This window comes from Silurus aristotelis, assembly GCF_946808225.1.
Source record: "Silurus aristotelis genome assembly, chromosome: 28".
Taxonomy (NCBI): domain Eukaryota; kingdom Metazoa; phylum Chordata; class Actinopteri; order Siluriformes; family Siluridae; genus Silurus; species Silurus aristotelis.
The window spans coordinates 2,761,357-2,905,535 of record NC_139601.1 but is presented as its reverse complement, the minus strand read 5'-3'; the positions used below and the strand labels follow the sequence as shown (position 1 = coordinate 2,905,535).

The following is a 144,179-nucleotide window of genomic DNA, read 5'->3' as shown; positions in this document are numbered from 1 at the left end:
CCCCCCCCCCACACACACACACACACACACACACACACCAAATAACACCAAGGATAAGGAAGTTCTTATTACCAGATTATTTAAATCATTAATTTGTATTAGTGTAGCATCAGTAAAAATCAGGTAATTGTTGCTTTTTTTAAATGTATTTATTTAATATACATTTAATAGCAATAAATAAAAATATATTCATAACTCAAAACTCTTAACTTTCAGTCATCGCTACAGATTCCGGCCAATCAACGAGCAGCACTTTTTGCAAAAATGCCAAGTTCATCCATTTGCTGTTTTTATTAATATTCTTGATTACAACTGTGCAGGAAATTCCTGCATAAAGAAGCCCAGCTACTGTAGCAGATTCGAGGAAGTTGCAAGCGAGGCTTCGCAAGTGCTCAGAACATCACTCGAATCCCAGGGGCTCAAACAGTTGAACACCTGAGAAAAAAAAAAAACTTGAAAGCGTGAAAACTGAAGTTAAACAATTAAGTGGAACGATTCTGAAGCTCAAAGCCAAAATAGTACACGTCACATCAAATGCTTTATCTGGGATCATTCCATTGAATTGATTTATGAGCAGAATTCCGAGTTTTTCTATCAGAAGCAAAAGATCTGACGGCCAAAGTATAAAGAAGAAGAAAAGAATAACAACATGCTCCCTAGGTAGGCAGCCTCCCCCAAAATGAAACACGGTGTTTTATGAATACTGTGTTATTGCGTATACTCATTAGGGACGTGTTCGGGTTGCTTGAAATATCTGGATCCACATTGGAGTCATGAGACAAGAGAAGAGAGGAAGGAATTAACACAGGCATGCATACTGTGAGATGATATGGGGTGGGGTTGATGGGGAGGGGCAGGTTGATGGAACATTCCTGCACATGAATGGATAAGAGGAGTGGCAGTGAATCAGTGGGAGAGGATGAGACTGTGATAAGATAGTGGAATGGCATTGAATAGGACAAAGAAAAACGTGTGTGTGTTTTCTTTGCCTCGTTGATCACATGATGACACACAAATTCCACCAAATGTCTAATTCCTACAAATTCCCATTCCAACTTGGAATATTTATCAAAATTCCCCAGATGAAGTTTCCATAGAAAGTATCCAGGAATATTCTGCCCCTATTGCCACTTCCTTTCCAGAGTGAATTACATCTATCTAAATCATACAACTGAGCAGCTAAGGGGTTAAGGGTCTTGCTCAGGGGCCAGGAATGGCAGCTTGGTGTGGCAGCTGGAACTCACAACCTTTGGATCGTCGAATGCCTTTAAGCTACCGCGTCCCCTCGCAAAATGTCTGTGGAACAATGGGGAATTACTGTAAGGCAAAAGTGTGGAACTCAAGAAACATGCTGCTCAGCTTTGGTGCCTCGTGGTGACGTGATCCTCCAGGCCTCGGGGGGGCACTATATAACTTTTGACGTCTTCCACTGAGGTTTGTTTTACGGCGTACGGGAATCGACAGATATGCCCTGGTCTAAAGCAGCACACCAGCCTCTGTGTGTAAATCACAAGTCCACTAAATAAAAACATAGATTTTCTTTTGGTCCACAGCAGCAAACAAACTTGCAAAGAGACAAACAAGTCATGCAATAACTATTGGTGCTCTTTGGGCAGTATATGAACCATAAAAGCCCTTTATAACACACACTTTGATTCTGGAGGTGCCTTGTAATAACTGGAGCGGTTAGTGAGTCAGCAGACGATGCCGCGAGGCTCGACGACGGTGCAGGGCTGCTGCTTTAAAGCACACTGGAGAGTCTAGAGGATCGATTAAAAATAAATAAATACTTCCCACTATTTTGGAAACGGTTATGGCGCGACATTCACGGCATATGACGCGACCCCTACATCGAATAAACGCTTCTCTAAGCTAGAGCTTTGTAAGCAGTTTTTGCCGCCGCTTGTCAATAGGTTTACGCAGATGCAGTGCAGTTATATACACACATGTAAGTTACTGGAACTTGGGGATCTGCCTATTGAAAATCTAACATTTTATTTCTGATCAAAGGAACAAAATGAACTGAATGATTCGATTCCTTCATTTTGATGAACGAAATTCAAGGAACCGAGTCACTAAAATGATCTTCAAATCGCTAGAAAAAAGTGTTGGGTTTGTGATGCAGTTTAAAGCGTTTCATCCATTTGGGGAACCGGACACAGTAGAACCAGATAACAGAGGGTTCAAAGTAGGTTCCCTTTACGTTGGCTAGATGCATGTATTCACATAAGAGGGACACCATCTATCTACAATCGATCTGATAACCAAGTCCAAAAATTAGACCAATTACCTGCATGCTGCGGTTTCTTTATATACAGCCAAATGTGTTTGGGAAAATCAAGGAATATTTGGTCCTTGGCTCTTAAATTTCAATTATTAATCAGCAGTGGCACTGCGGTTCAGGTTCCACACCAAACCAAAAGGTTTCAAGCACAAATTGTGAAACTGGCACAAATCACTGTTGGATCCTGAAGGCCATACTGCACATATCATCTTTAATGACCAAACAACAAATCCAGTAAAACATGATTTGTTTTTTCTCGTCAAAAACCATCAAATCGTCAACAGCTGGTTTCCTTCTGAGAGTTTCCAAGTAAATAAACTACTCAGAAAGAACATTTGGTGAGTCCTTGCTCAAACATCAGGTGAGGAACAGGACTTAATTGTGTATTAAAGTAGTAAACCTTAAAATACCCAATTTTTTGGTTCTCCAGCACTCCTGACCAACCAAGAACATTATTTAGGAAAGGTCTAGGTCCTGGGAAAAGGCGAGCGTCAAGGTTTAACCAGTTTATGAACCATGATTCTAGAAACCAATGGTTATTAATAAATAATGATTTGATGATTGTACTTGAATGCTGGACAGTCGTATACAGCATTTCACTGCATGTCGTACTCTGTATTTATGTGATGAATAACATTTGAATTTGAATTCAATTAATAGTTTAGTGAAGAAGTTTTATGACCTTGACTCTGTGACCAACAGAGGCACTACACCGGAACATACAGCACCACATACATTTCACCTCCTTCAATTTTTTTATTAACCTGAATTATCAAGAGGTGAATCAGCCCCAGTACAACATTTTCAATCACACATTTTCCATGACATTAAGGTGCATGTGTTAATTCTCATCAGCCAAAACAAACTCCCACATAAACACGGTTCTAAAACAGGACCGTTGCCGGAGGAAGGACGTTGCTGACAAACAAATAATTAAAAGTAACCCTCATAAATGACCTGAGCCATGAGGACTTGTTTCCTCTCTTCTGGGAAGGAAAACATACTGCTGAAAAGCTAATTGAAAGGCACCGAAAGACATTTCAGGGCAGGACAAACGACAAGAGCACATATGTCCTTTAAAAATAAGCAGAACAGATAAGGTATGGTTGCTATATTGCACCATAAGCCTTACGAGTCAGGGCTAAAGACTTCCTCCCACTGACTCCGGGGACAACAAGTATTCGTCCAGTAGATGAATGTAAATAAAGAGAATACGTCTCATTGTTAGCCGTCACACACACACAACAAGCATTTTTGCTTCAGTCTGTATGACTTTTGAGAACGGCATTCCTCACCGATTGCTTTTGTGGCTTCTGAATATTTGTTCTCTGTGGTTCTGAATGTAAACATGCCCTCAGGAGAAGTTTGTACTACCATTTGCCCTGCAAGACTAAAGGAGGTGTGGCCTCTGCAGTTGCTGAGAAAGGAGGTGTGGCCTCTGTAGTCTCAAAGAATGCAGGCATGGTCCCTGCAGTTGCTAAGAAAGGAGGTGTGGCCTCTGCAGTCTACAAGAATGGAGGCATGGCCCCTGCAGTTGCTGAGAAAGGAGGTGTGGCCTCTGCAGACTCCAATAATGCAGGCATGGCCCCTGCAGTTGCTGATAAGAGAGGTGTGGCCTCTGCAGTCTCCAAGAATGGAGTCATGGTCCCTGCAGTTGCTGAGAAAGGAGGTGTGGCTTCTGCAATCTCAGAGAAAGGAGGTGTGGCTTCTGTCCTTTTTAGTCTTAAAAAAAACGAGGTGTGGCCTGTGCTTCTGTTACTCACAGTAAAGAAAACATGGTCTCTGTGTGTCAATTTAGGTAATAGAGGTGTGGCCTCTGGTAATGTTAACCCAGCTGTAATGGCAGTGCGGCCATTAGTCTCAGTAAAAGAGGTTTGGCCTCGGTCTCAGGTATTCATCTTGAGGGAGGCACAGCCAGTCTCAGAACAGTAGGTGTGGCCTTTTAGTGCTAAAAGCAAAACAAATTTTTGTGTAATTTAAAATGAACATATTACTTAAATCACACTGTATTTAGAGTACGGCTGTTGTTTCCCTCCTACATTTAAAAGACAGCAAAGAAGCCCCACCTCCTACCACTGACTAGAACAGAAAATACAGAAAAACCGAATGAATTTAGAACTCGTAACAGTATAGCTAATGAAAACTGTACAAACTTAGCGTTCGCACACTGCAACGCTGTGTCTTATAGATTTCTCGATTCACCGTTCATTCTTCCACCCTTCCTGTCCTCCCCTGCTGAGTTTTCTCTGCTCATAAATCAGCAATGTTGTGCAAAACCCTGAGCATTGGAGGCTTTCGTTTCGTTAGCTGGATTCGGGAAGTTTTGTGCGATACTCGCTACATGCTAAGTTTTAAAGCCTAGCTAAAACGTCTCGAATAGAAACTGAGATAAGAGCATGCGTGACCCAGAAACTGACCGGCCACATTTGTGAATGATGATGTCAGAGCGTTCATTCCAATGAAACAGGTTTATCAGCATGGCTGGCATTCTCACACTTTTCTCTAGTTTCTCTCACTCCTGCGTGTTCACGGAAACGCACACCGAGCGCACACACTCTATGCAATTTACAAACCTGTGAGACGTGACTCAGATGATTACATATTCATTAAAAAGATTATGAAATGTAATGAAGACTGCATTAAAAAAAATAAAGTTATTGATATCGAGCTGATTTTGCTTTATTACCCAAAAACTTTATTTCATAGTTGTGTTTTAGACGCTAACTCAGACGCTGTGTTTTAGACGCTAAGTCATTTTGATGGTAAAAATCTCACCGAAATGTTCTCGAGAAAAATTTCGACCCAACGCAAGCTATTTGCTGAAAACGCAGTTAGGGAACCAAAAAAAAAAAAAGCGCACGCATCATCTTATAGCACAGAAAGAAGTCGAGTCCAGTGCTTTATCAGCATCTGGCACCGTCCACGCCTCAACCGTGATACGTCGTTTCACAAGAAATGGCTTTTGGAGGACGTGGTGAGAATGAGAGGAAGAAAAAAAAAAAAACGATGAGTGCGCACTAAAGACCATAAAGCAAAGGCACCAACATCTCTGTAGGCTTTTTAGAGTCCAGCCAATCAGAAGGCGAAGCCAGATTCCACCTGTTTCATCGATTCATACGTATATTAGTTTTGGCTCGCATTTCGATGGAAAAAAAAGGAAAGAAAACCCTGCAGCTCCTGTAGCATGGACCGAAATGATTAGTGAAGGTTGGAACTGCACCAAAGTTCATCTTCGGGTATAAATCCGGCCAGGGGTTCTCTTATAACCGATTTTAAATATGAAAAAAAAAGTGAACGATCCGTACTGGGAAGTGCAATTTCTATTAAACAACGACAACAAACATTTTTTTATAAAATGCTTTCAACTTCCTCCAAGTGTGCCGTTTCATCAAGTCTATGAATGCATCCTGACTGGTTCTGGGGTTTGTTATGAGCTACATTTGAGCCTATCACAAGTCTAAAGACTCCAGATCAGTACAGATCCTCCTCTAAGCAGCCTTTGTTTTTGTTGGAATGGCGAATGTGGGGTTCCCCTTCCCCTCTCTCAGACTGGATAAAACCAGAATATCCATTACTACTGAGTACACCGGGAAACTGCCATCACCTCCCTCTGTAATGAACGACAGGCTCTGTCTCACACACACACACACACACACACACACACACACACACACACACACACACACACACACACACACACACACACTCCAGACTAGTGCTCAGTCAGCAGGATTCGGAGAGACAGGAGCATCAGTCTGTCTCGGGTAATGAACAAGTAATTTGTTAGCTTTTTTTTTTTATTTATTTTTTTAAATTTTTTAAATTTTTTATTGCTGAGATATATTACAATTAAATATATAAATACATATATAAAAATCTAAAATTCTCCTCGCCCCTCGCTGTTTTCTTAGTGTTCCTCCTTTTTTCCATTCGGCAGCATCTATAGTGTGACCAGTCCAGAGCGCTCCAGAGCTTAGCGGGTGGTGCGTCAGTAATAATGGTCCATGTGGAAACACAGTGCTCTGAGTGTAGTTAACTCGAAATTTCTCAGGTTACTTGAAGAATCCTTTTAGCCCTGTTCAGTTAACGCAGGTCAGCTCCAAAGGTTATAATTCAGGACATCTTGAAATGCGCTACCGTTTCATCGTCCCACAAACAAGGAGACATTTTAAATACCAACTTGAATCACTGGCCTCTGATCGTTCAGCGTCCTGTTGCGAGGGCGACGTGTTACTCCCTCATCGCTCTCGCCAGCTGATCGCAGCGTTAATAAGGACATGACCAGCTCAAGACGTCAAACCCAAGGTGTTAATAACAAGGCCCACATCTGCTGACAGCAGTGATTTCCAATTATCATGATGCACGGCCTGAATTTACACTTATTCTCCCCTCCAAATAGCTCGAGAGAGTGACCTGTAATTTCTAATTCACCAGAAATTTAAAAACACAAGTAAGTGTCAAAATTCTTGATACTAGATCTGTTTACAAGAAAGTACTTTATTTATAGATCACACTATTACCTTAAACTAGTCCCCTTGCACAGTAATATAGCGCTGCCAGCGTTCCTGACACTTCTGGAATGTGTCCTGGAAGTCTTTTTTCCAAGCGTATCAAACACCTTCAGTGATTCGTGCTGGATCTCCGGAACGGTGTCAAAACGGTGAGCTTTGAGCTGGATATTCATCTTCGGGAAGAAGACGAAGTCCGCAGAAGCCAAATCCGGCGAGTCGGGTGGGTGCGGAAATGAGATCGTGTGGTTTCCGGCGAGAAACTCACGTGTGACAGGGTGCGCACGTGGTCAGAATAGCAGACGTGGTACCGCACATGGTCAGAACAGCTCCAGTTGCACAGCTCCAGATGAAAATAGAATGATGTCTTTTGGCACAATCACTCATTAAGGTCGGCGCTCCCTGGCACTGTGCGTGCAGCCTTGTGCTGCCATCCATTTGCGCGTTACAAAACTATTCTCGAAACTTTTAATACCGCCTCGCATAATATACGCTAGGATCATTACCAAAACCTACTGAAAGTACCTCTGGAAACAACGAAGCAACAATGAGACAAAAACTTAAGTAGCGCAAATCGGTTAAAAATTTACACAGAGTTATGCAGAAACTCCATTTTAACAGCATCAGACACTGCAAACGTTACAGGAGTCCATGACGAACATCTGGCAGCATCTGTTTAGTCCGGATGAACGATTTAGAAGGATTTTTTGCTTGTTTTGCTCGATGCTGGAGCGGAACATGAGTAGCTGTTATTGCTGGAGGGTACAGTGAAAGCTGTTTTTTTTTTTGTTTTTGTTTTTTTATGTGGATCTGAGTCACTAATGGGGCGTGCACGAGCTGGGCAAAAAACACGTGCTGCCGAAATACATCCTGTCAAATGGGATTTTAATAATGATTACATGATGTTTACACAAATGATGGTGAAGAGAAAGGACAGAGAAACAAAAATGGGAAGGGAAAAAAAGGTGAAATGGAGAAATGAAGGAGGAAAGAAAAGCAGAGGAAGAAGACACTCGCTCTTACATACATGCCTTGAGGTATGAGCTCTAATGTACACACTAGATCTCATTACTTCAGCTTTAATTGATCCAGTCAGAGCATTATACTAAAAAGGAGGCTGCTTCAGTCTCAGTCCATTCTGAGCTCCTATGGGGCTCGGTTGTGGACATGGGACATGGTTAAATCCATGTTTCTCTGTTAGTCACAGGGAAGGGGGTGTGGCCTCTGATTCTGTCGGTCCTGGAAAAGGGCCTTAAGCCTGTCAGTCCCAATGAAGGAGGTGTGGCATTTCCTCCTGACAGACCCTCTAAAGAAGGCGTGTCTATTCTCAGCAGCAAAGATGGAGGTGTGGCTTTTCTTCCTACCAGTACCAGATGACCGATGAGGCCGCTATGCCTGTAGATACCAGTGCAAGAGGTAATGCCTTTCTCTTCAAGTCAAGAAGCTTTTATTGTCATTTCAACCATATATAGCTCACACATTACACAGTGAAATTAAACAACGTTCCTCCTGAACCCTGGTGCTACATCAACAACAACTCTTGCTAAACCTATTGAGAGACGTGCGTCCAATAAGCCGGTCTCAGTAAAAGAGGCGAGGCCTACTTAAAAAGTTTTTAAAACCAACATATCCTGTACGGCAAGCTGCATAAATATTACTCTTTTTTTTTTTTTTAAAGAAGAGGTGAATAAAAGACTTGATGTCTAATTATTATAATGCGTATAATCCTCACACAGGTCAGCTTTGGGGTTCAATTTATTCATGTTAAACAAGTATTTAGCACACAGCATGAACACATTTTGGGCGTAGCCACTTGGATGTTTTACTGATATGTCTGGTCAGTAGTTCATTTTGCTCATGTTCTTGGTGTGCATGTTGAGCTAGTGAGCCTCTGTATAGTGGTGTCTGGATGGTTTATGCTGAAATAATGAGATCTGGTTTGTAAATTGGGGTGTGTGTGTGTGTGTGTGTGTGTGTGTGTGTGTGTGTGTGTGTGTGTGTGTGTGTGTGTGTGTGTGTGTGTGTGTGTGTGTGTGTGTTTTACCAGGCTTCCGAGTCTTTAAGCTAATTTAGATATGAACAGATGTCTCTCTTGAACATTAGCAGCAGTTACATGCTGAGGGAATCCAAAAGCAGGTTATAAACAAACACCATGTGAGTCAGTACTTTATTTTAGCTAAATAATAACTGTATTGTTCATAATGTTCAGAAAAAAAACCTAAAAAAAACAGAGAAACACTGAAATTGAGAGAGATAGAAAAAAAGAGGGAGAAGACGTGATGACACACACACACACACACACACACACACACACAAAACCTCATCAACTGCGGGGAATAAGGATTTAATAAATAAACGAGAGCAGATAAAACTTGTATAGAGGGGTTTTCCCAATTGAGGAACCAAGGCACAGCTCCGAAACGTTAAAATATGGCTGCAATACCGGCTTTCCTGTGCTTTAAGCCCCACCAGCAATTTAATGATCTCACTCGGACTCTCTCTCACACACACACACACACACACACACACACACACACACACACACACACACACACACACACACACACACACACACACACACACACACACACACACACACACACTTCCCCTCCCAGCCATAAAAATCTGCATTTCCAATAAGCTCCATGACACATTACCAGCGGTGGAAGGCAGAACACAGAGTCTGGGCTTCTTCTAAATGAAGGATGAGAGAAAGAAAGCAGGGGAAGAAAAGGTCACAGGAGAGATTTTATAACTCTCAGAGAACATTCATCGACCTGTTGCAGATGGCCAGAAACTAGTAGAAGGTGTAGAAAAGAACAGAGTTATAGGAAAGGGTGAGCGCTATCAAAGAAACATCATACAATTATACCTACATGGCTTTTTCAAATATGCATTAACTGTACTGTCCCTGTAGACCATCAGTTCCTCACCTGAAGTTATTGTTAGCAGTAACAGAACAGATTCTTGCTCCAATATCCAATACTGTATGCAATTTATAGGTTTTAACCCAAATGATCTTGGAACAATTGTATCACAGGTTATCCTGCAATATAAACCTAGGGTCCATTGGACTTCATACCAGCAGCATCACTGTTAATGTAGTTCCTGCACCTCAACCCTAAGTTCCTTTAGTTCCTGCCATAAACAGTGGGCCCATGGATCCTACCCACAATGAACATACCATAGTGTCCTCACTGTCACTGAATTTAAACCAGTCAGTCATTCCTGCCCCTATTTGTAAATATATAATAGTTAGTGGTGGATGAAGTTCACAAACCATGTAGTTGAGTTAAAGTAGAGATTCACTCTGTAAAATATGACTCTAATAAAAGTGTCCCTTTAAACTCTCACTTGAGTAAAAGTACAAAAGGTTTTGACTTCAAATGAACTTAAGTATCCAAAGTACTATGAGTTATTATAACTATAATGTTCCTGTTATCATTTTTATAACAAGACTCTTTACTTAATCACCTCAGTTTATGTGAAAAGACTCTGTGACTCTCAGCACACTGATCTATTCATAGAATGATATTAAAACTCAAACACTGATAGATTTTTATAAAAAATGATCACGAGCCCAAAACCTTATTTTCAACTACTTATTAAAAATCGTGTAAACGAGGTCACGTGTGTTGTGGTGAGTTCGAGTCTGGAGTTTCTTCATCATTTATTCCTCTGTAAATGTTCTGCTGGATGTTGAACTGATGCTGAACTGTATGTTGGTAATCAGTAGATACACCAAACGATCAGAACAAGTTCATAACAGAGCGAGCGCTCGACCCTGATTGGAGACTTTCTGCGTGTTTAAACAGTTAAATATTTGTCCCCTCATAAATAAAAAGGAACGACTGATTTCGTAATATGTATTTGAGTAAAAAGTAAGATAGTTGACTTTGAAATGTAGTGAAGTAAAAGTCTCCCCATATAGAAACACTTCAGTAAAGTACAGATACGCAAAAAAGCTAGTTAAGTGCAGAAACAAATTTCATTTACTTGGTTACAGTCCACCAATGATAACCACTTGCTGAACACCACAGCCCCTGTTTCTACCGCCCCCTTGCACACACACTACCTATTCATGGACCTTTCATAAAAAAAAAAAAAAAAAAAGGATTTCATTACAAACCCAAAGCCAGCTGTTAACCAAGCTAGAACTATGAATTTGTTTCCGAAACGTCCAATGACGCCATGTAAGTGCAAGTTAGTCAGTTTGATGCATTGTTCAGCTTCAAACTCATCGAATTTAATCACCTCGACGCAGCCACATGGACCGGTTCTGATCTGGCACCGAACGGAACGCTTTAAATCGTGCAGTTATTTACTGGAAAGTCCTAAAGAAATGGCCGAAGTGGATAAATGTATTTCATTAAATCTGCTCTCGGAGCAATTTTAGACTCTGCTGGTATATTTACCCCCCAAAAAAAAAACACAAGGAAGAAAAGAGCCGATTTCATTCTTGGCAGGTGACCACAAAGGCAACATTTGCCAATGCCAGACTCCATGCCGTGCTGGGAACAAGAGAGTAGAGGTATATTAGCTTTTTCTCGTCGCGACTCATATTGCAACGACCTCAAACGGTATGACATCATCAGTTAGCCTCCAGGCCTCACCAGAAATTACGTCTGATGAGGAAAATCACCTCCCTGGCCTTTATTGCGCCTCCTCCTCTCCTGTAAACAACAGGACTTGCTCTTTTAAAAACATTTCCGCATGACCGAAGATCTAGCGATGAGGAGGATGAGGAAGTGTTTACGTTACAGCTCTGAGGCAGGGAAAAGCTCAACCTGACATACGGTTCATCAGGGGTATTCGACTAAAGATCGCCACGGTGTAGGTATAGTAAAATCCCTGGTTACTAACATATACAAATAAAAAGCCTCAAGACTGACTGGTGACTGGGGCTGCCTATGAAGTCAACTCAAACAACCTTCAGGCTTTAATCGTGTGCATCCGGTACACGGTTCCATTTTTAACATCGCACGCCACCCCATATATCAGTGCTGGCTCGTCTCCCGTAGACACACGTCTCTTCGTAATTGTAGTAAATCCAAGACAGGCCTGTCTCATGTTCTCTGGATAATCATGACCAGCTGGGCGAGTTGTCCACCAAAATCCAGCATTTTTCTATAATAAATGACAGCGGTTTTAGAGTCAGATCGGGTCAGACGTTCATTCATACTTGTGAGAAATTACAACTACAGGGTGAGCTGTGAAAGCAGAGAGATAGGATCTGAAGCCAGCAATAGGGTTTGTGATGGGATAAGAGTCGTTGTGACGTGTGTGTTGTGTGTGTTGTGTGTGTGTGTGTGTGTGTGTGTGTGTGTATGTGTGTGTGTGTGTGTGTGTGTGTGTGTGTGTGTGTGATAAAGTCAGTTTCTCTCCAACCCGTCTGACCGGTTGAAGCAGAAGTGTCGGCTTTGGAGGCGAACCAAAGCACTGTGTCTGTACACAATGTGTACGGTCGACAGCACCAGCCTGGTTTTTATGCGCACACTTTCACTTTAAGTCAAATGACAACAGGGAAAAGACAGGGAAATAGGACACAGCCGAGCAAACTTGAGTAAATGAGTCAGTGAGTTAGAGCTTTGAAACAGTAATGGGTCAAAATGGAGTTGGAGAGAGACATCGTGTCTCTCATTATTTTCGTTTTTTTTAAACCTACAATATAAATATGGATGCGTATTTTTATAGTGAAAAAAAGAAAGAAAGAAAGAAATCTCCTAGTGACTGTCGTTCCCTATTGTTTACTTGTCCCTTGTTCCTCTGGAGAACATTTTAACCGAGACACATATGATATTTTGTTGCTTTTACATGAAAAGCTGCTTTAAATATTCACAAAAATCTGAATGGAAAAATAAAAGAGAAAGTGTCTATAGTGAGGGAAAAAAAGGAACTAGACATGAGAGAAAGAGAGATAAAGCAGAGAGTGAAGTAAATAAAGGAGTCCTTGTCGAGAGAGCGGAGATAAAATCTGAGTGGAGTTTAACCAGCAGAGCCGGATTCCTGGAGTTCCAGGCCATTGAGATGCGTAAACAAGTTACAGGAATGTGGTCCGGCGTTCTTCAGGGAAAACTTCCCCTATACCTCGTACTGAACGTTTCAAAAGCAACAGGTGACTGGCGGCTTCCTTAAGATTTAAAACGCAGACGAGTAGTTCGGGGTCAGGGGGCTTCCTCGGGGGTACAAATTGGGCCTTTGGGGCTGTGATTTAACCTTCGAGCCTTCAGGGCACAACTGCAGACATTCACACCACAGATTATTGCTAGAGACAAAGTAATAAACAAAAACCCTGAACCTTTTCTTTCTTGTCTGTTTATTAGTTAATATTCTTCTCCTCATAATATGGTTAGCTACAGACCAAACCAAGGGTGTGTGAGATTTGGATATATTACACACACACACACACACACACACACACACACACACACACACACACACACACACACACACACACACACACACACACACACACACACACACACACACACACAGTAATCCCGAACATCGATTCCAGCACATACTGTTACATTCTGTAGCAGAACATGAAGCCCTCCACACAGTCAAGATGACAACTACCCTGCTGAGGAAGCTGAAGGTGATGAAGAGCCCAAGTATGTCTCCAGACCTGAACCCTATTGAGCACCTGTGGGGATCTTCAAGCAAAAGGTGGAGAAGCACAATGTGTTTAACATCCAGCAGCTCAGTGATGTCGTTATGGAGGAGTGGAATTGGATCCCAGCAACAACATGTGCAGCTCTGGTGAATTCCAGGCCCAGGAGGAGAACTTTGAGAAGTGGAAATTCTTAAAAGTGATGGCAGGATTACGGAGCGTAACAGCAGAACTGCTGATGTGAAGTGACTCGGTGCTGCTAGACCACATGAAAGGCTGTAAACTTGACGGCTGTTCTGCACGCGCTCAGTGCGGACTCGGGAAGGGTGTGTGGAGTGGCTAGAGCGTGCACCGGGTATGGTGGTTGGGTTTAAAAGTTTGCTGGGGTTTGTGTGAGATGTAGGTTTTACATCAATTAAAGCATAGTAATGTGTGCGTGTGCGTGTGCGTGTGTGTGTGTGTTTGAGCCTCCAACCCAATCATGTAAGCCTGTCCATCTTTACAGCAGACGGTCCCAAAACAATCGCTCGCCTCCCATCGCCATGACACCCGTCGCAATGGTGACAGAGGGACAAGACTGAACAACGCAACTGGCCCCCTCCTATAACTGATAATTAACGAGACTGGCCAGCGTATTAGCAAAATTACTAGGTGCTAACAAATACAGAAAGCGACGCATGAACGAACGCATGAATGGAAATACAGCGATGGAACGAACCTCTTCGGTGGAGAATACTGACTTGTGATTCGCATTTCATGACAAACAAAGCCAAGTGATGTCCCGTGAGATGTAACCATAGCAACAAACATACAATAGTGACCGACCTAGAATGAGTGTTAGCTAAAAATTATTCTAATATTACTTTATAAAATATATTATATATTCTAATATTATAATAGCAGACAAAATAAATTGACACACTTGACATATATAATAAGCGATACTACGACAATGAATAGAAAAATTTGGCAAAAGGGAGAAAACTGTCATTTTTTTAGCAATTAAATAAACAAAAATTATAAATAGCAGATGAAGAGGTAGTAAATTTACATCAGTCAACATCAGAGTAGTTTGAGAATTATCTTTCGTCGTCTGTAACCTTCCAGATATGACCCTTACTCACTGCACGTATTAAAGAAACCGAACAAAATAAAAAGCACTTAAAATTCTTGTGCCAAATTTTGGCACTGATATTGTCCCTATTTTGATGGACGATCAACACCTAAACAATAACCGTGAAGCTACGAAGACCGACAACAACATTCCCAAACGCAGATTCTAAATAGTTTCATTTAGTATACGAGTGAAACCAATTCTTTGTGATGAACATTTCTCGATATCCAAAATTTCTTCCAATGAACTGCTCGATGGACAAAACCTATTGCATGACCGGATCTTTGTGTCTGTCGTACAAACACTCCATCATCAAACTAATCCTCTTGATCCTAAAGAAATCTTTCCTCTTTCACACACTCATAGTCCCAACCTCCTCCCACTTTTCTCTTGAAGGTCTCTCATGTGGTCAGGATTCCAGCTGACTGGTGATTAAAGGGTTGGAAGTAAAAACGAATGAAAGGAACGTCCAGAAGCACCTACTCTGAACGTGCAAATGCCTTGAATTAAAACAACGTGTGCCAGAAACGACGAGAGCATGCCCAGGAATCGTGGTTGCTTTTAAAATACATTTCTCCAGGGTTTAGAAGGCGATTTTATATATATATATATATATATATATATATATATATATATATATATATATATATATATATATATATATATATATATATATATATATATAATACCAGCTGTAGTACAAATGTTCTAGGGATTGGACGTGATTATCCAGAATTCAGCTCAAATTGAATAGATAAATAAATTATTTATGTAAATAATCACCAAAAAAAACCATATCTTTAGCTGAAACTGGACGAGGTGAATGAAGACAAGATGCAAAAAAATCTAATAAAATTTGCAAATAATGCTGCAGAGGTCATAGGTCATGGTATTTGGTGATGTATTCAATTATTTCCTTAGACATTCAGACAAACGGGAACAATTTTCTTTTTTGCTAAACAGAACAATGTGCGTTTCTAAAACGTTCCCTAAAAGCCGCTCCCTTTCCATGTACGCGACCTCGCATTGTTCAGATTACGGTTGTGTTTCGATAAATAGTACCGCTGCCTACGGTACTTTGCGTGCGTGTGGGACTCGTATCAAGCCGTATTTCGCTCTACAGCAGAATTACAGTTTGTTTTGAATTCAATTACAGTTTCTTTCCTGGGTTTCAGAGTTTGCTTTTGTAGTAAGAAATGTTTGCTAAGAGGTTTTTTTTCTCCAAGCTGGCTATAAAGGTAAGCCATTTTATCTACACTATGTGGACAAAAGTATTGGGACACTTGACCTTTCCAGTCATGGGTCAATTGTACAGGATGCCTTTGGATGCAGAGCATGAAATTTACCATTCACTTGAACTTGGAGACCCAAACCTGTTTCAGCATGACAATACCCCTGTGCACAAATTAACATATGCTTTACAATTTTTGGCGTAGAAGAGCTTCAATCCTATCGAACAACTTTGGGATGAATTGGAACACTGACCCCAGGCCTCCTCACCTCACCTCCATCAGTACCTGACCTTTCAAAACACCCTTGTGGCTGAAAGAATATCCACAAATCTCCGCAACTCTAGTGGAACATCTCGCCAGAAGAATGGAGGTTATTGTAACAGCAAATTAGGACTTATGTGAAATGAGATGTTGAAAAAGTAAATACGAATCCTATGGTCAGGTGTCCAGGTGGTCAAGCTTTTCTATCTTAACACTTTTCAAAAATGACTTCCTATTAAATCCAGACTGTGTGTTAAATCTGGTCTACAGTTCTCTATTTACTCTGTTACCATAGAAACCATACAGCATTAAGAACAAACACACTGATAAACATGAATACCATCATGTAGTGTGTGGGGTATGACTCCTGGCAAAACCCGGATTGTGCTCCACATAAGTCAAGCCATATTGTGCTTGCGTCCTTTCTCCTTCTAATTGAGTCGGGAAAAGCTTTACAGGTCCGCTTTAGTACTCCAAGATCTGCTTTTCATTTCGCTAAGCAATTTAGACACTGGTGCCCTGCGTTTAAAGAAGATCTCTTTAACTGGAGACTACTTGCTATAGCTGAGGATGGTTCCACATGATCAGTCTACACCGACACCAACTTTATGACCACCTGTCTAATATTGTGTTGGTCCCCCTTTTGCTCCCAAAACAGTTCTGACCCATAGAGCATTAACAGAATGAACAACTTCAGCAGTTTGAGCTACAGGAGCTCAAATTCCCGACGTTTGTCTAAAAAAAACAAGAGTTCATACACAGATTCTTTGTTCTTCATAATATTATACGGTCATAATGTTATGCCTGATCGATAGAAAGATCCATGAGGTTGATTTGAAGGTTTAAATATGGGAACCAAGATGGACTGTGATTAGTGTGGAAGGTTTGCTACAATGTCTTGGGGCATGAACAGATTTATATATTTATTGATGGAACTATAATAAATCGATATTTGGGGTCACTCAAGATGACTCTGGTTCCTCTCAGGTTGTCTTCCTCATACAATCTCAGGGAGTTTTTCCTGGCCACTGTCGCCACTGGCTGTTTTATTAGGTATAAATGTACAGGGACTAATTTAGGACACTGAGTTGAATTGATTGGAATTGAATGGAAAAGCAAAGACAGTCATGAAAATCTGAAAGTCGGTCATGTGATGAGTGGTGAAACACGAGACGAAGACATAAACCCACTCGCCCGTGACAATTTTATACCTAGCGGCCTAACGATTGTACGTCTAACAAAATGTGATCTAAAAGAAGGCAAGGCCTCGCTCTCTTTACACCACAACAGGAGGCTAATTAGGGCCAAGAGAAAGGCAGAGAAGCTTCACAATTTAATGTTCTCACTCAGCAAAAGCCGAAACGAAGACAAAGCCGGCGTATTTTAAACTTGTCAGTAGGTGCAAACATGCCGACATTCGGCTCTTAGCTTCGCAACAGCGGGCACGTTATTTCCCTGTTAACAGAAGATCTAATGTTGGACAGGCACAACAAAACCAGAGTCAAGATCGACCTCTCTGCTTTTTTATAAACACAAAGCGAAGAAGTTAAAGACGCGAGGTCGAAACTAGAACTTCCTTCCTTTCTTTCCTTCCCAAAAAAGCAGGTAATATCCCTCATTTCTTAGTTGTAGCCAAATTTTAGTCAAATCGCTATTTATCTAGATGCCGTAACCTGTAATTCCCGACCTACAATGTAGAAAAACCAAGAGTTCCTACACTGATTCTCAAAATGGTCTCATCAAGCCAGAGTTTATCCCAAGTATTCAGAAAACACTGTTGAATCAAAAGTATTTGAGATTAACAGACGTATCTGTTTGCTTGTTGTTACAAATAGAGTGGTTTTCCCAATTTCTGAGGTAAACATCTAGAGAGTTCAGTTAGCACAGTGTTGGCATAGAAAACCAACAAAAACCTTTTTCACATAGAGAAAACAGCTTTTCTAGGCATTAAGAAATACCAGCAAACAAACAAAAACAATGCCCGCATGTATCCACTTGCTTTTTTATCTCCGTTTTAACTCAGAAACAACAAACCGATACCCTGCGAGCAAGCTTAGCCAGGATATTCTTCCTAAATATCACACGGTTTATTATTGGCAAACAAACAAAATATCTCCCTGTAAAGGAAACCCTAACCAGACATGAGCAAATTATGAGCTATTTAGCAAACTAGCCTGACCAATGCCACTGTTCCAATGATTGTTTTTTCCTTATGATTATTGATGGCCTCAGTAATGGACTGAATCTAAAGGACAACATTTGAGATGCTAGCATAGAACTGCTAAGCAGCTGTTGTTTAGAGCGTAAAGTCTGAACAAGTCGTTGTTTAATTAGAGACAACATGACACCCACTGGGTTTATCCCATTGAGATCCTTGGCAGTGACACACACACACACACACACACACACACACTGAGCAGGGTTTTTTTGCTCTCGGCTATTCCGCTGATATAGAAACCAGGGTTGGGTTTGATCCCCTGCTAATTAAACCCAGGTGCTTAAAGGAAGTGCACCATGATTATGATTCCAGCTTTGATACCTGGCTTATGGCTATTCCGAGCAACGACGTACTGATGATATACTGATATATGCGAGAAAACCCTCGAGAACCATCCACAGAAGACCACACATTTACGAGATGAAATCAACTGCGGATTTGCCTGTAGTATAAATCAAGAATAGGCATGGCCGTTCATTATGTTCATTATTTTCAATCATATATCAAGATGCTAAAAATGCTTGATTCCTCTTACACAATTATTTCCCAGTAAAATGATGACTCCATTTAGGTTTTGTCCATTTCTAATTACGTTTGCGATAGAAGTTACTATATATATAAGCAGCTGTAACAGTCATTCCCTCACCAAACTCTTTTTGTCCTCTCTAATAACATTAAAAAAACTTCTGATGTTGTACTATGTCGTAACTATAGAAATGGTCAGGTATTAATACAAAGCCATGGCAGCTGGAACTCCCACAGATCTGCTGTTATAAATCAATAAAACAGCACGGTTTTATGATGCATTGAAACGTAACTCAAGACTCTTCCATTACGTCATTTTTTCACTCGTTCAACAGGATTTAGCGTGATCCCAGAGTAAACAGCCGAATCAGACAGGTTAAACAAACCCCCGTGTCAGTTCCATACTCCGGCGTCTCCGCTGTAATCCGAGCGCGAGGCAAAAATCCAGCATGCAAAAAAAAACGCCCCGTTTCTAATCAGGTGGCTTAGGGTTAGAGCGTTGATATGGGATCTGTGGGAGTGAGCAGGATCAGAGGATCAGGTTATTAGTGCTAATGTGATTTTAAACTCAGACCTGGAGACAGAGATCCTGTGTAGAACTAAATACCCATTTCATAAACTTTTTTTTTATTTATTCAATCAAATTCCTTGTTTACACTTAAATTTAAATTAAGAGCTAGCTTAAAAGGTTTGTTCAATTGTTTAAATTAAAAATATTAATTGTATTACCAATTCTTTAAAAATTTATAAATAATAAAAAAATACATATCAATAAAAAAAAGTTTAATAATGCATGGTGTAGTTTAATAATTTAAAATAAATAGAAAAAATGTTAATTACAATAAAAAAAAAAATTTAATTGTGTGTGTGTGTGTGTGTGTATATAAATAAAACTGCAGAGTATAAACAGTACAATATTTTTGAAAATATGTATATTAAATTATTTAATTCGATGAGTATATAATTTGAATCAGACATTTAAATATATACTAGTTATAAATACAACTTTTATTAGTTATAACAATATATAAAATAAAAAAGTATAAAAATTATATTTAAGAAACGTTTATATACTGTATATATATTTAATTTAATAAATTAGATTTACAACCCTGTACTCTAAATGTGCTAATAAATACCAGGCATCATGAAAATGTTGTGTGGTAAGCGAGACACCGTCTCCGATATAAATCCGATACCTTAAAAAAAATTTTTGTAGATTAGGATGGATTTTGCCTGAAGGGTCACATGACCACTCATGCAAAGTGGCATGCTTGTTCAAAGCTTGCGCGGCCCTGAGATTTGCAAGTCAATAGCGTTGATATTGTCCCCCACATACTGGCAACAAATGACGACGAGTGAAGGGTCAAGCGATGTGAAACCGAGTGTTCTTTCGGTGACGGACACGACTTCATGGCTGCCTGGATGAAAAATGATGACTGTGAAAGTTACTCTGTCACCGGGAGCGAACCGTCTCCTTATAACTTGTTTTTTATGACTTCATTAGGATGAGGATTTCAAAAGTAAACAGTCAGCAGAGAGGGAAATCGATAAACATTAATAGGTGTGTTAGTTCTCCGCACTGCAGCCACTGCTGGCTGAAGCAGCCTGTGTTTATCTCCTTAAGTATAGAAGATTACAGCCGAGGTCAGGTCATGGCATCCCTACTGTAAACTCCACTGTAAACTCCTCTGTCTGTGTTATGACTTTCAAACACTAAAGAAAATTGAATCCAAACAAACTGAATCCATGCCATCAGCTTGTGTTTCCAATATTACCCACGATGCTCAGAGAGTGTTGCATTTGTATTTAGGCGAGCGATGTGCTGGCGCTTTAGTGCTTTATTCTGTCCTGTTCGGTACAAACTCAAAATCTTGTTCGTGGTGCATTGTATCGATGTCAGTAAACACCATCAGACGTTCAATGTGCCTCAACAAAAGTGTGTCTTTTAACTAATGTTTTTTTTACATGAGTGATGACTCTGGCACTGCTTATTAGCTTAGTTGTGTATATTAACCGATACTGCTAGTGAAACTGGGCAAATTTGCCACGGAGACGTTGGAGAGCGAAAGAACATCACTGAAGGGTGATGAGAGATCAGAAAGACCTTTAATGAGCTCGACCTCCGAAAATGTCGAAGCCATTAGGCAACTCGTGCATGATGACTGTCGGCAAACGGTCCGCATGATCTCACTTCCGCACCCACCCTACTCGCCAGATTAGGCTTCTACGGACTTCGTCCACTTCCCGAAGATGAAGATGCCGCTCAAAGGTTGCCATTTTGACACCGTTGCGGAGATCGCAGAAGGTGTTTGACAGGCTTTAAAAAGAAGACTTAAAGGGCGTTCAACGTCGTTCAGCTGCGTTCTTGCTCTTTTTTGTTTTCCGTAGCAAAACTTTCTGAGAGCACAGATTAAAAATACAGCAGCAAATGAACTCGGAAACCAGACATCGCATCGCAAATGACTCGATATAAGTGCCACGAGTCGATAAGAAACGTTTGTGGAAAGATAAGGCAGTAAACCGAACCCTTGCCAAACACGTTCTCTCAATTTCCAGGCATGGTGTAGAAAAGCGGAACTAAACACCGGGTTTCTGCGGCCCACAGACAGAAATGGAAAGAGAGACAGAATGTTCGAACGAGTGCCAGAGGCGCTGCGAGAACGTGTGCTTGAAGTCGACTGGCACCGTTCCTGATATTGTCTGAAGCCCGTGTGGTGAAACGGGGCCGAGGGGGCGGGGCGCTTCAGCCTCGAGCCTGCTTCATAACTTAAACCATGTGATGAGACGGGGGTCTGCAGGGAGCTGTCGCGCACTTCGGCGAGAAAAAACCCGACACAATACGCGCTCTGTGCTTTCTCTGTCCGAGATTTACCGCTCGTTCGCAGACATGCGACCTGCTGAGAAGATTTAGAGCTAAACACAACGGTGGAGAACATGAGCCTCGCAGCGTTGCTGTGGATTTCTTGGGAGAACATTCGCTCTCCAAATCTTGGGACTTTATGAATCAGTGAAACGATACTGAGAGGTAATGTGTAGATTTGGACAAATATCAGATCTGAGGCTGATTTGAAACTCAAACAAACATAACCTCCAAAACACACACATCACATTTTTATCCTCCTCCTCAGGAGCATTTCGCCCAAAAGAAGCCTCATATTATCCTCTATGGAAGGTGTAGGTCACAGGTTGCCCTCCTTAATCCTGGGGAATCCCCATTTCAGGGTTTTCCCTGCACACCCACTTCGACTCCAAAAGATAAGACCACACACGAAGGGTTTTAGGGTAGACAGGGAAGGGACTCTGGTCTAAGTGCTAGTAGTAAGCTCAAACCTAGAACCTTTAGGGGCTTTTTGGTTGTCTTTCTGGTTCTGGACTTTTCCTGAAAAGCTTCCAAGAAGAGCATGTTCCCAGAAGCGAGGAACCTTTGAGTAACCCACATAGATTTTTTTTTCCTCACTAATAGACATGTGTTGGTGATTAAAGGCCCAGACGGGTATCTGAGAAAGATGCTAAATCTCTTAGAGGTTCTCCTTGAGAGACTTGGTCATTTAGTTGATCCCAACATGCTCGAATAGATGCCTTGTAGATGTAGGTGATATAACTGTTAATCTAGAACCTACAGGCGTCGCTCAGTTCTCTCTTTTAGCTAACTAGTATGGGTTTCATAAAAATTGCTGTCATATCTGAAAGGGTTCAGGTAAAAACGTCTGGACGTGGACTTCAAAGGGGCAGTTCAGGAAACCTGAATAGAATAGCCTTTATTTGTCACATATACATTACAGCACAGTGAAATTTGTTCTTCGCATATCCCAGTTTTGCTTGGAAACTAGGGTCAGAGCGCAGGGTCGGCCATGATACGGCGCCCCTGGAGCACAGAGGGTTAAGGGCCTTGCTCAAGGGCCCAAGAGTGGCAGCTTGGCGATACCGGGGCTTGAACCCCCGACCTTCCGATCAGTTATCCAGTGCCTTAACCACTGGAGCCACCACTCCCCCAAAAGGGGATCAGAAAGCATTCTGGGTTTTGTAAAGTTCCTTGTGAAACCCTTTTCTATGTGAAAGGTTTCAAGTAGAAGCTTTTTGGTAACAGATCCACTTATAGAAAAAAAAAAACTATTCTAGAGTTTAGTTTGTACAAAGAAACAAATCCTATCTGAAAAAAGAATCCAATTTACTCTTGAAGGTTCTTCAGTCATGCTTCTTTAGAAGTCCTTGTTGGTTTTATGTAGTCATTTCTGATTGGTGGCTCGCTGCGTGTTTGACTGGTTACGTTTTTATCCTCTAAATGCAAAGTATCGACTGATTTCACAAAATGTATTCAAATATTTGACTTTGAAATGGAATAAAATTCAAGTAAAAGTCTCCCCAAATGAAAATACTTCAGTAAAGTACAAATGTGTGAACATTTTACCTGCAAGTGCATGATCAATCCAAACAGAACCCTTTCAGAGGTAATAAAGGTGGAGATCTGAGACCTATAAGAGGTCCTCGAAGCATTTATATCTTCTGGGCTAAGTGATTAAAAAGCGCAATTTGGAAGCTTTATGGGTTCTTTAGTTGTCACACTTGGGGAACCTTTAGGGCTTCTGTTTTCCAAAAAGAACAGCAGAAGTTCATAAATGTGCCAATCAAGAACGTTAAGAGCCCCTCAATATCTTTATAGCTTCTGAAGTAATCTGGATCCTTGGAATCTGGAGATGTTCCTGTCACCCTGAGAAATCCTGTATGGGTTCTGGGTCGTGCAGAACCCTTTTGCAACCATTTATAATACGTGTGTTTTGCGTGTTAAGAATAGACTTGGAGCTTGTTTACTCCTCTAGATCCTGAGCTAAAGGTAAACAAACCCCAGCGTCTCCTTCGCCTTACCTTGGGGGGCGGTTTTGAGGTTCACGGCACCTCTGGAGTTCTTCACGGCGCTCAGCACGTCGTACAGCGGCAATCCAGACACGGCCAGGGTGTCCACCTCCAGCACCAGGTCCCCCTCGGTCAGGCTGCCGTGGTCGTAGCTGATGAAACCGGGATCCACGCGGCCCACGTACACGAACTCGCCGTTCTCCGCTCCGCCGCGCAGCGGCACATTCACGTCCCCGCGCGCGTCCCGACGCACCGCGCACTCGCGCACCCGCGCGCTCCAGTGGCTCTTTTTCGGCGTCGCTTTCGACATGATGAGGACAGAAGATAAAATAGACAAGAGACACGGGTCTGTCCGGAAACAGGTGGTTATTAAATCCCCCCGGTGTCTTTCTGAGCACGTTTCAGACGCGGTGAAGTTTCAGCTCTATTCCAAACATGAGCTCTGGTTTTCCCTAAAGAAAAAAAAAAAAGAAAGAAAAAAAGAAAAAATAATAGTAAAAAAAAAAAAAACTCAAGCCATTTTATAATCCGGAACTGAACTTGAAGGAAACTCCAAAGCTTCAGCAGCTGCTTCTAATTAAACACTGCTTTATTCCGCATCTTCCTGCTCGTGAACGCCGGGACGCCTCGCGCGCACCCGTTTCTTTTCTTTATAATTGAATCATTAATTAAATTTCTTTAATTAAGTTATTTCCACCAGAGAGTCCCCCTCCAAAAAAACTCTTTAATCCTCCTTCTGTTTGTTTGTTAGTTTGTTTTGGTGAACGCCCCTCACTTCTGCTTTAAACAGGTACGACGTCGCAGCGCTCTGCTTCTCGTTCGGGACGCGCTCCGGGACGCTCTGCTCTCGGCGCGGGCGCGTGAGCGCGGGGGCGCGCCGGCTGTACTTTCGGAGAGGCTGTGGATTCCGCGCATGCGCACTTTCATACCTACGTATTCCAAAAGGATGAGGGTGTTTAGAGTAGGAGTGACCACACGGTCCTAACGCCGTCCTGCTCCTTTTTTTTTTCCCGCTTCTTGTTGTTCTTCTTGATTTTCTTCTTCTATTTTTTCATCATCTTCAGTATTTACAGAAAAGAGTGAGCAGTGCTCTTGCTTTGCCGCAGATTACAGAGTAACATACACTAAAAGGTGTTGTTTGTTTTTATTTTGTATAAAAAAAAAAAAAAAACAAGTACATACTTTTGAGGGAAGCTGCGATACCTGGACAGACGAGCACGTCACGTGACAGACGGGTGAAGCACGCTCAGTTACGCACACGTCACATCAAACCAACTCCTCCCTGCATTTCACCCTTCATTCACTCATTCATTCATTCATTCATTCATTCATTCATTTATTAATTCATTGATTTATTCATATATTCATTCATTCAATATTTTTTTTATTAATTTAGTTATACGTTGATTCATTCATTCTTCAAGAAATACAGAAAGAAAGAAATGCAGAAAGGAAAAAATACAGAAGGACAGAAACAAATAATTAAGAAGTGTGGAAATAAAGAAAAAAATGCAGAAAAACAGAAGAAATAGAAATCCATTAAGAAATATAGAAAGAAAGAAACGCAAAAAAAAGAAAAAGAATGCAAACATGGCAAAAGAATAAATGCAGCAAAAGAACATTCATGAATACATTCATTTATGCTTTCATTCATTCATTCTCCTTTTTCTTCTTATATTCTTTTGCTATTATTGTTTTCCGATCATCATTATTAGTTCTTTCTATATATTTATATATTGTATATTTATACCCCAGTGGTTAAGGCTCAGGGTTACTGAATATAAGGTCGGGGGGTTCATGCACCAGCACCACCAAATTGCCACTTTTGGGTCTTTGAGCAGTGCCACTTAACCCAATCTGCTCCAGGGGCACCGTACCATGGCTGCCCTTTCGCACTGACCCCAGCTTTCTGACCACCAGTTTAGGAGTTAAGATTCTGGGTTACTGATCGGAAGATCGGGGGTTCAAATCCCATTATCAATATAATGAAACCTTCGGTTGCCAAATGTTTCGGCAGCAATTCAGAAGCAGTTTTGTGTTATATCACACGGAGGAAGAAAATGCGCCATGTTTCCGGTCTTAACTGTCCACACAGGAATGTCGACAACAATCGAGCATTCGACGCTGAATAAAACTATGTGCTCTCGTCACTCAGGTTCGACCGGATTGTCCTCTCTGTTCGTCCCGACTTCCCGTGACTCCAGTCCTCCTCAACAAAACAGTTCCCGTCTGACAGGTTTTACACACAGCAGGGCCGGTCCATGAAACAGACGTGTGCTATGTGTCCTGGGCTGTGACCAAATACCAATTCAAATTCCACAGGATGACAAACAAGTAAACAGGAGGAACATGTTTTGGTTCTGATTAGATAATAATATCAATGACCTGAAGACCGACACAGAGCGGTCAGATTTTGTCAGTGATATCCAATCTGTTCAGATCCATCAGAAATCTGTAATCAGTAATACAATAATACCACATATGACAACTAAGACATCCAAATGTGTTCCAGCATGACAATGCCCCTGTGCACAAAGCCAGCTCCATGAATGATAGGCTTTACATGTTTTATGTAGTTGATGTTATATTATGTAACACCAGGGTCCTGGAGAATTGTCGTTGTCTTTCACTGTTGTAATGGTCCCAACAGCAATTCCTCCTCCACACCACAAGGGGGAACCCTCACCAGAATATTGAGCACTTCCAGGTCAATTAACAACAACTCTGCAACTTAACAGCTCTCTAAATGTCTTCAGTAAGCACATGGTCAGGTGTCCACAAACTTTTGTTCGCATATTGTCTCTCTATTTGCTTAATTTATCTGCGTCATTATCGTTTGCACGATAGCACTTCAATTACAAGCGATTTGCAAGTCAAATGTCGGAAAACACCACAATTCGAAACGTGTAAACGTGGTGCTCTGTGTTGTACTGTATGTGCTGTGCTACATTAATATAACAACATAGAACCAAAGCTTCTGCCTCACACACATTTAAAGCTGTAAACCGTGTGCTTTCTTTCGCAAACACGCCTCTCCAGGCCTCTGCAATCTGAGCTCTGCTGCTGCTGCTGATGAGAGAGAGCGATGATGTAACCCATCCAACCCCGATTTCCCTCCTGAAGGATGCTGGGATAAAGCAGCCTGGAGACACAGTGCTCAAGCCTGCTGCTCTTTTTTTGGTTTGCTGACTAAAGGCACACCGACAATTTGCAATTGATTTCATGCTAATCAGATGTGAATCAGGACGAAAGCTCAGCACATCATTTGCCCGCAGGCTCGAGGAACGACGCGGTGAGAAAACGACATACGTTCTGCACTTCGCTTTAATCCCGATCAGGACTCCTTAGACTAGAAAGAACAAAAGAGATACAAACGAGAAATGCAGAAGGAAAGGAATGCAGAAAATAAATTGCAGAAATGGCAAAAGAAAAAAGGAAAGTCTAAAGATAGAGAGATAGAAAAAAAGAAAGATTTGCAGAAAGAAAGAAAGAAAGAAAGAAAGAAAGAAAGAAAGAAAGAAAGAAAGAAAGAAAGAAAGAAAGAAAGAAAGAAAGAAAGAAAGAAAAAAAACACAAGTAGAAACAAAGAAAGAAACGCAGGTAGAAAGAAAAAAGCGCAAGTAGAAAGAAAGAAAGAAAGAAAGAAAGAAAGAAAGAAAGAAAGAAAGAAAGAAAGAAAGAAAGAAAGAAAGAAAGAAAGAAAGAAAGAAAGAAAGAAAAACAGGTAGAAAGAAAGAAAGAAAGAAAGAAAGAAAGAAAGAAAGAAAGAAAGAAAGAAAGAAAGAAAGAAAGAAAGAAAGAAAGAAAGAAACGCAGGTAGAAAGAAAAAATCCCAAGTAGAAAAAGAAAGAAAGAAAGAAAGAAAGAAAGAAAGAAAGAAAGAAAGAAAGAAAGAAAGAAAGAAAGAAAGAAAGAAAGAAAGAAAGAAAGAAAGAAAGAAAGAAAGAAAGAAAAAAAACAAGTAGAAACAAAGAAAGAAACGCAGGTAGAAAGAAAAAAGCGCAAGTAGAAAGAAAGAAAAAAGAAAGAAAGAAAGAAAGAAAGAAAGAAAGAAAGAAAGAAAGAAAGAAAGAAAGAAAGAAAGAAAGAAAGAAAGAAAGAAAGAAACGCAGGTAGAAAGAAAAAATCCCAAGTAGAAAAAGAAAGAAAGAAAGAAAGAAAGAAAGAAAGAAAGAAAGAAAGAAAGAAAGAAAGAAAGAAAGAAAGGCAGGTAGAACGAAAGAAAGAAAGAAAGAAAGAAAGAAAGAAAGAAAGAAAGAAAGAAAGAAAGAAAGAAAGAAAGAAAGAAAGAAAGAAAGAAAGAAAGAGGTAAAATCAGTATAAACAATTGTTTCAGGCTACAACATAATATTGAAAAAAGAACAAATGAGGGGTCTGAATACTTTATGAATGCAGTGTGTGTAATTCCACTGTGGAATATGATGCAGGAATATATTCAGAAACAAAGCGGGTTCAACATGTTGCCATCTGAAATAGAAAATGGCCACGAGGCTCAGAAGAACCGCTCATAATGTGCACAACATGGTTTAAAATGAAATGTATCTGTAGTAGAGCAAAGGTTTGTCTTATGTAAGGGCTATAATATATTTATTTACGGATATGGATATGATCTCACACTGTGAGGAGTGTGCATAGTGTAATTACTGAAGCGTATATGTAAATTCCCTGTATTACAGAAATGGCCTTTTGTGGGTCTTAAGATCTGATTTTTGCAAATACATGTGTTTACAGTACTGTATATTGTGTAATGCGGTAACTAGATCAGTTGTGTATTGGTACCATTTTAGCACAAAAGAACTCTCAAATGCATATATACGTCTCCTGCTATAGAGCTATTAAACCCTATTGAACACCTTCAGGATGATTGGAATGCTGACTGCACCCCCAGACCTCCCCACATCACCTACATCAGTACCTGAGCTTTACTAACTTGTGGCTGAATGAATCTCCACAAACATACTCTAAAATCTAGTGGAATGTCTTTAGAGAATAGTGGAGGTTATTATAATAGCATATGGGAAATAATTGTGGAATGGGATGTTCAAAAAAAGCTCATATCAATTGTATAGTCAGCAGTTTTACAAGTAAAAGAAACAGCATGTAGCATTGGTGATTGACCACTAGTGGCCGCTCTCGTAAATACAGTGGACTGGAAGCTGGAAAAACTATCGGTATGGATTTTGCCGATAGTTCCAGCAATCTATCTATGGGTGCCTTGACCTTTATTACTAAGGAAATTTTATTTTAAAAGCCAACCTATATTATCAAATACAGATATGAGTAAAACATATTTAAAATGACATTTTCAAAATACGCCATAGTTCAGCTGTTCCAAGTGGGGAGGCAGGTCGTATTTGGCCGTCTAGTCTTTGTGGTTTCTAGATTATAGAAACTGTTCATTCTTAGATTCTTCTTTAGGAGAATGTTTGTGTTGAGACATTTTCTGTCATGATGACGGACATTTTTGTACTACATTTTATTACATTACATCAGACCTGCATGTTTAAAAATCGTTGTATAAAAACGCAATATGTCCGCTTCATCTGATTTTGCAGTGTCAGTCGTGATAAGTAAGCTGTGCTCCGGTGTAAAGTTCAGCCCTGTTGCTTTTCCAATCCCTCGTTTCAACTATCATTGCCAAAACCTTGCAGTATACGAGAAAAATAAACATGTAACAAGTGTAGCTCACACGAAGCCTCAGATCTTGCCCTGGGGAGTGAAATCATATCTGTTGCTCACTTTATATACAGAAAAATACAAGCAAGAATGGAAAAAAGGGGGGTTTAATGGGATACAAATGTTGGGAGGATGAAAGCTGGGCTTTTATAAAGTGCAGAAGTTCAGCTCGAGGATCAGATTTGATAGGTGGAAAAAAAAGATGAATGAATAACAGGTTTTGGGATGAGGATTGAGCTCTGGTATGTAAATAAAAAACTGGAATATCAAATGTACATAAGTATTCAGTGCCTTTACTATATATATATAGTATTTTGTTGAAGCAACTTAAAAAAAAAAAATTTTGTATGACACAACCAGATTGGCACACCTGGACTTGGAGATCCTCTCAAGCTGGTCAGGTCTCGTAAGAGATCTTCAAGTTCGGGTTTCAATTTCAATTTATTTTTATAGTGCTCTTTACTATGGATATGATGTGTACTTAACTCTGGGTCCAGGCTTCAGTCTTCTTTGCAGGTATGTAGATCTTCAATAGTTCAGGGCTCTTGCTGGGCCACTCTAGGATATTCACAGAGTTGTCCATAAGCCACCGCTGTGTTGTTTTGGCTGTGTGCTTGTGGTAGCTTGGAGTACAGAGCTATCCTCAATATAAAACCATCACTCAGGACCTCAGTCTGGGCCGACGTTTCAGCATGACAGCTGTCCCAGCAATCAGACTGAGGTCCTGAGTGATGGTTTTATATTGAGGATATCTCTGTACTCCAAGCTGAATCTCCATTCAGCTTTCCTTCAACCCTGACCAGTTGCGCTGCAAAAAAACATCCCCACAGCATGATGCTGCCACCACCATGCTTAATTTTTAGGATGGCGCCTGGTTTACTACAGATATAATGTTTAAAACTGAGGCCGAACAGCCAAATTAGACCTGACTGTGTTTTCCAAAACCACAGAAAAGCTTCTTAAACCAGTGTTAAAGCTAATTCTGGCTCTGATGGAGAAGTTGTTCTAGTCAAGGATACATTCGTCTTTGCAGGTATATTTGTGGGTGGTGTTAATTGTGCAACATTATTTTTTAAAGGATGCTCTAAGCCCTTGTATAGCGCAATATACTACAAGTGCAAAAGTTTGTGGATTAGCAGACTTGAATATTTAATTTTGCTAGCATCAATTGTGCCAATAACTATTTTAACTTGCAAAGTGCAAATCACACAAATATTTAATATAAATAATAAGAAAAGAAATAGAAAGAATATTCTCTAACCATCCAACCAGTGTGTTCGAAATCTCCAAAAAGTCACATTCCCTTAATTTCATTAAAGCCAGAGCGTTATTACTCATGCTAATACACAGGCCATAGGTTTAGCTTTCATACGCTTGCACTTCAATTCATGCTAACGTCTATCGTATGTGTTCGAGTTGCCCTGAGGGGGATTCCGTCCGACCCGAATGTTTGAGTGGAGACGCGCAATGAATCAGAGAGCCATCCTGGACCCGGTCCAGATCCACAGCCATAGATGGAGATAAAGGATTCGAAAGAAAAAAGAACAAAAGCAAAAGAGGAAGAAGAGAGAAGAAGAGAGAGCCCAGGGGTGAAAAGGGTAACTTGATGTATAATTCTGCTCCGGGTATTTCCTCAACATCTAGGGTTTCAATCTCGAGAGTTTGACAGGAAACTGAATAATTTAAATCAGGCCCAGAAACTTTTAACACTACAGCTGTTGTAAGGTACAGAGTTTTCCTATTGTGCCGATTTGTCATTCAGTTGTTTTTTGAACGTTCATGAATGAATGTTTTTGCATTATCTTTCATCTCGATGTTAGAAACAGTATAGAAAATAAAACCAGACGACTGAACCAGACGTTCAGACGACTTTCACGTTTCTGGAATCAGCGGCGCTCTCTGGTCTCCTCAAACATCTCGACGATTCCCACCAAAGATAAATGGGAATCCTGCAGCAAAAGAAACACACAAAAGACTTCGGCCGTAGAGTCGTTTATCAGGACAAACATTCGACCGCTTTGTTTTTTAAGAGCAGCAGGTTGATGTTTCAGTTCATGGTGATCTAAAAAAAAATCTCTAAATTTACTATTCTTTCTCAAACAACCCCCACCACCCCAGTCGCATCCACACACACACACGCACGCACGCACGCACACACACACACACACACACACACACACTGGCTTTCTGTTAGAAGTATGCAAAGTCGACATACACTAGTGGATGTGTGGGTTGAGGAAGTTCAATTCTGTTGCTGTTACAGATCTGTGTGTGTGTGTGTGTGTGCGTGCGTGCGTGCGTGCGTGTGTGTGTGTGTGTGTGTGGCTGGTACCCTTTTGTCTTTTCTTTCACCAGAGGGAACCATCATCAGGTTTGGTTCCTATCGCAGATGTACACTTCCTCAAACCTGGATTGTAAAACAAAAAAATGATGGCTGGTGAATATCTATGATGCGTCTCATGGATTTTGATTTGATCGTCGAGGCTCATGGCTGCAGTTAATGCTGTGGGTTGCTGATTGAAAGGTCAGAGGTTCAAGCTCCAGAATCGCCAAGCTGCCACTGTTGGGCCCTTGAGCATGGCCCTTAACCGTCTGTGCTTCATCTGACTCTGACTTCAGCTTCCTAACATTGTTGTTATACAAGAAAGAATTTTACTGTGCTGTAATGTACAGCTTTATGCTTTAGGGAGCATGAAGAAAACCCTGACTGCATCGCATATATTAAATTGTAGAGCTGCACTGTGTGAGGACCAGAGTTCAAAAAGCTGAACACACACACACACACACACACACACACACACACACACACACACACACACACACACACACACACACACACACACACACAGAGTATTCACCCAGTAATGCAATAAGGATAAAGAGCTTATGCTGCTGCCAAATTATGCCTTCTGCTAATAAGCTAAATGTTCATGTGGCTGATGTGCGCACATACACACACACACACACACACACACACACACACACACACACACACAGACAGACACTCAAAGTCAGACACTCAAAAGCAAACTGCGATCGAACAAAAAGTGTTTTATGTCAATGTTTCCTCTCACTCTCTGGTGTTTTATTATTATTTTTAGACTTTCACAAGCTGAAAGGACCTCCAGCTAAGCATGTGCAAGCTTTACGTGCTTTACTTTGACTTCTCTATCGCTGTAGTTTGTTCCCTTTCCCTCAGGTATTTTCCTTTAGCGTGTGTAATTTAGAATGGATGATTACCTCAGATTTCTGTCTTTCCTTACTCGTTTTGGCGGTGCCCATGTTTAGCTTTGAATTGATTAGTTACCTTTACATTACCTGCACAGCATTTGGCTGACGGCATCTAGAACCAGTTACTATGCTCTAATTTTATACACTTGAGCAAATGATGGTTAAGGGCCTTACTCAAGAACCCAGCAGTGGCCACTTACATGTACAACAGTACATAGGACACCATGCACAGGGGGGTTGCCCGGTGGCAAGAGCACCTGCCCCTCTGCCTTTATCGGCTGAGGTGCTCCTCTCACCAACCCACAATAAATAATGTGTAGGGGCGAATCATAAAAGATGAGGTTATCAAGATATTTCATATTTCATGACATATTACCAAAAAAATCTAAATGTAAAACAGTAAATAGTTTGTGTGATTATCAGCAATGTGTATTTGTGATATTCTATCAAATCATCACATCAAAGTCTGAAACTATTTGTATAAGTAGTTAGTAGTTATTATTAGAGTGATCTGTCTTCTCTTCTAATGTTTTATATATGTAAGAACTGGATGATTTGTATTAACAATCACACAATTCATTCCTTTTTCCCAAAACATACAACACTTTACCTCAGTGAACTTAGAGAGGTACTTCTTGAAAAATGTCTCCATCTACTGGTAGCAGCGTGCCATATCAGGCATTTTCTCGGCCTTGTGTAACGTAATAACCGAATCTCCACAAATCTCCTCAAGCACACACAAACAATCAGCTGACAAATCAAAAGATTTAGAAAGCAACTGTTTTGAGCTGAACCATCCATCAGATCCGTGGAATAAACAGTAAATTTAGGTAAAGCTGCCCAAGAAAGATATCAATAATAAACTACAGGGTATGTATGACTTTTAAAGTTAAAGGAAAAGAGTTTTGGCTTTCTTTTGGATTGTCTGGTTTCCTCCCACCCCACTAAAACACTAGTAATTGAGTACTGGTGTAGTGACTACTGTGAAAGTGCTGGTTTGTTCAGAATGTATGGATTTAAGTGATAAAGTATAAAGAGGCGATTGCTGATGAAGGAGTTCAAGTTTATGGACAGTTTGTTTTCTCACCACCAGAGGGCGGTGGTATTTAAAGCAGTGCTGGTGTAAATATTCTAAGAGGAAAGAAATCATGTGATGCTCAGTTTCAGAAATCATATAACTACCCGACATATAAGTCATAACAATCATCAGGTACGTTCAGCACGTATATCTCCAAGTGCACCAAGTAGAAGGTGCTATAGACCATGACTGATGTGGTGTGGAGAGAGAGACAGAGAGAGAGAGAGAGAGAGAGAGAGAGAGAGAGAGAGAGAGAGAGAGCAGCTGAAATTCATCACAGACATGAATAAGGAAGAGTGCAGATAAAACCAGAATCTCCTGCTGTGAAACAGCTATATTTAGACATCATGAAGTCTGAGGATCAATATGTCACTGGTAGATGAAATATCACCTGCAACACTGGAACACCTGAGTGGAAATTAAGCTTATTTATTTTAGATAATATTTCCAGATTTGTGTAAATATTCTCCAGTTTCTATGGTCTAGATTTCTGTAAATCTTTTCTAGTGTCTATATTTCTGTAAAATTTCTCTAGTGTCCATGTTTTAGATTTCTGTAGAGTCTCTAGGGTCCAGATTTCTGTACATTTTCTTTAGTGTCCAGATTCCTGTAATAAAAATCCAGCATCCCAATTTCCTTTTCATTTTTTTCTGACTGATATGAAAGTTTTTTTTTATTTCTTGACTGCTTTTTAAATAATAAATGTATGTTTTCATCATTATGTAGTTATTTTAGTCCTAAACAAACTCATTTTAAACCAATTCACGTCGTGCTTATATAAAATATGGAATAATATGATAAGTTAAAGTAAACATTATTTTAAAATAAATAATTTTTTTTAAATAATCTAATTGTAAAATTTACTTTAAAAAGTTGAAATATTGCTTGTTAGAAATCAGAAACTCCAGTAAACAATCCTAATTGACTCAGTTAGTTCTTTTAATTGGAAAATAAAGCTCATAAAGGAGTAAATGCATGCTTTTTATCTACTGTATATAATATTACTTATTATTATTATTATTGTAAAAAAAAAAAAAAAAAAAGGGAAGTTAAAGAATCCCTGCTAATCAGACTCGCTAGAATAGACGCCGGACTGTTGGTGCGTGACGTCATCAAACCGCGACCGGCTCCAACATGGCCGCGTCCTTCAGCGGCGTGTTGTGTTTCTAGCACGAATCCATGTCATGTCATGAGAGCGTAAGGTGAAGTTAACGATGAACTTACTTTGTTCATGGTGAAAGGAAACTGGGGATCTACAGATCATGGAGAAAAAGGAGTTTATCGCATCGCTTGTGGTAATAATACAACATTTATGTCTGTCTTTGGATCTTCTTCTAATGTATAATTTGCTGTAGTAATGTTGTTATTCCTCCTGCTTCTGTTTTATATAATCTAAAATTATTTAAATGTATTTGTTTATTTGCTTGTTTTTTTTAAATCTGATTTGGATTTAATATATATAATGTGTTGGGTCTTTCAGCTCTTTTTTTATTATTATTTTGACTATACCATCTTATTGTAAATATAAACAGGACCAGTCAAATGTTTGGTCACACCTATTCCTTCAGTGTTTTTTATTATTGTAACATTAAACTTTGATCCCGAAGACATCCAAACTATGAAAGAACACGTATGGAATGATATGTGGTAGGTTTATTGCCTATAAGTAAGTTCCTTATAATTGTTTATATCAGGGATGAACAAACCAGCGAATACTGTGGAAAAATCCCTAAGATGGTATGAGAAAACCACTTTTTTCAGCTTTGCAGCTTTGCAACCAGCCTCATCAGGTAGTCACCCTGAATGACCTTCCAACAATCTTGAAGCAGATCCCAAATGTGTTGAGTGCTTGTTGGCTGCTCTTCCTTCACTCTTTGGTTTAGTGTGTCCCAAACCATCTTACCTGGTTTTAGATTGGGTGATTGTGGAGGACAAGTCTCCACAATGTGTTTGGGGTCATTTTCCTGTTGGAAAATACATAATGGTTCCAATATGTCCAGATGGGATGGGATGTCATGTTACTGCAAAATGCTGTGGTAGCCATGCTGGTTATGTGTGCCCTCTATTTTGACTAAATCACCAACAGTGTCACCAGCAAAGTATTGTATACTAAAAAAAACCACGATCGTAACAGCTCTACGGTTTATCCAATTATTAAAGCTATTGGGACGGATTGTCAGATCCATTCAACATGTTCTTGATGTGTAAATTGCCCCTGGGAAGTGGGGATTGGGGCAAAACTTATTTCAAGTGCCTGTGATCTTTCCTGAACAGTCCTGAATACGGCTGACAAACTTTATTTTCTTTTTGTAACACATTTTAGATTAACAGTAAAGTATTTCCTGTAGAGTTTCTTTAACTCTGTTTAATATTATGTAAAAAAAAAAACCCAAAAAAACCAAACACAAATAGACCCAGTGAACATATTCAATAAAATTTTTTTTAAAAGTTTCTAAGTAATTATCCTCTCTTTTTTTATATTGTTTGTTTTTGATTGTTTGTTTTGTTTTTCTATTTGCAACATAGAAAATAAGATTTTTAAATCTTTCTTTCTTTCTTTCTTTCTTTCTTTCTTTCTTTCTTTCTTTCTTTCTTTCTTTCTTTCTTTCTCAGTTTGTTCAGAATGGAAGCTATATATAGTTTATATATACTTTACATAGTTTATTCAAGCAAAATCTGTGCATGTGTATATATATGTAAATATATATTTGTGTGTATGTGTATATTATCTATCTATCTATCTATCTATCTATCTATCTATCTATCTATCTATCTATCTATCTATCTATCTATCTATCTATCGTTATTTTGGTTCTTTTAGTTTCACTGGAATTTGATCCATTTACTGATCGACTTTAATGACACATCCCCCATGTGTCATTAAAGTCAATCAGTAAATCGATCAGGGGGTGGGCATCTGGGACAGATCCTTGGTTCCAAGCACGTAAATCTGGTTCATCTCCCCTTGTTTTCCTTCTGCAATTTTGTGAAAACGTCTCACTTCTATATTTTCTGTCTCCCAGGCTGGAGGTTGTGCAGGCATGTGCGTAGACCTCACCCTCTTCCCCCTGGACACCATTAAGACTCGTTTACAGAGTCAGCAGGGCTTCCACAAGGCCGGGGGCTTCAGGGGCATCTACGCCGGTGTGCCTTCTGCTGCCATAGGATCTTTTCCAAACGGTAAATTTCACGAGATTTTTCTGTAACTCGCAAGACCCAAAAAACAAGAAGAGTCTCTCTGTGTGAGCTCATGTAGTAAATTGTGGATGTGTATATGTTGGGTTCTAGCCGCTGCCTTCTTCGTCACGTATGAAAGCACCAAGTCGGTGCTCTCCAGCTGTTTCTCTGCACCCATGGCTCCGGTTACACACATGATCGCGGCGTCGCTCGGAGAAATCGTACGTTTCCTCTTTCTCCACTTTTCTGTTCTTCTTACAGTCATTTAGACACCAGGGGGATTAATGTTCCTGTCTGGGTCATTTAATAAATGTAGAGCTTGTGTTCTAAATTGTAAAAAAAAAAAAATAAATCAAAGTTGCTCTTCCTGTTCTTTGAGGACAATAAACTCTGACAGAATCAGTGAGCTAAAATAATGAAGATAATGTGCTACAGTTATGATCCACACTATTGAATTCACATTACATTTAAATATGTATTTGTTCTACAAAATGTTCTACAAAACTGTTCTACTTATTTCAGCGGACATTAACAAATATCTTCATTCCATCCTTCATTCATTCACGTCTTTGATATGCTGAATTGTCAGTATTCCACCTTTTCAGAGAGAAATTTGAAGCTGAATACAGAACGTTAAAGAATCAATAGCCGCTAACCAGGAAGTGTATAATATATAATATGTATTATATATAATGCCTCCCCACACCTACACATTCCCATGATGCAACACTCCTGATATAGTTTGTGTAAAATAGTTTTAGGTTGTATGTATATAGTGAGCAGTAATGAAGCTGGTGCTGGTTTGAATACGAGTTGAGGACGGGGTCAGCCCTCACTTTAACCCGTTGCCTGTTTCACAGGGACTCAGGCACTTCAAAGCGCGGATTTAGCGGCGCAGAGCCGAGTCTGTATCTCTGTGTGCTGTGAAGGAGCTTCTCCAAATCCTGTAATCTAAGGTGTTAGGGATTAAAGCCCCTGAACTCTTCCCGAGAGCGAGACGAATGCGTTTCATCAGGAGGAAAACGAGGTCGTCTCGCAGTCTTCGCCAAAAAAAAAAGCGTTAGGTTTGTTTGTAGCACTCACTATTGGACTTTCCACATTATACAGAGAATATTATCATGTCTGCTTCTTTCTCACTTGACCTGAATGTTGGCTGAACTGTAGCTCTGGGATTTCTACAAAACTTTAACGGGCTCTGCGCTGCCTACCATGTTGATCAAAAGCAGGCCGAGTTCTGCACTTTAGAGCTTCAGAGACTGAACTCTTCTCCTCTGAACTTACTGCAGAAGTCACAAAAAACTTCGGTAATGGTGGGGGGTTTGATTGTTTTTTCTGTAATTTAAAACAAAGTTTTGCGGCCCGTTTCATTCTAGTAGTTGCGTCTCTGACCTTTTCTTATACTTTTAATAATACTCATAATTATTTAACTAATTATAAGACCAATTATATTTAATAGCCAGTTAGTTAAAATATTTAATAATAATAATAATAATAATAATAATAATATTAATAATAGGTTATTCAATTAAAATTCAGCTCGATTGTATTTCCAGAGAACAAAAATAAAAAAGTGATAATTAATAATCTGGAGGAGGTGATGAGCAAGAATATAAAAGAAAATATGTAATTAATTGTGTAAAATTATAAATAGGAATTTTAATTAAAATACATTGTTTTTGTATGTAGTGTATTTACTTTTTTTAGTAATAATTGTAATATATATTTCAATGTATAGAGGTTAATCAGTGAGGGAAGGGGTTACTCGGCGGTAAAGATTTTGGACTTCTGATCAGAAGGTCGTGAGTTTAAAACCCATTCCCACTAAGATGACACTGCTGGGTCTTTAAACAAGTCCTTAACCCTCAGCTGCTGAGTTGTATGAATGAAAGAAGAGAAGGCATGAGAGAGTAGGAAATAAGTGGAAAGAGAAAGTAAAAGAGTAGTATTTGACAGGTCCTTGGCTTGGCGGGAAAGAAGGATGAAAGGAGAGAAACAAGAAAAGCAAAGGTGAAAAGAAGAGAAAGGAAGAGAGGAGGGAATGGGAGAGGAGAAACTGAATAGTGGATGAAAGGATGGTGTGAGTGTAGGAAAGGGGTGAATAAGAAAGGAAAGACACAGGAAGGCAGGTGCAAAGTGAGAGGAAAATTGAGGAATAGAAAGAAGCAATAAGGGACGGTAAAAAAAAACCCCCAAAGGCCCAATGAGTGAGCAGAAATGAGAGAGGTGGGAAATAGGCAGAACAGCAGTTTAAGTAACGGAGGTGTAAATTGCCTGGGCAGGAAGGAGGGAGGAAAAAATGGGTGGTGAAAGGAAGTAAGAAATTAAAGGAAAGGCAAGAGAATGTAGGAAATGGGAGAATAAGGAAGTAGAGTGAGAAACAGAGGAAGGAAGACAAAGGCCAACCAGATTGCAGTATGCAAATGAAGGGCTGGTCTAATAGGTAACAGTGGGCGGGGCAAATTATATATTCGTGGCTTTCAACATCATATTTGCGCTAAGGCTCTTGGTGTGTGTGTGTGTGTGTGTGTGTCTCCACATTAAAGAATGCCCTGGATGATAGGCTGTGTCAGGTATAGAGCAGGCCGTTATCTAGCCATTACGTGAGATTTATCTTCATTCCCGATCGCACGGCGTTCCCTCCACAAGCTCATTTGTCAAGCCGACGGATTCCCGAGCGTGGAGAGGAAATATACCTTGTGCCCGTCTCACCTCGAAAGACTCGCTGGCATCCGCCCAACGTGCCACAGTGTATACGCCCCACCTCGACCCGGAGTGAGCGGCGGCAGCGCGTGATTTATCACTCGGAAAAGCGCCTCCCGAATTCAGTCACCCAGCACGTAGAGGCGTCCGGACCGCGGGGGTCAAAGTGTAGGCAGATGATCCAAATATGAACTGGCAGATGGAAAATGTTATGTGTCTGCATAAGTAATGGCGCTATTACAGCCCAAGCGGAGGCTGTCGTGGTTAGATATTGCTTTTTCTTTTCTTTTCCATTAGCAGATGGATGCTCGAAGGCAGCGCTGCCCCCTCAGGGAGAGCTGCAGGTGAGGTAGAATAGATTTTTTTTGGTTCTTGTTTTTAAGAGCAGCACCTTGCAGGAGCTGGTGGTGTCTGTTGGAACGTCGAGTGGCACCGAGTCTTTCGTTTGCGTCTCTCGGAATGCAGGATGCGATCTGGGAGACGGGGACCTACGCTTCAGGCTGATCTTATTCCTCGCTTCTTATTGCCTGACGTCTCGTCGTTTTATTTTTGAGACAAGAACCCGTAGATTGGAAAAACATATCCAGTGCACAATCAGTTTTATTTTTTCCAAAAGTGTGAGACAAGAAAAAAAATAAATGAATAAGGCAAACTACTTGAATAGCAAATAAGACATAAAAAGGAAGAGGAGAAGAAGGAAGGAGAAAGATAAAGTAATTCCAAGAAGGATATGTGAAGGAAGGTGGAAGGCAAAAGAGGGAATGAGGGAAGGAGAGATAGAAGAAGGAACTAGGGTGAAAGTAAAGAATGATGGTGGGGGGAAAAAGGTAAACAATTCAGAAAGGAGAGTGTGAGTTCGAGAAGCAATGATGAGATGGAGGAAAGAAGGAAGGAGAAAAACAAAGGAGGTATGGAGAAGCGAAGGAGTGAAGTGGTGGAAAGGGGCGAGAAAGTAGAGTGAAAGAAGAGAGACGGATGAATGAAGCGAAATGGAAAAGTAAGGTGAAGAGAAGGAATTAATGAGTGAGAGGGAGGAAAACAGGAAAGGAGGAAAAAATGATGAAAGGAAGGACAGAAAGAAAGGAATGGAGAGAAAGGAAGAAGAGATGATCGGGAAAAACAAGGAAGGAAAGTAATAAATGGAGGATGGAAGAAGAGATCCAGGGACGATGGGTAGAAGGGGAGAAGAGAATGAAGGGTGGAAAAAAGGCAGAAGAAAAACTGAAACACAACAGAGAAAAGGAGTGAAGGAATGAGAGAGATAGGAGATATGTAGAAAAACGGATAAAGGGGGGAATGAGGGGCAGCCAGGAAGGAGAGAGAAAGAAAATAGGGAAAGAAGGAATATATCGATCACTTGAACTTGGAGACCCAAACCTGCAGCCAGCTCCATGAAGATCTGCTTCACATGGGTTGCAGTGGAAGATCTCCTGAGAGGAGAACACCTTTGGGATTAGTGTGATTGCTGACTCCACAAATCTCCACAAAATCTAGTGGAACATCTTCCCAGAAGAGTGAAGCTTCTTATAACAGCAGATGGAGACATGTGGAATGAGGTGTTCAAAAAAAGCACATACCCACCATATGTTCAAGTGTCCACCAAACTTTTGTCCGTAGAGACAGAAATTGTCTTTATAAAGACAAGAAACTCCTTTCAGCTCTTCGTCACTCAGCATCTTCCTTCCTCGTGGGCCACTTTGTTTGCTCCAGTATGAAGTGCGAAGTCCTGTCAGATATCCGGCGTCTAATTATTGCTGCTGAGAGTAAATAAAGATGAATCGCTGCATAATTCATCATCCAGTAAAGAGTGTTGCAGTTTATTGCCTGCACAACAGCCATTCTTTCTCCTTATGCCTTTTTTAACGGTAAAAAATAATAATTTTTTTTTTTTTTTAGAGTCGCCAAATTATTGATTATTATTGTTTTTATGCCAGGAACAAGGAAATCTCACCAATCTGGCAACCCGGGTCCTCCTTTTGAGCCACTTCACAGCTTTGTGCAAATGATTCAGAAATAAACAATGGCTCTAATTTATTTGATGTATTATAATACCCCTCAGGAGTAGCTTTGAAATTGCCTTTCATCCCAACCCACCCCTAACCAGCCCCTACCCCCCCCCCCCCCCACACCCGGCTTTCAATTAAAGCACGGATTGCTTGTCATATCCACTTCCCTTCCTGTTTAGCGCCGTCATTATTGATCCTTCCGAGGACTAAAAGGAAGAGACGTGATGCACGGCGCCTCGTAAAACAACGACTCGGACGGTAACGAGCTTGAGGACGTCTTCTGACAGCTTGTTCGAACCGACGTGCAGTGGATGCGTCAGGCCACAGAGTGGCGCTCTCGCTACATGGAAGTGTAATTTCATGCCTTTTAAGATCTCAGGTGTTTGGTTTATTCTGGTGTGATGTGAGAGATTGGAGATATGTGGATGGATTGGTGGACTGAATGAAGAATTGGTTAGGTGGTGGATGATTTGGTGTACTGGTCAGTTGGTATGATGATGGACTGGTGGATGTACTGGTGGAGTGGTGTTTGTATTGGTTATTGCATGAGGACTGGTGGGTTGGTGGACTGGTGGGTGGATTAAAGATTTGGTGGATTACTGGACTGGTGTTTGGTTTGGTTGACTGTTATATGGACGGGTGGATGGATTGATGGACATAAATAAAAGCACCCTCTTAAAAGAGCACAAGTTGAGTCATAGTCTAAAAATGTGAGATCCCCGGATTTGACAATTGTAATTGAATCTGTTTACATGTTTATTTTCAATTCATTTAAACCTGTGACACACCTTTATAACCAGTCCTTCATCATCTCGTATTTTCTGAAAGTCTTTGAGGCTCTTCGAATGGTCCGATTGCATACGGTATACAGTGTTAAGTACAGGTGGTCAATGCATCATGAAGATCTCCTGTGAATGAAAAGCACTAGGTGATTGATGGGGAAGTTAAGTACGTGATATTTTCATGTGTGTTGTCTTGTCTCCCACGTGCAGGTTGCATGTCTGATCCGAGTCCCAACCGAAGTGGTGAAGCAGAGAACCCAGGCCTCCCCGTCTCTCCACACACACCACGTCCTGCTAGCCACTTTGCGTGAAGAGGTGTGTGTACACGCATTAACACACACACACACACACACACACACACTGTTTCTTTCTCTCTTATTTAATAGATACTTACAGACACCATACACAATATCCATATATATTCCTTACTTTTATTGTTATATATGCATGTTATTTTGGTGTGCAGGGGGTTTGGGGGCTCTACAGAGGATTTGGCAGCGCAGTACTCCGAGAGGTAAGAATTCCCATTTACTTATTTTTGTCTAATATCCACATATACCAGTCCTGAGACTTTTTACATAATGTAATTGCGTGTCATGGTTTCCTCAAAAGTTCCTAAATGCACACACCAAGTTGCAAAACTGAGAAAAGCAATCAACCAAAAAGTTTTGTATCCTGGAGTATTGATTAATTTGCTCACGTGGGAGCCCCCGCAGGCTCCTTTTCACCGAGGTCTGATCTCTGTTTTCGTTTTTACACTCATCCTGTATTAGAAGTGTGTCTAATTAATTAGAAATGAGAAAAAGACGGGCCGAGAGGTGAAATTAAGCAGCTTCGTGATAAGGTCTCCCTGTGATACAGATCACTCGTCTTTTTAGCTCTGACTTGTGCTCACGCGCCCTTTGACGAATCCTGGTGCGCGGTGTGGTAATGCTTTAATGAAGGCTGACAGAGAGGTACACTTTTCCATTCTCTTTCAAAAGCGAGAGAGAGAGAGAGAGAGAAAAAGAGAGAGAGAGAGAGAGAGAGAGATTGGACTTTATCATGTCACAGTAACAAGTATAAAAAGAGAACTTTTGGTCTACATGAAGGTGACTTTTCGTGTGTGTGTGTGTGTGTGTGTGTGTGTGTGTGTGTGTGTGTGTGTGTGTGTGTGTGTGTGTGTGTGTGGCTTGGTTGGGTGGATATGTGTGCATACACTCCCACACCGCCGGTGATCTTGTACCTATTTTCCGCCTCGCTTAACCCACAATATTCCATCTGGACATGCCGTTTGGGGCAAGGGACGGCACGGCTGTGTGATTTCTCCGGAGCTTTCAGAATAAATGAATACATTTGGATGGTAGCGGAACGATTTCCCAGCATGCCGCAGGCTCGGGGCGAGAAGCCGCTGGGATCGTCCTGACGATGGACAGTGACGTGTGTCACAGAGCTCATTTTTCAGGCCTGTCAAGTTTGTTTAATCTGAATGTCTTTAATTAGAGTAGCTTTCATTTGGTTAATTGATAAAGGAGGTTTCTGTCTGCATCCAGCAAGCAGTGCTAACCTGGGATCAGTCTGAAAGGCCAGACCAAGATTATTCAGGTAGACATGATGTTACATAATTGTGGGCCGTTTGTTTCTTGTCCAGTTGATCGGTACTGATGAAGATCTCAAGATAGGGATGGATGGACGTATGGGTGGATAGACAGACCACAGCTGAACTACATCTGGAATGATTGATTGAATGGGTTGGATAGATGGATGGACTGATGGCTGGTTAGGTAGTCCACAGCTCGGATGGATGGATGGATGGATGGATGGATGGATAGACAGACCACAGCTTCCAAGGATGAATAGTTGAACAACATCTGGAATGCATGGTTTAGTGGATGGCTGGGTCGATGGATGGATGGATGGATGGATGGATGGATGGATAATCTGATTGTGGAATGTGTAATTATTATGATGGAGTAGATGGATAATTATGGATGGATGGATGGATAGAAAGGCAACAGCTTCAAAGGTTTAATAGCTGAACTACATCTGGGATGGATAGATGGATGGATGGGTAGATGTACTAATCGATGGGGTGTATAGGTAAGCTGGGAGAAAAGTAACTTTTTAAGACGTGGTTTGCTCAACACAATATCGTTGGTGCTAGATGAATGGATTGAGTGAATTGATGGTGAATTGATGTTGTAAAGTGGGATTCAGTGGGTCAGTTGCCAGATTATACATAACATAGATGGAAACACATTAATTAATACAGTAGCCCAGACAGCACAGTGGTGTAAGTACTGATAGTTGTTTTATTAAATGACTGGTATGAATTCTATTGGCTGATGATGCTGAAGTTTTCCAGGGTAACTTGTGAAATATTGCAGTTCGATTGAGATTCAGAGATTGTTCAGTTCTTTATCATGCCAATAGAGGGCAGAATAGGCTTAACCCTGAGAGGCGATAAGGATCAGCTGGAAAGCCCTCTGGATCGATACCAACTTTAAAAAATAAAGCTAATTAATCTAATGGGTCACCAGGAGTTGAATGCTAATTATGCCTGCATCGATGAACTTTTGTTTTCTTTGCCGTTTTCAAAGTGAGTTGCTTGGAGCTTTGGTAAAGGAGAGAACTTTCTTGAGTTGTAATGAATCCGAGCATTAGACAAAAGGGAGAGGCGATATCGGAGCCGCGGCATTCAGGAAAGCCGGCCATGATTAATACGAAAGTCTTCTTGTCCCGATCTCTTCATACCTGTGTGAGTTAGCAAGGCTCTGCCCCGCAGCGCTTGAACTGATCAGACGTTAGGATAAGAAAGGAGGGAGAGGAGAGGAGAGGAGCTGGCAGCACTAACTCTTAAAGAATGTTGTTATGAAACACCTCAGCCTGGAGCGCTGGTCCTGCCAGAAATTATCCTGAACCACAGTCCAAAACTCCACAAAATCATACATGATTCGTTTATGATTACACTGCTGGCTTACGCAGCGAGGCTTCTGACATGAACGAGACGTGATTTGCTTTTTTTTTTTTCCTCCACTACTTTATTAGGGTCTTAGTGACTTGCTTTGAGTTTATTTCAGGATCTGAAATATGTCTAAAGAAACAAAATGGTGATTTATATCATGATGGTATGATTTAAGGGGAATAACCCATTTGAAAGGTAAAGTTTGTTTGGTAAACAGGTAGAGTGGAATTGGGTGGGTATAATATAATTTAAAATAATTAATAAAACCTTTTTGATTTGTATTTTTTCCATTGTTTTGATGGTCTTCAGTTTTTCACCACATTTTAGTAGGTACCTTGTTTTTGAAGTCACGGTTCGGTTCACAGTTTGGGGAAGAAATGCAAAACGCAAAACATAAAATTGCTTGTCTTATTTTATTATTGTTGTTTTGTTTTTTTTAACGTGTGAACATTGACAGTTTGCATTTTTAAAAACTTTTAAATTTTGGTAAAAAAAAAAAAAAAGTGGGTTTAAAAATAAATAAATAAATAAATAAATGTATGTACACTTTTTTATAATATTGATTAAATAATCAATAAAATAGGCACAAATTAAATGGATTAAATGAATGAAAATGTTTTATTAAATGTTTAATTAAATCACAATTGTGTAATACAGATGTGTATATATAAAAAAACTTTTTTTTATTTCCTAAATATCTGCTCTACTTAACAGTTCTACTTATTTTAGTATACTTTAACAAACGTCTGCATTTTACGAAACACGCAATAGTTATTTATTATTCATTCAATTTACTCTTAAATGAATTCCTTCCTTTCATCATGAATTAAGATATAAATGCTTAATAAACGTTCCTGAGCTCTTGGTGGAATGAAGACATGCCGAATGGGCCGTGAATAATCGGAGAGAAAATACGTATTAATAAAAGAAACGGCTGGTCACATGAGATCCTCTAAACCCGAGTTGTACTGAGGTGGAATAGTTTTTCCAGGCACATGGCTGTCAAATCAATCGAGTGTCCTACGCTGAATAATGAACCAAATATCAGGTTTGTGTGTTTGGTTTCGGGATTGCAGTCGAGTGTGTTCTTTAAATCAGCAGTGTATGGGGGAGGGATAGTTTAATTTCCTTGTGAAGATGGTGACATTTATCATCTCTCACATGGAAACTATTAGTTGTACAGAGATGAGCTCGCATCCTCCATCCCCCAATGGCTAGCTGACCCTCAGGCCAGGTCACCCAGAGGGGGTTAAAGCCCAGCTGAGGACAATTTTCCTAAATTGCCCCCGTGTTTGTTCACCTGCAGTTTTTTTTTTTTTTTTTTTGGCAACAGGTGGAAGAATGCGTTTTTTGCTCTTGATGAGGGTTTAACCATGTTGTAGCAGCATATATTTTTTTTTATAGGTAATAGTGGTAAAAGGGGACATGAAATCCACGGTTTGGTACCTACCTCGGTTTTTAAGTCGGTTAAATTTCGCTACGGTTAGAGGAAAGAAATGCAAAACCTAAAATTGCAGGTCGTTTTTTTTTGTTTTTTGTTTTTTTTTTATTAATGCAGTTTATTATTATTAACATTTGTAAACAGTTAAAATTTTTTTGAAACAATTTGAAATCAAATGCCTGTTTGGTTTAAATAAAACAATAAAATGTATAAAAATGTAATATATTTTTATAAAAGAATCTAAAAATAATAAATCCAATGAATGCAAAACGCTTTATTTTGATTACGTTGATTGAGTAATCAATGAAATTGATTCAATAAAATGAAACAAATGGAAAAATGCAATTCTAGAATTTGTTTAACAAATGTGTTAATTTCAGAAACATACAAGATTTATTTATTTATTTATTTGTTCATTACATTTATTTACTTTTTTCATTCTTCGTACGTTTCCTAAATCGATATGCGGAATCGGCAGGAATTTTTCAAAAGTTTTAAAGAAATTCTTGAAGCTGTATATAAAACACAAAATAATCCATATTCTTAGACCGTCTTAATAACGTTGGCGATGAAAGGAAGTGGCAGCGAGGGAACGAATCGCGGCATAACAAATCGTGTTTCTGGTAGGAAATGAGTTGCCACAGTGACACTGCGCTCAAAGTGGCACTTGATACATTCGTGAGGGAAAATCAGATTTGAACTATGTTCCACATATAAAACAAGAAAAAATACGTGTACGGTTCTATTAGCTGGTCACGTTTTAATGTTGGGATTGTATTAGCATGCTGCAGTTCAGTAGAATTTCTCAAATCTGTCTGGTCAGCAGGTTTGTTTCAAAGCAATTAGTTTCTTGCGTCTTCACAATAACCTCTGCATAGAGACGTCTTCAAAGTCCTGTTTTTTTTTGGTCTTACGAACTACAAGAGGTACATGGCTGTCTGTGGAGACAGGAACTAACCTCTTCAACGTGCTTCCACTGCCACTATACACATGTAAAAGGTGTCTTTCTTCAAACATGTCGTTCTGAAAACAATGTCGATCTCCCACGTCAATTGTTTTCATTAAGTGTAATAAAATGAAACTCACCTAATATTTTAGGAATTCAAATCAAATATACTATACAAGTTATTGCACATGTACCAATTATTATTATTAATGCATAGAAAGTTTGGCACATAATATAAAGATATTAATATAATACAGATTATAGTACAGATAAGATGTATAATCATTATACAGATTGTTATATAATACAGGTTATATACAGATAATACAAGATATTATACAATAACTATATATTATAGAGCAGCTGTGTAGCACTCAGAGGGAGGAGTTATATGGTTTGATTGCCACAGGCAGGAATGATCTCCTGTGGTGCTCTGTGGTGCGTTGTTGTTGTTGGAGTCTGTTTCTGAACATACTCCTCAGTACAGTATACTGTATGTTTGCTGTACACAAGCACACTTCTCTTCCCAGCACCAACTGGGTGGTGTACACGTGTCTTTACATTTGTGTGTTTGTATCCAGTGACCCGTCCTGCCCTTTGTTTAACTTGCAACATGGCAGATCTCCATGTTTTGTTTTGTCTTTTTTCCATACACGTGTTATATGACTGAAAAGTTTACACTGTGCGCCGAGGCATGACTGAGTTGCCCCTGTCCTCAGGGTCCTCATAAAGAAGCTGTGGGAAAAAAAATTAAGTAATGTGTAGACATACTGTGTATTTTTATATATATATATATATAAAACATAATTTAAATATAAAAATATAATATAAATATAATAATGCTATATTTGTATAGACATGAAGTGACATTTTAGCATCATGACCCCTTCATGGATTCAGCTTTGTATTCGTCTTGAGTTTGTATCGGGCTAGTTAGTGAGAATGGTTGTAGGTCGGACCCTGGCTTCATTCCATCTCTAGTGAAAGACTGTTGACTCGTATTCACTGGTTCTTCCTCAGACATTGATGAACCTGGAGTTTATGGTTTGGATTTTGGAGGGTTAAAGATGAACGGGTTGATGGATTCCCCCAGCGGTCCCCCCTGCTGTCTTCTACACTGACTTATGTGGTTTCTTCGTACGTCGCTCCGATAACTGATGAGTGCGATTCTTTTAACAGATTCTATCCATTCCTGCATCCAGACCTCAGCGCAGTCTCTAAATCTGCACCAGGCCTTCAGAGAGACTCGATAACTTTAGTGTAATTGCCAGTGAAGACGAGAAACGAATGAGGGATTGGGTGGAGGATATCGTGCGCATGCATAGTTGACGGATCGGTTGGAATGCTTTAGTTTGTGTGTTTCTAAAATGCTTGATGTGACAAAATGTGTGTGTAGTGTGTTTTTGTGTGTGTGTAATACCCAGCTTGGTATCTGTGTGTATAGGGTAAGTAAAAAACAGACAAAAACCCCACAATGAATGAGCACCAGCATTTATTTTCTTCAAAGAAATCAAGATGTGTGGATGTGCGACTATGTGAATTCCAGAACTGTGTGTGTGTATGAATTCCGTGAGCACTTTGAGAGGGTCGTTCTTGTTGCACTCTCGACCCTCTCAGAGGGACGAGCTTTGGCAGGTCTGCTGGTGTGTGTTCTGTGAAGGATCAGAGCTCTGAGCTCACAGTTTTCACCGACCCAGACGTTACACACACACCGATGCAAACACATAGCCCGGTTACGGAATGCACGCATGCGCGGTCGGTGTATGAGTAAAAGGTGAACAGCTGCATACTCTGGGCAGGTTTCTTTTCCGCATTGGCGGAAAGTGATAACTTTATTTTCCATAAAAAGAAAACAATGTTTGATTATTGCATTTTTACAACACCATTGTACTGTGTATGCAAAAGTTTCAAAACAAACAACCCTCTTGTCGCTAAATTATCTACATTTACACCCTATCGCCCTCAAAATTCGCCTGCACAGCAATAACGCGCTCCCAGGGTTCCTGCCAATTCTGGAACGTGTCCTGGAAGTCTACTGCGATTCGCGTTGGATTTTCCCAACAGTGTCAAAATGGCGAGCTTTGAGCCGGATCACCATCTTCGGGAAAAGGGCGACGTCCGTAGGCGCCAAAGCTGGCAAGTAGGGCAGGTTGCGGAAGTGAGATCACAGTGCTACCGGCGAGAAACACGTCTGAGAAGAGCTCAGTGGCAGAGTGCGCACGTGGTCAGAATAGCAGACATGGTCAGAATAGCACCAGTTTCACAGGATGATGTCTTTTCACACTCCGACTAATGAAGGTCGGTGCACCCTGTGACTGTGCGTGCAGCCTTGTGCTGCCATCTGTTGGCATATTAGAAAACTAGTCTTAAAACTTTTAAATACCAGCTCGTATATGCTGTCCCAATGATTTGACTTATAATCCACTATTGGTTGACCTCTGGTAAAGCACAGAAAATTATCACATACTTTTACCTCCAGTCCGTACGTCGTTTGATGTAGAAATAGTGCTTACAAGTAGCTTTACAAGTAGATTTCCCTATTTCCTTATCTTTATCTGTAATCTCTTGTAGTAAAGCCACTGACATGGCCCTGAACGTCATACATCCCTGCATGGAAAATTCCAAAAATACCACTCGTGGCAGCATACATCTGCAAATATCTGAGTGACTCATTACCTGTCAGTGTTCCAGTTATGGTATATCATAAATGCTTGATTTTCACCCCCCTGCACATCAAAAGACTTACGAATTTGCTTGCTGATGATACCAGAATCTGAAAAGGGTTTACTTTTAGTGCGTCATTTGGCGCAGAACCCAAGGCAAGGCACTTTTATTCATTTTTAAAGTACCATTAAACCAAGAAAAGTTTGTTGAACCAAATTCTGTACACCACTTCAATTCAAGATAGAAAAAAAAAACCCAGTCTGCTGCTACTATACAAGAAATTATTGACTAGCCTGAAATCAGATGTCCAGACTGTAAACGGCAGAACCGTTCGGGTCATGAGGACAGAGCTATAATTCATTCCCATGGCCCGGTGACGTGCACTACAAAGACGGATCTTTTGCCAAGTCTCAGGCAGCTCAATGACTCTGTTGATTGTTGTTTTGTTTTCCTTTTTTTTCCCTGTTTGTCTTGGCTTGTAGACGAAGCCCTCAGCACGACCCTCAATTTCAGGCTTCGGTGTTTGCCTGGGCAGATTATGTCATGAGCTAAAACCCAAACACAGATCCGGCGCTGTAAACCTCCAGCGATCCCAAATTTCCCATTCTGGCCGCAGTCGAAGGTCACGCATCTCTGTTCAGACGATTGTATTCTAGATGATGCCAAGTCATTTTCCCAATGTTGCCAAGTCATGTTTTTCCTCTTTTTTTTTCTTTTTTTTTTCTTTTTTCTTTTCATTGTCCCGGAATGGTGTGTTCGGGAACCCAAAGCTTGCGGTTCCTAATTAGCATCCCTTGCAAGGTCGCGGTGCTTCCCACAATTTTATGCATGTTTGTCGTAGTTGGAGCACGAAAGCTGCCTGACTCACCCCCCAGCATGTGTTTTTAATATGAGACAGAGGGGCAGAATAACCGAAAGGGAGAGGAAAGCGACTGGTGGGGAGGGGATGGGTTGTCTCGCCTGCCTTGCAGACCCGTGACCTGACCAGGAATTTGCCTCCAAGGAGAAACATCTTGGTGCTAAATAAACAAAAACATCCAGTCTGTATTTTTTTTTTCTCCAAACTTTGACATCGCTCTCAATTTGCATTTTTATCAATGATACCAGCTAACCCCCTGCGCATGTAAAGTCTGTTTATAGAGATCTTTGGCTGGACAGTACAAGACTCCAGTACAGTAACGGATCCATGATTATTTTTTTCTTTCCACCGCTGTAATGTACTGAATTTGTTTGCTCATTTTCCTTGGTAGCAAAAACACCAAACAGGAATATTTAGCTGGAACAAAAAATAGTTGGCCAAATGCCAGGGCCATGGGCTTAGTTAGTTAAAGTGTGAATGCCTTGTAAACAGTAGATCCTGGGTCAAAAGCCCAGCCGTGCCTGATGCAAATTCAAATTCAACTTGAATGCTTTCTTGAGAGGTGGTAAGCACATCGGTAAAGATTTTGGACTTTAGACCGGAAGGCCACAAGTTCAAATCCCACCACCAAGCTGCCATTGCTGGGCCCTCGAACAAGGCCTTGCTTGGTTGCTCTGGATGAGGGAACCAAATGCCGTAACTGTAAATTATATCATGACCCCAAACTACCATTTGAAATGGACACAGGTACGCAATTTGGGTATGCATAGGTCCAGGAACTCTACTGCACCATTCTATACTTTTTCATTGTACAAGGCATGGTAACTTGCAAGGTACCCCCAAGGTGGCATTCTTTATACCTTGCACATGCATCTTTCTGGAAACTGAACGATTATCTTAAAGCCTGTGTAAGAACCCTGGGATAGTCTTAGATATGGAGCAACTTGCGCAGAAGCATTGCAACAGGCAATCCCGATGATTTGTTCCAGCTCATACCAAAGCATTTGCAAAAATCATGCCCTGGAAAGGGATAAGAAGACGGAAAGAGTCGAGAAAATCCACGTTTCCATAGACTGTAGAAGATTTCTAAACATGAACCTCCTCTGCCATAAATTTCACAGAACAAATTGGCAATTTCCGCCAACTGGCAGAAGACAAAGTTAACTATTGTGTTTGAGGAGACGCACAGACAGAAGCTTGAAGATTTGTTGCAACATGTCACAGCCTGAGGAGCTGCGAAGAATCAAAGCACTTTAAGTGAGTCATCTCATATAGATGCTCTGATATTGCAAAGACGGGACTGACAGTGATGTAAGGCGCAATGTTAAGGGCGCGGTGGGGGGGGTTCTAAAGCTGTTTTATGAATTCCAAGTTATTTACATTTGTTGGATTCTCATGTGAAATATATTCAAATGTCCTTCTCCTTCCGGGTTTGTATGGGTTTCAGAAGTTTTTTTTTCAAGTATTGCCATTCATGAAGTCATGAATTTCTTGTATGGGCACTTCTCCAGTAAGAGCAAGAACACACATATCACTGTGCTTCAATCGGTTACAGAAGTCGGCGAAAAACGTCTCCAATGACTTGTTTTTTTGGATGGGAGGGAAGGACCACCTTGTTCACTACTTACAGTATGGAAACGTCGTTCTATGGTTCCTACTGCTGTTCTTGGTGTTCAATTTCAGACTCGGGATCTGATTCTGGATCAAAGCTATAGTTTATAGTCATATAAGACTATGTCATTGCTGTTTTATTAATCGTGATGTTGCAGCTCGCAGACGATCGCTACTCTTTAGCTCCGCCCACACTACACCTCCAGCGGTTTTCGAAAAGAAGCGTAAAGCTGTTGTGCTCTTTTTATAAATCTTAACAAAATAAAGACTCTTCACAGATATGAAGGACGTAATGCTACTCAAGGTCCTAATAAACACAAGATTGGCCAAAACTGTGTCATGTCCCATTAAACAGGTAAATACCTCACACTGTCCTAAATGAACAGTAAATAAGTTGAAGCTTTCAGCAAAATACCGATCAACACCTTCACCTCACCTAACTTCACCTATAGTCCTGAGGTAAAGGTTGTGACCGAAACCATATGACAACTGGGGTTTCTCCTCCAGGCTTCTTGGCTGATTTACCACAGGAAGCCAATTGGTGTAGTTGGAGTCTTTTAAGGGATACCCTTCAGTCATTTTCTATTAGAGCTGTGTCCCAATAGACACGGAGCTTGAGGTTTTTCTTTTCTTTTTTTTCTGGCATCGAAATGTCCGGGAATTCCTCAGGAGGTATTGGAATCTCTGTTTAAGGATGGAGAAGTCTGAGCAGACCTTTTCACTGCAATCCTGATTGGGAACTGTACGTTTTTGGTTTGTTTGTTTGAAATGTCCTCTGGTGGTTGTATTTGGCAAAAATACAAGCCTCAGCCATAAAGAGAACTTGAATTGAATTGTGAATCGAGAACGAGAGCGCGGTTAGAGTGTGTGTGTGTGTGTGTGTGTAAGTACTCGTGCGAGATTGCTTGTCCCATGAAAAAGTGACAGCCTTATAAAAAGTGTGAGGTTAACCTCTAATTACAGGGTGCAGCTCTCTTCCTCACACTTCACTGTGATTTATTTCTTGTACTTTCTCCACTGCTTTCTATCGCCTTATCTCTTTAAATCCATCGCTGTTTATCTTCTGCCCTTGTCTCACTCTCTGTCTCTCTCTTTCTCTCTGTGGTGATTCCCTCGTACCCCTTGCGGCTGTGTACGTAGGCTCGGCACCCCTCGTCAACATCACTCGCGGAGTAATTGCTCCAAATGGTACTTAATGCATTCGCTTCATCTCGACATGCAAGCTCAATTATCTTCCATTATCTCAACCGCCTTGCACTCTCGCCTCGCGGGCTAATTACTAGCGCTCTCACTGGAGCACATCACCCAAGGCACTTTAGTTACCGCAACAAGCAGCGAGCGCTACGGCGGATTAAACCGTGGGTCGCGTTACGCATCGCGTTACGCACCAACACTCCGATTAATTTAACCACTTAAAAAAACGACCGCGCTCGCAGATGTTAACGGAGTTATCGATTGAGGATACGATTCGCTAATAAATATGCTGATGAATTATAATTACGGAATTACAGTCCGGTCTGGCCTCAGGTCAGACGTCCAGACTGTATATGCCTGAGCAGTCTGGCTATATTTCATTCCCAGGGCCCTCTGACGTGCACTACAAAGACAGATGCAGGTCCCTCAATAGCTTTGTTGATTGCTGTTTTGTTTTTCTTTTTCCCCCACTGATTAGCTCGGCACGCTGATGAAACTCGACCTCATACTTTTAAGGTCTCTGTGTCTGGCTGTGAGAAACCCAAACACACTAGAGTTTTTGGTCAATTGCTATATAGCAGTGCTCTGATTATGTCCCGTCTTGTCTCTTCTCTTTTCTTTCTTGTCTCTTATCTTTGTGTCACTTCTGGTCTCATCTAATGTCTTCTCTTCTCCTTCCATTCTAGTGTTGTGTTGTTCTCTTTTCTTCTCTTTTCCCTTCTCCTTCATCATATCAGTCTATGCTCTCTGTTCTCCTACCTTCTCTTTCCTCACATCTGTCACGTTTGTCCTGCTTCCATCTTTTTGCTGCCTTCTTTTTCTTCTTCATCTCACTCTTTTTTTTTCTTTCCTGTTCCTCTATCTTCCCTCCTAAACATACTTTCTCTTGCTCATTATTCTCTTCTTCTCTCGTAAAGCTTTCCATCTTCCCCACAGCTGTCAGCACTAATTGCAAAGGCATCATGGGGTCAAAGGAGCGGCGTATAAATTGTATTCATCGGCTCGCAAAAAACAGATTCTCTCATGAGATCATGCTGGACGGGAGAGATCTCCTCACACTCGCCGGCCTAGAGCGTATTTTGTGTGTGTGTGTGTGTGTGTGTGTTCCACTTATAGATGAGTTGTATAGAAATGCGTATGTCCTAGCGTTTCCTGAGCGAAGCAGAAACATGGCAGTATCTCGTTAAGGAGCAGGGACGTCTTGAGAGCCTCACCCCCGGAAACCCCCATATGGTGCGAATATTATGGGATGTTTCTTGGAAGTGCATCGCTCACATGGATGGAATTGCACTCTTGAATGTTTGCCAAGGTGCTGATTCGTGATTCTGAACAGTTTCACCCTCCTCCTTCTCCTCACTACAACCCCCCGCACGCACACACGCACACACGCACACACGCACACACACACACACACACACACACACACACATTCTCTCTTACTGGTTTTTACGGCATGTATTAATGTCTTTGGAGTGATTTCGCCCCTCTAAGACGAGATGGGAATGAAACACCAGCTATTCCGGATCTCCACGCCAGCTTGTTTAAACATATTGTGTGTGTGTGTGTGTGTGTGTGTGTTTGTTTGCACTGCATGGCAGCTTTGTCAGGTTTATTTAACAATCCAGGAAGGAGTCTCCAGTGTCAAGGTAAAGAGTAAAGTGCTTTTTTCACTGCTATGATCCTATTTGGTAAAAAAAATACCCTCGTGTTTAATTTTACATTTGCACCTTATACTGTATAATTTGTAGTATAATAAATAAATCTAATGATAAATAAATTTCTCTAATAAATCTATTAATCGGATTGTAAAACTGTATGTTTTGGGTTATAATGTAACAGCATATAATTGGACCTAAAGGATGTTCATTTTTGTTTTATTTGTATATTATATATGTTTAATAATGAACATGGTCTCAAAGCAGCTTTTCAGAGATAAAGAGGTTCTAAAGTTGTATACGAGAATGCACAAGTTTGTTCCTTCTTCTTCTACTTCTTCTTTTGGCTTCTCCCGTTAGGGGGCGCCACGGCGGATCATCCGTCTCCATACCCCTCTGTCCTTTACATCTGCCTCTACCTGCATGTCTTCCCTCACCACATCCATAGACGTCTTCCTCCTCTTCTTCAGTAGCCTAATTTCCACCGGTACATTTGTAAATTTGTCCCTAATGAGCAGACCAGTGGCGACGATGGCAAAGAAAAGCTCCCTGAGACGGCATTAGGGAGGAACCAGACTAAAAAAGGAACCCGTCTTCATCTGGGTGGACCCGAATGTCCATTCGTAACAGTTCCATTATTGTTGAGGAGTTCAGTTCAGTGACAGTTCATGCACCCTGTGGTCCTGAACCACTGTAGTAGACGGTTGATATTAAATATTGATATTAAATTCCAAAAATTGAGCCACAATCCAGCATGGTGGATTGAACTTCGCTCAAATAAATCGCAGCTCAAATAAACTTTTTTCATATTAGGACATACGACATTAATAACAGCTACGTCCAACCAGTGTGCAGAACCATGTAGAAGTGCTTGGCTTGCTTCATCTCTTTCTTCTTTCCTTTTCATTCCCTCGTTATCTCTTTTTCCTCCGTCCTTTCGTTTTCCGCTCGCATCCCAGCGTGCACTCTGAGCCAAACCCTTCTCGCGATTGATTATTTTTAGTTTATTTATTTTAGAGTTTACATGGTTTATTTGTAGATCGATGTGCTAATCTGTTTTCCCAGACCTGCGACAGATCCGCTCCGTTTAACGGTTGAGGGTCGAGAAGCCGTGCGTTAGTGGCGTTTATCGATCGTTTCCTGCTAGAAGAGAAGAGAAGAGCGATGTTACAGTTGATTTTGTCAAGACATACTGTACCTCTGCGAGCGTTTCTCCGTCTGAACGCGCACACACACACACACACACACACACACACCTTGCACCTGTGAAGAGGCTCATAAATCACCACAGTGACAAACTGGTTTATCTGCGTGTCTCGCCTCGGCCACGACGGCTCTCTTTGCATATCAATTCTCCGAATCCGTCTCCCTCGCTTTCCCTTTGATTTATTCGCCGGTGCTCTCTTAATTAACTCCATTCTTCATCACATAGCAGCTGTCACCTGGCGACTTGGCAACGCGAACACGCGCATACCAGCGGCTGACTGATCGGGTCTAGTTTTGTGCGGCGGATGCACCCATCCCTGCAGCTGCGCTTTAGACGCATTCATCTCAAGCGAGGAAAGTGGGTGGAAGAGAACGAGAGGTGCGTATATTGGATTCCGTCGCAAGAAACCTCGCCGGGGCGGTGAGGGAAATCTATTCACACCCTTCCAGAAGATAAACGTGAGGCCTGTTTGGAGCATTTCATCCGTTTGTCCATCCTTGGATCCCACTTCATGAAGAGTTTGAACATTGGACTTTTCAGCTACTCAATAAAAGAACATTCTGCTGTTTCTCCTTCATTGAACATTTTAAGGCTCTGGCAGGTGGAACTTGGTGTTTGGTCTATAATGATCTCAGATATTGAGCTATTTTTTAAGTTGCTCTCGAGCTTCTGGTTCCACAACTTCAACTGACTGTAGAAGACTGTAGAAAGGACGTTACTCATAATCGCAAACCTCCGGTGCCCATTGTATTTCTCTCTTTCCGTGTTTTGTATTGTTTTTCTGATTTATAAACACACTCTTGATATCACCCAAATGAGGATGGGTTTCCCTTTCGAGTCTGGTTCCTGGTATCAAATACGACCTTTACGTATGTCAGGAATCCAAAATGTGTCATCGAAGAAAATACTAGAATACCTACGGAACGTGAAATTGAAGGCCTCCATATAACTACTGAACACATACCTTTAGTCAAAATTCATCATACCCACCTTGATCCAATGATTCAACAAACAAACAATGGACACTGTCCTAAAGCAAAGAGGTTCTAATGTTGGAACGTTTAGTACCTTATAAGGTGATCCGTGATGAGTCAGCCAGTGGCGACTGTGGAAAGGAAAAACTTGCTGAGGTGGTATGAAGACGACACCTTGAGAGGAACCAGATTCAAAAAAGGGAAACCCATCCTCATCTGTGTATGAGCCGCTGTGGCTGTTAATATTAATTACAATCCAGATTTATCTTCATCGTTCTTGAGTTGCTCAGTATCTCATTGGTTAGGGTTCTTTTGAAACTTACGGTTTTAAATTCAAATCCCAGGAGCAGATATGAGGTCCTTTTCAATTCTGAACTTCTCAGTTCTGCGGCTTAGCAAGCTCTAAACCAGATGTTTAAATAAACGAAAGCGTGAAGCCTAAAGCGCTCACGGGCATGCGGTTACTGAAAACGAATCAGTACGGGGCGATTTATACACACGTTTTGTTTGTAACTTGGGACCGTGTCTTTTGAAAGTGTTGAAAGCCCATCAATATTAACTTCTTGCGTCGGAACCAGGCAGAATTTGCCCATAAATAGTTTCACACGGACGCCATGTCGGGTCCCAGACAACGCTGCGGAGCAGACGGCTCGGAGGACCATTTAGCAGGCCATAAAATTGGGATTAGACATTAATCTGTGGGTTTCCTGGCCATGGCACTCTTTGAATAAACCCACCCACGCACACGTGTGGCTCAGCCCTCGCGCCCTGCTTGCGGCCTTCCTGTTCGCGTTTGCGGCTTCATCCTCAAACCACCGCGGCCACACGACGTACGCTTTCCTTCAGAGTGCAGTGTGACATCGAATTTCCAAAATAACGTCTTATCCAGATTCGACTTTGTAAAGATGATTTTTCAGCAATGTGGAATTATCTTTTCATTCTTTCATTCCGGTCGTTTTTTTTTTTTTTTTTTTTCCACCGTTAGCTTCATCGCCAATGGCACGGATTCGACTCGTTCTTTCAGACGGAGCAAAATATAATTATGGAAAATAATGAAAAATAATTACACCCCCCCGCCCCCCCTTTCACTTTGTCTAGCTCAGCGTTTCTGCCTTTTTTTTTTTTCCTTTTTCCTTTCACTCCGTCTTGCTTTCTTGTCAGTTATGAGCTCTCGTATTTTGAAAAGAAATTCTTTTGCGTGTGTGTGTCTCGGTTGTTAAAAACCCACAGCTGTTGACCAGGGAGGTCCAGACTCATACGCAGTGCCTTATGCTGTAAAAAAAGAAAGCTGTCTGTTCCATCCAAATCCACTTCATGTGCACTTTATAGTGGTCTTTTATTCAGGGAGTCTTGACGTGGTGGTCGTGGAGGGTATCCTGTGGAAAAAAAAAACAGGTGGCTGTTCAGTTGTCAAGGGAAACACTACATTTGAGAAATGGGACCATGACAAAGGGCCTTGATATTCTCTGGCCGTTCGGACCCTACCCTGTTTCTTCGAAATTGTGTTTTAATCGTGACGTCTGTACTATTAATGACACTGAAATTCCCTTTGCACAGCACTCACACCATCACCAGTGTGAAAGACTTTTACAGCGATCGCAGCCCTCCGCTGCGCCGTTATAACTAATGGCAGGTGGTCTGAAAGAAGGTTGTATCGGTTCCAGAACAATATCCGACGCTTTAGGGTTTCAAAATTTCCCGTTTCCCTGCGCTGCCTTATACTGAACCCTAATATTATCCCTGATGCTTATTAAACTCAGTTCGGGTGTTTGCTGTCTTTTGGAGGGATTTTGGAAAAATGAAAACGATGGCTATTTTATTGATTCGAGGTCTTAGATTTTGGCTGCGATTCTGCCAAAAAGAGCCGGAGTGAATGAATCAGGACTGCGAGCAGCATCAGTATGCAGCCTGCGCGCTCTGACCTATTAAAGTCATTTGTTAAATTGCACGCGGACTGTAGCTGCGGTCCGCTCGACTTAAACGTGTTTTGACATCTGTTTGTCCAGATGCCATGAGAGCAGCTAGGGGCATGTGACAGGACAAGGAGCTCCAGAATACTAATACACTCCTTAGTGGCCCATTTGGGACTCTCTCTCTCTCACACACACACACACACACACACACACACACACAGAGGCAGGCACAGGGCCATCCTTATCTCCCAATGATAAAGTACCTGACAATCACACACAATAACAGTCTCACTGTCAACTTTTTAATTTTTTCTATTTCTCTCCTATACACACACACACACACACACACACACACACACACACACACACACACACACACACACACACACACACAATGTTTTTAATCTCTGTCCATGTCTGTCAGTATGTCTGTCTGCCAGTCTGTTTGTATGTATGTATGTATATGTGTGTGTGTATGTATATATATATATATATATATATATATATATATATATATATATATATATATATATATATCTGACATATGTAATGCAAAACCTGACCGTTAGTTTGTTTATAGCTTGTAATTAATGTGGGTAATTCATTTTTGTGGTGTGTGTGTGTGTGTGTGTGTCTCTGTGTGTGTTTTGATGGAGAGCTGATACTGGCAGTAATCTCTGACCATGTGTGTTAAATATGCTGCCATTCACTAGCCGTGGTGAATCACAAAAACCTCCTCTCTCTCTCTCGGCCTGTCTAACAGCTTCTTTTAAACACACACACACACACCACACATAATTTTTCATTCCGGCCGTGTGTGTATCCGTTCTTCTATCACTGTTCATTTTTGTCACTGTAGACCTGTGTGTGTGTGTTCATGAAAGCGTTGCTTTTTTTTTTTTTTTTTACCGGGAAATGATACACATTGCATGAGCGTGTGTGTGTGTGTGTGTGTGTGTGTGTGTGTGTGTGTGTGTGTGTGTGTGTGTGTGTGTGTGTGTGTGTGTGTGTGTGTGTGTGTGTGTGTGCGCGCGCTACAGAAATGACACATCAGGCAGACGCTCTTTGCTAATACAGTCCACACACTGACCTCAGTTCTGTTTCTCATCTCTTATTCATTCTTCTTTAATAGGTTTATTTGTTGGTGTGTGTGTGTGTGTGTGTGTGTGTGTGTGTGTGTGTGTGTGTGTGTGTGTGTGAGGTTTCTAAACTTCATCCTGATTACTTTCTCAAATCTGAAGCCAGCAGCCTGATGTTTACCGTGAAAGAGAGCAGAATTAGATTATCTGTCCAATAAATTCCACTAAGCTCTTGACTACAGCTGTGTGTGTGTGTGTGTGTGTGTGTGTGTGTGTGTGTGTGTGTGTGTGTGTGTGTGTGTGTGTGTGTGTGTGTGTATAAGAGAGGGAATTTACTTTTACTTGGAGAATAATTAGGCAGAAATTGTTTAGTTTGTTTGTTTATTGCTGAAATTGTAAAATAAATGCTGTGTAACACAAACAAAAAGAAGAAATGAACGTGTTTGTTTATTGCTAAAATGACAAAATGCATGCTGGGAAACGTGACTCCTTAAGCACGAAGAAGGAGATTTTAAAAAGTCTAAAATCAATCAAGTCTGCATTTCACTCACTCCACCTATCTATCTATCTATCTATCTATCTATCTATCTATCTATCTATCTATCTATCTATCTATCTATCTATCTGTCTGTCTGTCTGTCTGTCTGTCTGTCTGTCTGTCTATCTGTCTATCTGTCTATCTATCTATCTATCTATCTATCTATCTATCTATCTATCTATCTATCTATCTATCTATCTATTTATTGGGTGAAAACTTGGAAATATGTACTAAGCCTGTGTGTGTGTGTGTTTGTGTGTGTGTGCTCTGCTCGTTGTAAGTGGGTTTTAGGTGTTGGTTATTTCAGTGTAATTATTATTACAGTCACATGTTCAGGTTTCTTTGGTCCATCACTGCATCTCAATCATGTTCTTTTTAGATCATTACGGGCTGCTTTGTGGAAGTGTGTGTTGTTAAAAACTCTACAGAAATAAAAGGCAATTTAAATCAATTCTGGTTTTTATATGAAGATCTAGATGAAGATTCATGATACAATATATATATATCTATATAAATATATATATAATACGTCTGGTTTTGCTCTGTGATGGAGAGATTTTTCATTCTGTTTCAGATTCCATTCTCTTTAGTGCAGTTTCCTCTCTGGGAGTATTTAAAGGTATGTATCTCTCTCTCTCTCTCTCTCTCTCTTCTTAATCCTTTATCTCTCCCCCTGTTGTCTTAGTCACCTTCTCCTGCTCTAATTGCATCACGTAATTTATCACTTAATAAAAAAGATGGGCGGTTTATAGTAGGTCACGTTTAATGCGCACAGGTGGGGTATTAATTTTCGTCTCGCCGACTCTGTCGCCGTGATCAAGCGCACCCATAATTGGTTACGAGCTCCCGAATCCCTGGCCTCGTTTTCTCCTTCTCGCTCTGTCTCTGCTCTATCGTCTGGCCCGGGCCACGGTGAAGTCGTTCCTCTCTGAAAAGGCCAGCACTCGGGAGGATGACATCAAGTCTCCGGGCCCAGAGCACAGAATTCCATTAGCTCGGTTTTGGCCTGGGGGCCGAGGAACGAGAAAAGAGAAGAAACGAGTAAACGAGAGGAGGAGAGAGAAAGAGAGAGAGACTGTAAAAGCCTAAGAAACCCCAAACCACCTGTTTGAGTGTTAAACACAGGACACACTGAGTCATACAGACACAGGACACCGGACGGAGAGTCAGCGAAGAAACTGTGGAGACGGGGAAAGGGAAAGATAGAGAGCAGGAGAAGGGAGAGACGAGCGAGATAAACAGAGACACATACAGACAAAGATTTTTAGATTGGATTGATGGAAAGATGAATAGATACTAGGATGGATGGATGGATAGACACATAGATGATAGAAAGAAGTATAGATAAATGGATGTATGGATGGACAGATAGAAAGATATATTGATGGATGGGTGGATAGATGAAAAGCTACACATTTTCTATGCATGGATGGATGAAGATCGATAGTTATATTTAAGGATAAATTCATAAATGTAAAGATACATGAATGGATGGATGGAAAAAGGGGTTTTCATTTTTTGTTCTTTTTTTTTTTTTTTTTTTTACAAATAAACCAGTACAGAGTTGCCAATATGAATACATAGAAATCTTTAAAAGCAAAGCCGGATTTTCAGTCCGAATGTTTTACCCTTAAATAGAAATAGCATAAAAATAATACATAAGTAAATTATAGAGGATAAAAATGATGAGCCGAGTGCACGGATAGAGAGAAAGCGAGAGGCATCACGTTTTTAAATACATTTTTGTTTTAAATGCTTTTAAAAGCGAATTTAAAGTCACTGAGCAGGACAAAGTGTTTATTTTAAAGAGTAAGAAATGTCATTTAATGGCAATTTTATATAAATAGGGAAATGTGAGCGATTTTAACCTTTTTTTTTATAAAAGACAAAATTCATTGCAGGATTTGGAAGAAGAAGAAAAAAAGGGAAACACATTATTAACTTTAATTTATGAACAAAAAAAAAAAAGGAATGGTTTCTACTTTAAAAGGAGAGCGAGTTCTTCACTTTCACCTGTACTGATTTTGTCGAAAAGGTTCAAGCATCTCTGAATACCAGTCATCACCAACTCCAGCTGTTTCACTCATGGATCCCAGGCTCTCGCTCTCACATGCACGCAGGATTCATGAGTAAACGTGTGTGTATATATGTGGAAAGAAGAAGAGAGGAGGAGAGGAATGGAGAGAGAGAGAGAGAGAGAGAAAGAGAGGGGGAGAGAAGACACTCGGCAGGACAATAGTGTTCACAGCTGGAGCGAAGCGTGGAGTGTGAAATGTTCGCCCCCTCAAATGGAATCAGACGTGCCATTCACTGGACTCCCTTTGACACGTTTTCAAAGACATTCCCTCGTTCTCTCATTCCTTCCCGGCCATCTGTGGAGAACGGAGCAGCTAAAGCCGAGTGTCATAAGCCATAATGCGTTTTTTTTTTTTTTTTTTTCTCGTCATGGCTTTAGGAAGCGTGGACGAGCGCGTGACACAGTAGTACAGAAACCCAGTGAGAATATCAGAGATGCTTTTGTTTTCCTCGCGCTTTAGAAGAGATGACGATCACATCCTGGCGCTCTCGTTTAAAAACTAATGTGAGATCTGAAAAACCGCTTTTGTGATTGAAAGACTGTGTGTGTGTGTGTGTGTGTGTGTGTGTGTGTGTGTGTGTGTGTGTGTGTGTGTGTGTGTGTGTGTGTGTGTGTGTGTGTGTGTGTGTGTGTGTGTGAGAGCACCCCAGCTGGATGACATGTGTCTATCCGAGCACATCGCTTCCTCTTTGCTGGTTTTACATGGCGTGTGGGAGAATCCTGCTGTGCCACTGCTGGTGTAGTGTCTAATCATTTTATTATGAAAAAGTACGGCTGAGATGAATCTAAATGTTTCCTACTTGGGGTTCAAACCAAAAGTCTCCACTTCCAGAACCATTTCAGAGTAAAATACAGACCTCATCACTGCACGCTCAGGTGATGGTGACGAGCAGAGTTTTTTTGGACACCCACTCATCCCGAAGTGTTTTATTCCCCTGGTACAACTTCGGTGAATTCCAGTGTGTTATTTTGCGGCGTAACTGCGACCTTGTTAGCGTGCACACACACGAGAACACTGAGGAGACCGTGTGGTGAAAGTAAGAATAGCAACATGCTGGACCCTAAGATTGTATATTATTGTAGCAGAAAATTTACAACTTACATAAATAAATAGATGGATGGATGGATGGATGGATGAATTGTTAGATACATAGACATATGAATGGATTGATAAATAGATGGGTGGAAGAATAGGATACATACATATATACATATATATACACACATAAAAACATACATAAATAGCTGAATGGATGGATGGATGGATGGATGGATGGATGGATGGATGGATGGATGGATGGATAGATGAATTAATAGATACCTAAATATATGGCTAGATGGATGGATGGACAGACAGACAGACAGATGTAGTGTAAGGATCCTGTGCAGCAGTAAAACATTCAGTCTTCTCAAAAATGTCTGAAACATTGCTTCGTTTCATAACATAACTTTCCTCCTGATCTGATCAGGTTTTTGGATGGAAAATGAATCTCCATACCTCTAAGGGAAGGAATTGTTTTGTAACGAGATAAAGGTCTTGAAAACGCCTGTGAAGGTTCTGCTTCGTCACGCCATCATCCAAACCGAGAAGGACGCTTATGCAAATGTTAACCGTGATTACTTGCACCCTCCAGTGTTGAGACTGAGAAGGAGATGGATGACGGTGCTGATCGGAATGATAGGGAGCATTTCTTGTCCCTCGTGTCCCCAAATAATTGTACATTTGTCAGTATTAAAAATAAAGTATTTTCACATTGTTGAAAAGTAAAAAAAAAATGCACAGAATCTTTGTTTTGTATACCAGTACACATCCTGTCTTTACTATAGTTTCCCTGTCTTTTGTTGCTCTCTCTCTCTCTCTCGCTCTCTCTCTCTCTCTCTCTCTCTCTCTCTCTCTCTCTCTCTCTCTCTCTCTCTCTCTCTCTCCGTCTTCCTGGGAAAATGAGGAGATGACCTCAGCGTTCTGCATGTAAAGATGGTTTCTCTGTCTGGTTCCCATCGCCCCTGCAAACCCATGGGCTTTAACTTTTTTTTTGAGATTTTTCTGCATGTATTAGCTGCAGTAATCCTTGATTTTCTCTCTCTTGCTCTCGTTCTCTCTCCCTCTTTCTCTCTCTAGACTCTGTGGCGGAGGAGGCAGGGGGAACGGCTGGACTCTTGGCAAGCTGCAGTGTGTGGAGCTGTTGCAGGTGTGTGGGATTAGCCTCATCTCCAATAGTTAGAGAAAGAGAAAGAGAGAAGCAGCTAAGCCAAGGTCAGGAGTGCAGAGGCTTCACCCTGCTTCATTCCTTATGAATTCCACATAGGTCACGATGACAAGAAGCACCTAGACATTGTGAAATGAAGAGAGAACGAGCATAGAGGAATAAAGAGAGAGAGAGAGAGAGAGAGAGAGAGAGAGAGAGAGAGAGAGAAAGGAAAATGGAAGAACATTTTACCCGAAGGAGAAAAAGCGTGGCTGCTTGCCACTCCACCTGGAGTTTGAGTTTGGCCTGAGAACTCTGTGTGCGCGTGTGTGTCCGTGCACGTGTTCGTGTGCACGCACGTGCGCTCGCATGTTACATTCTCCATGTTGTCTTTGACCGCTTTGACGAACAATCCCGTTTCACTACTCCAGATGAAGCGAAAGAGGAAAGAAGCTGAAAAGATGTAAACCATCTGCTTCACTATGGGAATGTACAGTATAGGAAATATAATGAACCCAACATCTGTACGCAGATGTGACATGTACCGATGTTTGGGTCGGTGTTCCTAAATATATTGTAGAGGGTGAAAGTTCAAAAGCCTGGGGATGGATGGATGGATGGATGGATGGATGGATGGATGGATGGATGGGTGGGTGGGTGGGGGTGTGCGTGCGTGCGTGCGTGCGTGCGTGCGTGCGTGCGTGCGTGCGTGCGTGCGTGCGTGCGAGGGAGGGAGGGAGGGAGGGAAAGAGAATCACTTTGGACTTTATAGTGAATTAATTGTTTGGTTTTTTTTGTTTTGTTTTTTTAGGTGGCATAGCAGCCTATGTTACGACCCCTCTGGATGTGGCTAAGACGAGAATAATGCTGGCTAAGGTATGAGTACAGGGAATTGAATGGTGGCATGGTTGTATGACAGCTCATAGTGTTCAAAAGGGGGTGGTGCGAAAAACAAAAAACATCAGTTCTGCAAAGAAAGCAGGGGATCAGAGCAATACGGCTAGACTGGTTCAAGATGACACGAAGTCTACATTAACCGAAACCTTTTTACTGAGCAGAAAAGCTTTTCCGAATGGAAAACAAACTCGTTGGAAAAGCATAAAGAAAAGCTCGAGACCTGTAGCGTCCTATGACAGCTTAATGTCGTTAAAGCAGCGCGAGGTAAGAAATGCTCTGAGCACTAACGAAAAAATACGCCGGTTGTTCAAGTCCGCCGATGCCTGCCAGACGGGGAGGAAAGGTGAACAAACAAAAAATCCCTAATGTAGACAAACCACGAACAGATGCTCAGCGAGTAAAAGAAGCCTTGCGAGACAAAAAAGAACTCGGATTAGCCAAGGACTCGAGTGACGCACACACTTCGTCTCGCTCTCTCCTGCGCCTTCCGAGACTGAAAGCAGACAGAGCTTTGTGTATTCATGGCTGATATTCCTGCAGCATGGAGAGACCAGAGCAGTTTCAGGCCTGAACGTCCACTCTGTTTGAGCAGCTTAGGGGGCTGACGCTTAAACACCTTCAACACCGGGCCAAACTCATTATCTGAACTAGAGGAACTGCGGGGGAAAGTTAAAAAAATGTAGGTTAATATAATTACAGGATAGGGATTACACAGTGGAGAAATCAGTTGGGGTTTTTTCATAAACAACAGCAGCAGATTATCAGTTAATCCCTATGGTGCTCCTATATACTAATATGACTACAGCTGGATTTCCTCATGCTGGCTGATCATAACATCTGTTTAAAAATCAAGTGTTGAAAGTTTTCACAATTTATGACCAAATTCTATAAATAAATGTGTATATGTATGAATATACAGTGTGTGTGTGTGTGTGTGTGTGTGTGTGTGTGTGTGTGTGTGTGTGTATATAGAATGTATATATGTCTTATAGAATGGTGATCAGTATACTGCAGTTTCCTAATAATTAAACAAATTATAGTGCATAATTAAGCAAAAAAACAAAACAATTAACAGTACTTTATAAACTGTATATATGCATGCGAGTGCATAGAAGAGCGGCGGTTCGTGAGTGGAGAGCGGAGCATACGCTGCTACCTTCAAAAAAATTCAAAACTCTTCAAAAACTAATATATATAAGGGACAATACTATAGAAATGAAACTTGGAAATATTTTAGAGTAGTCAATGTGCAGTTTGTATAGTAGTCCTCTATAAACGACTCAACATTCAGCCCCAATTGTCTAAATCACTGGCAACAAAACTGAGTACACCCTAAGTGATAACAGCTGTATGTTGTGTAACCGTGCAAAGCAACATGTCCTTGACAGAACCTTTCAAATTTGTGTATCGTGTATTAGAGCAGTTAAAATTTGGTGCTTTGAGTCCAATTCTCTCATACTGACCACTGGATGTTCATCACGGCACCTCGTGGTAAAGACTCTCTGAAGGTTTGAGCATTAGAATTGTTGCTCTCCATAAAGATGCCGAATCTGTAAGAAGATCCGTAACACCCTGAAACTGATTTACAGTGGTCAGGGTCATACAGAGGTTTTCCGAAACGGGTTCCACTCGGAACAGACCTCGCAAGGGTCCGTTAAAGAAGATGCGTCCTCGTGCTGTGCATCAGGTTCAAAAACAGACGCATGAGTGCTGCAGCATTTATTTCGAAGTTGCAGAAGCGGAAGTTTCCGATTGTCAGCGCCGAGATCATACGCCACACACTGCAGCAAGTCTTTCCAACATAATAACGACCCCAAACACACCGCCAAGATCACAACTGCCTTGCTGAAGCTGAAGATGATTGAATGGACGAGTATGTCTCCCAACCTGAACCCTATTGAGCACCTGTCGGGGATCCTACAAGGGAAAAGGATCCCAGCAACAACCTGTGCAGCTCTGGTGAATTCCATTCCCTGGGGGATTGAAGCAGTGCTGGATAACAATGGTGCTCACACACAATATTGACACACTGGACAAAGTTTTGACAAGTTCACTGAGGGTGTACTCACTTTAGTTGCCAGTTATTTAGACAATAATGACTGTATGTTGAGTTATTTTTAGAGGACAGTAAATCTGTACTGCTATTCAAGCTGCATATCGATTATTCTAAAATATATCCAATTTCATTTCTATAGTATTGTCCCTAGAGAAGATACTAAAATTAATCCTGAAAATTGAGGGGTGTACTCACTTTTGTGAGATACTGTGTGTGTGTGTGTGTGTGTGTGTGTGTGTGTGTGTGTGTATATGTATGTGTGTGTATATATATATATATATATATATATATATATATATATATATATATATATATATATATATATATATATATATACACACACACACATATACACATATATATATATATATATATATATATATATATATATATATATATATATATATATATATATATATATAAAAATCTAATATAAATATAGAGGTATATAAATATTGCATCTTTAAGTGTAATATTTGACCTGAACGCCAGTTAAAACCTAAAATGGTACTACTGTGATTTGAGGGAAAAGGGTGTGATCCCCCTCCTTCCCCCAGTTTGCATACCGTTGCTATAAAAGAGGCGAATTCTGCACATTTTATCTGATCCAAATTATGTAAAGAATAAAAGTATTTTTCGTGTATAAACACTGCAGTGTGTTAAATGTTCTCTAAATTGTCGGTTCATGTCGTGTTGCACCTGCGCCCCATCACAGTACTTAAGGGCAGAACGGAGTGTGAAAAGAAGGAAAGGAAGGTGATTGGTCTGGCTACTTCTGTTTACCCTCTTAACTGGAATTTTTCACTTTTGCTGGAATGAAAGAGGGTTCTTGTGCCGGATCGAGCACTTGGCCCGAGTGTGTTTATGTGTAGGAGCGCAGAGAACATGGATCATACATGCTTTCTCGCTGTCTCTTCTGTCACAGGCTGGTTCTTCTACAGCCAGTGGAAACATCCCTCTAGTTCTGTACGAGGTGTGGAAGTGTCGAGGTGTGTTTGGGTGAGTACGAGCCATGCATACACGCCTGCCAAGACGGGCACTTGCAGAACTTCGCCTTCTAAACTGAGCAGGACTGTCCAACGACAACGATTCATTCATTTGCGGCCTCATATTTATTCAATAATTTGTCTCCCTGCTCTCCCTTTAAGAGCCTGTGGACAGGAAGGCATTAGCAACATTTCCAGTAGATAGGTATGTGAAAATGTCCATGCCTGTTTCCCCTCTAACGGAGGGCTTCGACGTTCCCTGCAAATGAGAACCTTTAGTCTTGGTTTGTTCCGTTCTTTTCGTCCTTGACTTAATCTATATCTGATGGAGCTGATGAGTAAAGATGAAAAAATCTTAAACCTTTCTCTCCCCTTGTAATACCGATACACACACGCTCTGGAAAAAAGAACTTTTGAACAACACCAGAACACTGGTGGAGGCAAAGTGGCTTCGACAGATACTCGGTGGAAGAGCGCAGGCCCTCCTGCAGCTGAGTGCCTTGTACAAATTGACCGGCTTCAAAGCTGTAATTATGGTAATGGCTCCCTTTGCAGTCGACTCAAGCCATAGAGTGCTTCCATATGTTTAGCCCCGCCCCCTAGCGCTCCAGGTTGAGCTCCTGACTGCACCCTTCGGGAACAGTCACACTCTAAGACCTCGTTAACGTTCCCCGTTCTCAGGATTTCGAAAGGTCTTGCCGTAGCTATTACTCAGTGGTCTGATCGACTACTTTTAGCACTTGGAATGTCGGGAAGCCCGCTATATTGATCGCGACGTAGGTTTGTGATGACATCATAAGGCATTTAATTTTCTGTACATGCCTCTGCATCACTTCATATCGAATTTTTAGTCTTTTATCTTCCCTGTAATGTGGATGAGATGTGCATCATGCACGACCCTGGGGCACCAGATGTTTCACTGTACCCATAATTGTCAAAAGGTTTGCCAGCAGATACTGTCTTAAACATGTCAAAAAGGATTACAGTTCATTTAGACTCTATATGTTGACTCACTGGTGCTATTTTACAACACCGAGTTCAGTGTAATTACAATGCAATTGTTGAGAGGGTATTTTCTTGCAATATTTTCCTTACATGAGGTAATTGACGCTCGTTTCTGATGGGTTTATTGTTTTGTTTCTACGGTTATCCTTCCATTACATTGTCGCTCTGAAAAACCATGTAGTCCTATTGCACACGATTCAGAATTGAAAGGCAGCCATTTTTTTGTTTTGGGGAAAAATACAGATAATCTGTTGCCAAAGTAGGACCCAAGACTCTAAAGTTCTGAAAATAAAGTCTTGAAACAGTCTGAGGAATGAAAATGAAACAGATGATAACCATGTGCTGAGTTGCTTTGCCACAGGACTAAAAAGTTTACTTCTCCATGTTCATAGTTTGGAATTGTCAAGAGTATGACTTTTCAAAATTGTATCTTTTACCTGAATGCATGTGGTGAAATCATCAAATATACATCAGTAGTATTTAATTAAAAGGTAGTTCTTATGTATGTAATTATACCGTATTATAGTTTAAATGACACATACTAAAGGTACAGATGTAGAACTCTTGATGGTATGACCCCCAGAGACGAGGTAAAAACTGCATAGACCAGATTTGTTGCTTGAGCCGAGTAGAATCTTCAGCTTGGACCTTTACTTAAAACAAAATCGTGTACATTCTCAACAGAAATGTCTGAAACGATTTTTAAGTCATGGCTCGGCTCAGGTCCAGGGCTCTGTGGGAAATGCTGAATAGTTATATAGTCATTAATATAGGTCCTGATTAGATATGCTAACTCATAACTGGATGTGATGACGTCGGTTTGAATCAGTAAGCAGGTGCAGGAAATGTGAAAGTCGAGAACTCTGACTCACTTAACCTCCCGCCAAGCAGCCCCGAAACCAAACGAAAGGGCATGTCTAATAGTAATTAAAAGAAATATTAAACATTATAAGAAGGCCGGCTGCTTGTAAGATCCCTTAAATCCCACGTGACCTCATGGCTTTTTACTTGACACAATGTTTTGAGTCCAGGGGTCTTTCGCTGTCGTCGTGGTCTACTTGGAATCCGTGTCTTTCCAGTTGGCGGGAAGTTTTCACATGCTATCTGACCTGGTGGTATTAGTTGGAGGTTCAGTTTCTGGAGAGCTTTTATAGTCTCCATTTTATCAACACAGACTCAAAAAGGCAAGTCCTTTCCATGGCAGCTTGTAGACCCTACGCATGTACACCCCCCCCTCCCTAATGTATTCCAAGATGGTCTCGTCTGCTAATAAGCCAACGCAAGCACATCGGAGGCTCGCAAACATGCGATCCTGGCGGACGCATGCAGGATTCTGTAAATGGCTGGGATAGCTGAGAGATAGCTGCCATGCTTGGCACCTTGTAGAGCTTTGCAGTTGACAAAACTGATGTATTAGTGGGCACGCCAGGGTCACTCATGACCCCTGTGCTAAATCGAGACTCGTAAACTGCCTCGTGGCCTGCTTTCTGACCTTGCTCATCCCCAACAGGTGGCTCCAAATCTCTGGGCCCAAAGCACACATTTTCAGACAGGCTTGTGGATGAGGTTTGAGTCCAGTAAAAAAGGGTTCAGTATACAAAGATAAAGAAAAAGACGGTGGATGAGAAAGACAATAAGTGTCAGCGAGAGGCGGGGGTGGCTGCATGCTTGAGTGACGTGTAAATGTCATCTGGCTATCTGTCATGCGGAGAGGCCCTGAGGACCAGCGCTAATACCAAAAGCAGCTGCATGGAAAAGACCCCCGAGGGGGGACGGATGCACTTTCATGGCGTGCTGCATCCTCCAAAATCAACGGTGCACATTCCTCCCTGGTCGACTCTTTAGCTTCCAACACAACCGCCATCGGCCATTGCAAATATCATAAAGAAGCTTTACAAAACATCTGATATGTGCAAGGAGCAAGTCTGGTCATGTTAAACTGGTAAATAAAATTGTAAATGACTGGTTCTTGCTACCCAAAAGAAAGTGGTGACTAGTGGTGATGCCTCAAAGCTGCAGGGTCGCCAACTCTCTCTTGTCTCCAGGTTAAAGTCTGCTTTTTATATTGGTTTTCCTCCAGGCTTACTTAAAGCATGCTTGTAGAGACATTGGCAATTCTCTACATTGTCTCTAGGTGTGAATGTGTGTGAAACTGACTTGGTGTATTTCTGACCTCTTGCCCAGTGTTCCTGCAATAGGCTCCGGATCCACCCTGACCTCCCCCCGACCCTGACCTCTGAGTGCAGCAGGTCGCAAAAAGACTAATAAATGAACGACTTGTTAGTTCCACATTACTTGACCTCTTGAGGAAGGTGTAATTGTATCACAGCCTCGACTTTCATCTTTTCCTTTTCAACTCCTCCGCAGGCTCTTCGCCGGTAGCATCCCCAGGACGACTTTCATCAGCGTGGGCGGTTTCATCTTCCTCGGAGCTTACGAGAAAGTGCATCGCATGCTCCTGTGAGACTTTCGGCCTCGACGTCTGCTGTCAGAAAATGACTCGTAAATCTGAGCTTAAACCTGATCCTGACCAAATTTACCAGGATAAAGGGTTTGTACAGCCACACCTGGCACTCGAGGACTTACCAGGGATCTAGGGTACCTTGGAATTCACAGCATATCGATTTTAACTACGAAATTACGACGTGGATATTTGTCAAACATCGCTGCCTCGATGGTCAGATTTGCCCTGAAAGTGTGCTGGTGTTGTACATAATGAGTTGATAAAAGATTTTTATACTAAAAATGTTTTATGTTTTTATGTGCACTATGACTCCAGTGTAATTAAACTGTACTACAACTGCATTCCAACTATAGTGTAAAAGTCCTGATCCCATTTATCAATCGCTATAGTACCTTTCCTGGGGTTTCTCTGTCCAAAATGAAGCCTTATAGGTCACATTGTTGCAAGTATTTTTAAATACTTGTGGGATATATCACCAATCAACTATGTCTTTGGTGAGGTTGTGCATTGTCTTGGATTTGAGTTCTTAAATTAAACCTTTGTGTGAAATTTTGAGAGCTATAATCAGTGTTTCATGTAATTATTGACTTATTGATCACAGCAAAGAGTCTTTATTACTTCATAACTCTACTGTCAAATATTTAGCAGGTAATGAAAAGTCACTGAGATTCCACCCTATGAAAATTCACATCGGTGCTCCATTATACATTTAATTCACTTGTTTATCATGCAGAATTCTCTGAAGTTTTCCAGTTGTAGATGTGACTTTGCCGGACTTTATATTTCCAGCTATGGGGAAATGCCAGTTTAGTGATACCTGGCTTTAAAAAAAATTAATTTAGGAATTGGTTTAAGCCAGTTTCTACCAGTGAATTTTGTATGTGTGTGTTGTATATGTTGTGATATGGGTCTGAAATTTCATTCACAAATCCTGTTGAAGAAAAAGCACTTGTTTGAAGTAGCAGCCAAGATTTGCCTAACAGTTAATACTTGTTGATATCAAACAGTATGAAAATAAAATAAAATGCCACAAGCTACCTGTTCACAATCTATTTAGCTTGAATCCATTTCTCAAATTTGAACCAAAACAGTCACATGGCTTTTTTTTATGCTTTATTTTATGCCACAATTATGTAACTATTACATCTGTGACTTACGCAGACTTGACTGCTGAAAAACAACCCTTCATAAGGACCAGATGAAAACTTGTCTAGGGATATTTTTAAACACTAGGGCCATTTTATAGTATGATTGACGTCCTTCTCGGAAAAGCGCCAACAGGTCATTTTGCATTGGACCAGTGCTAGCAAATTGGAGAACTAAGCTAATTGGAGCCTCCGGTTCTGAAGAATGGTCTGAATACAACTTTGCTGCACCCAGTTTCTCAAAGAAAGAGAGTTGCAAAACAAACTAAGCTGTAAAGGTTGCTGTGAAGGGCATACATATCAGACAACAACCGTATCTCGGGACACATTTGGGAATCAATAGAAAGAACTTGTGCAGGTGCTCACTTTACAGAGCCCAAGTCTTGAGTCTAGACTTGCTTGTTTGCTTATTAGCAGTGAACATAAAGACAAGTGATTTCCAGGACTGATTTATGAGAGTATCAGTGAAATATATATGAGACTAGCATGCTGGAGCTAGTTTTATGAGGCAGAAGAATACAAGTGGGAATCTTGATGTGGAGAGAGAAACTGACAGGTGAGCCCACAGGTGTGAATGTCAGAGTAGAATTAAACCAAAGCTAGCTATTGGAGTCATGTAGTAATATGAAATATGCTATATTACTGTCGAATTCTGAAAAAAATGGATTTAAAAACAAACAAAAAAAACCAACTGTAATTTCTGCTGCATATGTCCCCGCCTTGGGAAAACTGTCAAAACATGGTAAGTGCATTTCTATTTAAAAACAACTCGAGCGCGCAAAATGAATAGGGAAAAAAAACAACGCAAACATTCGCTGAACCGAATTATCAACGACCGCGGCATTACTTAGTGCCATTACTTGTTTGATCATAGCTCGTACTAGCAAACAAAACACGAGCGCACTGTATCTACATGCGCATTGGTTCAGTTTAAACATTGACTAATGTGAAATCCTGATAGAGGGCAAATGTTCTCAGTGCAGCGGAACTGAGATCAGGCTTAATGTTTGCTTACGTGAGCGCTCGACGACTTGAGCAGAAACGAGCTGAGCTGAGCGGCTGAGGCTCGAGAACCTTGCTTTATCCTACGAGTCATACGTTTTCTTGGCCTTTCATGGTCATTTAGGTTATGCCTAACTGTGTTTACACCTGGTGTTTAAATTGGTCCATGTGTCTCTGGTTAAAAGATGGTTAGAAAGTACTGTAATGCTAAAGTGGTTTGTTAGCGCCGCTAACTCGAGTGGTAGAACTAAAGTTGAGTCATATTTGTACTACATACAGACTTGGAAGTCAAAAGACACTGTGAAGATGAACCAGATTCTGCTTGGAGATGACTTTTCCAGGTTTGCTAGGGGACAAGAACAATATAGGAATTCAATTAAACAATATTGTCACAAAGCAGTCATCTATTTGCAAAGTGCTCATTCTGGAGGTAAGCGCCAAGAAATCCGAATGAGCAATTGCTTTATAATTAGGTGGACGTTGGTTTGTGGATACAGAAAAATGCATGACTAACCGCTAATTGTCCAATTACTTCATCTATGCTTTCCCTTCGGGTGTAAAGTGGACAGTTCTATCCTGAGTGATCACATGACTGTCACTAGTCCCCTTAACAGTGAGTTATTTTAAACTCCTACCTAGGTTATCTAGCTACAAATCAAGTGTAGCAGGATCTATCTATTTTCCCTAGCAGAGCAAAAATACACCAAATAAAAGTGATATTGTTTTTTTTTACCATGTCATCTATGTTTATTTATCATTGTTGTTCCGACTGAATATTGTTACAGCTGTAATTAGCACCGTTACTTAGCATGTAGCTTTGCGCCTACTGCCGATTTACAACTGTGAGGATATTCAGTAGATCTGCACTCTTTTTATGCTAATGCTTGATTGAATCTTTCAGGGGCTGAATATTTACTCTGCTAAAGTATGGTAAGTTGATGCTAAATTCTCAATTGGTCACAGGGTGTTGAAACATTTTTCAGTAATTGTCACTCAAATTCATGGATTTATAATAATGCACTGGTGTTTTTTTTTGTTTGGGTTGTTTCTGTGGTAACTGCGGGTGGATTTAATTCAATTAAAATTTTTTGAAAGGAGTCTCCAGTGTTAATATTTGCAACCAACACAAAAGTAAAAACGTGCAACCTCTTTATATATAGATATTTATATTTCCATATGGGAAAGTATTTAGACTTTGGAGTTTTTCTGTAACATGACAAGTTGCATTTTTTTTGTATTTTATACTTCAAGGAAGAAAAAGCGATGTTCCACAATGTACCTGTGATGAGATTTTTAAGAACATTAAAGGGAAAAATCTGCTATAGTTTAAGGAATAAAACACAATAAGATATTGTGTGACTGGTAAATAATTTACCTCAGGGGGTTAACTTCACTTCATCCCACCTTGTTGTTGAAATTCTTCAATCTACCAGCACTCTAGTCAGGTGTTTAATCCCTTAGTGTATGTAAACCAATTAATACAAGTTATCAATAGTAAATCAAACTTATTATGGCATAAACATTAACAAAATTCAGACAATAGTCAAAGATCAAGAATTTTTAATAGACATGTCAACTTGCCACACGTCAACTTTTTCTTTTTTTTCTTTTGTTTGTCAGCGTTGCAAATGTACAGCCACACGAGTTCAATTCAATAAATTAATCTGAAAGGAAGGTGAAGAAGTCGGCTATGTTGCTTAAGCTGTGGACATTAGCAGGTTAAAAACCTTTTCTGAGGAAGAAAAACATGATGTTCCTCTCTTCATTCCGAATTAGCTGGTTAGCTAAAACCTAGCTGAATAAAAACAGTTAGTTGTGTAACAGAGTGACAGAATTGCAGTAACATATTGTAGCTAGCTCTTCTAACAAACAATTGGTTTCTGTGTAGGAGGAAAAAAAAAAACGCCTCACAGATTTAAGTTATTTGCTTAGTATCTATTATTTGGTTTAAAAAGGCTAGAGTTAGCATTAGCTAATGAGGCGTTTAGGAACGTTGACGTAGCATTATCTAATGGTGTTTACTGAAGATACTGGCCATTCCCTATGTGTAGACATTGCAAAAAAAAAAAAGTCTCCTGAAAGCTAGCTAACACAGATAATGATGCCCTTTGCTTGTTGATCATTTATCCCTTTTGTCTTACGCTAAGAAATTTCTAGCAATGCCACACTTTCTTTTCTGCAGAGGTCCTCATACACGAGTTCCCTCAATGGTGTAGATTTAAATATAAACCCGAATAGTACCGTTTCTTTGTACCACTGGCAATTGCTAACATTTGGTACCTTCAGGAAATGGAAGAACTGAATCTTTTCTAAATCTTTTCCTACATTTTAAGGCTGGGCAAATGATGATAATCACAGTTGAATCCATTACGATTTGATTTCTGCATTTAGTGTGAAAATTTCAACCTTCCTACACGTCTTGAGAATTGCATTAAATCTCATTATACTTACTAACCAAAAGTGCTAATTTTGCAGTTTCTTCACCCACCCTTAATCTTATTGTACCGTGCTAGGCCTGAACTGTTTCCTCTGTTCAAGTCCAGCGAGTATGAATCGTATCGCAAAGTCGTAGCTGGAGATTGTAGTGTTTATCTTAATTTCAAGTGCAGAAAAACATTCCCATTTCACAAAAGAAGAAGCGTCTCGCCCTGAGAGACAGATGACCGACTCACAGAATTTTTTGTTCATGCTGTAAGGCACCAGGGCTGGGAGGTTTATAAAAAGATAGGAAAAATAGCATCACTCTGATCGGACCATGCACAGAATAGATTCAAATACTCTTTGTAAAAGTTATATAATATTAATATTAATAATATATATATATATATATATATATATATATATATATATATATATATATATATATATATATATATATATATATATGAAAACTCTTATGTACAATTGAAAGTCCAACATTATAGCACTCTGTTATATCATACAATATCCCCTACATTAACATGCTTCAAATGCAAGTCACTTATCATCATTCTTTTTTTTTGCAGCGGTGAACGAAGCCTCCCTAAGGAGGATTTTAACACTATGTACAGATGTAACGCTCGGACTGGGACACAAAATGCCCCCCCGTTCAAGCCTCGCCTTCAAATCCGGACGCCTAGACTCCGCGATCAGACGCAGGACAAGCTCCAGGTGCGCCCCCTCGGTTTGAGGTAGCAGTTCACAGTGCAAACAGGATACAAAAATAGCAATACCGATACAAAGTCTTTTTTTTTTTTTTTTTGCTCGGTATTCCACGAGGTGCTAGTCACTAGCCCGCCGGAGGGGGGTGGTTTCACTCAAGTGTGTGTGCCCATTGGGTAATAGAGTCTTTTTGAGCTTGGTGTCTGTGCAGGGGGAGGGAACAGAGGTCGGCTTTAGCGGCCGATGGTGGATCTCACTTGAAAATGACTTTCCCGTCTCGCTGGCCACAGATCCTGAGGGGGGGGGAATAATAAAATTTTGCAGATCAATTGAATTTTGTCACAAAGCAGTAATCAAGTTGCAAAAAGTTCATTCCGGATTCAAAGCTCCAGGGAATCCAAATCCATGATTGCTTTATAATTAAGTTCATGATGTTTTTGTGGCTACAGTAAAACACAAGACTACCTAGTAATTGTCTTCATTTATGATTTCCCTTTGGGTACCCTGAGGGGGTCACATGACTGTTGCTAGTCCCCCCAAAAGTTTGTCAAATTTGTCTGTATGCATAAAAACAGTCTAAGCAACCTAGTCAGCTGAAGCTACACTAGAAAGCATACACATTACAATTATGAGAATTGTACAGTATTGGCAGATAAAGAATCCCGATTCTCCCTGCTAGCAATGTTCGGTTCTGCTCCAGTGCTGAGGGATTCAAGTATAACACCACACCCACTAGGATAGTTCTCAAACTGTTCTGAACATATTTAATGTCAAAGCATATTTCTATATATGAAAAATTGACATCTGTTTAATACACCACTCAAATTTGTCCATTTATATAAGAGCCAAAGCAGAACTGAGTCGAACTCTCCTTTCGACTCCCACCTTTTCCCTCGCTCGCCCCTGGGGCCATGGAATGTGCTGTGCGCACTCTCTGTGTTAATTAAACCAAGCCAAACCAAATCATTCCACCCGTCTGATGACAGGACAGAGGGTTCCTTTATCGGGCGATGATGGACGACAAGGATTTTGCTTGATTTACGAGCCGTGAGCGGTACCCAATGAATCAAACTCAGTTAAAAAGTATGACACTTAGATATAGGGGCAACAAAATTCTACCGCTCATTTTCTCGCTCTCACCTTTCCTCTCGTCGTCTTTCTTGTGCGACTCCGCCTCCTTCCGGATTCCGTTCGGCGTGCCGTTGCAGTGCCCCTCGCCCGGTATATGGCTACCAAAGGACGACGGAAACTGAATCTGCTGGAACTCTGTGCCTGAAGGAGTTGTAATGCCCTGGCAGTGGTAGTCTGATGGCCTTGTGTAACTGCTACTGTTTTCCATGCAGTCAGTACAAAGGACTGGAACATCAAAACCCCCTAAAATGGTGAAGAAAGGAAGTGATTATTTCGCAAGCAAGACCCAATGGATAGATTTATTGTAGCCCAAGACAAAGAGGCACCACTAAAACCTCCACTAGTAGCATAAATTCCCTCGTACTCTTACAATCGTCCTAAGGACGTCCACGTTACATTTTAATGTGCATTAAAGAAGGCTTGCCATTGCTGTGTGTGTGGCCACTAGGCTGGGATCCTCCACTGGACTCTATTCTTATGCACACGTCCTGCCTCTCAGACAGTGTCCCCTGTGAGGACAGGTAGCTCGGGACATCAGGAGGAACAATGGTCTCATCTGGGGACAAGTAAAAACATTAGCATCTCCACTTCCTGGACAGTAAAGAAGTCGTAAAGTATTTGTAGCAATGCACACCTGTGTTGACGCTGCACTCTTCACTCTTCTTCCTCGTCTGATAGATGATGCACACCCACACCAAAGAGGTCGCTACAACGCTCGTCACCACGGCGATCACAACGATGCCTATGGTGACTGCGCCAGAGCCTGCGTGCAGATGGCAGTTGGCACCGGGTCGCTGGATTACAGTCAGACTGCACTGGGCGCGCTCGGTGCCCAAAGGGTTGGACATGACGCAAGTGTAGCGGCCAGCATCCTCCAATGTGGAGGTGCTGATCACCAAAAGCTGGTTGGCGTGTGTAAAGTGGTGACGCTCGGTTGGCTGCAGCGGCTCGCCGCCACGCAACCATGTGATACGGGGAGGGGGGCTCCCCATAGCCTTGCACTGCAGTGCCACCGCCTCGCCCAGCACCACACTGCGGTCCTCCATTCCCTGCAGCAGGTGGGGCATCTCTGACAGGAGCAAATGGGACCGGTGAGATTTTAATTCCAATATTTGAGAAATTAAACACAAATACAAAACGTACAAAGAAGGGCGGTGAGGATTATGCAAATATCTTCATTTTGAAGCCATGGAAAAAGCAGCACACACACACACACACACACAAAGTAAAAATTGTTCAAGAGGTACACCACCTAGTACATACAACAAGCTTTAGTTGTTACTTGTTAGCTATGTCAACATTCAATAAGGCAAGCTTCACCTCAGCAGTTCCTGACCAGGAACTAAATTGTTTCCTAGAATACCAAACCATCAGACCTAGTTCTTGGAAACACACCCTAATTCTTGCAAACATACTTGCTTACTGATCCCCCTTCTTAGGTAGAAAGATGAAGGCATTGTTTGTATTTTGTTACAACTTGCAGATGGAAATCCCAATATGAATGATAGATTGTTGAATAAATATAAAGCTTCTGTTTAGACTTGGAGCATTAAAAACTCTAATTGCATATTATTTTCCAAAGAAAAGATTACAACAACATCAACCCAGTGTAGTATCTGATTTGGCTTTGTGTCGAAATGTAGGAATATGCCTCCTGCAGGTAGTTTTGTAAGGCGGTAATTATTTTGTAGCCAACACGTGCATAATCCGAGACTGTTTATGCAGCAGTACCCGAGTTGAACTCGGGCCTGAGAAAAAGCTTCTCATATCCCACTGCTTAAGCCCTCTGTCTTGTCCCCAGCCTCTCTGCGACCTCCTATGGCCTTTCACCTCTGACCCCAAAAAATCAAGGCCACAGCTGCACCAGCCAGACCAAAACTAAAAACATTCTTTCTTGCAAATTAGGTGATCTGGGCTTTGCCAAACCCCCCAGCAGCATTCGAATCCCAAAATGACCTTTTGTTTAAAAACTAAGCGCAAAAGGATTTCTAAACCAAACCCAAGAGGACTTTTCTACAATGTCTAACAATAGCAGCACTTACTTGCAGTGTCCAAACCTAGCAGAACTTTCCCAAAACTCAAACGGACTTTCTCTCAGTCTTTCAACTGAACCCAACAGAAATCTTAGTGTAGTGTTCAGGGTAAACCCCAACTCTTACCCAGCACTGTGAGCGTGACGTTGGCGGAGATCATGCCTGCTGTGTTTTTGGCCGTGCAGCTGTACACACCCATGTCCTCTGGCTTCACGTGCATTATGAAAAACACGTCGTCATCGGGCATCACCTCCATGCGCCGCTCGCGGGCTGCCGGGAAATCTGTGCCCCCGTCTTTCTGCCAGGCAACCTGCGGAGACGGGTAACCTTTCGCCGCGCACTCCAGACGAGCCTTCGCGCCAGCTCGGATAGTGAGGTCACGTGGGGTCTTCACAAATGATGGCAGCACTGTGTGTGTGTGAGAGGGGGAAGCAGTAAATTAGCCACGGTCAAGTTAATTCCTGACTAATTCAGTTGGATTTGGGAAACAGGTTAAACACAAAACCATGGAAAAAATCAATAAATAGAATAAAATCTCCAAATACAATCAATTTGCATCTGGTGGACTGGCGGACAGGCTGAGTAATGGAGTCAGAGTCTGTGCAGCATTGGCGCTGAATCAATTTGTTCCAAATGTGCTTGGACGGAGCGGTCAGGAAAAGAAGGAGGGAGAAAGGAGGGCCACTAATCACATTTCTGTCCTGAAGCTCAGTAAGTCCTGGTCTGCTTCTTAATTTAGCCAATAATTCCCAAATGCTATTGGGATTAAGTGATCTGAAACAGGAACATTTGGCAACACGCACTGCTTGATTTTATTTTTTAAAGAGCGCATTCATGTTTTGTTTCACTCTGGGCCATTTGTCCCCCCATAACAACAGGAACTTGTGTCACTAGAAAAGTGGAATTGTGCTTTTTTTTGGACACCAGTATGGGACAAATTGTATGGTTTGGGGAAACTGGTCATTATTCTGGTGGTTGATTTTTGGGCCAGTTCTTGGGTTAAAGTTCATCATGTTTGATATATAGAGTAAGTTACCTAGTAGCTAATTTTGGTACAAGGGCAAGAGCAGTGCCAATGCCTGGTATCATAAAAAAAAAAAACAAGACCTTTTATACACTGAGCTGTGTAGTAAAGTCAAAACCTACCACTTATGCTGAGGCGTGCTTTGCTGGAGTAGGTGGAGCCAAAGTTATTGGAGATGACGCACTGGTAGCGTCCTTCGTCCTCGAACTTGACGTTGTGCAAATGCAGGACGGTTGTGTACTCCATGATTCCTGCCCCGTCTCTGGAGGAGGAGTGGGCGAAGTTCTCGACGTGGGCATGTGGCAGTGGCTCCTGGTCTTTCCTCCAAGTAAAGGTCATGGCCGAGCTGCTGCTGCTTACCGCTGTGCACGTTAAACGTACGTCCTTCCCTAACACTCCGGCCGTGGGTGCGGGGTGAACCGTGATTTGAGGTTTGGGCAGGTCATCTGTGTAGGAAAAACGGGTGTGGTCATTAACATGTCAGCAAACCTAATTTGTTATGCAAACATGAATTGTAGAAGTTGTTTTTGTCATTTTTTTTCTGACATAATTGTCATATATAATAAGAGTTATGATTTCAATAAATATGAGAGCCTATCACATGCTTGTATGCAAATGTTTATTACATCAGCTTTCCTTGGAAAGATATGAGTTTGCCAGTTTGATCCACAAGCAAATTATTTGTGCAAAATTCAATGATTTTTAGGGGCAACCGTTAATACTTTAATGAGAGATTCCAATGTCCCATTTGTCTTGAGACATTCTGTCCCTCTGACGTAAATATGTAATCTCAGGTAAGAATTTATTAACTAAAATTGTGTCATTGGGGCGTAAGCTGTTCCTCCTAATTGGAAATACGCAGGCTTAGTTCCTAACAATCAGCCCTGTATTTCCATGAATGTCAAATCGTGTCGGATCAAACCCTCTATAGAGACTGGTCCAAACCCAAACCTAACACACCTAATCCAGGCAATTAACTCCATCAGGACAGGAGTATGTAATCGAACAGAACATGTAATGATGCCCACCACAAACGAAGCTCTGTGTTGGAGCCTGGAAGATGCTGGTACCGTTCAGGCTTTCGGGGTGTGCGCACGTGGCGTGGACGCCAGCCTGGAGCTCTCGCGCCACCACCCACTCAGGAAACCAGTGCAGCTGGCAATCGCACAGGAAACTATCGCTCAAGATCTCGCTGTAGACACAAAGCGAGATTTTGAAAAGACTGAGTATGACTGTTTAAACAGTAACTCAAATTCAAGTTTTGAAGAAAAAAAAAAAAAAAACAGGCATAGCTGTCATGAGTCAGAAGCTTGTGTGTGTGTGTGTGTGTGTGCCATTATATTTGCAGGACGTCTGAGACTCACAGTGTGTGGAGGTTCTTCATGTTGTTGAAGGCATCTGGTAGAATTGAAAGGATGGCATTTCCGCCCAGGTTTCTGTTCAGACATGACAAAGATGATTTTGGAGCATCCCCAATGTACACACTGTATACACACATTCTCTTAGTCTCATATACACATGTATGCCAGCTTGTATTTGTAAAAAGGTTTACTTTAGCTTAGGGAAAAAGAAGCCGGTATTTTGCTACGTCTGTACCCTCAAGCTACTTCTCCAAAACTAAATTCCATTTCTTTGACAAAATGTTCGTTTCGCAAAAAGGGAGAAAAAGGCTAAAGCTGGCTGGAGTGATACACCAAGCAGCTGGCCGCACACACACACACACACACACACACACACACACACACACACACACACACACACACACACACACACACACACACACACACACACACACACACTACAGCCTCGTTCTTCCCCTTTTACAAAGAAGCTATTAAATTGCTTGCAGCCCTCTCAAGCATCTGTTTTTGGCAGAGTGCTCCAGTGGCCGCAATGCATTTTGGGATACTCACAGGTGCTCGAGGGCTTCAAGGCCTGAGAAGGCTTTCTTGGCCACTGACTTGATTCTGTTTCCGAACAGTGTCCTGCGATTCCAAGAGATAGGAGATAAATGGGAAAAGAAGAAATTGGGGAAATATTGAATAAATGGTTGGGGGAGGGGTGGGGGGAAGAGAAAAGAAGAAAAATTATTAGTGGGGTTTAAATTGATAAGACATTGCGGTAGTCAAAATTCTAATCGTGTTTATACAGATTGGGGTTCTCACAAAAAGCAAACTTTTAAATGTAGCAGTGATAACAGGGCAGGGTAAATTCATGAAATAGGGCTTCAGTGAGAGTACGAAGCTTATAGGTTTGTAAGCGACCGTGTCGTGGACTGGCTAGCAAATAATAAACTAGCCGTTTGCCTGGACCCCTGTGTATGTGTTGGTACCTGCTCATTTTTGAGTGGGTTCTATTTCGTTTAACCTTCTTTGGCAAGTGATTAAAATTTAAGATTTATGCTGTTGACTGAATTCTGCCTACGCAAGCAGCACAATCTTTAATTGCTCCCTCCTCGACCCTGAGTCTAAGGCACCATGTAATGTCTGTCAGCAAATAGTATGTGGAATCTATTACAATCTATATGACAGAGAGACAGGATCTGTCAGCTCCTGAAAGAGCAAGACATCACCATCTCTCTTAGGCTTATATACTTAGGCTTCTAATCACCAGGGCAGCCACCCAGATTCGTCTGTGGCTTCATTTTGAACCTCTATGCTGTGTTTATGCTTAATTCTGAACACATCTTTTAAACTTAGCTTTCACATTGAGATGTACTTTTTTCCTGACCTTATCCTAAACCACCAGATTGAGCTTCCCCTTCCCCTGGCATCAACCTAAACCCACACAGTATTGTATGCTTACCTAGAGTCAACCTTGATCCTCCCCAGTGAACTTTACTTGTGAGTGAAAAACACTGCCAGGAGCCCCAAACCTCTAGCCTAACTCCAGCTTCTAGTCTGGGACTTAAAGGGTTTTATTTGCTCTGGGTTCATGTAGCATCTTTGATTTGAACTTTACAGGTATATTACAGGCAACTGGTCAAAATGCATGACTGTACTTTCCTGGAAAATATACAGCATTATAACTGTCTGACAAATTGTCAAATATTGTTTGTTTATTAGCATTTTATGAAAGCCGTGCATCTGCATCTAAACCTCGGGCAATCCATGCGTAATAAAAGATATTAAAAACAATCTGTCTGAAGGGAGATGAATACACTTTAAAGAAGTGCAAAAGAAAAGAAAGGGGATGATGGGTATTTTATCAGTCACGTCAATGTGCAAGTAAGAACGACAGGAACAAAGCGACCGCAAAGAATCCATTCGGGTGATAAACCTACACACCCGTCTCTCATCCGCATTGTTCTATGGGAATGTCCAGAGGCACAAAAGCAGGCGGAAAGCCCTTTGATGTTCCGTTCCGTCACCCTCGCCCATTCCCATGCCAGCTCAATGGCCTCTACAGCAGAAACCAGCGACTGCAGTGGGATTTTGCCAGGACTGCGCATCACTGGGATGAAAGGAGCGGGGCAGGGGTTGAACACGATGTTTGATGAGGCCAGATGCCCCTTCACCCTTCCATTTCACACCCTCGGGATTAATTGACACAATTGCAGGGTCTGACTTGGAGACCTTGCGCAATACACCAGAAAGCCTTCTTAGAAGTGTTTCCAATAGTGTCTCTCTGATTCCACTCTTGATATCCAAACATTCTCATTCTTGCTTTGATAGCACATTGGTCCATTGTCTGGTCTGGGCAACAAGCTCAAATTACTGATGAGACACTTGAGTTTTTATCCCATATAACATTAGGTCCCATGTTGCCACTTGACCAATGGAAAATGCATGTCCTGGTGACAAATGGTGTGGCAAGTAGTAGATATAGGTTCAGTTCAGAAGAGAAACGATCTGCACAGGGAAGCCTGGTCCTAAAGCAATCTCCCTCGGATTCCATTCTTATGATCCAGGAATCGAAGAGATCCCAAAAGCTGCACTTTTCCCAACAAGAACCTGTCTAAAGTGAGATCCTTTGGCTTGTTTTACGAAGATCATCACGCATGAGTTGTCGGAATTTTTCGGGGGTTGAGCTCGAAGGTCTTCCTGATCTTTCAGCAGTGATGTGATGTTCTTCTGCTCTTAAACCACGTGTGCCACTCAAAACACCTGTTTGGAAACTGTTTGCACCAATTTGATCCAAATACCATTAGCTCCTATTGTTTGACTGAGACTCAAAGTTTTGATTGCCCTTGATCTAATATGGAAATGGCGTGCGGCTCATCAGCAGTTACTGAAATTACTAGGAAAGATGGGGTTTAGAGGAGTAAAAAAAGAAGAAAAAAGGATGAAAGAAAAAGACTCACAGCTTCCGGAGTTTCTTCAGGCCGGCAAAGGCACCGCTGGTGTCCTCGATTGTTCCAGAAATGGCATTGTGGTCAAGCTCCCTATAGGCACAGAAAAACAAAGTGTGAAGTCAGATAAAGTATTCTCTCTTTCAATACTCTTGGCAGGCATATGGTTGAAAGTCACAGGTTGCGCACATGTTACTCTGAGACACACACCTGGCCTGAGGAGTTCTCTCCATCCCGCTTTCTCTTTTTCCCCTCTACCATCGAGCTTTTCACTCTCTGCCAGCCAAATGCATTCTTTCCTTTGTGAAGCATGAGGCTGCGGAAAAACAGCCGTGCCTAGGCTAACGCATGCATAATGCATGACAGCTGAATGCTACTGCCACACACACACAAGCACCCAGGCCTCAGAATCTTTTACCATCATGAATCAGTCAGCAACTTCGCACCGGACAGTGCAAGAAAACCACGACCAAACCAGCGTCGGCCTGCGAGTTCCTTCCTTCGGTTGCGACACCGGCAATCACATTCGCTATTGGGAACTCGCAGCCCTTGCTTTTCAATCAAACTTCATCTGTAAGTATTTAAATAAAAGTGGAACAAATGCAGGAGGGAAAAAATAGTCCATTCGAGTCCTGCTTTGTGTGTTTGCACCACTCAAAGCCCCTCTTTCAATCCCACTCCTCCAAACTTTCATTGCAGTTTGACAGCTCCCCCTTTACAGCACTTTGGCTCTCATTCCCTTTTTCTCTCTCTTTCTCTTTTTTCACTCTGCATTGGCTGCCAGTTTCCCTTTCTTTCTGGCTGGCTGGTCCTAAATGAGCGGCGAGTCGTTAATGGTGGTGCCCAGGGCCTCCGGTCCCCCCTCCGCTCCTTCCTCTCTCACCCGGTGCGTACCAATTAAAGCTTGCCCTGCTCCCTTTCAGCGCCACACACTAAAGCTGTGATTAGATTAGAACTGTCTTGTCAAACAATACAGAGATTTTCAAAAATGAGAAAAAAAAAGAGAAAAGAACACTACTAGGATGGCTGAGCGAGCACAGTAGCGTAGCGCAGCGCAGCGCACATAACCCCGCAAAAAAACCTCTCAGCGGAGACACAGAGAGGTAGAAAGATTAGCACATCAAACAGGAGGACAAGCCGCGGGATGAGAGAGCGATGAAGCGAGACGGACTGAAAGAATAGACAGAAGAAAAGGAAGGGAAGAAAGGAGGGGTGGGGGGTCAAACAGAGACTCTCTCATTCCCACACGAGGAGCCCCTTCCCCCATGGTTCAGCCATCAGAAGTGAAAGAGGGGGGTTAAGGCCAAGGTCTGGCACCCTACTGAGAGAAAGCCTTCACGCACAGGCTTTATTCTTTAGGTGAGAGGGAGAGGCAAGAAAGGGAGCGGTAACAAGAACAAATGAGTCGGTAAGCAACACAAGAAACGCCGGAGCACAAGTCCGTGTGCGTGCCATCGTCGTTTTCTTTTCTTTTTAACTAAGTATTCTTTTTCTTTTTTTTTCCTTTTTAAATGGCCTGGCTCTCCTGAGATACCTGGCACAGGAAGCCATGCACCCAGGAAGCACGGTGGGAACCAACAAGCCAACAAAGACGAACGAACAGCGAAAAGAAAAGAGCTTTCACAAAAAGACACAACGCGACTGGCAACTTTTCCCAACACGTCCATGCAAAGTAACGACTTTCGCAAGCCATAGCTGTCATTCTAGATTTAGTACCTTAAGAATAAACTAAAAGCATTAGTGAGGCTACAAGGCAGGCCTAGCCTCGAATCTATTATACGCTTCTTTTCACTGTTAGCGTACGTGTGGAAAAATTAAAGGCTAACCCAATATCCAAACAAGTACACTTTGCTTTCTGATGCCACACCCCAAAAAACAATGCAAATGCAAGTCTTATGGTAGAATAAAAGTACGAGAGGCAACATTTTCTGAATTCTTGATAAGAACACGAAAGATGTGTGTTGTCTTGACAGGCTTGTCTGTGGTTTGGGTTTAATTCCCACCATTTTTAGCAACCTACAGGTGGACTTTCATTGCTTTTGCTATGAGAACCTCTCAAAAAACAAGACACTTAGCCAATCGTTAAAAAATTAACGTACAGTGTTCACTTACAGTAAGCGTAAGGAGGTCAGCCCTCTAAAAGCCCCCTCTGCTATATTGCTGATGGAGTTGTGGCTCAGTTGAAGGGTCTGCAAGTTGGCCAACTTAACAAAACTGCCCTCGGCCAGCTTCGTCAAGTTGTTATGGCCCAGATGCCTGCAAGAACACAAATCCTTCATATTAAATCTGACTGCTTATTAATTGGATTTTCCTTTGCATGCTCTTGTATAATCAGTATATACAGGTCACTGAGACTCAGGGGTACATGGCGGAGGGGTGATACAAGGACAAAAAGAAAACAACTCACAGCTCTCGCAGCCTCTCGCAGAAGCGCCATCCCTCAGGGTTGAAGCTTGAGATTGAGTTGTTGGACAGATGGAGGTGAAGCAAAGACTGAAGGCCATACAGAGAGCCACTGTTCACCTCTTTCAGGCTGTTGTAGTCCAAATGGCTGCGGGGACGAAAAAGCCAGAGCCGGGTTATTACAGCTTAAACGACTAACCCGGCTGCAATTTACCTGTCAGAGCGCAGAAATGAAGACGGATGGCTCTAAATATGATTCGGCATTAAGGGAAATTTTCATGAAATTGCACTTGGCTCTGGGACGTCTCGAACATGGCGAGTTCGAACTTCGGTAATGCGTCCCAGATTTATTGATGATTCCAAATTAAACCAAGACGGCTAAGTGTTTTGGCATGCATCCAAACTCGGTCTCATTCTAATTAAATACCAGACATGAAATTACCCTAATGAACAAACAGTACATAAAAACATAGCGACTTGAGTTACTTCGAATGCAAATTTCACCCTGGAAACTAAAAATATTAAGACTTTATTTTTTTTCCCCAGAATCGCTGGATAAACAGTTTTTACAGACTTTACACAGAGTGATGTTTGAGTGTGCGTCCAAATATCAAGAAACAGTAACAGACTCACAGGGATCTCATGCGTGCCAGGCCGAAGAATGCTCCGTCCGTGAGCTTGCTAATGTTGTTCCTTTGTAGCTTTAGCACCTCCAGATTGGAGAGACCCTGAAAGGTCAGTCCTTCTATCAAGCGCAACCGGTTTCTGCTCAGGTCTCTGTGGAAAAGTCACATGGATGATGAGATCACAGGGAAACGGAGGACAGCCTGTAATTATAGCTAAATGACTAGTTAACTGCCTTAATACTAATGCTAGACTTTTCATTGTGTCATTCATTTTATAGGTGTGTAATGATGATAATGGAGCGTTTACTAAGTAAAAAACTGAAACCACACAGGGGAAAATCCTGTCCTGAAGGCTTTGCCCTGTCCAGACACTCGACCTGGAGACTCCTTCCGTAATTGTTCAATGAATCTCCTCACAGCATTACGTCGTAACTTCAGAAACTTATTATGATGCGTTTATTTGATTCGATTCAATTGATTTGTTCTGCGATTTGTCTTGCAGCTGTGCCATCATCCGAGCTGCTGGTCTCGGAAATGAACTCGGAACTCGAACACAGCTCACGCAAATATGAAGCGCTTCGCAAAAGGACAACAGACAGTAATATGGAGCCGATTAACATTCTTTTGGCAGATGTTCATCTTCTGAGTGAGTCTCCTTCACGTGTCACTCTTCCATTAGAACACACACACAAAGGTTTGTGGCTTTGAGGAACCAGATACAGCACCCAGGTGCGATGGCTGAAGTGTGTGTAGTGCCTAAGAGCAAAGCGAGACCCAAAACATCCCGGTGGTGGCTTTGTGTTCACCACCCTGTCGCTACAATCAGACTGGAGTTACAGTAACACCCGAAACCCGAAGAACAAAGCATGCCTACAGCCATAAAGAGACAGGGAGAATAATGGCCGTGAGGGCACCCTCTTTAGATGAACAGCACACTTTCGTTCCAGGTGTGAGGACTGGGGGCGAGAAAATTTTTCAGCACACTTTTTCAACAATTTTTAGGAAGTTACAAACTATGGGTATGTTTTTCTTGAGCTGATAAAGAATATTTTTTCAGAACAGGGTTTTTTTTTTTTTTTTCCTTAAGGAACTATTCTTTCAATAACTCCGGAATATTTGCAGGCAATCAAGAACCGTTTAAGACACTCAGGAACTTCCCAAAGAAAGTGTTTTTTCGGGAATCCTGGAACAATTTACACAACCGGACCATTTTCAGAAACGTGCCATTTTGAAGAAATTTTCTCAGAAACACGTACATTTTGAGATACTTCTTTTCCAGGTTTTTACACTCAAGATGTTCACTGTACAAACCCTGGCACTTTTAGAAAACCCCAGAACCATGTTTCTAACACAGGAGCCTTAACAGAAAGCCTGGAAAATAAATTCCCCCCCCATTCATTTTCAGGAACTCACAATTCAGAGTTCAGGCATGTTTCCATTGTACCTTTAAAAAAAAAAAAAAAAAAAAAAACACTGAAACCCACAAACATTTTATTTTCCAGTATTTTTTGTTCCCTTTTTAAAAAAAAAACATTAGAGCTGCTATAGTTCCTGTGTCGAGGGTTCAAGACGGTTTTTAGATCCTGTAGAGCCAGAATTCAACACCTGTACTGCTAAGGTGGAGCGTTTTGTATCGAGGAGTGCTGATTGGATCAAATATGCGATTATCCTGCGGCCACAGGTTGTCACGCTTACATGTGCACACACACACAAGCGCACACAGCTGCATAAACATAATAGTTATTAACACCTGATTTATTGCTCTGTAATTAACTTGTTTTCAACTAATTCCCTCAGTCTGTCTTTGCCACACATTTTTATTTCTTCTACACAACACATTTTTGGCCCTTGTGTCCCTCCAGCCTGCATAATTAAACATGTAGAATTATTCACAAACAAACCACCAAGTGTAATCATTTTAGGATCCAGGATGTATGAAGCGAAGTGTAAAAAACAGTTGATTGATGTATGCAGGTGAGTTCAGGTCACGTTCCGTCTAGAGAAAGTGTGTGTGTGTGCGCAAGTTTACTCACAGCTGCATTAGTCGGGGAAGCTCGAGGCCCTTGACAGGCAGCTGGGTGAGCCGGTTCCTGCCGAGCCTCAGGACCTGCAGAGTGTCATTCAGGTTCCTGAACGCTCCGAACTCCAGGTGTACGATTTTATTACTGCTCAGCACCCTGAGGAAAAAAAAAACAAAAAAACATTTTCAATTCCACACATTACAGTCTAATAAGACAGTACTACTCTATAGTATATGCTTTATCTGGCGGCTGTCCCTGGAATACCGGGTGGGAATACGCCCTGGATAGAAAATTGCGGCGTTAACCATATATAACTTGTGTATATAATTTAGTTTTAAAGTTTAATTGTCATTAAATATGCACAGTCTGAAAGATTTCCATGGCTTGCTTCCACTTTTTGAAAAGGAAAAAAAAAGGTTCAGGGAAATTTGTGGAAAAGATTCGGAAAATGCTGCAAATCAAATCCACAACTCGAGTATCTTCGACTTAACTGTTCCTAGAATCAGAATTTTATTTATTATAGAATTTTATCAGGTTTATTGGCCAAGTGTGTTTTACACACACTAGTAATTTGGTTGTGGTGACGATCAAAAGCATGAGCCGAGACGGAAGGTTCGATTTGTGGTGTCCAGACAATGAAAAAGTGAGTAAAAAAAAAAAACTTTGGGGTTGGTGTTCAGGGGGTTTGTTCGAGAGAAAGGAAAATATGGAGAGAAGGACAGGACGATTGACTCACAGCTCTTGGACACGAAGGCCACGAGGGAAGCAATGTTCTCTCACATCGATGATGTCATTATTACTCAGATCCAGAGTCTCCAGGTGGGTGAGGTTTTGGAGACGGCTGCCCTGTACGCTGCTAATCTTATTATGGTGCCTGGGAGAGAGAGATAAGAGATGCTATTAATATGTCTGACACGTTTTATTGGTTAGAAATGAATACACCGGGAAACGACGTGTCCCATGGAACTGAAATAAAATGCGCTATGGGACACTCAAGGACTCTATGGAGAGGAAAACTGACATGGACCTCGAGTATTTGTCAGATTTAGCGTATTTCTGATGCTAAGTATTCTTAATTTACATAATATTTGGCAACCTTGTTGTACAATAAAGCATGCCAGGTACTGTGTTAATGCTAGCTAGATATCCAGGAACTAGTTATGTTTTCACCACAAAAATCTTTTCGAGAAATAAAACGATTTCCATAATAAAAGTCTTCCCTGGAACTCAAGAGCGACTGGATGGCGGTGTGCCGTAACGAACACTGCTGATCGGTTGAAGCTTCATGTCACCTGGTCAATCCGTTCTTTTTTTAAATTGTCGTCAACTATAGTATATATACAATAGCAGACAAACCTGTCATTATATATACATCAATTACTAAATCACCAATAGCGATACAAGCTAACTACATAGATTTAGCACACATTCGGCTAAACTTCTACACCAGTGTCAGATCATTTGCATATCGTAGCATGATCAGTCAAAATTAATGATGTCATAAAACCGAGATCGTATATATTCTAGTCGTTTAGAAAATCACTTCGGTGACTCTGATTACTGCAGTAATACGAAGTTGCAGAATAACACTCCCCGATGATTGGTCAGGTGTCTTCGAGGCGGAAAGTGAAAACATCTGCGATTGGTCTGGGCCGAAATTAACTGCGGAACATGTCTTATCAAGTGAAAAACATGAATAACACACATTTCCACATTTGGAAATGTAATCTCAGGATGAACTTTTGATTGTAGGTCTTTCCCAGCTGGTCAAAGCGACGTGCAATAGGGTGGGGTGGGGTATGGCTACTGTAACAGCCTCCTCCTCCAGGGGAATTTTCACATTTGCTATTTGCGTCTTCTTGTTTCTTCCTCAGCCTGAGAATCGATTTTGGGATGGGAATCGGCGCTGTGCTTTCCTTGACGCCTTTGCATTCGAAAAGCATGAAAAGGTCAAAGCCTTTCGGTCCACATCTGGAGTTGTTGGTTTTGGGTTCAGAGCCAGATCTCGAAGCCAAAGAACCCAGTGCAACCAGGAAACTCTTATTAAATGTATCTTACACACGGTGGTCCAGTCTAGCGTACGGCTTTAAAACCTAATAATGAGTTCATTTATGATGAAGATAATCGGCTGTCGGTATTCGATATATCTTCTGAAATGATCTCAAACATGGTGTCTGTGTCTCAGACGCTAATTGGCACGAATATGCCGGGAAAACGTGGCTAACAAGTTAGCTGTTAGCTATTAAGTTCATTAGAATACGTTATTATTGCTATATTTATCCTGGGACTATTTGAGGTCTTTCCCACGAAGGCATGCAAACGCACGCAAACGCTCACACGCCACCCCTGCTGGATGTTTTCGAAGAAAGGACTGAGGAAGAGTGACAGAGAGCTAGCGAGACAGAAAAAGAGAGCATTCCTTCCACCATCGCACCTGAATAAACAAAAAAAACGAGGGGGAGAGAAGGATGGCGCGATGGTGAGGGATGAGCACGGGGGCGTTCCTGTTGCTCCTACAGCTCTGAGGCTGCACTGAACAGCAGGTTAAACAGCTGCTGACCCGCATCCAGATCAAAAAACAAAAACACGACACCGAACCCGGGGCCGGATGTGATCGAGGGAGGGGGCGTGGCCTGATTCAACATATCACTCAGCCAGCATAAAAAAAAAAAAAAAAGTGCACAGTTCGAAAGCTCTGAATTCGAATCCCACGCCTGCCCTCGCGCCCTCGCTGGTCATCTCATCTCTTTCCATCCGCCTCTTTGTGCGCGTCACATGACATCACATCGACCCCTACAGCCCCCCTGCTTTCCTCTGATTCGTTTTACAGTAAGCCGCTTGATTTACTGCTCCAGCTGTCGCCCTTCTCCAGCTTCTCCACTGCTAAGTAAAGATAGATTTTTACCCAGCATGCAACAGCACTCCACGGCAACAGGCCTCGAACCAGGCCGAAAAAAGCAACTCCGGGATTCACATCCCGGACCAGAACGCTGCGAAATCCCAAACTCACGCAACCTGTAACACAACCCAATGTCAAACGCTCAAGCTCGTCCACACCGTCAGCAAATCAGCGGTTTGAGACGTTTTTTTATTTTTTTAAATGAAAGAGAATGATGAATAAATGTAAATCAATAAGGTTACACCATGACTGCACAGCCGAGAGCAATCAGGACAGGGATCACTTGACTGCTCAAATGGATGACACATTGGCAGTGAGGATATATTACAGAGAAAGGGAATGTGATACAGGGACGACTGGCGCGCACACACACGTGCTGTATGGAGATATACGAGGACATGAACTGGGGAGCTGCACACACACACACACACACACACACACACACTCTATACACAAGTCTATGGATTTGTCTAATGACCCTCTGATATACTGTATGCAATAAAACACATCCGAACATGCTGGTATAGGAAAAGAATCAATAACGCCACCCTGAATTGTTTCCGGTTTTAACAGTTTTATTCCCGCAATTTGCAGATTATAAAAACAATATTGGACTTGTTATTAAATGACGTCTAATTATTATTCCTTTTTTATATTCGCATTGTTCCCGTTGTTACGTTCCCTTACCAGAATCTCTATTTCTCCCTCTCGCAGCTTTTCACGTCACCTGATTGCTACAAAGCACTGACACTGGAGGATTCCTTCCCAAACCGGTACCTAACCTGCTGCACACGTCCACGTTTAAGTTGCTATTATAACTTAAACTGAATGAGTGCATTCATATAAAGCGTTAATATTCAATATAAAACTGATTCGACACTTTACGTCCAATCCAAATATCCAGGTGTACTATGTAGACTGTCCTGTAGGGGGCTGTATCTTGAAAAATCTATATTTTTGAACAATTTTGCATAAACACAGAACCTGAAACGAATACCACAGACACATTAAAGTTGATACAGCACACAGCATGCTTTTCCTACATTTATCAAGTTCCACTTCATCAATATTATGTATCATATATATATATATATATATATATAGACAAATCTTTAAGAGTAGCTGGAGCTTCAGTGTGCGAGAATACACAGCTCGAAGGTGTTGGCTTACAGATGGAGAGTGACAATGGCTGGCGCGGCGCTGCCAAACTCGGGGATTGATGTCAGCTCATTGTGGTCCAGTCTCCTGTGGGTCAAACACGAGAAGACGGTTTAATTACACGTCGAAACGGAGGCCGAGGTATTTAATCAGAGGCATACATAGAGCAGAAAAAATCAATGCGATGTATGATTGTTCATAAGCAGGAGGACCACAGAATTATTTGCAGCATACGCGTAAAGATGATGGTGAGAAAAGCGGAGCGAGGGAGCGGAGCGAGGAAGAGTGAAGCGCTCTGGCCCGTGGCCAGCTGCAGCCCCTGTGCGTATAAAATATTTACAGGGCAGGTTAGTGAGTGGTGTCGGGTGATGATGGAAAGGCCTTGTTATAGCAAACCTCCTCTTCACTCCCAATTCCCCCCACTTTGAGAACAATAGCCTCCGACAAAAAGCCTTAAGTGCCCAATAAAGCTGAGTGACAGTTAGGCTATGAAATCATTAACTACTGCACTGGATGTGACACGTGTGATTAAACTCATGACTGCGTTTCTGCAGAGCTTCCCACACATCATCGGCCATGTTTTAGGAACCAAAAAAATTACAAGGGATGGCCGACTCTGTCAGTCAAAGCCAATAGTGACAAGTCTCTATGTAAGTCTCATGTATGTGGAAGGCGACAGATAGCATCCAGTGCCGCATGCTACCCGGTCCATAGTTATAGAAAGAGCAGTGTGCAGGTGGGTATGAATCAACCAAATGTTGAAGTAAATAATAAAAAAAAAATGTATTCATTCAAATATGGTTAATATATTTATTATAATATATTGAATTATCCACCCACCAGTAAACATTATTCCTATAATTAAACATATTGACATTTTGACTGGTCAGTTGATTAATAATGATTGTATATAATATATCTGTATACAAAAAATATACATCTGTATTAAAAGAGCACATTGGATTTTGGAAGAATCGAAAGCCTCTTTTAACTCTTTCTGTCTGTCTGTCTGTCTGTCTGTCTGTCTGTCTGTCTGTCTGTCTGTCCATCCATTTATGACAAAAGTGACAAATTATATCATAATTCCAGATGTTCAATCTAAAGAATGTGTTCTTATTTCTATCTATCTATCTATCTATCTATCTATCTATCTATCTATCTATCTATCTATCTGTCTGTCTGTCTGTCTGTCTGTCTGTCTGTCTGTCTGTCTGTCTGTCTGTCTGTCTGTCTGTCTGTCTGTCTGTCTCTGTCTGTCTGTCAATACAAATGTAAAAAAATTGTTTGCCAACAATAATCAACCCCTTGCTGTTTTGTTCACTATATATGCTCACTGCAAAGGCTACAATGACATTCACATTTTTGCCATTTGGGAGATGCCCTTTTCCAGACCAACTTATAACTGAGCATTTGAGGGTTGAGGACCTTGCTCAAGGGCCCAGAAGTTAGATTTCAGATTTAGCCACAAAGAATTACTTTTAAGCCACAATTTGTGAAAATATTTCATTATTATTCACTGATGCATTGCTATAGATGTAGATTACAGTCTTGGTTTTGCATAAACGCAGCAAGATTGGATAGATTGCGGTTTGGCACTGATCCTAGATCAGTTAGGAGATCTATGATAGATCTTTAGATTGTGTGTTTTATGATCTGATTTCAGTTCGGTGTTGGACAAATTTTTATCTAGACGTTATGTTCCATAGTTCTATAGAGACAGTTTGAAGCGTTCTACTCACACTTCTTTAAGGTTGGGCAGATTGTTGAGGATGTCCGTATCGACTGCAGTCAGCAGGTTGTGGCTCAGGTTTCTGAAACGGAGAGAGAGAGGAAAAAAAACAATACCGATCAATACAAAGGACCTGGGTAGCAGCTTTAGTGTTGATGTTGAACATTCTATTGCCACGATCGAACGTCTCTCTTTGATCACTCCTCCTTCATTAAGGCCAGGGAGACAAAAACAGACGTCTGATGATCACTCGGCTCGCTGCATCAACAAAACCCTTATCGTTTAATATCTCGACGCCTTTTCTCATTTCTGCGTCTTAAGTCTCGAAAAAATCAGCGGATGAGTTTGGCAGTGGAGCAGAGCCTCCAGCTATTCCCGCTTCAGAGATTGATTACGGCGCGACGCCAGGACTCCCCTTAACTACTCCAGAATTAAGCAGAGACTTAGTGCCAGATGCACAAAAGCAGACTTGAAGAGTCGTGTGCAAGATAGCCAGCAGCGATCCGATCAGGATTAAGTACATGAGAAATACAAATAGCAGGTCATTAACGTGAGTGTAGAAGACACAAACCTTTAGAGATGCGCTTATCGGATTATTGAACCCGCAACCTTTCTGCTGAAGCTACTTAGCGAGATTACGCTACAAAATACGCTAATATTCAGCTCAATATTCTGTAAAAAACATTCTGACGTGACGCTGGAGCTTAGCAAACACTTATGTTATATAAGGAAAAAACGATTTAAGTGGTTCTTTCCCAAACTGTTAGCAGAAACTTGGAGGCACACAATTGTTAAGGATGTCTCTGGGTGTGCTAGCATGAAGTTTTCCCTTGTGCCTGACTTTACTAATACCCATGTAGCTGAATGAATCTCCCGAAATCTCCACCAGCACACTCCAAGATCTAGAGAAACATCCCAGAAGAGATTAAAAAGGGATTTCTTCATCAAGCCTTATGTTTCAGATCGGTTTAAATCTGTGCTAACAAGACAGGTTTGAAGTATTTATATTTTTTGTCATTTTGGTTGGAGTCAGAACATCGATAATTTTCTTTAGGAAATAAATAAGTGGACATAGAAACCCATCTTATAAGTTGAAGAGAGGAATGAGTACGTGTGTGTATGTGCGTGGAGATAATATCGGAGCACGATGCGCCCCCGAGGCTGCACTTTGACAAGACGGTGTGTTATAATCACACTTGGCCCTCCCGCTGCCATTGTGTGCTGCGGTGTTAAAACCGCCATCCTTGCTTCAGAAAGCAATTACCTAATCATGCTAAAGCAAAGTGAAAAATTACAGGGTTTCCCTCAAAAAGGCCAGGGGGGTTAGAATACAGAAGACAGAACGGAGGAGCAGAAACGGAAGGGAAAGTCAGACACGGGCAATCTGCGACAGGGATCAGCGCAAATGTAGGACAAGTTCTGCGCTGCTAAAAGCAGCCATAACCAAGGCCGGGCAGAGGGAGCCGAAGTCGAGGTAGCGCTCAATGAGCCTCTGTTCAGGAGCAACGAGCGACTCATGGGTGTCAGATATCCGCCATTTCAGAAAGAAAGCCATGAGGAAGCTGATTTTGTACTGAAAGTACAAAAGTCTGTCTGCTCACCCACCAGTGTCAACCTTTTGTGGACAGTTTATTTGTTTTTAAAACACAGAAATCAGACTGGGTTTAATTCTTAACCTTGGACGCTCTGACTTTCTGATATGGATATTCCAGGGCATGATTTAGTTTGATTGTAGATTTTACACAAAAGTAAAAGACACTGTTGTCATCTATTACATTTTAAAAGATTGCCTTGACATTAATTGAAGGAAGGAGTCCCCAGTGACCATTAGATTGGTATGAACATCCCATTCCACATTTGCTGTTATAGTAACCTTTACTCTTCTGGGTAGATGTTCCACTAGATTTTGTGTAGAATTGTGGTGCTTCCTTCAGCCACAAGTGTGTTAGTAAAGCCAGGTACTGATGCAAAGTGAAGAGGCCTAGGGGGCCTGGTTTACAACTCCATGACACCACACAAGTTCTGCTTCAGTATTTGAGGATAAACTTAAGACTCAGAAGTCTTAACCCTATTCAAGGCCTTTCAGTGTTAGTATCTCTACTTTACAACTTGAAAGGCCACGGGCTCAAGGAGCGAAGGAAACAAGTGTTTATATAACTTTGATTTGATCCGCCCTGGTCACCCGACTTTATTTCACCGCCTTTATCTTATCTGATAACGTTCACTTTCACACCTACTGCTTAACCCCGAGGTCGTAACTCAAACGGCTGTCGCAACCGCTGGTGTGTGAAGCCTGGGCGGTAAACACTCCCCTTTTCCCAGCCACCTCGCTGCAGATCCAGGGCTGTTAGGGCTTTGTGAATACATGTGTTCCTTCAGGAGGTGGTTGTCAAAACCAAGCTTGAGGCTGGATCTCAAGTTTAGCCAAGTAAGATATATATATGTATCTCCTGCAGCCGCAAAGTTTGGCAATAAATGTGGGAATTGATTTCTATCCAGTTTGTGGCGTCAGTCATTAAGAGGATCGAACAATGGGTTGAAGATAGAGATGGAGAAGGTTTCTTAGGCATTTCTTAAACGGTTAAAGGGCTTACCCATCATAAATCCTTGAGGTTCAGCAGAAAAATCTACCCCAAATAGACATTGTTTTTATATCTCTTATATGTAACCATGGTCTTTTAGCTGCTCTTTCAGAGTACCTTAACTTTCAAACTACTGCTTGTGTCAGGTGAAGTTAATAATATAAGTTAATAACTTTATTTTAGGCATTGAAGAAACACTACTGTTAAACTGTAGATGTTTGTACCCTTTATATTTTGTAAAAAATGACTAATGCCAGGTCAAATGAGTTTTGCCAAAAACCCACCCTGCAGCTGTGCATCAGGCATGAAAAAATGTAGCAGTCATTGTCCTATAGATGAGATAAGCCGGGCTGTTTCCAAAAATGATTGGTAAAGGTGCAAAAAATAATTCTGTGGCTATCAAACGTGTTCGAACAGAAATCTTGGAGATGCGACGGCGAAGGTTTCGATTGCCGTAATCAGTCAAACTTGGCATCAGACGCCAGACGTTGCATTTTCGGGTTCCCATAAGCCTCAGGGTGAAGCTTGTGCAGCAGACACCTTTTACTTAAAAATCCTGTAAAAACCTGTGTTTCCCAGGGAGACAATCGCCCTCCCGTAGTCAATTAATCATCCTCACTTTACCCCCCACCATTTCCTTTATCCCTTCCTTGCCTTCTTAAGCAAATGACCGATTTCCTATACCAGGAAACGATCGCCGGAAGAGACATCATTTTTTTAAAGGGGTCAAACCTATTCGGACAATGATTAGCAACAGAAATAATCGATGACTGTTGAGCAGTTATGAAGTAGGTTTTCCCGCCATGTCGGTTCCGATTAATCAATAAAAACGTCTACCATCCATTAAAAAAACCCGCATGAATTCAAGTCCCATGATTCATAACGTAGCAAAGTGATACTGCTGCTTATCTGGCCGATCTTTATGGCGGACACGGCCGGCGTGCACTTCGCTCCTGAGAAGTGTGAAGTGATAGCGGTGACGGGGCTTTATGACGCAGCTGGTAGACAGAGCAGCGATTTAACGCGTCCCCTTTCAGACGGCTATAAACTAGTCAAATAGTCAAAGAAAGACAAAACCAGAGAAGGCCGCTAGCGAGCCACACCGATTTCTCTTCGCATCACTTTCTCTCTCTCTCTCTCTCTCTCTCTCATTTTCTCCTTCGCTTTTCCTGTCATAAAGGGTTTTTACAGCCCGGCAACGGGGCTGATAGGGAATCCAGAGGCTTCTTCTACCAGACTAAACACTGCTGTACATAAATGTGTATAAGCCTTGCAAGAACCTTGATGACCCCCCTCCCCCCCCCCCCCCAAAAAAAAAAACCTCTGCGCTCTAACGAGAAGTTAATGGCGAGCTGATTAGCGTGGAATTCTTTTTTCTTCTTCTTTCTTTCTGACTTTGTTGTTGTATCTGAAGCTGAGGAAAATCACATCTTGGGCCCATGTGCACAGATGCTGAATAAACGAAAGAGCAAAGCGCACATGCTGCAACGGGCAAAGGGTCTGCTCTGGCCCCGGGCACGGAACGATCCGGAGCCATGCAGACGCCGAGGCAAGAGTCTGACACAACACACACACATACAGAGAGAAAGAGAGTGAGGCTGAAAGAGTGCAAGAAATTGATAAAAAATTTTGCTTAAAAAAACAAACAAAAAAAGCACATTGTTTCATGGTGTGTTCGGAAAGACGACATCCAAGATTTATTGCAGAAGATAATAAATACAGCTGTGCGCCCAAATCGAGCACTCGTTAGCCCTTATTCGCTAAGTTTATTATGAAAAAGACGTAACTTTTACATCGCCAATACAACTGAGGGAATCTTAAGTGTGTAAATTGTGTTACGCAACAAGCTGATCTGCTTGGATACATCTGAGAACTGTAAGAAAGACAAACTTCTACAGGAGAAAGGAGGAGGGACTTGGTCAGGGTCAGAGGGCAGCCAGGACTCTGTTACTGTATGTATGTATTTTCAAAGGATCGTGGATCCATCAAATTTCCGTGCAACACTTAAATCCGTTCTCAGATATTCTGGGATATTCTTTCTTCTAACTTTGTTTGAAGAAAGCCAAGAACCTGAGATCATCATAATTGGTTTGGTTAAAATCAGGTTGGATTGGCTGCCAGATGCAATAATGACATGCAGTACAAGATGAACCAATTAGGATCGTGCATTTTTCTTGTCACCCAATTCAGCAATTTCTGCATCTTATTGTAATATTTGATTTTATTCTTTACAAGAAATAACACTCAATAACACTGGTTGATGGGAAACGGTACATTTTTATCTAGGAAGCGACTGAGATGTTTCTTCAGGTTTTATTTTTATCCAATAACATCATTACGTTCAAAGATTTTCAATAACATGGATAAAATATCAAGTGTCTTCAAGAGCCACTACTCCCTCGTCATAAACTAGTCATAAGTGCTGCAAGTCGCTGGGTCTCCTACACAATAAGATGTGCCAGGTTGTGATTTTTCACTAACAGGACTAGGCCTGCTGTGTGTGTGTGTGTGTGTGTGTGTGTGTGTGTGTGTGTGTGTGTGTGTGTGTGTGTGTGTGTGTGTTTGTGTGTGTGTGTGTGTGTGTGTGTGTGTGTGTGTGTGTGCGGGGGGTGTTCCTCAAAGCCCTATGCTCTCGTTTTTTTTCCTCCTTTTCCAACCCCCCCCCTTTCAGCTCTCTCCCCCTAATTTCTTTTCCAGATCTCCAAACTCTTACCAGATGTACAGAATTCAGAGATGATTCATCCATCAAGCTCACTTTGTAGACATTCTCCTAAAACAAAGGCCTTAGATATGAGGTGCTCGGCTACACTCAGTCTGAAGACGGAAATTTTGGTTCAAATCCAAATCGCTTCGAAAGGTCGAGAGCAGTCGGCGACATCAGTTAGCGAAATGAAATGCGACTATAACCGTATGTTTATTTTTATTTGCTTATCGTCATTATTTGTCATTTCTGTTCCGGATAAGGTGCCTGGGTTTGACTCTCCGCCCTTCATCTGCTCTAGCCGTAATTCATGTTTTTCTGATTTAAGCAGTTGATAGAGGAAGAAGGAAAAAATTTTTATAAAACGTGATACATCGTCCGATCGCGACTCGGCGTCCTTGAAAACACGAGGGCTGAACGCAGGAGGCTGTTAATCTCAGTGCCAGGCAAGCCAAGCTAAACACAGCCAGGCCCTCAACTAGCTCTGATAAAGCAAACATGCACACGTTCACATGCTCTCTCTCCCTCACACACTCACACACACACAGAGCTCCAGGCTACAGCGCACACCTGGAGCAAACCGGTTTGGGTTTCAACTTTCTCTACAGCCCCCCACCCCCAAAGCTCTGGATCACAAGACTTTGTGTCAAACCTCTGGGCTTTACCAATAAAGCGTGCAAATTCAATTTGCGGCCGCGTACGGAACCACATCGTCAACTCTTCAGCGAGGATTTATATTGAAAAAATAAACAAACTCCTGCACGACAAGCCACGAGGTGCTAATCAAGCGCTCGGTGACGCCATCTTTCAAATCCTATTTAGGACCTGAGGCCCCCAACATTCTACATGCACCAATAAACACAGATTGCTTACCAACACTTCTGACAAGCAAAGGACACCCTACAAATGCAAATCACGGAAAAACACATCCTCCTTCTCTTGCAAAAGCCACCCAGTATGCTATTCTGGGTCAGGGGTCATGACCCTGTAAGGCAGTATGGGAGGGCTGAGTGGGGGAGCCAAAGACTGAAGCCCTATTCTTTCAACAATTGAGGATGGTGATGAGTCACACCGAGTTCGATTAGCATAGTGTCCTTTTTTCTTCCCCATGCAGTGGTCGACTGGAAAACATGGCTACTTGTTCTTTAACACAAACATAGGCGGAATGATGGCGTTTAGACGAGCAAAAGCATTGGATAGCGTGATTCCAATCCGATGCACATGTGAAATGGTAGGATATCTCGGATTGCTTGAGCTGGGAAAAGTGGTAAGAGATTTGCACCAGAATCCATTGGATATGAATTCAGCTTGATGGTCTTGGAAAGCATCATGTGATATAAGAAAAAAATTTATAGTATCTTATTCCACTATAAAACCAGAAAGAATGAATGACTAGGATACTAGGCTTAAAGCTGACAATCTTAGCAAGCTATGATGATGACCACAGGAACATTATGGTGTGCATTAAACACGACCAGGCAACATCGATATCTCATAACAACCCCCAACCTTATAAGTCATGCTAGCATATGAAATGAGCCTAAATATACCTGACCTCATTGGTGATTAAGACCTAGTCTGACTTCTCAGTTATGCTACAAGTGGTGTGTTCTTTCCCAGAAGACACTGGGGAGCCCTGAAATGCAAGAAAAGTGTTTAGACAACTGGGACATATCAGAGGTCCTTTTTGTGACTTCACCATTACGGACGAATATTCGAAGGACACCTTGGAAAAACTTGACCATGTAGGTACAGGGCAAGAGGAAACAAAGGCTTGTTGTTGTTTTTTTGTTTTTTAAGGGGGAATTCTCAAATCCTGTCCAGCAAAGATGTTTACTTCCTCATGCTCCAGTTTCTCTACTGCTGCCTAGGAAGTGCTGGCCGAATTTTTTCGGCTTAAATTCCTCACCTTTAAAATCTGGTACGTCGAGTATTTGTCTTTCAAGAGGTGACAACTTCCTCGACCTGAAATCTCCCAGTCATGTGACCGCTTCTTTTCGGCCGTGCAAACTTTGTTTGGCCACAAAATCCGACGGGATGAAATCTGTCCAGCCGGATTTGACTACTAGGACGTCCTCAGTTATCTCTCATAAAAGACATGAGGTCATGTACCGTCAGCTAAATGATTTAATGTTACCCCTTCAAATGTAAACACCAACAGTATTAACAATCTGAAAAAGAGATGGACTTGCTACAGATATGATAAAATAATTAAGGAAACTTCCCAGCTAATAATATTTGATCTATTACAACTTTAGCCACTTTATTATAGTTGTCAATGATGTAATATCTGCTAGAAATATGAGATCCAAACCATGAATACGCATGTAAAAGGAAATCTGAACTCGTATCGAGCATACATTGGATTACAGAGTATATCTTAGGTTATCAAATCGCAAGAGACTTATACAAATGTTCGATTATCTGTGTCTGGATTTTATGTGGGCAAGGTGTAAAAAGGAAAAACAAAAGTGTTAATGTCAGTATGGTGTGTGACTTCTGGCTGTGACAGTTTCTCAGCTACATCACCCAAGATTCATGTCTCCATCTGAACTGTTAGATCCCTTGTCATTAGGGAAGAAGGGCCAGTCCATAAGAAGTTCTCCACAGGGTTCTGTAACCCTAGATCCTTGGTTGGAGTACTGTGTGGATTTGCACTCGGTAGTATTTAGGCCTATTCTGAAGTTTAAGAGGTGGAGAGGATGACATTTTACCAGTCGTAGCCTGGTATCCGAAAGCTTGCACGATACCCATGCACTGACATTTCTGCTTTAAAAAACGAAGGTCCTCAACCATGAAAAAAAAAAAGTCTTCAGCAACATAAGCCGAAGTTTTGCAAGTCTGTTCCTGAGAACGTCTTTTTCAACTTCGCTCAAGGATGTGACCTAACAATGAAACAGTTTCCTTCACTCAGCACTCAACTCACCTAAACAGCTCTGTCAGGTTTTCGTGATTCACTTCCAGTCATCCCTGACACGCGTTAGGCACAAAATATTGTCGGACACGCCTGTCCTTCGGTGTTCAAATGGTTTCGTAAGTCAATGTTGTGAACACCAACTACGCCGCTGTCATTTGTCAATTAAATCTTTACAGTATATAAAAGAAAGTAAAGACCGGATTACTGTGCTGATTACTGATATTATAATAATTATACAGTTCATCACTGTTTATCATCAGTGGCATTTTATAAACATTTATACAAATCCTGAAGCTTAATTGTAGCTGTGAAGTTGTAGCGCATATATTTTAACCAAAAATGGGTTTCTAGAACAGCAAATGTCAAATATGTGAGTGAAACAAATTGGCCAAAAGTTTTGCTGAGCGTCGCAATCGGGTGAGATTTGATTCAATTATGAGGATTTGATGTAGTGATATAAATTGTTTAAAGAAATATTATAGATCTAATACATTTGAAATATGTCCGAAATCTACTAAATTGACTTAAAAAAGACTCCATATTTTGAAACGGACCTTTAAAGGTTCTACTAAGCGAGCTGATAACGAGAAGCTTCAAAAGGTTAGCTCCTCATTGAAACTGTTTTTGATAACCATCAAAGATAGATTCCTCTCTGGTATGTCTCCAGTCACTGCTTTCTCTTGGCCTTCAAAGAAAAAAAACAACAAAAAAAAGATGGCCATCTTGGACCAAATGTGTCTAGGTGTTAGACAGATAATACAAAGTAATAAAGCCTTACCCTTTCAAAACACAACAAAGGCGGCTACTGGGGTGAAAAAACAACAACAAAAAAAACACAGATAAGAGCTAGGTGAATTGTTCTGGCTTGCGGATCATGTGATTTGAAAGAACTAAACTCAAAATAAATCAAAATTATGTCTATATAATTGGGTTAGAAAAATTGGATGAAATCGGATTATATGGATAATTGCTAACCTTTTCCTGTATTTATTAATATACGTTTGATGGAGGAGGGTCCAGGAAATAAGTTATCCCTTATGCTATAGCAGCTATTGCAGGGTTTTTTTCCCCTATCAGCCTCTCTAACATATAAAACCCAAATAACCCGAAAGAAACGTACACCTTTTACATGTTTACATGGAGCGTCCACAATCAACTGAGTGACAGAGCTGCTGTTTTAAAAGCGAATCCATACTCTCTCACGTATATGCACTCAATAATACTGTACTTCACACTGCCTGATGTTGATTTATAACCAAAACCACACCCAGCAATTTTATCCTACCTCACAGGTGGCCAATACTCTTATTACTCCATTATTAATCCATTATAACTCTATTACTGCCCATAGCATGTACTAGTAGGTATCATGTTAACAATTTGTCTCAGTAAAGGTTTGACTGATTGCTTTGTGAGCATCGTTTCGAGCACTTAATTCACCTATTGTGTTTGGGTATTTACTTTCTCTGTTCTTCTCGCACTCGGGGTGTTAAAGCAGGTTTTGTATCGGATCAGCGACGACATTCAATCTGTACCTTTCCGTCTTTTTTGGGGAAAAAACTTGTCTAGGCAGTGTGTTATATGTTATTAGCCTGTATTCTAAGTACGTTTTTTTTTTTTTTTTGACCATTGTGTGTAAGATGTTTACCTGAGAAAATATTAAACTAAAAAAACAATGCTTAGAGGTGTTGTGGAAAGCTGGAATGTTTAGAGATAGATTTCCTCTCTGGATCTCTCAAGCAACCATTGCTTAGGTTTGTGCTAGCAAAACATTTTACCTCAGTGAACTGTTGGATTTGAATGTCTAATAACAGAACAAACAAAAAACATATTTGGATTAAAAGTCAACCACCTTATTTACCTCAGAACCATCTGAACCATCAGTATCATAAAGCTCCAACAATATAGTGAGACCTAGCTCAAATAAATCATCTCGGGTTTACACATCTATCTACTTATTTCTACGTTTTCTCAATGTCAATAAACATTCATTATGCAACGATGACTTCTCTACTCTGAGATGATCACTAGACCTAAGGCCCGAGAACTCACACCATACTGACACGGAAGGTCTAAAGGTCTACATATAACATAAACACCAGGATGGATAATGAGATATGATTTGGTTGCTATCATCATATACACGCATCTAGCCCAAACTATATGGGCTAGATATCTTACAGCTAATCAGGGATTCAATGAAATGGTGCAGAATCCTCGGAAATCAGGTCTCACGCTAATTGTGTTTTTTTCATCTCTTCGTACATTTCACACCGTCAACTTCATCACATCTGTTACATACCCGCATATCTTATTGAATGCATATGTAATGATTGTATAGTTTATAGTGCATTGTGTTGTCATCATCCTGCACGTCTGTTCAAACATATTACAGTTTCATATAAAATCCAAAGAATTTATATTATTTGTGTTATTTGTTCATTTCACAAGAAAGTATCATGATATGTATTTGCTTTTAGGTGTAACAAGCATTGTGATATTTTTGTGTGATTTTAGATATTTACAACTAAGTTTGGTGTTTGTTTTTGCAAAATCATAGCTATCACACATAAGCTTTGTGATATTTTTTAATTGTTGTAGGTAGTATAAGTAAGTATCCTAATAGTTGTGTGCAAGTTTATGTATTATTAGGTATAATTATTTTTATAGGGATTTAAGGTCATAGTACTGTAATTATTGGCATATTTTTGTGCGAGTTTAGGCTTTATATGAAAGTGATGTGATATCTGTATGACTGTCGTGATTTCTTTGTGATTTTAGATATCAAAAGTAAGTACTCCGACATCTTTTGCAGAATTATAGATATATGTAAGTACTATGGCATTTTATGTGTTGATGTTTTGGGGGTCTTATCTCAGTATTAACCATATGGTAAAGTTACACCACAGTTACAACACATCTTTTCGCAAATCTTTCGACCCTGAGATTGATTTCCACACCTGAGTCATGTGCAAGTGTGTTATTGTATCACATGTTTACATTTTCCCTCAGTTTTGTGTTAAATCTGTTGTGCAAAAACTGCATTTCAAACAAACATCAGAACCAAGGACCAGTGAAGGCTTCAGGACCCGAGTGTGTTTTCACCTGGATGAATGGCATTGAGGGGATGTGGACAGGGTGGACAGTGTGGACACAGTGGGAGTGAGGGGGGTATCTAATAGGCCTACAGGTAGGTTCCTCAGCTCAGGTTTTCTCAGTGTGTCTGATCTCTCAGATCGCTACAGATTGTCCAATCAGCAGCAGGAGATACTTACAGATAGACGGTCTGATCGGGTAAGTCTTTGGGGAAGTCGGTGAGTTTCCGGTGGCTGCAGTCGGCCGTGTCTAAAGTGCACGTGCATTCTCGCGGACACGCCGATCCCAAACCGGGCGCCAAAAACAGTTCGAGGGCCACGAGGGAATAAAACATATAACGTGAAATGTGTCCCGGAGCCGCCGCCATTTTGTATCCGCTTCAATCGGCGGATCGGATCTGATCTGATCTCCACACAGCTCCCAGTCCGGCGTGTTTCTCCTACTGATTATTTCTCCAACATTGAGTCGCCTGTACGCCAAAAAGTCCCTGTAAGCATCTCAGGTGTTTGTGTGTGTGTTTTACTTTCTATATGGCTTTTTTGAAAGGAAGCCAAACATCAACAACAATGTTTCCAAAAGCTCCTGGTCCTGCGTTCACTCCTTTCAAATCCTCGCACAAAGTTTCACTCGTGGGTTTGCGTGTTTTCTTCCCAGGTCCAAAACAAAAGTGAAAGAAAAGTTTACACGTGTTTACATGATGTTGAGGAACTGAAGAAAGCCAAAGCGGAGAGCAAGTCCAAAGCTGTTGTCCTTAAAAGGTTGAAAATGAGCTCTGCGTGAGTGTGTGTGTGTGTGTGTGTGTGTTCGCGCGCGGGCGCGCGCGCGCTCTTGACTATTTTGGATCCGATCCGATTAAATGGTTATGATAAATTATAAAAAGACAAATAATCCCACAATCAGGAAGTGTCACAAGTGTTTACACTGGAGAGAAATTCGGATTCTTTTGCCGCCGTAACGTGTGTCCGAAAGAAAACGGGAAGAAATCTTGTCCTCGGACTCCATGGAGACATGACCAGTGGTCGAGTCTTCAACCTTCCCGAAAAATCATTTCCTCCCTCTTTATTGTTGCATATACCGAAATAGATCTGGAAATGTAAACACCAACAGCAGATCAGGAGCGTTCCGGTGTGAACGCCGCAGGAACTTTCCGGGTCTGTAGGAACCGGTACAGCTTCTCCTGGATCTCTTTAAAAGGGAAACAAAACCCCAAATCCGAGCGATCACCAATTATTGAACGCTTCTTCTTTCACTTCTGATCCCAACAGCAGATCTCTCTCTCTTTCTCTCTCTCTCTCTCTTTCTCCCCCATCTGTCTTTACTTTCCCCCTATTCGATTCAGCCAGAACGCTCTCTCTCTTTTTCGCCCCACGTTGGAAGCCTCGGGCTCGTCCTCCCGCCCACCTCGGTTTCTGATTGGTCACCCTAATATACCAGAGTGATTTCATTGGCTGGTTTGAGTTTTACTAGCGATCGAACAGCTGCCAGTTACGGCGTGTTAGCCCCGCCTGCCTTCACCACCGAGGGTGTGAAGCGGCCCCGCCCCCTTTCACTTTCAACCACAACTTAAAGTGGGAGGATAGAAAGAGCGATTGAGAGAGAGAGAGAGAGAGAGAGAGAGAGAGAGAGAGAGAGAGAGAATGAGTGGAGTAAAGTTTACTCGGATAAACAAACTTTAAATAGCTAAAAAGTCAGCAAGGAAACAATATAATCTAAAATACAAATAAACAAAATGTTTGTATTGCTAAAATTTAGTTAAAACAAGCTAAATAAATAAATAAAACCAATTATAGATATATAAACATATGTAGATATAAGATTAGAAATACATATACACAATAGTATATCTGTATGAGAAATATTTAAAATATATAGCTATAGAAATGAAAACATATTGAAATATGTATATATAAAAATGCACAGAGCAAATAAAGTGAGCTGAACTAAACAAAAACAACAACATATTGTCCAGCAACAAATAGTTAATATACGAAAGTAAAACTAAACAAAGAAATACAAAGTAGGCTAATATTCAAATGGAAATGATCATTAAACAATTCGATTTGACGTGTTTAATTGTATACTAAACAAATTGGATTAAAAGAAGCCACTGACTAAATGACAGATATTTTGTTTCTACGCAAACGTTGCGCCGATTCTTAAAAATGAAACCGATTGTGTTTATAACAATATACAAGAACGCGAACAGCAGGCCACGATTATCCGTAAACAGTTTTGTTTTTCGTGTTGTTCACGCTGTAAGCCGTATAAAGTTTGAAGGCCATTTCTTTGAAATGCAGAGAGCATATTTATGACAACAATTAAATCAGACAGCGCAAAACAGTAAACAAATCAGTCTCGATCACATTCAAATCCCGGATGATGTGCTGCTGATTTTGTCTAAACATGCAGCTGGGTGTTGGTTTCCAAAGAAACATTCCCCTGTGCATCAGCTGTGTTCCGAAGCTGTAGATTGCACAAAAATAATACTTTGTCGGTAAAAGACTTGTGTGTAAGTCGTATGTAAGATCTCCTGGATAGAATTGTTTCAGGTTGAAGTGTGAATAAACAAGCGGAGTTGACAGAAAGCAGTTCTCGACTGCTGGAGAACAATCTCAGCCTCGTGGAATCTGCAGCCATGCGTTTTCCCCTCTTTAAACTAAAAGGCATGTGTTTCAGGTATGCCAGCTTTCTATTTCCAGAGGCCTGCTGGCACGGCTTCTCCGCTGATTTACCTGCCAGTTCGCCAGCTGTAAATAATTCGCTTTACAAATAACTCGTGATTGATGTGCGGGTCAAAGTTGGAGTTTAAGATTAGGATCAATGAAAGCTTGTGCACTATAACAAGGTGCCGGAGGTCACTTGGGGACTGAGCGAAGGACAAACGTGCAGTGAAGAGTTTTCAGAGTGGTGGGGGACAGATTAAAAAAACAAATGTCCTGGTCACAAATCCTAAATCTCTGGTGGGCTAATTTGTTTCTAAAGGATTAAATTTCTCCATCATATAAGGTTTGAATAATTAGCTGATTAATCACCCTAGGTGTGGTGTTTTATTTAATACTTAAAAAAGTCCTAGGTCTGTCTGTCTGTCTGTCTGTCTGTCTGTCTGTCTGTCTGTCTGTCTGTCAGTCAACTGTGTTTGTAAATGGGTTATTTGGGTTAAGAAAACGATGAACAACAGACATGGAAACATCATATAGTTTATGCTATATTTAAAATCTCTTTGTCTGTCTGTCTGAGTTCTTCTCTCTGCCTGTTTTTATATCTATCTGTCCATCTGTGTCCTCTGCTTCTCTGTTTGTTTATCTGTCTGCCTGCCTCTCTGTCATTCTGTCTGTTAGCCTTTCTGGCGGTTTCGTTGTCTATGTATGTGTCTGTTTGGCTGGTCTCATTCTCTGCCTGTCTGTTTATCACTCGGTCTGTCTATTGCTGTGTTTTCTGTTTTTGCCTGTCTGTCTGTCTGTCTGTCTGTCTGTCCGTCCGTCCGTCCGTCCGTCCGTCCGTCCGTCCGTCCGTCCGTCCGTCCGTCCGTCCGTCCGTCCGTCCGTCCGTCTAGCTGAAAAGTAAAAATGTATTTAAAATTCCTTAACTATTCCACAGAAATGAATTGTATGGTTGTAACGCACTCTGTCCTCCAAAAGACACTTTTTTTTCTCTCTTTAGAACATCTGGACAGCTTTATGAGATGACCAAAGTTTCAAAATGCTTGAATTAGTGACTGAATAATTCATTGTAGTTACTGAATAATATGCTTTCATGTGATTTAATCGTTTGACCCGAGGTTTACGGGCCGGAGCGTTAAAGTCTGCAGCGTTAAAGCATCTGTCTAATATAATAAGTGGTGTATAATCATCACTCGCTGACTAACCGAACCTCTTGTCTTTATTTAACATGGAATGTGCAGGTTTACTCTGCTTTCTGTTAGTAAACTCAGCTCCAGCTTTACGGTTTCCTCAGTGTGACTGTTATGACGCAGTAACATCTAATTATGTGGTAAAACCACTAATCCAAAACACTAAAGCAGTAAAAAGATAATAGTGCTGTGGCTTTATCGTAGCCATGGCTTAATTGATGGCAAACATTTGACGTCTCTGACAAGTGCTTTGTGCTCGTACACGGCCCGAAAGCATTCATTCTAAAGCTTGGTTCATTTTAAAAAGTATTAGAAGGACATGACGCTTGGCAAGGTGAAATTAAAGCTCTTTCATCTGACAGAATGAGATGGTTTTTACATTAAAAAACATTGAAAATGCACCCCCTCCACACTGGTCTTTCAGTAATCAGTGCCCAGAAACACATGGGCTGTGTTTGGCTCGGTCAGGTCCGAATAATAAGAACTGTGTGAGCATGCTAGTCACGACCTAAAGAAAGCAGCATATGATTGATTGTATTTCTTTGTCTGCCCCTCTCTCTCTCTCTCTCTCTCTCTCTCTCTCTCTCTCTCTCTCTCTCTCTCTCTCTCTCTCTCTCTCTCTCTCTCTCTCCCCCATTCTTCGTGTGTTAATGTTAGAATGTTTCCAGCCCTGTTCACAGACTGCTGGAAAGAGATGAAAGAGTCTTCAGCATTCGGTGGGACTAAAGCTGCAAAACGTAAAGACATTAGATGCACTGCAGAGAGAGAGAGAGAGAGAGAGAGAAAGATGCAGCCTCTGACCACACGTTTTTCCCCAAGTTTTTTGGGAGAATGGATTGTGCATATGCGTTTGTCATGTTGGCCATGCCAGATTCTTTAAAGATAACGAGCCCATCTGTTGGAGTTATTCATCACCAGTAAATCAGGGAAGGCGTGAAATCGGGTGGGCTCTTGCTGGATGGCCAGTGGTGTGGAAATCCCTCGTCTAACAAGAAACAGAGCTACATCTTAAAAGCGTTCTTCATTCGCCACATTTTTACAAGGCTCAGCATCTTACAGGGTATTCTTGATTCACACTAGAGGTGTGTATAACTTTTTTTTTTTTTATGTTTTATTTCACTCTTGGCCACTGCTGGTGGAATTCTGTTCAATCCGTACTGCTCCTGAAAACTGACTAATCCCACCCATTCCTCTTCGAGTTCGAAAACATTATCACATGCTCCACTTGCTTCTGACCAATCCCAGCAACTCCAAAGTCATTCGGACCACCACCCCCCGATTTCCTAAATGAATTGGACCAATGCTCCACATTCACAGTGGAATTTTGGCCAATCCTCTATGCTCGTAAGGGAATCTTCACCAATTTGGCATGCTCCTAAATCAATCATGCCTGCTCCTGAAGGAATTCTTTCCAATCCTGCCTGCTCTTGAGCAAATTCTGACCAATGTTGCCCACTCCCAAAGTCATTTTTACAAATACCATTACTACAATATAATAATAAGTCTAATCATGCCAACCCCTGACGTAATTCTGGCCAATTCCGGTAGTTCCAGGAATTCTGCCACTACCACAGGTATTCAGACCAATGCTCAGAGGATGTCTAACCTAACTAGTAAATCTGACTAATCCCACATGCTCTTAAAGGACCCATCCTATCCACTCAAAGTTCCTTCTGACCAGTCCTACATTCTCTGATAGTATGCTAACCATTCCTGACCAATCCCATGGGTATTATTTCTGTTCAAATTTAAACTACTAGCACAACCTCAAGTGCTGAACTACTGCCAGTCAAAAGATATTGGTTGTTGTTTGCTTAACATTCTTACTTGGTAAAAATGAAGCATGATGGGGCAAGATGGAGAAATTACACTCACTCACATTCATATACATTCCTGCATACCTCGAAAATGAGTGATCAGTGACTAAGGCCACACAGTCGTGGAAATCGACGGCAACAGTGTGACTCAATCGGCGTTTTTTTTTCTTTTTCCCCTACACAAAGCCCTGTGCAGGTGTCCAAATAAGCGGACAGAGATTCTTTATTGTGTAGCGTGCACTAACATTTACATTTCTGCCCACTGTTTGTTTAATAAGGTGGATGAATCTCACTCGTTCTGCCAAGTTCTATCATTTCTTTACTCCCTTTTTTCTCCCGTGTTGAAAGAAGGCTTCCATCACCGGGGCTGCGCTGCTGAAGAGCCTCTCGCATTGTCGGTTACGCTTCCTTGTCGCCCAGAGTTGTGTGAAAACCTCGTTTCCATTTGTTTTGTTTCGGAAGAAAAATGTATCTGTGTATGTCAGCACGCTAAGCTGGCTTTGGGCGACATGGTCCGGGTTTTTTTTTCTTCCCACAAACCCCAGTAAAGGACCAATAAACGTTAACTTTTCTTTGAGACAGCTATTGAATATGTGCTAAAAGAAGCAGTGGCCCAGAACTGTTTGTTCAGCTTGGAGCAGGGAATTCTGGGAGCAGCCCGAGTCTTGAAAGGTGGCTTGTATGCAGCGTGGCACTCGAGGTGCTACTGCTTTTGTTTGGCAGCATTCTTTGTTCAAAGTTTTTTTAGGCTTGATGGACTTGTGCCAAGGACACACTCTCTCTCTTTCTCTTTCTCTCTCTCTCTCTCTCTCTCTCTCTCTTTTCTCTCTCTCTCGCAAAATAAATACCCCAACTCTGTTGGCAAGATGGTTTTCCATGCAGTATTTCCAGCGGCGGATCACAGGACGGTAATAAAGATAAGGTGATGAGAATAAAATGCCATTGATATGCTGCTCCTAAAGTCTGTCTTGAAAAACAGTCGTTATGTTTCCAAGGCCCTCAGAGCGATTACTCAGCCTTAAAGAGCAAAATAGAAGGGAGTTGTAAAGAGATTTGTTTAATCTAAACCAAAGCAGACCGTTTTCCTTTGCAACTACGCATATTGTGTCAAGAGAGAAGAAATGAAGATTGCTAAGGCGCAAATTCTGAACATCACCGTAATAACGTTGGTCATGCTGCCACCGATAGAATCTCAATGAAACAGACAAATGTAAGCGCTTATGCAGGTAGCCAACTGATGTTGGGAGAAGGTTGGCCCAAAGTCAGCCATTCACTTAGGCCAATACTGTGTGCCAGCCTTGACCCAGTGTTCTTTTTTTGTCCATTGGACCAGATTTGGGCCACCAGAGCCAAAAGACTTTCAGTAAATCTACCAGCCCTACTAAAAGCAGTAGGGCTGTTATAAAAAAGTGTCAAATATCAGCCCAGAGTGTTAGGGTTGTGATGAAAAGTGTTTCTTCTGCCAACACCAGCCAAAAATTGGTTGTGCTATTATAAAAATTGTTACTTTGCCAAATGTTGCCCACAGTTTATATTGTTGTATGAAGGGTTTCTTTGGCCAAACATATGCACAATGTGTTGTAATGAAAACGGTCATTTTTCCAACAATTGGTAAATTTCTTTTAAGTGTTATTATGTACACTTTTTCTTTGACGAGGCTGAGCCAAACATGTATAATGTTATTAAAGTAAGGCACAACATTGGCAGCGTTCCAAAGCCAACTAAGGCCCAAAATTGATAGTTTGTGTTAAACATGCTCTTTTTTTTTCTTCTTGTGTTTGGCCCAAAATTGGTAGGGTTCTCTCGAAAAGTGCCAATTTGCCAACATTTGTCTAATATACGCCAGGTTGTTATGAAAAACTTTCAATTCTCCCGATCTTAGCACATCATTGCACAAGCAGTGGGAGGCAGGGTCTTTAACGCCGATGCCTCTGATGTTCAAGCATTTGAAAAACGTACTCAATACTACAGCCAAAAGCGCAACTTGCTCTTCAGCGGCTACAATTATTATGCCATGGGTTGTACCTTGATTTCTAAACAGTAGATTCATCTCATAACCGCATTTGAACGCAGCGTTTGTCTCAAACTGGTCTAATTCCAGCTTTGTAAAAACGGCGATGTACAGCAGGTCTCGGGTCAGGCATGACGATACAGGAAGCAGACTAGCGCCATGCTGTGTTTTCCAGAGGTGAGCCATTACAAGGTGAGCGAGGTCAATCACGACATCACGGGACGCCCCGTTAAACGCATTCCACTGAGGGGAAATGCACAACCTGTAACTGCTATCAAATAATAAAAGACGGATGATTTAGTATCGCCGCACCTGAGTTATACGAATCAAAGCCACGCACAGATCCACTGTTAAACCCAACGTTTGTTCGCACACGAGGAGCAGCGAATGGTTTCCTAACACTGTTCGGCTCGGGCAAGCAAACATTTCAGCTACAGAGTCCGCCATCTTCTTTTAAACCATGCAAATAATGGGCTTTTATAACACGTTCATTACAACATGCTAATTTCTATTATGAACGATTAAACACAGCTTCTTCCTCCCTACTGGATCATAGCCACGTGTTAGCGAGGAACATGCCACCGGTTTCAAGGGGGACTGGAGAGAGAGAGAGAGAGAGAGAGAGAGAGATGGACATCTGGTCTGTTATTCTACTAAAGAGTATAGGAATGTAGTCTCTTCTCTACTCTTCTCTCACTATCATGTATCAATTCTTCTTTTCTCTTCTATCATTTTTTCTTCTCTGTCTTTTTTGTTTTATTCTCTGGTCTTCTCTCATTTTACTTCTCTTTTATTTTCTTCTCTTAATATTAAATTAGCAAGTCTTCTTTTCTCAAATTTTCTCCTCTGTCTTTTTTGTTTTATTCTCTGGTCTTCTCTAATTTTCTGTCTCTTCTCTTCTCTTCTCTTCTCTTCTCTTCTCTTCTCTTCTCTTCTCTTCTCTTCTCTTCTCTTCCAATAAGCAGTTCTTCTTTTCTAAAATTTTTTTCTTGTCTCTTCCTTTTCTCTTTCTTCTCTTTGCCTTATTCTGTTTATCTTTTTCAAGTTTTTCCCCTTCTTGCCTTGCTATTCATTCAGAAATAATTAGTTCAGCACCTGAATGAGTTTTTTCTAAACTGAAACCTTTCTTGTTTGTATCTTATCTGTATCATGTGACATTCTCAGATCATTATTATTCACATGTACAGGTCGTGCTCCACTCCTTGCCACTTCCAGATGCATGTGTTTTGCATGTAAGGTCTTGTAGATGAAACTTGCAAAACAGATCAAGAAACATCGAGATCTAAGAACAGGTGCTAAAAGAATCTGTGTTCTTAACTTCATTTCTAAACAGTGGAGCTTTTGGTCTTCATGGCTGCAGCTGGGCCTCTGCCTCCAGGCCCCTGCTGTGGATAATGGGATAATGGCTGCCACCTTGCTCCTTGCTCACACTTGTGATGGTGGACAGGAAAGTGGGAGGTTGTGTGTGTGTGTGTGTGTGTGTGTGTGTGTGTGTGTGTGTGTGTGTGTGTTGTGTGTGTGTGGACGGGGTTAGAGTGTGGGAACTGGATGTTAAATTTTATGTATGTTTTTACAGGCTGTTCTCGAATCGTAATTTCATTTGTGAAAAAGCCTCAGATGTCCTTTTTTCAGCAATAGTAATTAATGATTTAAGAATGAGGATAAGAGAATGACGATTTGTAAAAAAAAAAATAAAAAAAAAAAAGTAAAAGAAAAAGAAAAAAAAAAATCACAAATTGTGAAATACCTCCATACAACTAGTTGCTAATTAGCGCTTAGAGATAACGAGCGACTCTCTTTTTATTTTTTTTCTTTCCTTTTTGTCAGTCCAGGCATTCGTAGCCGTGCATCTCAATTCAATTCAATCCCAACTTCTCTTCCCTTCTTTCAAACTTCAATAGAAAGCGCCAACAAAAGTTCAGACCCCCTCTCGACAAACCTATTCAGCTTCTCTCCAGCCGTCCTCTCGCCTTCTCAGTGCAGCTCCGGAGCCCAGCTGGGAGCTTTTGACACAGGCCAGGGGCCCTCGTGTGCACGCTGAATTATGGGGGAACTGCGCAAAGATTTCCCAGAAACCCTTCCTTCAAAGCCTGATAGTGTTCTGAAAAGCCCATTATCCCCAAACTCATAATTAACCGCTCGGTTCACACAGCACCTGCCTTGAATGGCTTCAATAGCCTCCGCTGCTTTGGTTTGCAGAACAAAGCAATTTGTACTGATAGCTGAACGGTTTTGTTTGGTTATCGGTGGAGGTAGGGCGCTCCACACCGCTAATTAGGACCAGGGGCCTTTTCACCTATTCATTACACAGAGGAATGCTTCTCTAAAAGGAACGAAGACCAAAGAAAATAAACCGTCTTGTGTTTCCTTTAAATCTAGTTCTACTGTAGATCTGCTAATAACGAATAAAGAGCTTCTGTTTCTCACCTTGTTTCTTGAATTGTCTTGAAGCACATCATTTTATTAAGATCCTGTGAGATTCTTCTAGAGATGCTCTTCTTTTGGTTCACATAAATGTTAGTCATGGCTTGTCGGGCAATTCTAATTTCCATAGTTGTCCTTATTTTGCTCTTCCATAGCGTTCCGGAGAGATGCCTCACTTCTCTAAACCTCAGTTCCTTAGTGTCTTATTGAAGAGAGCGTCTGACTCGCTTTCTTCTCTAGAAGCAATTTTAAATCTCTTTAATCGAATGGAGCTCCCCGTTGGATAGACTCTTGCATTGCCTCACGATTTTCCTGCTAGAGAACCTGCCTCAAATCATTCTTCCAATAAAACAGCTGCCTCACTGCTTTTATTCTGTGGATCTATCTCTATCTCATGCTGCGACTTCCAGAGAAGCTTCATCGTTGAGGAAACCCGATTAGCAGGCTGCTCCTTCTCAAAGATCTGCCACTTTCTATGTTCTATTTTATGAACAAAGTCTTTCTGGTTCCTCAAGGGGTGCTGCCTCGGGTATATCTTTCCAGATAATATGGCTTACTGTGTTTAAGTGATATGCTTCTGCTGGTTCCTTCTAAAGGAGCTGTATCAGCTTGGTTCCTTTCATATTTGCTGCCTTGATGTAATTCGTCCCAAAGATATGCCACTTTTTTTGTATTTTTTAACCTGCTTTAGGGGATTCCTGCTAAAGAAACCTCCTCAATTAGGTCCTTCCAGAGAAGATGTCTTACTGTTTCTTTTCGTGCATGTTCCTTCCAGTTTGTGTTCCTTTGCAAAGATCTACCACTTTGTATTTCTTTTTTTTTTTTAAAAGATCTGCTTCTGCTAGTTTCTTTCAAAAGGAGCTGGATCAGCTGTGCTACCCTGTGTTTCTTCCCAAATATATAACTTTTTTAACCTGCTTTACGTAATTCCCACTAGGGGAACATCCATAATTAGGTCCTTCCAGATGCTTTACTGTGTTACTTTTCATAAATGTTCCTTCCATTTCAGATGGCCTACCATGTTGCTTTGCAAAGATCTACCTCTTCGTTTTTCTTTTTTTCTCTTTTTTCCTGCTAGTTCCTTCTGAAGGAGCTGCATCAGATGATTCCTTCCAAAGGAGTTATGTCAATGTGTTCCTTCCAGATCGTACCTTATTGTTTTTCTTCTCACCAATCAAGCATTCTTTGTATCCAGTAAAGTTGTCTTGGCTTATTCCTTCTATAAGAACGTATGCTTGGGTTATTTGGTTTCATTTCCTTGAGAGAAGCTTCTTAAATCTGTTTCTTAAAGAGAACACATTTTCAAGAATAACTGCTTCCAGACATCATTCTTTCTTGTTTTACTTCAGATTTTCTTACCTCAAAATGCAGAGGTCTCATATACAGATTGTTGACATGCAAATCACAATTTCCATTAATGCTTTACATGCGTTCATTCAATAAAATCAATCATTTGGATTTGCATTTGCGTCCTTGTCTCTGAAGCACAGTCGCTACAGTTTTCCGAACAGGAATGACGTTAGTGATGTTCTTCCCTGTTCCTGAGATCATAGGTACAGTAAATATTCGAGCTGGATCAGTCATAGACAGTTACTTTTATATATCGTTTCTTTTCGTTGCCCGTTGTTTGGATAGTAAAAGTGAAGCTCCAGAATGGATGAGAACGCTGGAAGTTGTTCAGGGTCGTAGAGAATGACGCTTGTGATCTCCGGGTTGTTTTACCGATCAGCCAATTTTATTCCGCTTCAGTCAGGGCTTGGGATCGCTTTTACAGATTGATGCCAAGACATCACTGTATGGCTTTTTCTCTGCGTTTGTCTTTTTTTTCTATTTCGGTCTGTGAATGCTGCATTGATTGATTGATTTTTTTTTTTTGCAATTAAAAAACTAAAGGAATTACGGCACTTTCATTCTCTTTTTTTGATTTCATATTGAAAGTAAAAAAACTTTCTTGATAAGTTTTTTGGGGGAAATTTCCCCTCTGAAGCCATTTGAAAAATAACCAAAAAAAAAAAAAAAAGATACAAACTATAGTAGCAAATTCACTGATCACAGAAAATCTAGTAGAAAATAGTGTAAAAAAAAAAAAGGAAAACATGTGGGACTTCCACTACTGTTGCTCTCTTGTTGGTTTTTAAAAAATAAGTATGTAGTGATCCATATGAATGTTTCAATGGATGAAGCCACTGGTGGATTTGGTGCTGGTGGTTGATCAGTGATTTTATGTCTGAGTTGTTGATTCCCACACAATCCACATAAAGTTGTATAGTTGTATTTAAATTCTAGTACATTTTGGAAATAAATGTTTTTAACAGAATAATTTCATCATTCATTATTCACTGAAATCAACAAAGCGAAGGAACTCAACATACACAAACCTCTTTCGCATTCAGGCTTTATTATGTGCACCAGCAGATTTTAAAAATACAGTTTGAAAATAAAGAACATGGAGGCTAAAAAAAAAGCCCACTAAGAAATTTGGTTTATTATTTAGCAAATTAAGAACATTATCTTATTGTCATTCTTAATGTTGTATATTTCATAACTATTGGCTATTAAAATTTTATTAATAATTATGATTTTTATTATGATTTTATTATACATTAAGATTCATATTTTACTATTTGTAGATCTTTCAATCCGGCATGAAAACTATTCTCAAACCAGCCAACCAGGCTACAAGACTTTTCCATCCAATCACACCATGTGCTTAACCAATGAGCTTCAACATCACAAGCAGGTTTGTTTTTTTTTTATTAGATTTTTTATTATTATTATTTTCATTTAAAAAAATTACTTTGGTTTGGTTTTTGGAATCACTTGTTGCATTTTTCAGATAAATTTGATCTGATTTGGATCTGATTAATTACGCAGTGATTATGATACATGACATAGCAAAGTGTATGAAATGAAATATCACAGGTACATAAATGTATATAACTGCGATATTACCGTCACCAGACAATTGTATGTACAGAAAATGCGGAAAAACCTCAATTGAGGTGAAAAAGTGGGCAGAATTTCTCTGTTCTCGGAAAAAAAAGGCGCTAAAGAGTGTTTGTATCGTGAGCTGCCCAGGCCTCATTTTGGAAAATGTCCACATTAAACAGTGCTCAGTTTTCTTTCAGTGGTGTGTACGAGTGATAAATGTGAGAGTGCTGCGGCTATTCAGAAAGCTCTGTAACGTCTAATAGGCATAAAGTGTTTCCAAATGAGTGGTGCACTATAATTACTACATGGGCAAGGAGTTAATTGAACACCGAGCTCGTACATCAACAGGACAAAGGCAGTTAACGGAAAAAAAATTGCCAACTAACAGCTGCATACATTATGTTAATTTGAAAAAAATGCCAAATAATGCTTGGTTTCCGGTCCGCATGAGACAGTGGTGTTATTCACGGCGCTCCCCAGCTGTGCAGAAATGCGGCTAGCAGATGGGCAATCAGCCATCATTAGCCATTATTCCTCATTTCTCTCCCAACTATGACCTCTCCACCAAGTGATTATCTGTAACGCTTGCAGTGGAAGGCAATCAGCAGCCATCTGTGCACCGAGGCAGGAAAATACACTCTCGTTCCCCCCTCGTTCTCTTAAAAAAGAAACTATCTATCTGCCCACGTTAGTGTTATTGGGAGAAGAGCCGCAAGACCTTTTGTTTTTCATGCAGATGATCTCGATCTACAGATAAACTAATGAAACACACTTATTATTATTATTATGAAGATGATGTATGTTGGAGGGTAATAGCCATCTATTCATCAGCTATGCATTCCCCTTCAATATAACACATCATACCCACTTTATAATGGGAATGTGATATAAGACACACACTTAAATGCAAACAGACAGCTGCATTTCTATGTTTTTAAGCAGAAAATTCCACCGTTGGATTCATGCCACATTCCTTCCAAACACCAAACAGAACAGAAAAACTCCAACGACAAAAACCCCACCCAACCTCTAAGACTATGCTAAGGCATTGGACTTTGGATTCAAAAATTGCGAATTCAAACCCCAGCCCCACCAATGTTCCACTCCTGGGCCCCCGAGCAAGGCCCTTAAATCCCCATAGGGCATCTGCCAAACACTTGAAAATTAGTTATGGGCATTTTAAAGCCATTTTTTACATGTGGCTTCTGCAGTCACTGCTGCTGATTAAGTGTCTGAACAAAATCAGCGCAAATGTAGATGATCTAGAAGCCGTGCCATTCTGTGGAATCACCTGAACTTTGATATCTACAGTCTGGGCTTAAACCAGCCCCAGTATTGCTTTCTTAAATCGTAAAAGTGCAGTAGTGCCTGGTTCCACCCCTAGGGTGAGCAACGTGATCCAGATCCCGATTAACGTCACACTGAAGCTGGATTTGATTGTACCAAGAATGCGATTCAACACAGAAATGAACCGAACACAGCGTGTGTTTCACGTGGTGTTAAAAGGAACCGAATGAATTGAAGTGAAAGCCGAGAGAAAACAAACCAAGTTCATCAGTTTCACACTGATTCGAGTTCAATAGGGGTGAAAACGCCCTAAGGCTTTAATTGAAGATGAATAATCCGATACGGCTGCCAAAAATGAAACGTTATACCAATGTGTTTTTTTTTTTCCTAATAGTCGGATGGGTTTAGCGCCGCAAGCGCATTCATCCCCGCCGTCCCCTCGGCTGTATTTGAACTTCTAACACGTGACACACACGTCTAAATAGAAAAAAGCGACAGAGCGGCCCAGGTGCACTCTTTCTTCACACCTTACACAACTCTAAAACAAACAAACAAGCAACGCTTTCTTTTCTCCCTTCTAGTTTTTCAGCTGTGCCAGAGTCTTCTTTCCAGCAGATGCACAAGATCCATCAAGCCGTGGTGTGTGTGCTAACTGAGTGTGTGTGCTGAGTGAGTGTGTGTGTGCTGTGCTGAGTGAGTGTGTTGTCTTACTGAAAGGCCGTGACACGTACACTGATGCCTAATCCCTCCTGCACTTTTCTCCGTGGCATATTTTGAGAAGCATCAACTCCTTTCCTGCCTAGTCCGTTGCGGCTCTTGACAAGCTGAACTTATCGCCGCTATTGAGCTCGCGGTTAAACTTTGACCCTGACTTCCAGGTGTCCCGTTTTGGTGAAACACACACCTGTGCGGTAGGGCTTTGACTGGAATGCCTGAATTGGGTTTTTGTCTTCATGACTGACATTTTCGAACGAATTCTGAGGTAATTTTGAAAGGTTTTCAACACCTTCAAAACCCAAGGTGTCGCCACTGACAAATCCGTGACACGTTTTCTTCAAACTCGAGAATTTTAGAACCTTTTGACATTGCAACCCACTTCAGAACTACCTCAGACTGCTTTGTTTTTTTGCAGATTATCACAACTTCTAGAATTGAAACAATTACTCTGGTCTAAAATGGTGGTTAGATACAACGGAAGCTCAGATTTAGACTTTGAAACAAGAATGGAAGGTATATAGCTTAACTAGCATGTAAACTAGCAAGGACAGCATAAAACAGTCTATTCTACCTCAGAGAAACTATCAAGACTAATTCTTCAATTTGAAAAGAAATTCAAAATGCCGACTTTTAATTTCATAAATGACTGACAGCTACAACAACAAGAGCAAACAAAACAAAACCTAGCATGCTAGGCAGCTATTTACTTATTGCTAATTATTCATTTAGCTTGTTTCATGACTGACACTTAGATCATGTCAATCATGGAAATTTGGCAATTCTAAAAGTACAATATCCATTATGGTGAAAACTGGCACAACCAAATAGAGGAAAAAAAGCATGCTAACAAACTAATTATCTATGGCTAATAAGTTAGTCAGTTAATCAGTTAGCATTAACTTGTTTACATGGGAAAAAGGCCCTTCTTGCTCAATTGTATGCAGGAACATTTAGATAACATCCTTCTTGGTGAATGACTTAATAATAAAAAAGTTAAATATTTGTTTTTTGTAAAGTCTGACTGACTGAATCAGCAAAGAGAAAAGCTAGCATGCTTGCAGCTATTTAGTTAGCAGTACTTTCTAGTTTGTTAGCGGGAGCCTTTAACAATTTATGCTAATTCATAATTAAAGACTCTTATTATTATTTTTTTAAACATACCTACAGCCTTGAAATAGATAAGCTGCAGTTTGTGTTTTCACCGACACAGGTTTATAGAGTACAGAGGGATTTTCTAAAGGCTCTTGAAGTAGTGCTGCTCCGTTAATAAGGGTTCTCGCCGTGAAATTAGAACGATTTTCATGCGTTATGGTACAAACAACAGTAAAATGTAATCAAAATCATGCTTCACGGTCCTAATGGTTTTCATCTGTGAAAGAAAAATGAAATATAATATCATAACTGCATGCCTACGGTCAGAACTTTATGCAAAAATGAACTGTAAAGGCTTTATCTCTGTAGCTGGAGATCAAATCAAAGGGAAAAAGTACCTTTGGGGTCCTGAACATTAAATGTATCTAAATTGATCAGGGCCTGATAGAGATCAGCTTTGAAAACATGTGTGTGTGTGTGTGTGTGTGTGTGTGTGTGTGTGTGTGTGTGTGTGTGTGTGTGTTGTGTGTATGTGTGTGTACACACCCCTGGGGCTCACTTCCTCCCCTGTTTCTAAATGAACTGTGTAATATTTTAAACATGTCTGACCTGGAGGTGCATGGTGCAATCCAACATGTGCTGCACATCAAGTGCTTCACTGTGCACCCGTGTACATGCACATGCATACACACACACACACACACACACACACACACACACACACACACACACACACACACACACACACACACTCACTACACAGACATGTGTAAACACTCATACACCCTAAATCTAATATAAATCCCCAAGTAAATACACCAACACACACACACACACACACACCATACAGAACACATGCTTAAGGCTTTATGGTATGTGGATAAATGAGTCCATAGTTGCAAAGTGGCTGTTTACAGCTAAACATGCTGATTTATTATTGTGAAGGAAATGAGCATGCATGGTGAACACACACACAAACACACACACAAATGTTTTGAGCCTTTTTCCTTCTGTATCGCAAGAACGAACACACATTTTTTCCTTGATTCAGCTTCATGAATGAATAAATCCATAAAAGGTAACTGTGCTTTTAAAGCTGAGGTCCCCAACCACAGGGCCGTGGAAAAGTTGCTCTCGGGTCACAAGATTGTTCTGGGGAAAATGTCTATAGATATGAAGCTGGAATATTTATTGTGCATTTTACCCTTCAGGAGCCAATATTCACATTCACATACAGCGTATTATTACTACTCTGACTTCTCGTGGCCCAGCTGTGCGTGTGAGTGTGTGTGTGTTTAGGGTTTATATATGTAATTTTGGATAGTGGCTTTGAAAGGGCAAAGCACCCATTTAATAACACCGCGTCATATCTATAAACATTTTCCCTCAGAACGTTCTTGTGACCCGGGAGCAGCTCTTGAAAGGCCTGGTCCTGGTTCATGACCCAGTGTTTAGAGACCTCCACTTTACAGCAATCTGCTAACAATTACAGTTTCTTTTTTGTATTTAAAGAATGACTTTTTTCCATTTAGACTGTTGTTACCTCTCCTTGAACTGCCACCTTAACGTGGTGGAGGGGTTTGAGTACCCGAATGACCCTAGGAGCTATGTTGTCCGGGGCTATATGACCCTGGTAGGGTCTCCCAAGGCAAACAGGTCCTGGGCGACGGGTCAGACTAAGAGCGGTTCAAAACCCCTTATGAGAGATACTACATCAGGGACCGTGACGTCGCCTGGTATGGCGCAGCCGGGGCCCCACCCTGGAGCCAGGCCCGGGGTTGGGGCTCGTATGCGAGCGCCTGGTGGCCGGGCCTTCCCCCACAGGGTCCGGCCGGGCTCAGCCCGAAGGAGCGACGTGGGGCCGCCTTCCAGTGGGCTCACCACCTGCAGGAGGGACCGTAAGGGGCCGGTGCTAAGAGGATCGGGCAGCAGTCGAAGGCGGAGGCCTCGACAACCCGATCCCTGGACACGGAAGCTAGCTCTAGGGATGTGGAATGTCACCTCGCTGGCGGGGAAGGAACCTGAGATTGTGCGTGAGGTTGAGAGGTTCCGACTAGAGATAGTCGGGATCACCTCTACGCACGGCCTGGGCTCTGGAACCACACTCCTCGAGAGAGGATGGACTCTTTACAACTCTGGAGCTGCACATGGTGAAAGGCGTCGGGCTGGTGTGGGTTTGCTTATAGCCCCCCAGCTCAGCCGCCATGTGTTGGAGTTTACCCCGGTGAACGAGAGGGTCGTTTCCCTGCGACTACGGGTCGGGGATAGGTCTCTCACTGTCGTGTGTGCCTGATCTGAACCCGAGCGGTGTTCAGTTATTGGACTTCTGTGCTAGTTACAGTTTGTCCATAACGAACACCATGTTCAAGCATAAGGGTGTCCATCAGTACACGTGGCACCAGGACACCCTAGGCCGTAGGTCGATGATCGACTTTGTGGTCGTTTCATCTGACCTGCGGCCGTATGTCTTGGACACTCGGGTAAAGAGAGGGGCGGAGCTGTCAACTGATCACCACCTGGTGGTGAGTTGGATCCGATGGCGGGGGAGGAAGCTGGACAGACTCGGCAGACCCAAGCGTACTGTGAGGGTCTGCTGGGAACGTTTGGCCGAGCCTCCTGTCAGAGAGATCTTCAACTCCCACCTCCGGCGGAGCTTTGACCAGATCCCGAGGGAGGCCGGAGATATTGAGTCCGAGTGGACCATGTTCTCCACCTCCATTGTCGAAGCGGCCGCTCGGAGCTGTGGCAGTAAGGTCTCCGGTGCCTGTCGAGGCGGCAATCCCCGAACCCAGTGGTGGAAACCGGAAGTAAGGGATGCCGTCAAGCTGAAGAAGGAGTCCTACCGGGCCTGGTTGGCTTGTGGGACTCCTGAGGCAGCTGACGGGTACCGGCAGGCCAAGCGAACTGCAGCCCGGGTGGTTATCGAGGCAAAAACTCGGGCCTGGGAGGAGTTCGGTGAGGCCATGGAGAAGGACTATCGGCTGGCCTCGAAGAGATTCTGGCAAACCGTCCGGTGCCTCAGGAGGGGAAAGCGGTGCCCCACCAATGCTGTTTACAGTAGAGGTGGGGAGCTGTTGACCTCAACTGGGGATGTCGTTGGACGGTGGAAGGAATACTTCGAGGATCTCCTCAATCCCGCCGTCACGTCTTCCATTGAGGAAGCAGAGGCTGAGGGCTCAGAGGCGGACTCGTCCATCACCCAAGCTGAAGTCACCGAGGTAGTAAAGAAACTCCTCGGTGGCAAGGCACCGGGGGTGGATGAGATCCGCCCTGAGTACCTCAAGTCTCTGGATGTTGTGGGGCTGTCTTGGCTGACACGCCTCTGCAGCATCGCGTGGCGGTCGGGGACAGTGCCTCTGGAATGGCAGACCGGGGTGGTGGTCCCTCTTTTTAAGAAGGGGGACCGGAGGGTGTGTTCCAACTATAGGGGGATCACACTTCTCAGCCTACCTGGGAAAGTCTATGCCAGGGTACTGGAGAGGAGAATACGGCCGATAGTAGAACCTCGGATTCAGGAGAAACAATGTGGTTTTCGTCCAGGCCGTGGAACACTGGACCAGCTCTATACCCTCTACAGGGTGCTGGAGGGTTCATGGGAGTTTGCCCAACCAGTCCACATGTGCTTTGTGGATTTGGAAAAGGCATTCGACTGTGTCCCTCGCGGCGGCCTGTGGAGGGTGCTCCGGGAGTATGGGATCGGGGGCCCTTTACTAAGGGCTGTCCGGTCCCTGTATGACCGATGCAGGAGCTTGGTTCGCATTGCCGGCAGTAATTTAGACTTGTTCCCGGTGCATGTTGGACTCCGGCAGGGCTGCCCTTTGTCACCGGTTCTGTTCATAATTTTTATGGACAGAATTTCTAGGCGCAGCCAGGGGTCGGAGGGTGTCCGGTTTGGTGACGACACGATTTCGTCTTTGCTCTTTGCAGATGATGTTGTCGTGTTGGCTTCATCAGACCAGGGCCTTCAGCATGCACTGGGACGGTTTGCAGCGGAGTGTGAAGCGGCTGGGATGAGAATCAGCACCTCCAAATCCGAGGCCATGGTCCTCAGTCGGAAAAGGGTGGCTTGCCCACTTCAGGTTGGTGGGGAGTTCCTGCCGCAAGTGGAGGAGTTTAAGTATCTTGTGGTTTTGTTCACGAGTGAGGGAAGGGTGGAACGGGAGATTGACAGACGGATCGGTGCAGCTTCTGCAGTAATGCGGTCGATGTACCGGTCTGTCGTGGTGAAGAAGGAGCTGAGCCGCAAGGCGAAACTCTCGATTTACCGGTCAATCTACGTTCCTACTCTCACCTATGGTCATGAGCTCTGGGTCATGACCGAAAGGACAAGATCCCGGATACAGGCGGCCGAAATGTGCTTTCTCCGCAGGGTGGCTGGGCGATCCCTTAGAGATAGGGTGAGAAGCTCAGTCACTCGGGAGGAGCTCAGAGTAGATACGCTGCTCCTCCACATCGAGAGGGGTCAGCTGAGGTGGCTCGGGCATCTGTTCCGGATGCCTCCTGGACGCCTTCCTGGGAAGGTGTTCCGGGCGCGTCCCACTGGGAGGAGACCCCGGGGAAGACCTAGGACACGCTGGAGAGACTATGTCTCCCGGCTGGCCTGGGAACGCCTTGGTGTCCCCCCGGAAGAGCTGGAAGAAGTGTCTAGGGAGAGGGAAGTCTGGGCATCTTTGCTTAGACTGCTGCCCCCGCGACCCGGCATCGGATAAGCGGGAGAAGATGGATGGATGGATGGACTGTTACATTTAATGTTGTAAAACATCCATAAAATAATTAAGTTTAATCCTGTTATCATTTGAATTTTAAAGCTTTTTTTTACAAGTCTTTGCTGATTTAGAAAACATAACGTAACACGCGTGCGATATTTGAAGGGTCCAATTCCGAGCCTGGTGGAGATTCCGCTCGATATCGAACTTGGCCCTGAATCCAAGCTTTCATTCTTTTATTGCTGTGCTTGTGTACAGGATGAAGCAGAGCAGTGTGTAATCAATCCGTTTAAGTGCAATACGCCGAGTTGTTAGGTTTGAGAGGTCAATTAGACAGCACAGGGAGAAGTGTCGCACATTGTCGCACTGTGTGGATGTGTGAGGGTGTATTTTGAGAGTGTATGGGGAGCACATCGTAGAGGGGCGGTGAATTCAATTAATTTTTCATGATGGTGTCACCTCTGCTATGGGCAGCAGCGAGAGATCAGCGTCTGCCCTTCAACACGGCTGAGGACCCGGTTAATAATTTAGAGTCAAACTGTCGATCATCGTGTGCCGCCCAGGAGAGAATCGCGTGTGTGTGTGTGTGGATCTTTATGTAGATTATGAACTGAGTGGCCTATGATAAAGATGGACCGAACTTATTTAAGTTGAGTCTCATTATAACAACTTTTGTGCAGTTCAGAATTCAAAACGCTCTCTCCCACATGCAAATGTCGATCTCTTTGCATAACTCATTTGCATAAAGAGTTAATGTTAGGGTTATGGGGCGGAGTTACTTTTACTGAAAACAGACACCTTTATGTAAAACATGTTTTGCTTCAGGCGTGGAGGCTTTCCGAAAGCTTAGCATGTGTCTTTTTATCCCTTTAGTTTTACATTTACACATTTTGGATTTAAACAACAGTTCATTCATTTATTAGACGTCCATGTGCGATTTACAAGAAGACTGTGAGTTTTTCCATATGCTCTTTAAGGGTACCAAACTGACCCACCTGCTCTGAGGGGGTTCCTGAGTTGGTCCCTGAAATTGTTCCTAGTGCGTCTTTACAGATTAAGTGTGTTCCTTTAGGTCCATCTCTACTCTCTAGGACGGATTGAGTACTTTGTAAACTGTTACCCCCTAACCAGGGATTTTCATACACAACAGGTTTGAATTAAATACTGATAAAATAATGACGAAAGAAGAATTCAGAGGAAAATCTGATCTGTTCGAGCTCTTGGGACGGCTATGGCTGCTAAACAAACAACCACTCTTTACAACCGTAATGAGCAGAAAAGCATCTGAGAACACAGGACCTGTTGGACACAGCAGTAGGCTACTTTATTTCCTGTCAACCACGAACAGGCATCTGATGCTACATTGGACATTGGATGACTATGAGCTTTCTGAGCTTCAACTACCATGACTGAAGTCTATTTGGTTCTCTTTAATGTACTAGATGTATTTAATTTATTGTACAAATCTAGTTTGGTGAGTGCCAAAACAGAAAACACATGTTTGAGCTTTTATATGATGAAAATCTTGCATATGGGTATATGGATATACATCTCATAATCAAGTCAAGTTTATTTCTATAGCGCTTCTCACAACAGACATTGTCTCAAAGCAGCTTTACAGAATTTAACAGTTAAGGTAAACGATGTGTATTTATCACAGAATTATTATTATTGTATTTCAAGGTATTATGTACAGTTTGTTTATTCCCTCCTGATCATGACAGTAACAGCAGATGCTTTTTTTCCTGTCCTAATAACCAAATGTCTTCCAAAGAAAATGCTTTCGGACAGCAGACAAACTGCTTACGTTGTGTAAAGCATCACATTTAAACCGCCGAACTCTTTATTCGAATCGTTTTGTTTGGGTGGCCCTTTGAATCGAGCTTTTAACAGCTGCTGTCTGAATAGACTCTAATGGATTAATCAATGTGTGTGTGTGTGTGTGTGTGTGTGTGTGTGTGTGTGTGTGTGTGTGTGTGTGAGTGTGAGTGTGGACCAGTCTTCCCATGTGAGCAATGGAAGCAGACCGGGAGTATAACCTTCTCTCACAGAAGTGTCACATATGATACTTCCTAAAGCCCAAAGCCAAATATTATCTGATCTCTCTCTCTCTCCCTTCCTCTCTCTTTCTCTCGCTCTCTCACTCTTTTTGGTAGATGGCAGGATCCCTTCTCTCCTCTCTCCCACCTCTCCCTCTCATCTTCCAGCTGATCGGCACTTTTTCCCCTATTAACCCAGTAGAAGTGTTCGATTACAAGAACACGCATCACGGCCGATTTGTGTTCGAGCGCCTTCTTAAAATACACGGCTTTGCCCGGCGACACTCAGCGTTTAGAAACTACACCTTTAACCTTTCCAACATCACACGGCGCTCTTTAATAGAGACGAGGAGGACCGAGTGTGCCGTATATGTGGTATACTCCGCAGAGCTTTAATCTTTAATCAGTGTTCCAGCGTTCAGGAGGTTCCTAAAAAAGGTCTTGGTAAGATGATCGGACCAAACGTATCACAACGAACCCCTGCGATATATACGTGTGTATATTTACGGTATTTCTCCCCACACTTGAACTTTTGTGACGACCTAAAGTTGGGTCAGTACATGGTCAAAGTACTTTTGGCTGTAATTGTAGCTGCAAGCTGCTTCGGGAAATGCCTCGATCAGGTCGGCACATGTGTATCCAGATGTTTCTACCCGCTCTCCAGCTAAGTTGCTGTCAGATTGTCTGGATTTTTGTAACAAATTTTGCCACAGGTTGAAGTCTGTGCTTTGTCTAATCATTCAGTTTCCTGGTTTTTACCCACTCCAGTGTAACTTTGATGGTTTTGTTTGTTGTATATCCGGTTGGAAGGTGAACCCTCAGTTCTTTCTTCAAAGGTTGTCCTCTTTTGGACTCCACCCATCACCCTCAGCTGTCCCAGGTGATCAAAAGCATCTCTTTATTATGATGCCTCCACCACCATGCTTCACACAGGGGCTCAATAGCTCTCGTCATATCTGAACATTTTTACCGTACATGCTCGCCGATTCACCAACGCGTCTTTAAGGCAAACTTTGTTTTTGTTTTTTTCTGTTTCTTGCCACCTTGCCAACAGTTTGTCCTTGGAACAAATTCTCCCAGGCTCTCCCGTTTCACCATTAGATCTCTCTATCAGGAATATACCTGATAAGAGCCACCGGACCACATCTTTCATCAGCCCTTGCATGTCACATGACCTAGTTACATGTCACTGATCGCTCACACCTGTTCCTTATTACCCTTAGCATGTATGTTTCTCATGTCCCACCTTGCACTTCCCAGCTTGTCTCACGTTTCATGGTTGTTGACTCCTGTTAAAATTGTTGTGTATGTGTCAGATTATTTGATGTTTTCTCTTAAAGTTTCTATGTTCTGTATATTCACATTGACATTATATTTACTTGTATCCTTGACATTAAACCACCTTCTCCAGCTTTGTCTTAGTTACTTTGGAGACTTGGTTTGCCAAATGCTGCTCGAAACTTTTGAAGACTTTGTTTTTAACCTTTTTTTTTATATAGATTCTTGGTCTTTATGATGATTAATTAATTAATTGGGAATGTTTACAATTTTAATAAACTCAAGTTGACCACATTGAACTGATAAAAGACCAAAATGTAGGGCTTTCAAAGCAATGGGCTGAATATTGATATATTGCAATTAAATAAGGTAATATCTGTCAAATTATCAAATTTATGTCATTCATTGAACTCTATTAACATGTGGTTGTATTCTTTATCAGCAAACCATTTAATTTTACACATAGCCCCATATCTTTGCCTTTTATAAAACTAAAATATATTTCAGGTTAACGCCAGTGATACTGTTCACAAGTTCCTCCTGGATGTCTGTGTTGAGCCTACTCAGCGTTTTGCCTCAGATCCTTCGCTAAGCGCTCTGCTATCTCTGCTATTAGCGTCAAGGGAATCGTTCTGACTTTGGATCTTTCCTAAGTACAAACACAGGGATTTCCCAATCGTTAAGTATTTTGTTTCTGTTTTTTTAACCATGGCGAAAAGCTTTAGCAGAAAAAAAAAGGACGGATTTTTAACGCTACAGCCCCTTCTCCCAGAATGCACCGTTCCACTCTGTGTCATCGATGGAGGACTTTTATCCAATCGGGCCGGAATTAATCGTGCTGCAGCGTCGCTTTATTTTGGCAGCACTTTGCCTCCTACACATCTCCATCCCTTAGCTGTTTATAGCTGCAGAACAGGACATGGCATAGCATCTCTGCAAGCTGTACGGTAAATCAGAACGGACGGCTTGTATAGAAAGGCGGATTAGCTCGCCAAATGTGCAAATTGGGCCACACTTGAAAAACAGCATGGAGTCGATTCAAGATTTAACTCTGACCATGTGGATATGAGATTATGAAGTCCATAGTGCTCTTTGAGCTGATCGGGTCAAAGTGAATTTTATAATAGTTTTTTTTTATTTTCGTGAAAATCATCCTCATTTTTGCATTATTCTTTCTTTCTTTCTTTCTTTCTTTCTTTCTTTCTTTCTTTCTTTCTTTCTTTCTTTCTTTCTTTCTTTCTTTCGAATTAGAATAGGAAAAGAAAAGAACAAGGACAGTCAAAATATTAGTAATAATCTAAATTATAGGAACAAATCAAAGTAATGGGACGTACAAACTGCCTCGCCGGATAATCCAAAAAACGGCATGTAAAACTTGACTTAAAAAAGGCGAAGTTCATTCGGGAGCAATTTGAAGCAAACAGGAAAAAAACTGAGAAAACAGTCAAAAGAACAGGAAACAGAGAGCTAAAAATCCTAGGGAACTGAGTGTATAATTTGTGAAGTGGACCCTTATAAAGGGGGGAAACAACAAAAAAAAACACACCAAATGGAAACAAAGAGGAATTGGCATTAAAAGTCTGGTGATTGGGAAGAAGGGAGCACGGTCTTTACTTGGAGTTGGAGATGGCCATGTTCGTTGTTTTGACTCAAAACAGGATTTGTGTGATATTATGCAGTTTCTTTCTTTCTTTCTTTCTTTCTTTCTTTCTTTCTTTCTTTCTTTCTTTCTTTCTTTCTTTCTTTCTTTCTTTCAATCATATTAGCCTACAAATTTCTAACAATGCTAATATAGTTACATAGTTAAACTGTTAATGGAGGGGGGCAGGTTTAATGTCTTTTTTCCTTGTGACTTTATTAGTATGAAATTAAAGAGAAATCCAGACATCTGCCTTTCCTTGTTTGAATTAGTGCAAAATGTGTCATGATTTGCTAACACACACACTCTCTCTCTCTCTCTCTCTCTCTCTCTCTCTCTCTCTCAGGTGGTGTTAACAGATAAAAAGTTCTGCTTGTCTGTTACTCTCCTTTACTTCCTTGTCATTGCACAGATACGGTCCTGACATGCTTTCTGAGTCGCTTGTTTTAACACCTAGTGTCTGATTTCTTACCTCTCTCACTTGCCTGTACGAACCCGCCTGCTCAGGAGGGCTCGCTCACCTCCCCCAGAAAAAAATAAATAAATAAATAACTGAACGGATTCTGAAGTTCACCCGTTGCCAAGATCCACCTGGCAGGCCTGCCTAACCTTAGGGGTTTCAAATTCCTGTGAGCTGAAAGAGAAGTGCTTGTTTGATTAAACTGACCCGGTCCTGATGGCTCGGAGCGTCCGGGGGGAACGCTCGTCGTTAGGTGCCGACAAATTGCTCGTGTGAAGTGGAACAACTGGGGATTTGCTTTGAATCCCCGACGAGGTTGTTTATCCGTCCACGTTTGCTAAAAGAAACATATCCTTTCCATACGTTTAGGTCGTCTTCGAACGTAACGCCATACACGGAACCCCGAACTCGCTTTAGCGACTACGCGTTCCCGCCAAAACAAAAAAAGGGACAACGCGGAATTCCAGGTGCCGCGTTTCTCCCCGAGCACGTGTTAGTAACGCTGGAGGAAAGTGTGCTGAGCTGTGCAAGCGCTGAACTTTTGGCCAGATGCACCTGGCTGTAGCAGACCGACTTGCAGCCATCAGCAGCTCCTGGGATCCATCGCTACACAGTCCAGAACACATGTTCATCTGAGATCGTGTACAGTGTCGCGTATGGAGGAAACAGATCCTGGATTGAAATATGTTCCATAAGACATTTTCAAATAGCGAAACAATCATCTGGCTTCTGACGTTAACGCCGGTGTTCTGTACTTTTCCGTATTGAAATGATCTACATGTAATCATCATGTAATAAAGCACTCGACCATGTGATCTTATAGGAAAGTAATCAATGTTCGAGGTACATTGTTCAGATCTGTGTGTATATGTGTAAGATAGCTAGCTGAATGTCTTAGCAATGTCCGATGTTACCGGAATTTTGGCCATGAACTACATTATCTATCAGCCTCTGCATGTCACATGACTATCACTCACACCTCTTCCTTGTCAACGTTCATTAAGCATACGGATTTCAGTCTCGCACTGCACCCCATAGTTTTCCCTCCATGATTTTCGCTAATTGTAATCCACGTGCACAAGTTATGGTTTTCTCGCTACTTTGGGTTTTCTTTCTTTCGTCCTGTGTTTTGTACAGTTTCTCCTCGAGCACTTTAAATATTTTATTCCTGTCTCTATTTTACGACATTACGGATATCAATTTAATATAACAACCTAATGCCCTTTCTTTTCTCATAACCATGTGCTGTTTTCCCCCCCGGTCATATTTGTTTCATACGTTTATTGATTTGGAGCTGATTGTGTGAACACTAACCGATATACCGTAATAGACTGATGGCCGGAACTCCATGTCCTGGCTAGGAATATTACAGTTTTGGACAGAAGCATCTCGAAAGGCTCGTCTTCTTCGTCTTGGACTCGACAATAATAAAAGCGAGTAACAAGCCTCTGTATGAAGCAGCTGGATGTTGCAATGTGCCAAAACCCAGCCGGTGTTAATGCTGTTACTCGTCCCACAGACAACAAGCGAGCATCGATCTGAGGTAAAAAATTGAAGAAAAAACATCTCCTGGGAGAGTAAAATGAATTGACAGAATGAGAGAGAGAGAGAGAGAGAGAGAGAGAGTATCTTTATTACTTTGGCTGGAGAAGGGTCTGGTGATGTTTCTCAGTATTGTGCGAGTGAGCAGGAGGCCAGAACTGGGGGAGCAGGAAGCAGCACAAGCACCTGTGATTCTCATTGCAGCCCTCATCATCAAGACACACATTGTCCAGCAGCTTTCTACCGATGTTTAAATCCCCTAACTAACTAAGCGTGCTTTCTTCACTCACTCAAGCTACGTCCACATTAATCCGGATAGAGATCTGAAAAGCTTTTCTCGCTTTCAAGCAAAAAAATATGTAATTCTCATCCACATTGAAACACTTGGAAATGTGGAGGGATGGATGACATTGAGATTTAAATTTGCATAGACGATAAAAAACACATTGTGTATAGATGTGACATTTCCCCCAGAATGTTCTTGTGACCTGTTGTGACTCTTCCACAGCCTGGACCTTGTGGTTGTGGGTTATTTTTCTGAGCGGATATTTCTGACTTATTTACTTCATTTTTTTCTTTTTTCTTTTTTTACACACCAATTTATCTGCAGTTTTGTATAATTACCTTAAATACGAGCAAATCCACACATTAAACGAATCAGACTTGGCATAGTACAAAAGTAATGGCACCCTATTAAAAGAGGAATGATACTAGCTTGTATGCAGATCTGATACTGTGCACTGTTGCTTCCCATAAACCAGACCAAAGTAAGAGCCTCCACCCAAGATATAGTTTTACACACACACACACACACACACACACACACACACACACACACACACACACACACACACACACACACACACACACACACCTGTCCATCTCCCCGCGTGCCGTAGTCATGGCAACCCCAAGGGCTGTTCCAGATGTCTCGGAATTATGCAGTCCATCCCAAACACCCCAAACCACCCGACTCCTGGCATGGGATCACAAAATACTCTAAGTTAATGCCCACTGCCTCCAATAAACCCCCACCTGCTTCTAACATGAACTATATCAGGACCTGGAGGGTCAGACACTCAAATCCAATTCCAGACGCTCAGACTTGCGGCATACGCTTTAAAACATGACGCTCTATATCTGGAAATTTTCTTTTATTTATGAGTTAAATGTGTTTCATCATGTCTTTCATATGACCTCTACAGTCATGAGTTACAATTTACAGAGCTCTGACAGACATATATATACAGCTTCGGCCAAATTTAAATGAAATGAAAAATTCACATTATTAAATACATCTTTTTCTTTTCACGGATTGAACTTCACCCAGGCTTTTTTCTGTTGTTTGCTGATAATAATTCAACACGTCCTTATAATTTTCACTGTAGGTAATAAATAATTTAAAGTGTCCCTCGAGGCATATCTGAATAATAAAACAAAAAATAAAGAAAGTAAAAAAAAAAAAAAAAGCAAAGCGAGATGGCATTCCTTTTGTGTTCATTTCCACTGTGTGAACACTGTAACACACAAACACTCTTAACACCCCCCAGATAGCTAACTAGAGTGGTTTTCTCTAGAAATAAATGTATTATTATCAGTAAAGTCGATGGATTTACTCTAGTGTCAAAGAGGCGGATTGAAAATTCAGTAGAATGCGATCTGCTCGAGAGACATGACGAATTGGACAAAGAAATAGATGCAGTGTTATTTTTAGTTATAATGCAAGGTTAGAATGTCGGTACTGAAATGTTTTAGATGCTGTAAACCTGTGCACTGTATTAGCTTCCTTAGAAATCTCCAATGAATTTTTGTTCTTGGGTATTCTCACTTCGCTCTATGCGGCGATCTGATTGGCCGAGAGCTTGGCGCTATCCCGTCTGTGGGATTGTTTTCCAGAAAACTACCTTGTTGTAGAAATCCTTGTGGTACAGCGTCACCCATACAGGTCCAATGTGAATTAGTTTAATGAGGCGTTCATGCAAACCCTCGGCCTACAAAAGTTGCCCCAGGAAAGATGAGGTGTTGTCCAGGGTGAGGTCCGAGGCCTGTTTGCTTGCCCTTTGGTCAGCAAGTGGTCCAGCTATGTGTATGTCTGCTTTTATGTGTGTGCTTTGTTTGCTTTGGCAGTTGCGAGAACATCCATCAGAGCACCTGCCACCGAGGCGTGTGTGAAGGCCAGGCGCGCCGGCGTAGGCCCACGTGCCACCAGCCGCACCCTAAAGGGGTGACAATGGCTCTGTCCTCACCCCCATTACCGCCTCCTCACTACCCTCACTCCAACCCACCCGCCTTCCTTAACCCCTCATACTCCCCCCTTCAGCCATGGCCACAGAGAGGGCAAGGAAAAGAAGCAACAGGTGTGTGTTTTTAATAGAGCTCCGTAAAGCAGACGTGTTTTGTCCTGCCTCATGTGGCGCAAGATCGTAAGTTTTAGGACGATCCTTTTCAGTCTGCAGCAATGGAATCAAGCATTCTTTGAGTTTCAGGATTTACTGGTGCACAATGCACGATGTTTGACGTTTTTCATTGTCCTGGTTTTAAAACATTTGAATATTTTTGATAAAAATGTGTGTTTGTAAGAACCTGCCATATCTGTTTATAACTTCTCAAAACAAAACAGATTTGCTGTCATATTAAGTACCGCAGAACTCAGCAGAACGGAGTGTCGTGATCTATGGAATGACACTTTGGTAAGGAAAGATGGTGGAACACACACACACACACACACACACACACACACACACACACACACACACACAGAGTCCTTGTAAAGAGCACTCAGCCATGTGTCCATTCAGGTCTGTCTGGAAGTGCAGTGTGGGTCACAGTGGAGGGTGAGAACCTGAGATAAAGATCGCTCCTGCAGCGACTGACCGGTGAAAAATGCGAGTGGGGTGGAGAGGTTGAGCTGGATCTGCTGTCCCTCGTTGGTGCCAGCGTGAGGACACAGAAGGACACTGAGAGATCTTTCACTCGGCTGTGGCATCTTCCAACACCTGCACTGGTGCGCTTTTGTCCCAGGCTCGCCGTGTGTGCTCGGCCCTACATTAAGGCCACTGTGCAGGAAGGGAACTGGCTTTGTGTGTCTGAATAGGTGAGCTGGTAATGGACTGATAATATCTCCATGACCCCTCTCGCTCCCTCTCGCTCTCGCTCTCTCTCTCTCTCTCTCTCTCTCTCTCTCTCTCTCTCTCTCTCTCTCTCTCTCTCTCTTTTCTCTTTGTCTCTCTTTTTTCTCTGTGTACCTTCTCCCCCTCTCTCTGAACCTCTATCACTCTGCTTTAGTGCTTATTATATTTCTATCTTTGTCACTTTCTTTCTTTCTTTCTTTCTTTCTTTCTTTCTTTCTTTCTTTCTTTCTTTCTTTCTTTCTTTCTTTCTTTCTTTCTTTCTTTCTCTGAAACTCTGTTTCTCTCTCTCTTACTCTCCTCATCTCTCTGTCCTCCTTTCCCTCTTCTCTCTTTCTATCCCTCACTTTCTATCTTTCTGTCTATTTAGTGGTAGTTTGTCTATTTGTCTTTTTTTCTCTTTCACACTGGACAAATATTTTCATCTTTTCTCTCACCATTTCACCTCTCTCTCTCTCTCTCTCTCTCTCTCTCTCTCTCTCTCTCTCTCTCTCTCTCTTTCTCTCTCTCTCTCTCTCTCTCTCTCTCTCTCTCAGGTTGCACACATATTACTCCCAGACCAGACACACACCTGGTCTGAAGTGTTCTCTTCCTCCGTTTTTTAACTCTTTCCCTCCACCCTTCAGCTTTTCCATCTCTTTCTCTCACTATCTCTCTCACTATCTCTCTTTTATTCACACACATTATTTCTTTCACATTCTCTTCTTTCTCTCATTCCCAATACCGTTCCTATTGTCCCTTCCTTGTTCAAGTCTCACACGTTTCCCATCTCTATTTCTGTCTCTATTTACATTCATCTGCTACCATTTTTCTCCACTGGTCACTCAGTTTTTCTCTATACCTCTACAGTCCCTCTCTTTCCATCTCCCCATTGCCTTTTTTTTTTTTTTTTTTAGCTTTTAATCATTTACCCATTGCTCTTCCACTCCCCCCTCTCTATTCATATTAAATAAGATACAATTTAAGACTTTATAACTTGTCTGCTTCGTTTTCCTGTCTCACCTTCCCACCTGTCTTTCTGTCGCTTTTCATGTCTCTGTTCTTTTTCTCACACTGTGCAGTCTGCTTCACTCTTTCCTTTATTTCTGTCTTTCCTCATTTGCATTCATGCTGCTCTGATTTTGTTCCCACTCAAATTACCTCTTTCACTCCGCATTGTGTGTGGCGTGTCCCAGTATGATCTGTTGGTGTGTGTGTGTGTGTGTGTGTGTGTGTGTGTGTGTGTGTGTGTGTGTGTGTGTGGACGTGTAGGTGGACGTGTAGGTGGACGTTGGTGTAGGATCAGGGTGGTGTGGCTCTTTTCCCCTGGGAGTAATCGGCTCTCCTGTCCAGCCCGGCAGCAGACTGCAGACATCAGTGTCTCGTTCTTTCAGCATGTGAGAAGAACTGTTTCTCTTCGCATCTTATGAAAGACTCTCTTTCTTCACCATCTCAAAACCCAGCGCAGGTAATCAGATCCACGGCCACGGCATGTCTACTACACACCCAGCACTCGTCTTTTCACTCCTCTCTCTCTCTCTCTCTCTCTCTCTCTCTCTCTCTCTCTCTCTCTCTCTCTCTCTCGCTCTCTATACTTCTTTTTCTGCCCATATTTATATACCTTAGAGCCCACATTTTATCTCCCGCTCTCTCTCTCTCTCTCTCTCTCTCTCTCTCTCTCTCTCTCTCTCTCTCTCTCTCTCTCATTTTCTTTTTGCTTTTGTTCTAAATAAAACTGTTAATCACACTTTTCTTCTTTTTTCTTTCTGCCTCTTTATCTGCTTCAGAGACTACCTTTATTCTTAATTACTTTTTCCATCTCTTTCCATCTCTTTTCATCTCTCTCTCTCTCTCTCTCTCTCTCTCTCTCTCTCTCTCTCTCTCTCTCTCTCTCTCTCTCTCTCTCTCTCTTTCTCTCTCTCTCTCTGTGTCACATCTACCCACACACACACACACACACACACACACACACACACACACACACACACACACACACACACAAATTCACACACGAATCCATACACACATAGACAGAGTGCAGGTGTCTGATTTTCATTAAAATTGCAAATTGAAGTGGATGCCTCATCAGATAAGATGGAACATTTGGGACTTGGCCCTCCTTCTCCCTCCTTTTCTCTCTCTCTCTCTCTCTCTCTCTCTCTCTCTCTCTCTCTCTCTCTCTCTCTCTCTCTCTCTCCCTCTCTCCCTCTCTCTCTCCCTTCCCTTTCTGTCACTTCCCCTTTTATTTTCCTCCCTCGCTTTCTCTCTCTCTTTTACTCTCTTTTCATCACTTGCACTCTTTTAGGAAGTGGGCCGCTGGAATGGGGCTCGGCTGGAGGACACTAATCTCTCTGATGAGACGCAGCCACGAGGATAACAAATCACCCCTGAGCGAAAATGTAAAGCGTCGGGCAAAATGGCAAGAATCTCATGTTGCGATTGTCGGAGCCATGATTATGTTACACGATACGCATCCCAGAATGTAGTGCCGAGCTTGTGTTCCACTCTCAAGTGTGTTCCTCTGGGAGAACCAGGAGCAAAGCTGTGACGTACTGAACTGAGCCTCACACTCAGTTCTAACTACTGAGTGTCCGTAAACACACTGATAAACTAATCCCTTCTTCATAATGACACATGAATGATCCCGAGTAAATATAAGGTTCAGTCTTCGTTATTAAACATTATTCATGCTTATACAGGATGTCGCGCACATGAAGATGAACACTTTTATGCACTCAGGGTTTCATTCATGTACTCTTGTTCTTTTTCCTTCTTCTTCTTCTTCTTCTTTATTTATTTTTTATAATGAAGCTTTAGTAATTATGCAAAGCCTGTAATTTTGTACTCAGTTATAACATTATCAGGCCAAAGTAAACAAAAAGTATATAAAAAGGTACATTAAAAAGACAGTATATTCATTAATCCATCATTAATCCTTAATGTCCCAAAATGTAATAATAATCAGCTATTTTTTCCTATGTGTAGTATGCTGCCTAATAATAATAATAATATCATCATCATCATCATCATCATCATCATCATTTCAATTCAATTCAATTCATTTTTATTTGTATAGCGCTTTTAACAATGAACATTGTCTCAAAGCAGCTTTACACAGATAATGCTGTGATTAAAAATGAATATGTTCTTTATGAGTAAGTTTGTCCCTGATGATCGAGCCGGTGGCGACTGTGGCAAGGAAAAACTCCCCGAGATGGCATAAGGAAGAAACCTTGAGAGGAACCAGACTCAAGAGGGAACCCATCCTCATCTGGGTTACACCGAATGTCCATTTGTGGCGGGTATACAATGTTGCGGGGTGCAGTGATGATGATCAACATCATCATTCTTTCTTTTATTATTATTATTATTATTATTATTATTATTATTATTATTATTATTATTATACTGTTGTTTTCCTATATGTGGTACGCTGCCTAATAACAATTTGAAAAAATTCTATCTATCTGTCTGTCTGTCTGTCTGTCTATCTGTCTGTCTGTCTGTCTGTCTGTCTGTCTGTCTGTCTGTCTGTCTGTCTGTCCGTCCGTCTGTCTGATTGTCTGATTGTCTGTCCGTCAGAGATCTAATCTGACTTTACTATCGTTTTTATGTATGTATTTATTTCTGTTTCCTTGTGAGTTTTTGCACTATAATAAAGGCCCATAAGGCTACAAAACAACATAAAAGGAAATTGATGAGAAATCTAGAGATGTATATATGTTCAGGAAAGAAAAAAACAAACAGTTTTTGAGTGTTATCAATGCTTTTTTAAAGTCTATATTAGGCCTAACAAAACTCCCATCACTCTGAGACACACACCATGTCTTATATTTATGTTAAGTAGATTAGAGATGCATTAGTGATTAGATGCATGAAACAAACTCTAAATAGGTGCAAAGGCCTTTACTTCACCGTGATTAATGTACATTCAGTTCATCCTGCTCGGCTGTGATGGGGAAAGTAGTCTGAGAGTAAATGAGGCATTTTACAGTTTGTTGAGAAGATGAGGATTAGCAGGGGAGAGTAAAGAGAGAGAGAGAGAGAGAGAGAGAGAGAGAGAGAGAGAGAGAGAGAGAGAGAGAGAGAGAGAGAGAGAGATGGAATCTTGAGACAAGGCAAAATGGTTTTTGTCCCCATGTGAAATGTCACACTAAAATATATGATCTAAATGAACAGACGATTTGCTCCGCATCGAAAAGCAACAGAAGCAACACAGGATGTCTCTGGCTTCCTCATTAGAAAACCTAATCTTTATCCAGTTTCTTCTAAAGCTGCATTGTAACCGTGTGACTGTACCTTTTAGCATCAATGTTCTAGAAAAATGGAATACAGTTAAATTGGACTGAGCTGGCATTTCCTGCCTGAACCTTTCACACCACACAAGCTGTAGAGCTGGAACATCTCAATCCTGCTGGGAAAAAA

The 144,179-nt window shown here is 41.5% G+C and overlaps 3 protein-coding genes and 1 long non-coding RNA gene across 29 annotated transcripts in view; 2 read left to right on the top strand and 2 right to left on the bottom strand.

The window, feature by feature from the left end:
• Positions 1 to 24,569, bottom strand: part of magi1b (membrane associated guanylate kinase, WW and PDZ domain containing 1b) — a 134,974-nt gene extending 110,405 nt beyond the window's left edge. For 5 of the 25 annotated variants that reach the window (XM_083534708.1, XM_083534734.1, XM_083534730.1 and 2 more), the window contains exon 1: positions 23,622 to 24,565. In XM_083534708.1, coding sequence (XP_083390834.1) covers positions 23,622 to 23,919 — 298 coding nt within the window. In that variant the 5' untranslated portion in view covers positions 23,920 to 24,565. Of the gene's footprint in view, positions 1 to 23,621 lie in introns of all 25 variants that reach the window. The other 20 variants (XM_083534709.1, XM_083534707.1, XM_083534711.1 and 17 more) reach the window with 7 other exon arrangements.
• Positions 24,570 to 34,702: 10,133 nt separating this feature from the next.
• On the top strand, positions 34,703 to 73,980 carry slc25a26 (solute carrier family 25 member 26). The gene is made up of 10 exons (XM_083533489.1): positions 34,703 to 34,889; positions 36,618 to 36,774; positions 36,883 to 36,992; positions 42,470 to 42,574; positions 42,726 to 42,773; positions 61,859 to 61,903; positions 65,481 to 65,550; positions 66,359 to 66,423; positions 69,426 to 69,499; positions 72,859 to 73,980. Exons 1-10 carry the CDS (start codon positions 34,857 to 34,859, stop codon positions 72,953 to 72,955), a joined length of 804 nt encoding a protein of 267 aa, XP_083389615.1. The 5' UTR covers positions 34,703 to 34,856; the 3' UTR covers positions 72,956 to 73,980.
• Positions 73,981 to 76,694: 2,714 nt separating this feature from the next.
• lrig1 (leucine-rich repeats and immunoglobulin-like domains 1) lies at positions 76,695 to 110,230 on the bottom strand. Its single transcript, XM_083533468.1, has 18 exons — positions 109,034 to 110,230; positions 97,569 to 97,640; positions 95,842 to 95,916; positions 92,509 to 92,646; positions 91,785 to 91,928; positions 89,759 to 89,902; positions 89,130 to 89,273; positions 88,835 to 88,978; positions 86,735 to 86,815; positions 84,345 to 84,416; positions 83,796 to 83,867; positions 83,460 to 83,623; positions 82,554 to 82,877; positions 81,534 to 81,815; positions 80,009 to 80,443; positions 79,799 to 79,930; positions 79,384 to 79,617; positions 76,695 to 78,536 (listed from the first exon to the last, which is right to left on the bottom strand). Exons 1-18 carry the CDS (start codon positions 109,219 to 109,221, stop codon positions 78,364 to 78,366), a joined length of 3,018 nt encoding a protein of 1,005 aa, XP_083389594.1. The 5' UTR covers positions 109,222 to 110,230; the 3' UTR covers positions 76,695 to 78,363.
• Positions 108,465 to 142,512, top strand: LOC310721640. 2 transcript variants are annotated; one of them, XR_014532153.1, is made up of 5 exons: positions 108,465 to 108,948; positions 121,587 to 121,696; positions 139,446 to 139,741; positions 141,039 to 141,222; positions 142,060 to 142,512. It is a non-coding gene; the product is annotated as an uncharacterized lncRNA (long non-coding RNA). The 2 variants fall into 2 exon arrangements; XR_014532154.1 differs by lacking the exons at positions 108,465 to 108,948; positions 121,587 to 121,696 and adding exons at positions 137,894 to 139,004; positions 139,268 to 139,337 and having other exon boundaries at positions 142,060 to 142,510.
• Positions 142,513 to 144,179: the final 1,667 nt, after the last annotated feature.

Bases quoted from the DNA above. Each gene is read 5' to 3' on its own strand.
- slc25a26 (XM_083533489.1), top strand. From the start codon at position 34,857: ATGGAGAAAAAGGAGTTTATCGCATCGCTTGTG. The intron at 36,775-36,882 runs GTAAATTTCACG...GTTGGGTTCTAG, and splicing joins CATAGGATCTTTTCCAAACG to CCGCTGCCTTCTTCGTCACG. The intron at 69,500-72,858 runs GTGAGTACGAGC...ACTCCTCCGCAG, and splicing joins AAGTGTCGAGGTGTGTTTGG to GCTCTTCGCCGGTAGCATCC.
- lrig1 (XM_083533468.1), bottom strand. From the start codon at position 109,221: ATGGCGGCGGCTCCGGGACACATTTCACGTTATATGTTTTATTCCCTC. The intron at 84,417-86,734 runs GTGAGTCTTTTT...TTGGAATCGCAG, and splicing joins CTGAAGAAACTCCGGAAGCT to GACACTGTTCGGAAACAGAA. The intron at 79,618-79,798 runs GCAAGCCTTCTT...TCACCATTTTAG, and splicing joins TGGCCACACACACAGCAATG to GGGGTTTTGATGTTCCAGTC.